The 121,896-nt window shown below is 37.0% G+C and overlaps 2 protein-coding genes across 3 annotated transcripts; one reads left to right on the top strand and one right to left on the bottom strand.

Annotated features, from left to right (window-relative positions):
* The first annotated feature begins 7,290 nt into the window (after nt 1-7,290).
* Nucleotides 7,291-44,573, top strand: LOC121388251 (HEAT repeat-containing protein 3-like). The gene is made up of 17 exons (XM_041519518.1): nt 7,291-7,526; nt 18,931-19,103; nt 21,100-21,187; nt 21,714-21,814; nt 22,185-22,294; nt 23,771-23,911; nt 25,441-25,580; nt 26,556-26,606; nt 27,358-27,451; nt 28,084-28,181; nt 30,405-30,467; nt 30,707-30,789; nt 31,787-31,923; nt 33,932-34,017; nt 34,309-34,458; nt 36,038-36,211; nt 42,995-44,573. Exons 1-17 carry the CDS (start codon nt 7,374-7,376, stop codon nt 43,094-43,096), a joined length of 1,944 nt encoding a protein of 647 aa, XP_041375452.1. The 5' UTR covers nt 7,291-7,373; the 3' UTR covers nt 43,097-44,573.
* Nucleotides 44,574-54,535: 9,962 nt separating this feature from the next.
* On the bottom strand, nt 54,536-121,321 carry LOC121388731 (exocyst complex component 2-like). Of its 2 annotated transcripts, XM_041520209.1 has the most exons (29): nt 121,058-121,321; nt 99,193-99,383; nt 98,492-98,662; nt 97,155-97,287; nt 96,690-96,733; nt 94,089-94,158; nt 91,939-92,063; nt 88,860-88,931; nt 88,099-88,244; nt 84,876-84,957; nt 84,525-84,627; nt 82,731-82,843; nt 82,468-82,545; nt 80,410-80,457; nt 78,969-79,099; nt 78,381-78,431; nt 77,500-77,669; nt 77,025-77,146; nt 76,551-76,624; nt 75,246-75,329; nt 63,986-64,110; nt 62,536-62,593; nt 61,454-61,570; nt 60,664-60,805; nt 59,583-59,638; nt 58,338-58,460; nt 57,337-57,398; nt 55,669-55,725; nt 54,536-55,201 (listed from the first exon to the last, which is right to left on the bottom strand). In XM_041520209.1, exons 2-29 carry the CDS (start codon nt 99,326-99,328, stop codon nt 55,096-55,098), a joined length of 2,799 nt encoding a protein of 932 aa, XP_041376143.1. In that variant the 5' UTR covers nt 99,329-99,383; nt 121,058-121,321; the 3' UTR covers nt 54,536-55,095. The 2 variants fall into 2 exon arrangements, with proteins under 2 accessions (XP_041376143.1, XP_041376144.1); XM_041520210.1 differs by lacking the exon at nt 80,410-80,457.
* Nucleotides 121,322-121,896: the final 575 nt, after the last annotated feature.

Below are 121,896 nucleotides of genomic sequence, written 5' to 3' on the forward strand. Positions count from 1 at the left end.
GTCATTACTTGAGAGCGACAGTCAGCATTACTTGAGAGCGACAGTCAGCATTACTTGGCAGTGACAGTCAGCGACAGTCATTACTTGGGAGCGACAGTCAGCATTACTTGGGAGTGACAGTCAGCATTACTTGGAGTTTACTTGGACAGTCAGCATTACTTGAGAGACAGTCAGACAGTCAGCATTACTTGGGAGTGACAGTCAGCATTACTTGGGAGTGACAGTCAGCATTACTTGAGAGCGACAGTCAGCATTACTTGGGAGCGACAGTCAGCATTACTTGGCAGTTACTTGACAGTCAGCATTACTTGGGAGTGACAGTCAGCATTACTTGAGAGCGACAGTCAGCATTACTTGATTACTTGAGCGACAGTCAGCATTACTTGGGAGTGACAGTCAGCATTAGCACATCACTTGAGAGCGACAGTCAGCTTTACTTAGTTTCGATATTCAGCATTACTTGGGAGCGACAGAGCGACAGTCACACAGTCAGCATTACTTGGGAGTGACAGTCAGCATTACTTGGCAGTGACAGTCAGCATTACTTGGGAGTGACAGTCAGCATTACTTGGGAGTGACAGTCAGCAGTCAGCATTACTTGAGAGCGACAGTCAGCATTACTTAGTTTCAATTATTCAGCATTACTTGAGAGCGACAGTCAGCATTACTTGGGAGTGACAGTCAGCATTACTTGGGAGCGACAGTCAGCATTACTTGGGAGTGACAGTCAGCATTACTTGGATTCGATTACTTGAGTCAGCATTACTTGGGAGTGACAGTCAGCATTACTTGGGAGTGACAGTCAGCATTACTTGACAGTGACAGTCAGCATTACTTGGGAGTGACAGTCAGCATTACTTGGGAGTGACAGTCAGCATTACTTGGGAGTGACAGTCAGCATTACTTGAGAGCGACAGTCAGCATTACTTGGGAGCGACAGTCAGCATTACTTGGGAGTGACAGTTAGCATTACTTGAGAGCGACAGTCAGCTTTACTTAGTTTCGATATTCAGCATTACTTGAGAGCGACAGTCAGCATTACTTGGGAGTGACAGTCAGCATTACTTGGCAGTGACAGTCAGCATTACTTGGGAGCGACAGTCAGCATTACTTGGGAGTGACAGTCAGCATTACTTGGGAGCGACAGTCAACATTACTTGAGAGCGACAGTCAGCATTACTTGGGAGTGACAGTCAGCATTACTTGGGAGTGACAGTCAGCATTACTTGAGAGCGACAGTCAGCATTACTTAGTTTCGATATTCAGCATTACTTGGGAGCGACAGTCAGCATTACTTGGGAGTGACAGTCAGCATTACTTGGGAGTGACAGTCAGCATTACTTGGGAGTGACAGTCAGCATTACTTGGGAGTGACAGTCAGCATTACTTGGGAGTGACAGTCAGCATTCTTAGATATTCAGCATTACTTGAGAGCGACAGTCAGCATTACTTGAGAGCGACAGTCAGCATTACTTGGCAGTGACAGTCAGCATTACTTGGGAGTGACAGTCAGCACTTAGTTCAGCATTACTTGAGAGCGACAGTCAGCATTACTTGAGAGCGACAGTCAGCATTACTTGGGTGAGTGACAGTCAGCATTACTTGGGAGAGCGACAGTCAGCATTACTTAGTTTCGATATTCAGCATTACTTGAGAGCGACAGTCACAGTCATTACTTGGGAGTGACAGTCAGCATTACTTGGCAGTGACAGTCAGCATTACTTGGGAGAGCGACAGTCAGCATTACTTGAGAGCGACAGTCAGCTTTACTTAGTTTCGATATTCAGCATTACTTGAGAGCGACAGTCAGCATTACTTGGCAGTGACAGTCAGCATTACTTGGGAGCGACAGTCAGCATTACTTGGGAGTGACAGTCAGCATTACTTAGATTCGATATTCAGCATTACTTGAGAGCGACAGTCAGCATTACTTGGGAGTGACAGTCAGCATTACTTGAGAGTGACAGTCAGCATTACTTGGGAGTGACAGTCAGCATTACTTGGGAGTGACAGTCAGCATTACTTGGGAGTGACAGTCAGCATTACTTGAGAGCGACAGTCAGCATTACTTGGGAGCGACAGTCAGCATTACTTGGGAGCGACAGTCAGCATTACTTGGGAGTGACAGTTAGCATTACTTGAGAGCGACAGTCAGCTTTACTTAGTTTCGATATTCAGCATTACTTGAGAGCGACAGTCAGCATTACTTGGGAGTGACAGTCAGCATTACTTGGCAGTGACAGTCAGCATTACTTGGGAGCGACAGTCAACATTACTTGGGAGTGACAGTCAGCATTACTTGGGAGCGACAGTCAACATTACTTGGGAGTGACAGTCAGCATTACTTAGATTTGATATTCAGCATTACTTGGGAGTGGCAGTCAGCATTACTTGAGAGCGACAGTCAGCTTTACTTAGTTTCGATATTCAGCATTACTTGAGAGCGACAGTCGGCATTACTTGGGAGTGACAGTCAGCATTACTTGGCAGTGACAGTCAGCATTACTTGGGAGCGACAGTCAGCATTACTTGGGAGTGACAGTCAGCATTACTTAGATTCGATATTCAGCATTACTTGAGAGCGACAGTCAGCATTACTTGAGAGCGACAGTCAGCATTACTTGGCAGTGACAGTCAGCATTACTTGGCAGTGACAGTCAGCATTACTTGAGAGCGACAGTCAGCATTACTTGAGAGCGACAGTCAGCATTACTTGGGAGTGACAGTTAGCAATACTTGAGAGCGACAGTCAGCTTTACTTAGTTTCGATATTCAGCATTACTTGAGAGCGACAGTCACAATTACTTGGGAGTGACAGTCAGCATTACTTGGCAGTGACAGTCAGCATTACTTGGGAGTAACAGTCAGCGACAGTCAGCATTACTTGAGAGCGACAGTCAGCTTTACTTAGTTTCAATATTCAGCATTACTTGAGAGCGACAGTCAGCATTACTTGGGAGTGACAGTCAGCATTACTTGGGAGCGACAGTCAGCATTACTTGGGAGTGACAGTCAGCATTACTTAGATTCGATATTCAGCATTACTTGGGAGTGACACTCAGCATTACTTGGGAGTGACAGTCAGCATTACTTGAGAGTGACAGTCAGCATTACTTGGGAGTGACACTCAGCATTACTTGGGAGTGACAGTCAGCATTACTTGGGAGTGACAGTCAGCATTACTTGAGAGCGACAGTCAGCATTACTTGGGAGCGACAGTCAGCATTACTTGGGAGTGACAGTTAGCATTACTTGAGAGCGACAGTCAGCTTTACTTAGTTTCGATATTCAGCATTACTTGAGAGCGACAGTCAGCATTACTTGGGAGTGACAGTCAGCATTACTTGGCAGTGACAGTCAGCATTACTTGGGAGTGACAGTCAGCATTACTTAGATTCGATATTCAACATTACTTGAGAGCGACAGTCAGCATTACATGAGAGCGACAGTCAGCATTACTTGGCAGTGACAGTCAACATTACTTGGGAGCGACAGTCAGCATTACTTGGGAGTGACAGTCGGCATTACTTAGATTCGATATTCAGCATTACTTTGGAATGACAGTCAGCATTACTTGGGAGTGACAGTCAGCATTACTTGGGAGTGACAGTCAGCATTACTTGAGAGCGACAGTCAGCATTACTTGGGAGTGACAGTCAGCATTACTTGAGAGCGACAGTCAGCATTACTTGGGAGTGACAGTCAGCATTACTTGGCAGTGACAGTCAGCATTACTTGAGAGCGACAGTCAGCAGTCAGCATTACTTGGCAGTGACAGTCAGCATTACTTGGGAGCGACAGTCAGCATTACTTGAGAGCGACAGTCAGCATTACTTGCATTACTTGAGAGCGACAGTCAGCACAGTCAGCAGCTTTACTTGGTTTCGACAGTCAGCATTACTTGGGAGCGACAGTCAGCATTACTTGGGAGTGACAGTCAGCATTACTTAGATTCGATATTCAGCATTACTTGAGAGCGACAGTCAGCATTACTTGGGAGTGACAGTCAGCATTACTTGGGAGTGACAGTCAGCATTACTTGGGAGTGACAGTCAGCATTACTTAGATTCGATATTCAGCATTACTTGAGAGCGACAGTCAGCATTACTTGGGAGTGACAGTCAGCATTACTTGGGAGCGACAGTCAGCATTACTTAGTGTGACAGTCAGCATTACAGCATCAGCATTACTTGAGAGCGACAGTCAGCATTACTTGGGAGTGACAGTCAGCATTACTTAGTTTCGATATTCAGCATTACTTGAGAGCGACAGTCAGCATTACTTGGGAGTGACAGTCAGCATTACTTGAGAGCGACAGTCAGCATTACTTGGGAGTGACAGTCAGCATTACTTGGGAGTGACAGTCAGCATTACTTGGGAGTGACAGTCAGCATTACTTAGTTTCGATATTCAGCATTACTTGAGAGCGACAGTCAGCATTACTTGGGAGCGACAGTCAGCATTACTTAGATTCGATATTCAGCATTACTTGGGAGTGACACTCAGCAATACTTGGGAGTGACAGTCAGCATTACTTGAGAGCGACAGTCAGACTTGGGAGTGACAGTCAGCATTACTTGAGAGCGACAGTCAGCATTACTTGAGAGCGACAGTCAGCTTTACTTAGTTTCGATATTCAGCATTACTTGAGAGCGACAGTCAGCATTACTTGGGAGTGACAGTCAGCATTACTTGGCAGTGACAGTCAGCATTACTTGGGAGTGACAGTCAGCATTACTTAGATTCGAGATTCAGCATTACTTGGGAGTGACACTTTACTTGATACAGTCAGCATCAGCATTACTTGGGAGTGACAGTCAGACAGTCAGCATTACTTGGGAGTGACAGTCAGCATTACTTGAGATATTCGACAGTCACTCAGCATTACTTGGGAGTCAGTCAGCATTACTTGGGAGCGAGACAGTCAGCATTACTTGGATATTCAGCAGCGACAGTCAGCATTACTTGGGAGTGACAGTCAGCATTACTTAGATTCGATATTCATGTAGGCATGGATCCATGATTCCTACAGTGATTATACCCACAAGACATTAAACGTTATCTGTCGTCATTATATCGATATTTGGTTAGACTATTGCGTTGTCTCCCACATGGGTGATGTGGCGTTTTAAAATATAATTTGATTTATTCCTAAAGGGGAACGGGCAACAAAGTGTTTATTAGTACATATTTATATATTTCACATAATAAAACTTTATTCATTTCTGGATCGCCAGTATGACGATGTATATGAGTGCCGGTCTTCTATTGTGAATATGCACAATGTATACGTAGAAAACACATTCGAAAAGCTTGAATATTTTAGGTTCATATATGCATCCAGCCAGCGCTTTACCACTGGGCTACGTCCCGCCCCCATTAGCCAAATATTTTAAAGTAGGCCTACGTTGAAAATATTAATCACATGTCCATAGAAGTCAGATCTTTTTCTTATGGAGATGCAATTTAAAATCACAGCGAAGTCACGAGTTTACTTCTCGGTCACCTTTATTTACCCCCCCCCCCCCCGCCCAAAAAAACACCCAACCCCAAACACCCACACCCACCCCCACCCCCCAAACAAAAAAACAAAAAAAACAACATTGTCGTAAATAAAATGATTTGGATGTTTATTATCATCATCATCAGCAGCAGCAGCAGAAACATTATTATTATTATTATTATTCGAGTTTTTGCTATATAACCGCATCTGGCTGTAGTACCGGTCTAACGAGCTACTCTCGACCCACTAACGAGCTATTCTCGATTCAAAACCTATACTAGCTCGCACATTTACCTTTCGACCGACCGTTCAAAATTGCGCCAAATTTCCTCAACAAAAATGCGCACCTTTTCTCTTTGGCATTAACAGCTCCATTCAAATTCCATAGCACCACCACCACCCCTCCCGCCTGCTACCTATTCAATCGGGCTGCTGGTGCTCCCTTGCACCTGCCAGCGCATGCGGTCCCTCCTTTGCCCCCCCCCCCCCCACCTTTCCTGTCATGGACGGAGGAGCCGGCCAAGGCCGGCTCTTGTGCCCACGACAGGCGTGCGCTACAACAGCTTGTTCTGAATGTGCACGTAAAACCCTATGACCTGACCTGACCAGTACCGGTCCGAACAGGTGGTTCATTAACCGATTCACTCCGGCTGTCTCTTGTGACATCCATGTCCCAAAAGTTCAATGCACAATATTACAAATTAGCATGGGCAGAATACAGCCAGAAGGCTAACCATTAAACATACATATTGTTTTAATTTTTCACCATTTCCTAGAAGTGAATATATGGGTATGCGGTCAAAACGGCCTCATGATGAAACGGCCCTGAACATGTAAGTCAAAACGGCCAAAGAAAAAAGTCAAAACGGCCAAAGAAAAAAGTCAAAACGGCCAAAAGAAATGGTCAGAACGGCCAATAGGTACTATCACGTTAAATTAATTCCCATTAGTAATAATTAGTAATCAATATAGCCTATATCACAGGCAGTTCAAAAATATGTATAAAAATAACCAAAACAAAGGAATCACTGGTAACAATTTATTAGCCTACACAACGCAATTTACTATTGTAATTAAGACCACCAATTAACATTTTATTTAACAACACTAATAGACCGACCCGGCCGTGCCCCCCGGACGAGTTCCATGTGGCGCTACTCGTCGGGGTGTCGTGTGTGCCCGCCCTGTAATTCATTATTTTAATAATTCAATCTCAGAAAGAGAAGGGGGGGGGGGGAGGGGACCATCTAGGCTTTCCGGGTGAGTGCGTATCGTCTGAACGAGTTCCTAGTGGCGCTGCTCACCCGGGGGCACAACGTGCCTGTTCCCCAATTTACTACAATAATTAAGACCACCAATTCACCTTGTATTTGAAAAGACCGATAGACCGATCTTTGATACCGTCATGATCAACACACATCCTTATTTTGAAGGACGCATCAAGACTCTCCTGCATTTCTCGACATTTGTGTAGATGAAATACATTTTTAAAGTATTATATCTAAGGCCGTCTTGACTTTTTTCAAGGGCCGTTATGACTTTTTAACTTTGGCCGTTTTGACTTTTGTTAAGTGCCGTTTTGACTTTTTCACTTTGGCCGTTTTGACTTTTTTAGGGCCGTTTTGACTTTTTTAGGGCCGTTTTGACCAATTATTATTAAGGCCGTTTAGTACTGGGGCCGTTATGACTACGATCCAGTATATGAACCATAACTTGTGTCACAATTAGGAACTATAATTAGAGCTAAAGAACGACAACTCTAATGACGTTCTTTTTACGTACGAAAATGGCTGCTGCCAGTTCAGCACGTGTTTGTTTGTAAACACGATGACAGCTGGTCGTGATACTTGTATCACGAGACTTTTTATTTATGGGTAAAAGCAAAAAGAAGAAGTTTAAGGCTCCAAAGCCTCAGCCAACAGGCCTGCCCAGTGTGAAGAACTTGGAAGCGGACATTGACGAATCGGAGGCTAACCTGGCAGTGAAAGAACCGAGCGGCACAGTAGCTGAGATTATAGAAAAGGTGGTATAATATCCGCCCGGTCCCCTCCATTATTATTTTTAGTTAGGGTTGAGGGTTAGGTTAGGGTTGGGGTTAGGGTTGGAGTTAAGATTAGGGGAAGGGGGGACCGGGCGGATATTTTTCCATGCAAGGCATGCAAAAAGTTAATATAACTTTATTCTATGTAAAACAGTAATCACTAAGGCTTTGCTTCACCCCCAAAGACCCGGATGATCGGTAACTAGGCCGTGTGACGTCACGCCGGTTCCGAGAATAGGGTTGTCTTTAGAGCTTTTGATATTAGGGGTGCAACAGTTACAATATGGTCAAAACCATATTGCGATATATTGCGATATAAGAAACTGTATTGCAATATGTATTGCAATATAGTTGATATTATTTAAATTTAATATTTATGTTGTTTTTTTTTTTTAATGAAAACAGAAGGCATACATTTTTAATGATCTTTATTAGTTTCAACTGTCAGGCTAAATGTTTTAGGCCATATTTTTATTTTTTTAACACAATACTAGTCTACTAGAACACCGGTGTGACGGTGTCAAACTTTATAAATTGTCACATTCGGAAATCCTTACTATCAGGCTTTTCCGTTGCTGCTCACTTGACACGGAAATGTATGTATTGAGTCGCAATGTTTCGGCAGATCGACCGAACCAGAGCCGAGGTATTTTGAACAATCGGCTGAAGTATTCCGAGTTCAGTGAAAAACAGCGAAGTGTGATTCTCATTTGTTGGTTTATTTCTTTGAAGATGATAGTCGTAGCCGTATTCCAACGTAAATGAACAATGAATGATAATGTGTAAGTAACAAAACATTTATTTGTAATTATCGTTAACTGGTTATTTTCATTGGACTTTTAACACGTTTCGTTTAGAAGTTAGAACCAAGTATAACCGATCTATCACTTCGTATGCCAACAAGTAAGCCGACTACGCTTTGACGTGATTGTTACATTTCCTGTCATCACCAATTAATAAAATGATGTGGTTTTTGTTTGTTTGTTTGGTTGCCTATTTCAAGTCAAATAAGATACAAGGGGAAAAAATAGTGTATAAAAATCACGATACGCAAAACTGATCAATTATCCCGGTATAGGGCCATTCCATGGTATTTGGTCCATGGGTGTGGAAATTTCAAAATGATCTGTTAAACTAAGTTTTTATTTTAGCCTAAAGTTAACACCCACATAACACATACAAATATACTTTTATTGCCAATTTACTTTTGTTTTAATGGTTTTAATGATGGTTTTATTTGAAAAAATAATTTTTGTAAGCCAGGACGTGACATTTGTTTTTTGGTAATATTTCATTACTGTTATGTTAAATTAAAAAATTAGGTATCAGGACATCATATCTAAAATATACTGCAAATGAAAATATTACTTTCCCTTCTTTCATATCATAATTAGTATCTTAAATTATTTTTCAAAATGTTTAATGTCACGTCCTGGCTGATTTGACATATAAAAGTTAGTTTTATTTAAAAACTATTTTTCAGAAATAAAAATCCCTTTTAATTCTCCTTCTTCTCAATGTTCCAAGTATAAATAAAAGGTATAATGATGACTGGTTGTATTAAATGATTAAAATAACCACTTCAAACTTTGAGCCAGGACGTGACATTCAAGATGGCATGTTAAATTGAGTAAAGATTAAAAATGTATTAAATCTCTCTATATAGAGAAATTGACAAAACTGACTAGATAATGCACATATACCTAAATATTTCAATATTTTTGCTCTCACCATCAAGAATTGGAAATGGAGAAACTGGATGTTCGGGGGAGCATATTCTAATATTTAACATGGATTTATGTAGATACAAAAATACTATTATCAATTAATTCTATGCTTCTATATTTTGACCAAACAATGAATTATTGATAATCCACCAATTTAAAGAATATTGTATTTATACCAAATGTTCCATTTTGTGAAATCCAAACTGGTGTACGCGTACAATAAATATTGTGTCAAATAATTGTTCAAATACAATGTGCTGCTAAAATGTAAAGTTTATTCCTTGGCAGATACAGGTATTCAAACATGAATTAGAATATATAAAGCAACATTCCTCCAGTGAAGGATGTAATTCATAAAGATATATGTTGATCATAAAACATGGTTTGGGGAAATTCAAATCAATTGTGTGATTGAGATTTTTGATATTGTTAACCATCAACAGTTTATATTAATATACATTGTTGATAGTTTGGCCTATCAGATAATAATGAACAGAAAGAAGAAACTGTCCAAAAACTATAATTTCTGTACTGATTGGGGTTCATATTTTGAATTCCAGTTAACTCAGATGATCATAAAAATACCAACAAAAGGCAAAATATAATATATTAATTCTAAAATATATGGTAAATTGCAACCAAATTTGTACAGAATTAAATGTCTGGCCTACCGTAAACTTATTCAGTATCATTGATAGTGCATCTGTAGAGATCTGTTAAAAATGTTTTTAAAACATTAGAAAAAAATTAAACTTCAAAAAATCAATTAAAATTTGTCGTGCACTGAGGTGAACATTCATAGATAGAACTATAAATGAAGCTGTACTGATGCAGGACCTGTCATTTATGAGAAATGTAGCTACATTTGTATAATCAATGTTGAACTAAATGCAAAAGTTGATGCCACAGCCAACGAAAAAGTTATCCCTATACTTCATCTTTTTAGTTTATACATGTATTGTAATGGTAAGACAAAAACCACCAGACTTAGCAATATCAGGATAAACAATGTTGTTGACAGTATGGTCACTGGTTATGAAAGTATATTATATATGAATATTGTATAAACAATGTTGTTGACAGTATGGTCACTGGTTATGAAAGTATATTATATATGAATATTGTATAAACAATGTTGTTGACAGTATGGTCACTGGTTATGAAAGTATATTATATATGAATATTGTGTAAACAATGTTGTTGACAGTATGGTCACTGGTTATGAAAGTATATTATATATGAATATTGTATAAACAATGTTGTTGACAGTATGGTCACTGGTTATGAAAGTATACTCTTCAAAAAAAGGGTACAAACGCAAAAGGGTTGTTATAACTCCGATTTTATGTTTCCTACCGGTTCATGCTTTGTGAATATAAGGTCATTGCATGTCCCAAACACATTCCCACGGTTACATTCGATAAAACGCAGCTACTGTACAATAAAGTTCCAAAATGTGAATATTCGCAAAAACGCAGCCACGTGCAAACCATGTCACCACTGTACGTGCGTTGTCTGCACGTGCAACATGAACACCGACAGTATAAAAGTGCAGGGTGTTCGCTTGCCTGGCCCTCTGTATCTGGCCGACAGTTGACAATCCAGGACATGCCACGTCTCAGTGAACCCAGAGAAACAATGCCATCGGCCGACTAGACGCAGGCGAATCCAGAACGGCCGTTGCCAGGGCATTCCATGTGTCCCCAAGCACCATCTTGTGGGACCGTTACTCAGCAACATGGATCATGAAACAACCCCGGGCAGGACCGCTACACTCCGGGTACGCCACCTTCGGGAACGATTGACTACTGCCACCTCCATGGTCCAATACCATGTTTTGGTTATGAAACCGTATATTACGTGAGATATTCGAATCCATTGAGGTATCTTAAACACAAACACCGTCGTTGCAGTGGTGCCAGATTCATCGACAATTGGCCTCAACTGCGATGGTTATGACGAGTATATTTCTGCTCCGATCATGATGGAAGATATCGCGTGTATAGGCGTCGTGGTGAACATTATGCGACAAACTGCGTGCAGGAAGTGGACAGATTCGGCGGGGGTAGTGTCATGGTTGTGGGCAGCCATCTCACACACTGGCAGAACTGACCTGATCCACGTGCAGGGCAACCTGAAATGCACAGGCTACATTGACCAGATCCTCCGGCCACACATCGTTCCAGTTATGGCCAACGCCAACGCAGTGTTCCAACATGACAACGCCAGGCCTCACACAGCACGTCTCACAAATTTCCTACAGAAACAACAACCATTAATGTCATTCCTTTGGCCATCGACATCACCGGATTTATAATTGAGGCATCTATGGGACGCGTTGGACCGACCTCCGACAGCGACAACCACCAGCCCCAGACCCTGCCCGAGCTGGCAGCAGCCTTGCAGGCCGAGTGGGCCACCATCCCCCGGAACGTCATCCGTACTCTGGTTGCTTCAATGGGCAGGCGGTGCCAAGGCAGTTGTCAAACACACGCGGAGGCCCACACCGGTATTGACTACAGATGACCTTGACCTTGGTGGTTGTGTATCCTATCACTTACTCACAATGGATAGAGTGAATGTGAACAATCCTGCAACATTTGGTAATTATCGGACTCACCATTCAATAATTAAATCAATTCTCCAAATGTTACGACAATGTGGTTTTGCGTTTCTTCTTTTGAAGAGTATATATTATATATGAATATTGTATAAACAATGTTGTTGACTATATGGTCACTGGTTATGAAAGTATATTATATATGAATATTGTATAAACAATGTTGTTGACAGTATGGTCACTGGTTATGAAAGTATATTATATATGAATATTGTATGAGAACTTTTTTTTGCACAACAACAGTTCAATTAATTAGGATTTTATGCACTTATTTTGATGATAAAAACACTTAAAATAAGTAAATATCATTGATTTCATAAATTAACAGTGTTTCATTAGTAGTATTTGATATACATATCATTAGTTGTATAAGTGAACTGGACAAAAAGTCACGTCCTGGCTTGTACTAAAAAAAATTAAAGTAAATGTTACATCATAAAGAATGTTATTTTTTGTAAATTGCTATACAGCATTTAGAAATAGACTGGATATTGGGTAAACAGTGCATTTCAATAAGCAAACATTCTATCAGGAGAGCAGAGTTTTGGAATTTACTGCAGTGTTAAAAAAGGATTTTTAGTGAAGGAGATCATAAGAGTCAGAATGTCACGTCCTGGCTTAAATAATTACCATGGAATGGCCCTATACCGGTTTATCGTTGCAGCACTATTTGATATAGAGGGGTACAGTTTGAACTCTTTCTTTTGGAAAGATTCAAAGAGTTCTACCTGTACCCCTCTATATCAAAAGCTCTCAAGACTAACCCTAACCCTATACCTAAAACTAACCATTGAAGGGGGGGGGGGGGGGGGTACGGGTCAAATTTAGAAAGAGTTCAACCCGTACCCCTCTATATCAAAGGCTTTAAAGACTAACCCTAACCCAGGGTTGAAAATTAGCGGTCGCCTATGGCGACCTTTATTGGCTAAGGGCGACGAAGAATTTTACAAAGGTAGTCTGTTGAGCGATCATTGATTTTAGCAATTTAGGGTCTGGCAAGCATGGTTCCAGTTAAAAAATGAAACACACTGAAACTGAACCGAATTGTGACAAAACACACCGCGTCTGTGCTGGCACGGAATACATATGTGACAGTAGAAGACATATAGACGATGCTCTATATTTTGACAGCGCCTGATTCAGCTTCTGTGGTTTTGGGCCGGGTCGTTCTAAAAATAGAGCTCAATACTGCATGTATTTTTAAAATCTGGAAGTTGTTGGCTTATTGGAATGGACTGGATACGTCATAATTATCCAGTGGGGCTGCTATTTGATAATTGTTATTTAATGTTATATGGTAAAAAAAAAGAGAATTATATTTAATTAGCTTATATTATTATGTGACAAAATCAAAATCTGTCTTGTATGTAGTTCAAACTCAAACTAACTTGAGTGCATGCGCGTCTATAAATATAACAATTTAATTTTCCATTAATACAGGGCTTATTCCAAAGGCCAGTTAATTGATTGTTGTTATCAGTATCGTGCGCAACATACACGCACAGACACACTATTACATTTTACTAAGGCAGAAAATATTAATTTTAGGCCATTGTCCGTTTGCTTCAAAAGGGAACCAATGAATTGGCATGTAACTTCACAATGATTAAAGATAAAAGTCATATAAAAACATATTAATTTATTAAATGTTAAACCCATACCATCTCAAATTAAAAAAATAGGGTGAGGGTGAGTTCAAGGTAAGTTAAAATATATATTTATAAATTACCATCAAACTGCATAGATTAAATTTCTTTTCTGATTAGGTTTAAATCAATTGATGAAACATCCAAGGTAATCTGGACGACAAAACCGTAATACATGATCAGGGCCATATTTCTGCACAATACAGTTGAATGGGTATTTGGCAATATAGTGAATGATTCCATGGACCTGTGTCTAGTGCACCACGACTGGTATATCAAAGGCCGTGGTATGTGCTATCCTGTCTGGGATGGTGCATATAAAAGATCCCTTGCTGCTAATGGAAAGAGTAGCCCATGAAGTGGCGACAGCGGGTTTCCTCTCAATATCTGTGTGGTCCTTAACCATATGTTTGACACCATATAACTGTAATTAAAATGTGTTGAGTGTGTCGTTAAATAAAACATTTCTTTCTTTCTGTCTAGTGTCTTGTCTTTAGGAGGACAGCCACTCCTAAGGAAATCCTTTACTGAGATTTTACCCCTCTTGCATCGCTACAAAGAGGACTGCCACTCCTAAGGAAATCCTTTACTGAGATTTTACCCCTCTTGCATCGTTACAAAGAGGACTGCCACTCCCAAACTAGTTTAATTACTAAAGCACGCGCGGTTCTACATTTAGTCTCATTGCATTTTATTTTTTTTTACTTCAGAGACGATTCAAGTCATGCTGCATACCTTGGCTGTTCTAGCATTTTGTCTTCATCTTAAATGAGATTTAATATGTATAATTTAATGGTACTTTGTAAAGTAACATTTTATTTTTACTGGATTTCTTTCTTCTTTTTTTGTTTCTTTTTTTTGAGTTGGTACGGGTTTAAAACTTAACATGTTTTTATATGAATTTTAATTTTATTCATTATGAAGTTAAACACCAATTCATCGGTATTCTTTTGTACGGTGAGCACATGGTTATTATTAAAATAACACATTCTAGTTTTGATTTTGGCTTTTCAGTAAAATTTCAATGTGATAATTGGAGGGCTAGTTGAACTTGAGAAGGGCCAGTAAAATTTGTCTTCAACTGGCCCTTCTGGCAACCATGGTTTTCATGTTAGTTTTCAACCCTGTTAACCCTATACCTAAAACTAACCATTGAAGGGTCGAATTTGGAAAGAGTTCGACGCATACCCCTCTATATCAAAAGCACTAAAGACTAACCTAGTCTGAACAAACGTAGAAAAAACCCACACTTTAAAAACCCACAAAATAGTTACATTACCCTATGGTATTAAAAACATGTGCCACTGTTTCAACCATTTCTCACCCGAAATAGTGCAACAAATGGACACACAAACCAAAAATGTATAACCTACCATACTCACAAAATGAGTATTATCTTCTAGCAACAACCTTAAAAAATTTCCCCACCATTTCAAATTTGCCAAATAGAGGGAAGCAACTCGCCATGCACACAGTGTTCTTGCTGCTCCATTTAAGCGGGGTGACCCGTTCCGCTATTGCATTTTGCTGCCCTCCTTTAATGTTCTGCTGCCCTCCTTTATTTTCGTGCACCCTACTATATTTTACAGCACCTATTTCCGCTATTTCCAAATGCATACTTTTTTCCACACAAAAATATCATCATTCTGCACACTGGACATAAAGGAAACAAGCCGTGTTGTGTGTACGAAAAAGCAAATGACGAGAAACTTCAGTAGCTTACGACAGGTACCGTAACGTAATTTAACAGTATTTTTAACTGTACCTTTTTAACAGCCTCTATTTTGTCCCATACATGTATCCCTTTGTATGTTTGATACACACAATATAAGTTATATTTTATTTGAGCAATGAAAACATTTTATTTGTTATCGACTCCGCAATCTCCCGACTGAAAACCCCCCACTTATTTTTCGCCAAATGTGTCATGTGATCAGACAGGTCATTCTGTCTTTTGTTTCCACTAACTATCGTCTGATATTTTGTCCTCAATTGCAGATTTAATTGGTTGTAATTAATGAATTTTACTTTCTGTCATTCTGTTTATTCAGCAATTCTTTATAAAATATTATAAACTTTTCAGTAGTAGTGTTTATAATTAAAATAATTTATCTTGGGTGCTAAATAATATATACACCACCTTTCCAAAAATGAAACTACTTTTTATCAGTTGGCGATATCAAAACGATTCATTCGATGAAGATGGAAACAAAATGAACAGAATTTTTATATCCCACATTAGGGGATCACTTTACAAATATCTTTATTGTTTTACATATATCTTGAAATCTTTATTAAAATAATAATATTAAAAATTTGATCGGTTCAGCAAAACTGGAACTGCCAGTGAATGTCACACCGACAATATGAGGTCCGCTTGTATTTCGTATCAACTTTTTGTACCAAATAATGAGAGGCAAAATAAGGAGTATGTCTTTCCACAAAGTTGACCAACCAACACACAATGATATATGGTTACCAAGCTTTAATTTTCACCCAGCGAGAACACTGCTGCACATTTGACTTAATGTGAGCCTTGCACTAAAGACTAACCCTAAAACTAACCATTAAAGGGGGGGGGGGGGGGGTATGGGTTGAACTCGAGCTAATTTTACCATTAATAGCAAGGGATATTTTATATGTACCATCCCATAGACAGGATAGAACATATCAAGGCCATTGTTGTCATTGATTTGTAATGTTTTTCTTCACAATTCACAATCATTTTCAACAACATTTAAGCAAGAAAGTATCTTAAAGGTGTTATATCGTAGTTACAAGTGCCATATTTGGCTATTTTTATATTTATTTGTAATAAATAAATATAAAGTAATAAATCCATACATAATCTTTACATAAATAACTATTTAAAAAAATTGAAATTGTAATGTGCTTATATACTGTGAACATGTATAAGTTGTGGTTTGTATGGCTAGATTTCTGGCTTATCACATATTCATAGCATAAATTTATAAAAATGGCCAATCCACAAAATGTTTCTTTCCTTTTCTAACCCTTTGCTGTGACGTGAAAATTGTAGAATAGCCTCTATTAGAAACATGCTTATCTGCCCTTGATTTTCATGTGCACTAAGAGGCCCGAGCATCCGGCATGTTTACGCTCCAGTCGCTTGCAACAAAGTCCCTTTGTTATTACTGAATCATGGAGTAGTCGTTGACTTGTTCTTTTATTTTTTTTACATTTTTGTGCTCAACAGAAATACTTATGACCACGTCTTGGGGAGACCAAGAAAAAGAAGCTTATTAAAACAGCATCTTAATAAAGTTTTGATATTTGCAATTAGTGTTTGTGTATATATCACGGTGTATGAACGGACATGTACATTACCGTAATTTGACTAAATGACTAGCTGCCATTGTCTGTACCACTAGTTACATTATTAACTATAACCTACGCCATAGTCAAAAGAAAGGCCCCTCCCAATAATACAAATGTGATTAATGTTTGCAACTGTTACGGCACTGTATATCACTTTTCTTGATCCAGTAGCGGCAACGATGGTTTATATATGTGTGTGTGTGTGTGCGTGTGTAATATTGCCCTCCTACAGTGCTAACATATATTATATATTTTTTAATATTCTCTTAGTTGTGCCATGGTTACATAACATGGCAACATAATAATCTAAGTGGGCACACCAAGAATTAAAATTTATTGGTAACTGACGTAACTCCTAAGTCAGTAACTGGCGCAACACATTAAAACATACATTACTTTCCATTGTTATATTTCTTGGAGGCATAATTTAAGATTGTGAAATGTGTTAATTCCCAAACTAGAGTGAGTGCTATAAAAAAAATTAACAATAAGTTTCAGAATTTTCTTGACCTTCTTTATTATCACATCTGTGTAAAACTAGAGATAAAAATTGTTTTTAAAAACTGCAAATACTGTCACTCATTAGAAGTTAATCTAAAGATGTCTATTTCACTAAAATAAAATAATCATGACTCAGTTAACACTGTTTTTAAATAGATTCATGTATGTAGATGATATAACTTTCACAAGCATTAATGCATATGCACATAGAATTTGTTCCATCAGATATATTGTATTGCTTGTGATGTCAGAAGTTGATGTTGTTTCCTTAGCTTAGATTAATATATGTACAACACCGTTTATTGTAAACAGTATCTAAAATATTCAATAATAATTACCAGCAACACAAATTTAGAATTGCAGTTTCATGCATGTAGTGGCAAGTCGCTTAGTTTGCTATTTTTACATTTATATATGATAAATAACTACACATTAGATGATTTCAGACATAATCTTTCATAATTAACTCAGAAAAATAAATAAACATTACACCGTACTGCCAGGGTGGTTTCCCCTGAATTCTTGGCTAAAATTGTAATGTAAGCTGTTGTCTCATTGTTGAGGCATGTGTGCAGAATATTTTGAAGGGAGTGGGGGTTTGTACTACCTGGCATCGAGGATGCAACTGCCCAAGTTACTCAGGAGGGGGGTTGGAAAATTGCGAGAACCTGATGTCTTAAAATACAATTTCTTGCATTCTACAAGTAAAATTCATCATGACAAATGCATGTATATACATATTAATTAAAATAATAATAATAATTTGCTTTGAGCAGGGATAGGGTTGGGAAATAGGGAGTTGACCCCCAACCCACCATCTTGAACATGCCCGTATTGTTAGGGGATTTTTTAATTCCCTTTTAAGATTTATGTATTTCTTACAATTTAGATGAACCAGTTGCCAAAGACAAATGTTTATTTTTAAAATACGTTCTTATTAGTTTTTATGATTCGCAAATGTTCCGTCAAACTTTTAATGTTACGTCAGTCCCAGTTACTTAGTTCTCTTGTTCTAGTGTTACGTCAGTACACATTAATAAAAAATTTCTTGTAGAAAAAGTTAGTTCTCTTGTTCTAGTTATAGATTACAATAACATTTTCTGTGCACTACACATATTTATTTTAATTAAAAACACTGTATGTATACTTTAAAAAAAAAGTTTTTTATCAAAATGTTAAAAAAATTTCTGAATGTTGCGTCAGTTACCGTGGAATTGCCCCAAAACAATCATGGTGAGCGACATCTCATTAAATTCATCTCCTATAGTTAACACATGGTCAGTTATAGCAGATTGAGGATTCACAAATACCTGTGGTCATCGGTCATGCTTGCTGTTAGCGGAACGTGCCGGAACTAGAGAGCGGTTAGGGGACGTAACTCTGCCGAATTGTTCTCGCTAATTTCTAATAGTGGCTATAGATTAAATGATAAAAAAAATCATCTGTTTAATTTTTTACTGAAGTGTTTTTACAAATGACATTTTATAACTAACATGGGAAGTATTCTGGGATTTAAAAACGGACGTCTAATTTTCTTTCTTTCTTTATTTCAGCTGCAGAGCCCAAACACAGAAGATAAGGAAGTGGCCTGCTCAACTCTTGCTAACTTGGTGACTCAGAATGGCGCCATCCCAATTCTTCTGCAGCAGAATGTTATTAAAATTCTGGCTCCACTAATAGTGGACACAAATCCTCATATCAGACATGTGGCATTAGGTGCTCTCAGGTTGGTTCATACACACCGACACTGTCAAATGTACACACCGACACTGTCAAACGTGTCATTAGGTGCTCTCAGGTTGGTTCATACACACCGACACTGTCAAACGTACACACCGACACTGTCAAACGTGTCATTAGGTGTTCTCAGATTGGTTCATACACATCGACACTGTCAAATGTGTCATTAGGTGCTCTCAGGTTGGTTCATATACACCGACACTGTCAAACGTACACACCGACACTGTCAAACGTGGCATTAGGTGCTCTCAGTTTGGTTCATACACACCGACACTGTCAAACATGGCATTAGGTGCTCTCAGGTTGGTTCATACACACCGACACTGTCAAACGTACACACAGACACTGTCAAACGTGTCATTAGGTGCTCAGGTTGGTTCATACACACCGACACTGTCAAACGTGTCATTAGGTGCTCAGGTTGGTTCATACACACCGACACTGTCAAACATACACACCGACACTGTCAAAAGTACACACCGACACTGTCAAACGTGTCATTAGGTGCTCTCAGGTTGGTTCATACACCCCGACACTGTCAAACGTGTCATTAGATGCTCTCAGGTTGGTACATACACACCGACACTGTCAAACGTACACACCGACACTGTCAAACGTGTCATTAGGTGCTCTCAGGTTGATTCATACACACCGACACTGTCAAACGTACACACCGACACTGTCAAACGTGTCATTAGGTGCTCTCAGGTTGGTACATACACACCGACACTGTCAAACGTGTCATTAGGTGCTCTCAGGTTGATTCATACACACCAACACTGTCAAACGTACACACCGACACTGTCAAACGTGTCATTAGGTGCTCTCAGGTTGGTTCATACACACCAACACTGTCAAACGTACACACCGACACTGTCAAACGTGTCATTAGGTGCCCTCAGGTTGGTTCATACACACCGACACTGTCAAACGTACACACCGACACTGTCAAATGTGTCATTAGGTGCTCAGGTTGGTTCATACACACCGACACTGTCAAATGTACACACCGACACTGTCAAACGTGTCATTAGGTGCCCTCAGGTTGGTTCATACACACCGACACTGTCAAACGTACACACCGACATTGTCAAACGTGTCATTAGGTGCTCAGGTTGGTTCATACACACCGACACTGTCAAACGTACACACCAACACTGTCAAACGTACACACCGACACTGTCAAACGTACACACCGACACTGTCAAATGTACACACCAACACTGTCAAACGTGGCATTAGCATGGCTAGCTCTGGATGTGTAGAAAATTTTGCCAAATTATCTATTAAACTCCAAAAGTTTAAGAAACCCACCATTATTTTCAAGATTTTTTCTCACTCTAGCCAGTGTACCACAACTGGTATACAAAAGGTTGTGGTATGTGCTATCCTGTCTGAGATGGTGCATATAAAAGATCCCCTGATACTAATGTGAAAATATAGCGGGTTTCCGCTTCAAGATTATATAAAAATTGCCAAATGTTTGACATCCAATAGCTAATGATTAATAAATCAATGTGTTCTAGTGGTGTCATTAAACAAAACACACTTTAACATTATTTTCAACAATATATCAATTATGAAATTTTTAACCAGATTAAATTTTTTTTTTTTAATTGTGCTTAAAATTCACAGTTAGCGAATTTGTCTTTTGCCAGAGCTAACCGTGATAGATTATGGCCTCATAATATTATGCATATGCAGTGGTCAGTTTAAAAGATGTGTGGTCAGAGGCCAGGGCATTACTAGACTTTTTGTGGTGAATATCTGAACCCATGATGCTTTTAAAACTAGACTCTAATCTCAAATGATGTCACATGCATACAGTTAGTCTTGAGTCTAGACTACTTTTTATAAGCACCTTGCCTGCTATCTTTATGGCTTTATTAATAATTCATAAATTGGTGTTGTCAGATTTGTCAGAATGTGCTTTCAACGCTGTCAACTTATACTGAGGCGTGGTTTTGAATGTTTGTTTTCAGGAACTTCAGTGTTGATGGCGGGCATGAGGTGTGTGAGGAGATGATCCATAAAGATGTTCTTACTCCTCTTGTCGCATTCTTTCAAAAGGTAAATTAAATACTTTCTCTTTCATTAAGACTTTTTTTCCTTTTTTTTTACTTGTTAAACATGGGGAGAATTGCCTGTCCATCCGATCAGATAGGCACACTAGAAATTGATAGCTCTGTGAAATATAAAAGAGCCTGACACTGATTACTGTGTGATGCATGAGCTCAAATGCTGTAACTAAGTTTAAATTTGAAACAACATTTATAAGAAAAAGAATATTACATTTGTGTCCTTTATCATAAGATGAATGGTATCTGATGACAGTATTTAATTCTCCATTTCATGCATAAGCTTTCCTTTCTATCTACGTATGTTTCTTCAAATAATTTGTAGTCCATGCTTCAGAATTTTTTTTTAACACTGCATTTGTCACAGTGGTACATTTTAGCTGCAGTGGGTCACAATGTTATTTTGTATTTTAACAATAAACATTTCCTGTTCAAATTATAAACCAGATTTAAAGCAGGTTTTTGTTCCTACCAATGTACTGTTCTACTGTATGTTTGTTTTTCACTCTTCAATTCAGTGTGGTGTTGGCTGGATTCCCGAGAAGTGTGAAGGGAAGAAACACACAGACACTACATCACAGATCTTTACAGAAGCGGTGCATCTGTTGTGGAACTTGTGGTATAAAACACAAAACACACACTTTTTCTTCTTTTTTTTCTCTCTCTCTCCCCTCCCTCTCTCCTCTCTCCCTCTTTCCCTCCCTCTTTCCTACCCTCCCTCTCCCTCACTCCCTCCCTCTCTCGCTCTCTTGCTCTCTCTGTGTGTCTCTCTCTGCGGTAGCTTGTTTCCTCTCTCTATATCTCTATGGTCCTTAACCATATGTCTGACACCATATAACTGATTAAAATGTGTTGTGCATCGTTAAATAAAATACTTCTTTGTTTCTTTCTTTTTCACTTTTTGACTATTAAAATAAAGGTGAACTGTCACAATATTATAGTGAAAGCATTGATAAGTGTGTTTAACCTCTCTTGTTTCTTTCTTCTAGTGAGGGGAGTGACCTGGCAGTCTCTGTTTTCAACAAGGAGAACCTAATGCAGTATTTGTTTCCGTGTCTTCAGCCAGATGTGTATGGTTATGCTGTTGCTGTGGCTGTTGGTATGTACATGTTGTTTAAGGGTGAATCTAGTGTCGGGTAGGCTGTTGCTGTGGCTGTTGGTATGTACTTGTGTTTAAGGATGGATTTAGGGTAGGGGTGGGATGTTTTGTTTAACAAGTGGAATCTAATACAGTATTTCTTTCCATGTCATCAGCTAGCTGGGTACGGATATACTGTGACTTGGTATGTACATGCTGTTTAAGGGTGGATCTAGGGTGGGGTAGGGTGTGTGTTTCTAAAGCAGTATTTGTTTCCATATATGTGGATCGAGAGGATGCGTTTTAAGAAGGAGAATGTAAGGCAGCAGCGGGATTTCCCATATTTAAGCCCATGCAAAATAAAGCCCATGGGCTTAAATTTGGATACGATTTTTTAATAGTAATATTCATTAGATTTTAAAAGTACTAGAATTAAATATTTCATTACCAGCATCATAGATGTACATATTATATGCTATATTTTGCTGCTTTGCATTCAATTGTGATTTTTCAAACAACCCAACATCTCTCACACCATAAAAATTATTTTCATAATTAATCTATAATATAATGTGCAAGGCATTTTAACAGTTTCCCATTGTTGTGACAGCTCGGGGCTTCTAGATTATGGTAGCCCCACTCCTGTGGCTAGTGATATTCAATGTTGGGCTAGTAAGTAACTACTATACCATGCCTGACGGCTAGTAAAAAAAAGTTGTCAAATGCTGCATTTAAGTCTAATTTGTAAATATGAATATCCTGTTCCCACTCCTACCTCCCAAATCATAATATTTTAAACTCTCTCCCTCTTTGGGTGTCATATCTGATTATTACTATTAGTAAAGTAGCGCTTGTGGATTTTTAATTGTGGCTAGTAAATTTTTTAAATTATTGATCCCATGGCCAGTTGATTTTATACAAATTCTAGAAGCCCTGCAGCTTCTCGTCTTTTTCATCTGTACTGGAAATTGCCTTCATTGTACTTACCAGTGGTAAAGCGCTCGCTTGATGCATGGTTGGTTTAGGATCGATCCTTGTCGATGGCCCCATTGGGCTATTTCTCGTTCCAGCCAGTGCACCATGACTGGTATATCAAAGGCTGTGGTATGTGGGAAACTCCAATAGCCGATGATTGATTAATCAATGTGGTATCCAGATGCAGCACTTCATACAGTCCAGTTGATTATCATACACACTGCTAAGTATTGCATCCACGATGAATTCCATTAATTAGAAGTGGCTATATACATAGTGGTCATAGATAGTGTCCATGAATGTAGACGTAGCTAATGGTGGCTGGCTATCTACACTGCAATCATATTTTTGTGGGAGAGCCCAAGTGTAATGCATCCCATGTTAACTTGTCCGTGCATCGCACATATTACATGTAGTAACTCAATAATGTGAAAAATGTTATGAGCTGTCATTTATTATCCCTGGCAAACTTTGACCATGTCAAGGTTTGGGACTCTTGTAATGTTTATTTGTTTGTTTCAGCCCAGTGTCTGCACACAGTGACTGAGGATAACAAAATGGCTGCCTCGTTTTGTAGACAAACTGAGAGTCAGTCTCTGTTACAGAAAGCCATCTCACCAGATGAGTGCTCCGAGAGTGTTCTGCTGTCCATCCTAGCTACAGGTTTGTGTCCTGTCTCAACAGGTTCAATTAAAAGGGACTGTCCTCAATTTGCAGTCATTGTAAGATGTTTTCAACTAACAGTCGGTTTGGGATCGATCCCCATCGGTGGTCTCATTAGGCTATTTCTTGTTCCAGCCAGTGGACCATGACTGGCATATCAAAGGCCATGATATGTGCTATCCTGTCTGTGGGAAAGTGCATATAAAAGATACCTTGCTGCCTTAGAAAAAATATAGCAGGTTTTCTCTGATGACTACGTGTCAGAATTAACAAATGTTTGAAATCCAGTAGCCAATGATTAATTAATCAATGTGTTCTAGTGGTGTCGTTAAACCAAAAAAATGTGGTGTTTTTTAACTAAACAAGAAAATATCTTTAATATATATTTTTTTGGGTCAATATGGCTCCATATATTGTAAGCATGTTACAATTGCAGCAAACTAAGGATAGTTCTTTTAAAGGTGCATGGTTCTCTAAAAACAATATACAGAACATCTAGGTGAAACTCTGTTTCCTGATTAGATTATTCATTTAAGTACAGACTGAGTGCTCATCTGAGGTGAGTGGGCTTTTTCAGGGAACATTGGCGATATTTCTAGTCAGTTAAAAATTGATTAGCAATTACTGTTTAATATTTTAAAATTGTGTAGCGATCTCTGAAACTTGCGTAGTGAATTGCAGTGTGATAGTTAACAAAATGTTCCCTGCTTTTAACGTTTCAACCAGTGCCCCATAACTAGTGTATCAAAGGCCTGTCTGTGGGGAAGTGTATATCTGTATAAGATCCCTTGCTGCTAATAGAAAAATGAAGTAGGTTACCTTTATTATGTCAGTATTATAAATTTTGTTTACATCAATAACCAATGATTCATAAATCAGTGTGATCTTGTTGTGTCATTTAACAAAACAAAACTCTAAAAACAACCATAGTCGAGAGGTGCAAAACTAACATAAAAACCCATTCTCGACTGTAGTCGAGACGCGACCGGTCTTCGGAAACACAGCTGTCAACATTCACAGGAGTTATCTATCTTGATTCTGTGAATGTCATAAACAATGACGTCATGGATCGTGATCATAGGGTTTTAAAAAAATTAATAAGTTCTTCTGTAAATTTTATTTTGGTAATTAGACTCACTAATATTTCCTCTAAACTATGACACACATCAAAATAGTGTTAAATTAATTTGTGTTTTTACAATTTGAGGTTGAATAATGTAGGTTCAAAATTACATATTTCACGTTTGAAACTTGGGTCAGTGCTGACGTTTTCTGGTTGTAAATCTGAGAGGATAAGAGTTAAAATGTTGAGAGGTGTCATTAAATAATAATCATGACGTGATATCATTATTGTCTTACCTTTACTTTTCTGGCAGCGGAGGTGACCACATCAACTTTTATGTTAAAGTTTCGCACTTAGACTAGCTATCTCACAAACTATAAGTTGTAGGTCAATGAAATTTGGTTTGGATGTTCATAACAGTGCACCAAAAACATTCAGCAAAATTGTTGTTTTTTAAATTGTACAGGAATTCTAGTCAATGCATACAGTGGTGAGATGTCGTCTGCATCCGGTGAAGTTGTCAACAGAATCATCGCCACTGCGGTCAGCATCCTGTCTATCAATACACAGAGTCTCATCGAGTCCGCTGTCGACAGTGTTAATCAGGTCAGTGATTTTAATTAAAACAGCCTGTCAAAGTGTAGAGTTCAATTTCTGAAAAACACAGAAGCGTGGAAAATTGCACTTGTCAAAATATTACAGCACTTGCCTGATGCGCGATAGATCTAGGATCTATTCCTGTCTGTGGGCCCATTGGGCTATTTCTTGTTCCAGCCAGTGCTCCACAACTGAGGTAACAAAGGCTGTGGTATGTACTATCCTGTCTGTGGGATAGTGCATATAAAAGATCCAATGCTGCTAATCGAAAAGAGTAGCCCATAAAGTGGCGACAGCGGGTTTCCCCTCTCAATATCTGTGTGGTCCTTGACCGTAAATAAAATGTGTTGAATGCATCGTTAAATAAAACATTTCCTTCCTTGTCAAAATATTAAGGAGGGAAAATATTGCACTCCTCAAACTTATCAGTATTAAATAAGGTGTGCAATGTGAATGAATTGGAGACTATGCAGGGGTGCGGTCTGCATGTGACTTTATTGTGAGAGTGGGGTCGTCGTCCTGTTGGTATATGCTGTCCTGTCTGTGGAATGTACATTTGAAAGATGTTTTGCTGCTAATGGAAAAATGCAGCTGGTTTCCTCCTAAGAGTACATATCAGAAGTATCAAATGTTGGACATTCAATTGCTGATGATTATTTAATTATCTAGTTCTCTAGTGGTGTCGTTAAAACATTTTTTTATTATGAGAGTGTTAACGCATTCATATGGTGAATTATTGTTTTTTTTCTCTCTTTTGTTTTGCTGTGTATCATAGTTTATTTTATCTAATTATTTTGTATACAGTGTTTTTATCCTTAGTTTTTTAGTATTATAAAATTAAATTGTCACTAGTAGTGGTATGTATTATTATTTAATAATGTTACAAATACATTGTTAGAAGAGGGTCTGCAAACCTAGAAACCCATGGATTAGTATTTTTATATTTATGGCCAATAAAATAAGTTCATGTTTTTTGTTTTTCAGAATGGAAACAGTATGAATGGAGAAGATGGTGTTCTTGAAGAAGAGAGGAAGGTACCAACTGTCTATCATTCAAGTATCATGGTTTTATTCTTTTTCACATGTTAACTATTAACAAATATGCTTTAAGTAAAATACCAACACAATAATACATTAGTTTGCAAGTTAGATGAGAAAACTTGGATTTAGTTCTTTAAATTGGGCAGGATGTAGCCCAGTGGTAAAGCACTCGCTCGATTCACGGTCAGTTTGGGATCAATCCCCATTGGGCTATTTCTCGTTCCAGTCAGTGCGCCATGACTGCTATATCAAAGGTCGTGGTATGTACTACCCTGTCTGTGGGATGATGCATATAAAAGATCCCTTGCTGCTAATCGAAAAGAGTAGCCCATGAAGTGGCGACAGCAGGATTCCTCTCTCAATATCTGTGTGGTCCTTAACCATATTTCTGATGCCATATAACCATAAATAAAATGTGTTGAGTGTGTCATTAAATAAAACATTTCTTTCTTCTTCTTTTTTCATTAAAGTTTAAAAAAATTTACAATGAGGTAGTCACAATTAACATTTACTTGAGTTTACATGTACAGTAAAAAAAAATAAAAAAAATCTAGCATTTTCAATACATTTAATACAAAATCATCATCATCTAAAATATACCGATATAATGTTATATCGTAATTGCTCCCAGTAAAAAAAAATACTTTTCAATCCATTCCTCTCAGAAATTATAGACTAAAATGTTCAGTAAAATGATTTGATCTGTTCTGTTTTAATCTCATATATTTCTTCTGTTTCTTTACAGTCATGGCCGAAGGGGAAACTCAAGGATGTTCATAATATTCTAACCGCTCAACAAGTGTCCTTGGAGATCATGGCTAACCTGTGTTGTTCTGAAGGTAGAGAGAAAATGTTGAGTCAGCTATTCTTTATTCTGAGATTAAAATCCAGATTTTTCAATGAATAGCGCTAGCTGAAATCAGTACTTGTTCCTTGAGGAAATGTTCACAGTAACTCCAAACTGTGCTATCCTGTCTTTGGGATTGTGCATATTAAAAAACCCTTGCTACTAATGGAAAAATGTAGCGGGTTTCCTCTCTAAGACTATATGTCAAAATTACCATATGTTTGACATCCAGTGGGCAACAATTAATAAATCAATGTGGTCTAGTGGTGTCGTTAAACAAAACATACTTTAATTTGGTTTATTTATTTCATTTTTTGTTCATTGTGGTGCATATGATTTATTAAATTTTAGTACTTAATGTCTTCTTTTTTTCCCTTTTTTTTTTTTTACACATTAATTTAGTAAACTGCTGAGTTTGTAAGTGTCTTTGTATACCTGTGGTATGTACTATCCTGTCTGGGATGGTGATCGCTTGCTGCTAATTGAAAAGAGTAGCCCATGAAGTGGCGACAGCGAGTTTTCTCTCAATATCTGTGGTCCTTAACCATATGTCCGACACCATATAACTGCAAATAAAATGTGTTGAGTGCGTCATTAAATAAACCATTTCCTTCCTTCCTTCAGATGATTCTTGGGAAGACATGGACAGCTGTGCGTCGAGTTCGTCAGACGACATGCCGGCAGACATTGAAATGGAAGAAAGCAATGACACCTCTTCTTTCGTTAGTGATTTTACTTTATTTCTTTTATACATAGTGTTTTTTTTTTTATTATTATTTTCTTTAGACATAACTGGTATAGCAATCTTACCGAAATCTCAATTACACACCATTTTTCACCATGAACCCACAAAATTTAAGCGTTTTCTATTGTTGAATTATCATGATTGATGGATTTTTAATATTAAAGTTATAACTTTCAGTTCTCTAAAATTGTTAAACAAAGTTTGCAGTATTTCCAATCGTTTGATTCCCAGTTGGAACAATAGTCAGGGCTAGCTGTGAGTCAGCAGAAAATGTTGCCAGATTACCTACTGAACTTCACTCATTGCACAAACCCAATTATTTTCTAACAAAATATCAATTATTACATGAAATTATTTTGCCAAAATAAAATAAAATTTGCCAATTGTTTTTTTAAAATTTGACGAATTTGGAGATTGCCAGAATAAGCTCTTATAGTTTGCACACACATGCTGGGTTAAAAATTTTCAAATGTCCTTAAAGGGGCAGACTAGTTTTTAAACAACTAAGGTATATTTTTCACCTAGACTCTAGTTTCAACCTGTAAAAATGGACACTAAATTTGATTAATTTACAAACCTATAACAAATTTGGATACAACAGAGTGAAACAAGAATCTGTGATGTTGAAATACCCTAAAAAGTAGACTAAATTGTGACTACATAAATCTTACTTCTCAGACGCATTTTGTGGTGTTAAGAAACACCAGGATGAACTGAAACACTGCAGTTGTACGGAAATGGATAATATAAACAATAAAATATAAGTAATGTTTGATTTCATTGATCATAAACGGCACTCTAATAGTGAAACATTTGCCTTAGTGTTTAAAAACTAGGGTCTGTCCCTTTAAGGTCCCAACAAATGCATATAAAATCCCATGTTGCTTTTTTCAGTAAAAGTAGCCATTTTCACTTCTTTGAGTTGTCCTTTCATTTTCTTATTTACTATCTATGAAAAAAAAACACTATCTAAAGCACCATGGTAAACTTCTCAAATTTCAGTCAATCAAAATTTTAAGAAAAAACATATTTGCTATGCAAACGACCATCTGAAGCCGACGAGAAATGATATATTTTACAACAGAAAATTTTGCAATCTTTTAAATTTCACCCAGAATTAATTTTTTTAAAATTTAATCTTTGATTTCTATGCAAATGAAAACCAGTAATAAGTTTTGCAACAGATAAATATAACTGGATGATTAGTGTATTTGGCCAAAGTTTCTACTGATGAATTATGTTTTATTTGCCAAGTGTTTATGTTTCACCTTTATCACAAGTTATAGGTCTTCAGAGTACAGTTGAAAAGCGGGCGATTTCTGGCAGTTCTACTAAAAATTGGACGTATTCTTGGAATACAGTAACTAAAAACTGTGGCTTTTAAAATTTCTGTGGCTTTTTTTTATTTTTTATTCCAACATATAAAAGTATAATTTGCGGATTAAGAACCATTGTAAAACAGTTATAGTAAGATGTATTCAATAACAGACATGTAATTTTACTGTAGGCCGACCCCAGTGTTGCGTACTATAAAACCTTCAAAGAACTGTTCTTTAGTTATATTAGGCTTGCATGCCGTGAATATAGAAAATTGCATGTGAACGTTTGCCAGTTAGGAATAGAGTAATTTTAATTTTAACTTGAAATAAGGATATAAGCATTCAAATTTAGTATTGATCACATCATCACACAACAGTTAATTTTGGGTTTATTGCATTTCGATGCTTTTTTTTTTTTTTTTTTTTTTAAATAAATAAATAAATTCTGGTCATTCATAATCCTGTTCTAATCATCTGACTTATTTGACAACATTTGTTACATTTCGGGCATGTCTGTATCACTTAACCGACGACAAGCGTTATCTATGCATAAAATAGCATGACCCAGTCTTTTGCGTTTAATAAACGTAGTTATTTGGTGTTTTCTTTTGCTATTGTTTATAACATTCGGCCATGCTACGCTCAAATACTATTTGCTATGATCAGCTTGTCATGAATGCTACTCTCACTTGTGGCTAGGGGTTGGCAGCTCTGAAATTGTTTTATCACTCTCCTTTCCATATTTTGTGAAGATTTATTCAAGTAATTCCAAATAAATGGCATATTGTAAAGGATTTAGTTGTGGGTTTTTTCTCTATTAAATTGTTTCTTAATCCATTAAATTCAACTGTTTCAGGTTATGGATGTTTTATTTTTTTTAGACTCCACTTTGTGTTCCAACAGAAGTTCACAGTGCATTTGAACATCATGACCTGCTCTCTAAGGTGTGTATGTTAGATTTGTCTTCCCTTTATATTTTTTTTTCTTTTGGCTATTGGGATAGTCAAACCAGTCTGAGATATGCACTTGCTGAGGGAAAATATTTAGCATTTTTTCATTTGTAATAACACAATTATGAGAACTCCTAAAATATTTAACGATCTTAAAGGATATCAGAATATTTTGTTTAAGTCGATTCAGATTTTTTTTTTTTTTAACAAAACTATTTCTCATTTTATTATAGGTACTTTCTGCTGCACAGCCACTGAACGAGAAGATCCTAGAGCTCTTGGAATGCTGCCCAGGTGGCAACAAAATCATTAAAAGGTTAGACCACTCCGTTCCTATACTCTAAGATCAAATTTTGCTGGGGACATTTAAGCTGGTGTTTATCAAACATGAAGTAAATTTTAATTTGGCAAAAAAATTTAATCAATAAATTGCCAAAAAGCTAATTTGAAAATGAAATGATTTTGTTTTTTGTTTTTTTGATCCCACTGCCCCCCTTTCCTTTCTCTCCCTTGAATTCCATCTCATTTTTTCCCAATCTGGCAACTTCTCCTATCTTTCAACTTCTTTCGCTGTCCACCTCCACATCCCAGTCCTTGTCTCTCCAACTGCAACATGTGCTTGTCTCTTGTGGCTATCTGTGCCACACACCTGCCATTCCCCATCAGCTTTTTTAGCTGTGGGCTTAGTCTGACCACTTCGGGGAGTGTTCAGTAGTTACTTCTGACATTGCTAAGAGGCACTTGTAACCACCTATTATGCACCCCTACTACCGGCAGTCATTAGTTAGTGCTGTGGGTCAGACCAGCTTTATTAGCAGCAGAGGACGAGGATGCTAGGTGGGTGCAAGGAGGAAGTTGAGACAGGTAGGCGATGGTGTGGACAGCTCAGAAGACAGAGTCAGAGGAAACTGACAGAAAGGGTCGAAACAGATTGAAATCGTGGGAGAAATTGGAAAGTTTTTTGTTTTTTATATTAAGATAATGAGAATGATAGGCAGAGGGTGATAGATGAGAAAGATGAATGAATGTGTGAGCGAGCTTTGACGGGATTTGAACCACTGTCGTCAGCTTGATTGTCCAGCAGCTTATCCACTAGACCACGGAGCTCACTTGAAAATGAAATATACTGATGAAAAGAAATGAGGGGTCACACCAACACTAACAGGAAAGAGTTGCTGTAACCAAACCCTTCATCCACAGTGTCAGAAAGTTAACTGTAATTGAAGCTGGAGTTTGTCTACAGATTTTCTGACCAACATTGCCAAATTGTTAATTGTGTGTACTGATATGCCTAGTACGTAATTTGATTTCAGCTTGTCAACTGTTCAAGTTCATGCCCTGCTGTGTGTCAACAACATTGTAAACGCAATGGAGGCCGGGGTTCTTGGCGGCCTGGCAAATCTGCATAAGATGTGGGACGGGTTGGTGCAGCTGTCGCTGTCAAAGCAAGGTATTATGGGATTGGCTTGTAATGGAGTTATTTTGAAAGGAATGAGGAGGGTGGTGCAATGGTAAAAGTTGTGAAAAAAAAGTTATGAAATAATATTTTAATCGAACAAATTTGACTTATAGAGGACAATAAACAGTAAAAAATAACTAAAATATAGTAATGATTGAGTTGAATTGGATTGGACAAAATTTTAAAGTAAATGGGTTTTTCTCCGATGTGGTTTTCTTTTATTTATGAATTGGAGTACCACTAATATGTCATCAAGCAATTTCAAAATTCAATAAGATCTTATGCCAGAGATGTAACCTGCATTATTTTAATTTCATGTAGACACAACCCAGATTTAAGCCAAGTTAACCTAACCCGTTTTATTTTTAACTCTGGTTATGTTTAACTCCGGTTAAAACACAACCCATGTAGGTCCACCTTTTTGTTTTAAAACGAACAATTAGTAGATCACCATGTGGAGGTTTCACATTTGCTGTGTTATTGTCTATTTGATACTGCAAATGTCATTTTTTACCAAAGACATTAGCATAAACCATTAACTTGATCTGTTCTTCTTTCTAGTGACATCACTTTCTGATGATTCATTAGCTTTGTCAATGTTATTCTCTATTTGATGCATGGAAAACAATATAATTAACCAATTACATTACAGAACATACTACCAGCGTATAATTTTTTATACGCCCATCTATTGGTTGTATTATGGTATGATGTTGTTTGTCCGTACATCCGTCTGTTAACTTTTTCTTGTCCGGACCATATCTTGCATACAGATTCAAACAGGACCATCAAACCTCACATGTAGGAACAACTTGGGATAGCAGTGTGTCACGTACTATTACTAGGTCACTGTGACCTACTTTTTACGGTCTACTGCACATAACAGTAAATCCTTGTCCCGACCATATCTTGCATACAGGACATCAAACCTCACATGTGGGAACAACTTGGGATGGTGGTGTGTCCCAGACCATATCTTGCATACAGAACATCAAACCTCACATGTAGGAACAACTTGGGATGGTGGTGTGTCCCAGACCATATCTTGCATACAGAACATCAAACCTCACATGTAGGAACAACTTGGGATGGTGGTGTGTCCCAGACCATATCTTGCATACAGAACATCAAACCTCACATGTAGTAACAACTTGGGATGGTGGTGTGTCCCAGACCATATCTTGCATACAGATGCATACAGGACATCAAACCTCACATGTGGGAACAACTTGGGATGGTGGTGTGTCCCAGACCATATCTTGCATACAGAACATCAAACCTCACATGTGGGAACAACTTGGGATGGTGGTGTGTCCCAGACCATATCTTGCATACAGATGCATACAGGACATCAAACCTCACATGTAGGAATAACCTGGAATGGCGGTGTTTTGTGTACTATTACTAGGTCAAAGTGACCTTCTTTTCACGGTCTACTGCACATAATAGTAAATCCTTGTCCGGATCATGTCTTGCATACAGGACCATCAAATCGCACATGTAGGAACAACCTGGGATGGTGGTATGTTGTGTACTACTACTAGGTCACTGTGACCTACTTTTCACAGTCTACTGCACATAATAGTAAATCTTTGTCCGGACCAAATCTTGCATACAGATGTATACAGGACCATCAAACCTCACATGTAGGAACAACTTGGGATGGTGGTGCCTCACATACAATTAGTAGGTTACTGTGATACAAATAAATCAAATAATTTGTCTATATTCTGAACATGATATGGTTTTCCATCAAACTCCTGACAGGCATATCATGTACCTTGCTGGTACTCTTGTTTTATGTAATGTCTGCTTTATTGATTGGCCAAGAGATTACGGTTGCGAATTGTCAAATATTATGTCAATCGGTGCAGTCAGTCCAATATACCCTATGTTTTTATTATAATTTAATACACTGTTTTAATGGTGAGCATCAGAAAAATAATGGGTGTATTTTTAATTTTAAAAAAAACTGTCATTGTTTGCTGTGTTGTTACAGCGACAGAGAAGTTGGATCTGCTTGAGGCCGTGACCAGTGCGATGAGAGCGGTCATTCAGAAACTAGCAGAGCTGGATTCTCCAAAGGTTGGTGCTTCTATCCTTACTTGACGTACAATGAGTTATAGGATTGATTGTCTGCAGGGGCCCCTCCCCAACCCCTCCTTCCAACTAAAAAAAGTTTGTTTTGTTTAACGATACTGGAGCATTCCACAAACATCCTTTTTCTTTCCATTCTCCCAGAACTGGAAACATTCCACGATCCCAACCCAGTAGAATGTTATATAATTGTTAAACTGCCTATCTGAGTTGTGTTTTCAAAGATGGAGGTTAGACGTTATTGACGGTGTACATCAACTCTCTTCTTCTTTTGTTCAGTTTTCAGAGGTCACCCGTAATGACCTGAACTTCCTGTTTAACCTGTCACAGCACTGTGAGGACAAACAGGTGCGAGTGAATGCGATACGATGCATGTCCACCATCGGCTGCCTTCTCACCAAGAATCAACAGCTGCACACTTTATTAAAAGTAAGACATATATAAATGCACTGTTGTAGGCTAAGGGCAAGATGTAGCCCAGTGGTAAAGTGCTTGCTTGATGCGCGGTCAGTTTGGGATCGATCTCCGTCAGTGGGCCCATTGGGCTATTTCTCACTCCAGCCACTGCACCACGACTGGTACATCAAAGGACGTGGTATGTGCTATCCCCGGGACAAGCAGACTGTAAACTGGATTAAAGTCACAAACCCTAGTTTCAATCCATCAGGGCTAAGATCATATGATCTGTATTTAAGAAATTTATTTTTCTTTTGATTTTGAACTGCCCACTAAAAAATTGCATCTAAAAATAATTAAATAATAAATTAATTTAGGGCTGTATTATGGTAAGAATTACTTTTTTTTTCATTTTGGACATGCGCTTTAAAATTTAAATTTATAATTATTAAAGTACCCCTTCCCCTTTTTAAAGTAATAATCCAACTGGTCCATTAATATTCTGTCCCGGGCTAGGCTACTGGCTATCCAGAGACTTGGCCTGCGACAGACATGCCTGAAACCCTAGTGGTACATGGGCATGTTGAAGATTCTCTCTCTCCTCAACCCAGCAAAGTGACATTTCAACCCATCAAAGTGGACACTAAGTTTGGTTAGAATCGACAAACTTGTAACACATATTACATCAGACTGAAACAAGAGTCTGTGAAATATCAGAGGAAACACCCTTAAAAGTGGACTAAACCTCGTCTCCATGACCATTACTCGGAGATACGTTATTTTTAACAATACGAAAAATGCATTTCATTGGTATTGGAAATGCCAGGATGGCCAGAAACATTGTGGATAATGGACATGGATAATCTAAACGATAAAATCTAACAGGCTTCGTAGCGGTCTTTAAATTCATTGAAAGTCTTTGAATTCTTACAAGTTATAGCCAAAGCAATGATGATTTCTTTTACAGCTGCATGCATTTGATAGTTTCCAGTTACAAGGTTTAATCTGTCATGATGCATGTAAAAAAGCTCAATGTCTTGCCGTGGACAGCAACATAAATGAACTGATTTGGTATTTTTATCGCATTCTGTTGTCTTTGACTGCTGGGTGTAAGTCTTTAAAAGTCTTTGAATTTGTTTGGTCTTTAAGGCTATGAACTCTGTCTAAATTATAATACTTGATTTTAGTGTAATAGTGAAAAACATGTTGTAGTGTTTAAAAACATGTTGTAGTGTTTAAAAACATGTTGTAGTGTTTAAAAACTAATGTTCATCACTTTAATATTACCACATGTTAGCATTATGTTATGATGTGGACATTTTGCGAACGACCGGCATTGCTTTAATTACGTTCTTAGCCTGAACAAATAAACTGACAATTAAAAGAAAGTATATCAATACGTTTTTTGAAATAGTGAAAACAACACAAGTTGATGCAAGTGTTATCTTTCGAAAGTATAATCATTTGGGAGATATGAACATTGGTATACATGGTACTTTGGGGTAAAATGTGTGATTTCACATAAAAATGTTATAGTATACTTTCTTTTGATAGTCCGGTAATGATTCAGAGTTTCAATAGTGTTAAACAAATATTTTATTTTCTACTTCAGGACATGGGTGTTTTCCTGCTGGACTTGATTGGCCATGACTCTGATCTGTGGATCGTGGCAGAGGCACTGGATGCGACGTTTGATATATTTGGAGAGGACCACCTTGACCCCATTGTGGTGGAGATCGACCTTGTTGACAAACTCCGAAAGATACTGCCCATGTTGAAGTCGAGGGTCTGTAATATTATATAGACCAAACATTCAGTTTTAATAACTTTTATCTTCTTTTAACTTTTATTGTTTTAAAGTTTTTATGTTTTTTTGACAAAGAATTTTAGTTTTAAAGGCAGACCCTATTTCCTTTCAACATTACCTGTCCTTAACAAGTGCAGCTCTCCCCCCCCCCCCCCCCCCCCCCACACACACACAAGTGGTCTGGTCCGAACATCCCAACAGCCAATGGGATGGCCTAAAATTCTTCACTGTATGCTCCCTGTAGTTCCGATCATGTCACTTCAACTTTCTTCTTTTTCCTTTCGCTGTCGGGTTCGGACATGTTTTCGGACCCACACGAGTTCTGCCCAGGATGTCGTGTTCCGTGTCATGATGGGACTCGGTGTGATCGGTGTGCTAGGCTGTCGGCGGAAGAGTTTGCGGCCTACTCGAAGGTTCTTGCTACCAGAGCTAAGAAGACTGAGTCGGTTGCAGCCACAGTTTCCAGCACTCCATCGATTGCTGAATTGGTTGCTGATGTCTTGAAGAGTTTGTTACCGGTTATGCTAAAGGAGACGATGACTACCATGGCGGCTGCATCATCAGTTGTGGGTTCCGGATCAGGGGCGGATCCAGTTACGGCGGGTTCCTATCAGGGCCAGTCTACATCTTTGGTGCCGATAGTCCTTCCAGTGGCATCCTCCAAGCGGCCATCGGAAGTTACGGGTTCCAGTGAGCGGTCTTTGAAGACTGCTTCCTCCAGTAAGAAGCGAATCGAGTCCTCCAAATGGACCGAGTCATCCAAGCGGACCGAGAAGACTGTTTCTTCTACTTAACGTTTGTCCTGTGATCGATCGAAAGATTCTGGGTTGCACCGTAGCTGGGTCTATAGCTGCAGTCATTCAATGGGTCCAGCGGTTCATCCACACCGATCATAGGTTGATACGGCTTCCATCAGTACTCGATGGGACCATCCACGGTCCGTGTCTACAGTAGCGGCCAGCACTTCAGACCATCTTGCTTGTGCTAGGGTCATGAGGGACTTCCCATATGACTTTCCGGAAGATGCGTCGGTGCCTTCGAAGCTGTGACCGTAACCGATCTCTACGATCTTCACGGGCACCATGGACTATCGTCGCCGATCTTCGGCTGAAGCGGCTTCCAAAGTTTCTGAGGGTTCCAGACGGGACCGTCCACGGTTCGGTTCACCTGCGGCTTCCACTACTGCCGATTGCCTTGCCTGTGCGCAGATGAGTCTCCGGCTGCTTCCGTTATAGATACGGATTTCGCAGACCACTTGATGATGAGGGATTGCCTGGCTGCGGTCTACGACATGTTCTGTCAAGTCCACTTCAGCCAATGCATTCCAAGAAGGGCCCGACACCGATGTTTGCTTCGGATGTTCCTTGGCGGTTGGTACTTTGCAAGTTGGTGCTACCCACGATATTGCAGAAGACGTTTGCTTCTACGTTTGCCACCACGGTTCTTGCAGTTTCAAGGAGGGTCCAGGGACGGTTCCAGTGACACCTGTTTCCGGCCCTGTCTAGACATCGCCTGTCTTGATGTTTCCGGATGCGGTTCATCCTGCGGCTTTGCTTTTGCCGTTTACGTCGCCTGCGACTACTGTGGAAGGGATTTCAGCGAGTTCACCGGGTTAGCATTCTTCATACTCTTCTCGTGACCAGTCTGAGTCGTCCTCGTCTCATCGGAGTTGTGCACGTAGTCGTGCACGTAGTCGGTGTCTACGGCCTATTACGGGTCTCACGGACCGTCGTCACCAATCTTCGGCTGATGTTAGCTCGCATTATGAACAATTTCCATATGATGTTCCAGCCCCATCTGTGGTTGAAGATACAGTGTTCACAGTTCATATGACGATGCATGCTTGCCTTGCTGCTGTTATGAGATGTTACCATTACTTCCGCATTCTCTGGCACGTTCGACGAAATGTCCAGCTCCGATGTTTGGTATGGATATTCCGCCTGATGACAAACTGTTTTTCCAGTTACCTGTCGATTGTCAGTTCACCACTGTTGCTGTTGGGCCACACAACCAGTTGTGCTACGTCATCGATTCGAAGTTACATGCATTCCGGGTTGGTGCTGACGACAGAATGCATCGGTACATCTGTTGCTCAATGACGTTACCGAGATATTCAGCAGGTCGATCGCTACATCCGGTGGTGTTGCCAGTCAGTCACTACTTCCACTGTTTTACTATGGTCCATTGCGGTTTATGCCCCCACTGACGTTCACTGTTGTTTTTGCCAGAGTTTGTCTGATGCTGAGAAGATTGTCTTTGCTGCTGCATTGCATCGGGTGGTGTGCCGGTCGTGGATACCATCCATGTATATTGGGAATATAGCATGGCGGGTCGCTACGCTGTCAGTGGTTCTTGACTGTCTAACAGGATGACATTTCCGATGTCCCGGTTCCTGCTTCACTGCACTATTTGTTCATGTAGTGCAAGATGTATTCATTATGCAGTTTCTCCAGCATCTCGATTGGGTGCAAGACTTGACGCTCAGAGGTCGACTCCAACTTCATCGAATCCAGTTGTTCCTGAATTTTTACATCCAGTACAACAACTCACACTTGAAGCTTCATCTGCCAGTTGATCTGCAGCCCAGCCTCCGATGGTGGCAACGCCGATCGAATGTCTTAGACGGAGTCTCTTTGCGTCCCTTCCAAGCGACTCAACATCTCTTCGCTGATGTGTCTTTAGAAGGTTGGGGAGCTCATCTCAGTGACCAGATGCTGTCAGGGCTGTGGTCTCCAGACGAAGCTGATCTACACATCAATCTGCTGGAGATGTTAGCCGTTTACAACGCAATCCTCCAATGGCGTCCGAGGTTCATTGGAGCGTCTCTGATGGTTGCCACCAACAGTGTAACCATGGTGGCTTACATCAATCGCCAGGGTGGTACTCACTTCTACAGATGAAGTTTCGGCAGTACGACCTGGTGGACAGCCTTCCACTGCAGATCCATGCTCGACATATTCCGGGGGTGTCCAATGTCCTAGCAGACTGTCTCTCCCGTCGTCAGCTCCGCAGTCAGCCAAATAGATGTTGCATCCGGAGGCCTTTCGATTGGTGTGCAACCGTCTCTGGACACCAAACATCGCTTTGTTTGCCACACAGTTCAACCATCAGCTGAGAGTATATGTGTCCCCTTTACCAGATCCAGACGCCATAGATCTTGATGCCATGGCCATCAGCTGGGAACAGATGACGCTTATGCATTTCCACCTATAATCGTGCTGCCCAATGTGTTGCAGAGATTTCAGCAATTCCATTGTCGTCTTCTCTTGATCGCTCTAATGTGGCCAATGAGAATGTGGTTTCCAGACCTCATCAGGCTTGCCGATCCACATCCTCTGCCTCTACCAGATTGGGATCATCTGCTTTCGTATCCCACATCAAGGTTACACCATCCGCAGCCTCGCTTGTTCCAGCTACACGCGTGGACATCACCAAAGGCTTGAAGAAGAAAGGGTTTTCTTCCAAGACTTCTGCGGCTATCTTGAAGGCTCATCGCTCGCCCACTTCTGCTGCATATAATGTCCGATGGCTGTGTTTCCACCAATGGTGCATCCGGCAGAAGATTAGACCTCAGACCATTGCAGGTTACGTGTCCGTGATTGCTACGGTTTGTGATCCAGCCACTGCTACGAAGCTATCTACCATCCCTGAGATACATAAGATGATTAAGGGGTTTAAGCTGAAAGATCAAGTCCATCTCTTTCGTCCACTGAAGTGGGATTTGAATCTGGTTTTGCGGTCCTTGACATCTGCACCATATGAGCTCTAGAAAGAGTCCTCCTTAGAAGCCTTGACACGGAAGACTGTCTTCTTGCTGGGTTTCGCGACAGCTGCACATGTTTCCGAGATTCATGCCTTAGATGTGGATTTGGTTCGGTTTCACCGTGAGCGCAGTTCTGTTACCCTGGGGCTCCTTATGAACTTCGTGGCCAAGAATCAACTACCTGATCAAGTGCCTTGATCATACGTGGTTCAAGCCTTATCATCCATTGTGGGTCCGGACGATGTGGAAGACTTGTGTCCAGTGAGAGCTTGCATTATTACATTGAGAGGACTCACTCGTTCCGTCAATGCCGTTCGAGATTGTTCCTCTCCTGTCACCAAAGTTACCTGAAAGACATTACCAAGAATACTGTGTCTACATGGATCCGGTCTACGATCCTGTCTGTGTACCAGAAGGAAGGTTTGCCTGCATCTTCAGCTTCCAATCTGCATGAATTGCATGCACTGGCCGCCACCATGTCCGCCGCCACTGTACTACACCCATTCAGCACCTACTTACTGGTTGTTTTTGGGCGACGGACTCCATATTTACTAACTACTACTTGATGGATGTCTCTACAGAAGATATTGAGGGCTTTCACCATCTAGGTCCGGTGGTGGCTGCACAGACTTTGGTGAACACTAGCCGTCGTCGTTGAGGTTGCTGTTGGATTCTAGGCTGCACACTGATATGTCTATTAAATTCACAGGTGAGGACTTGCTAAGACTTTTGTTCTTTGCACTTTTACCATGCACTGGTGCTGGAACTTTCGTCTGGATAACATTTGCCTTGCACTGCACTCGGCCATATGTTTCCTAACTGTACTAACTTTTCTTTGGTGTACTGGACAGAAAACAGGTTACCTAATACCTGCATCCTTAGTGGTTCCGTCTTTCCACTTATGAGAACTAGTGTGTGATGTGGCTTATCGACTCCAGTTCCATGTGTTTCTAGAGCCGTACCTGCCACCTTTCCTGGTTATTGTTACTAACATCACCTGCATTGGTTTGTGACGGGCATCCCTTGGAGGAGGGCTTACCATGGTTGGCGTAATTCTTCCACTTGTCAGACTCCATCCAGTCTTGGGGAGATAACAGGTGCATCTGCAGATCTCATTTTCTCTCATCCTCAGGTATATGGGACAGAGCTACCCCATGAAAGAAAGCCATGTAAGAAATGTCTATCTTACATGGGATATCACGCGCTTGCATTTAACATGACATCGTTGGTAATATATGTTGTCATATTAATGTGAGGTGGTGACGTGAGGTCATTAGACAGTTTTAAATTAATATTTTGTTATTAAAACCTTCATTTTAAAAGCTATCTTGTTAATTTGTAGTGTTAAATTTTATTTACACATGAAACTAACACGGCAAATACGATAGTGTAGTTTATTTATGACAAAATGATCAAATAAAAAAGTTACTTGTTCAGCCATCTTTGTCTGTTCGTGTAAAATAATGGTTTATTTACCGAATGAATGAGAGAAAAAGACTCCATCATATGCGGTCATGTGGGATTGAAAGAGTGCACCATTGGTGGTGAAATTTCCACCACCGAGGGTGTACTTTTTCTATCCCACATGACCGCATATGATGGAGTCTTATAATCCACCGCCATCTGTTGAATGCTGCACTTGTGAGGACAGGTAATGTGGAAAAAAATGGAGAAAACTTGAAGTGTTTTCTCTTTTATAGATACATTACCTGTCCTCAAAGATTTATTCCCGCCCAAGTCTCCCCACTTCCTGTTCTCAGTTGATGCACTCATGGAAAAAGAAGGAAGTTGAAGTCATATGACCAGAACTACAGGGAGCATACATTGAAGAATTTTAGGCCATCCCATTTGCTGTTGAGATGTTTGGACCAGACCACTTGCGTGTGTGTGTTTGGGGGGGGGGTGCACTTGTTGAGGACAGGTAATGTATCTATAAAAGAGAAAACACTCCAAGGTTTCTCCAGTTTTAAAACACTAAGGCATAGTTTTGACTATTAGAGCCGTTTTTGATAACTGAAATCATACTTTACTTAGATTTTATTGTATAGATTATCCATTTCCGCACATTTGGAGTGTTTTTGGTCATGCTTGTGATTTTAATATCACAAAAGGCATTCCTCATATTTTTAAAAATGCATGTGCGTCTGAAAAGTAACAGTAGAGTTTTAGTCTATTTTTAGAGGGTATTTCACCATTTCAAAGTCACACACACTCAGCTGTAATTTTATCCAAATTTGTTACATGTTTGTAGATTAACTAAAACTTAGTGTGCATTTTCATGGGCTGAAACTAGGGTCTGTCCCTTTAATTAAAATCTTATTTATTGTTAGTTCTTGTCATATCTGAAGCTGGGCGCATATTTTCAAAGCTATCTTAGCACTGCGATATCATAAAATCGTCAGGGGCTATGATGTGTCATAGTGACTTCATAGCCTATTACAGTTTAACTGGAATTTACCTAACAATTAGTTCATACTTCAGAAATAATATATATTAAGAAGTAAAAATAAAGTTTGAGGTATTACAAACATTAGAACGACGAAAAACATTTGACATTTAATGATATTTTAACCAAGGAAGTGTATTTAAAATATAATTTTAATTGTTAAAAATGTTTTTGCAAATGTCTCATTTTATTGGCTCCACTAACATGTTGCCTATAGAACTACATTGGCAATAGTAAAACTACCACCTACATCAGTAAATTGAAAAAGAGTATGGTTTGCATTTGGTGAAGTTTGAATAGAAATAAATACATGTAGGCCTATTGCCAATAAAACTAAATTTGCTACAGTAAAATTATCAATCTATATCAGCTAATCAGAAAACTTGATAGGGTTATCCCTTAAATTATTTACATTAAGCAAATAAAATAAAATTTGCATCGGTAAAACCATCAATCTATATTATATTAGAAAATTGGAAAACTCAAAAGGGCTATCCCTTAAATGATTTGCAACTGGCAAATTTTGCATAAAACTAAATGCCTGTCTTTTCAGATTAACAGCCAGCGTGAAAACCTTGGTGAACACTACCCTGTGATTTCCACTGCTAAGACGAACCTCGTGCGCTTCATCAAATACAAGTCGTCACAACACTGACTCGACTCACACGATTTTGTCTTCCTCTCGGTCATCTTTCCTTCCTTTCATTTTTTAAAGATACTTAAATGTATGCAATCACTTTCCTGCATGTCAAATAAGCTTGCATTTCTCCAGCCCTAAAGGTGCACTTTCACCATTTGACTTGAAGTAACAATCTGCAGCATGCTGTTTGATTCTATATTCAGAGTGAAGACAGTGGTGTTGTGAGGTGATATGGTGTGTTGATAAGGGATGAAATATAATGCCTTCTCCCGTCCAAAGAAGAAAAATCTACACCATAATTCTAATATTAGATTAATATTTCTTGTAGTTAAAATATTTTAATGGCCATGATTTTATTGGATTGAGGGGGTGGGGGGTGGGGTGGATTTAGCTCAGTTGGTAGAGCGCTCATTTGAAGTGCTTGGGTTTTAGGATTGACACTCGGCAGAACCATTGGATTTTTCCCCATCCCAACCAGTGACTGGTGTATCAAATATGGTATGTGCTGTCCAGTCTATGGGAAAGTACATATAAATGATCCCTTACTGCTAATGGACAAATGTAGCAGGTTTCCTCAGAATTACCAAACATTTGACAATGATGGCCAATGATTAATTACTAAGTGTGTTCTAATGGCGTCATGAAACAAAAATGGACTTTTAACTTATGGGATCAGTTACATTTTGGATACAGTGATTAATTTACCACCTCACCCCGATGCCTTTTGAGTCGTGAACATACAGTTAATCAGATAGGGAAATGGGAACTTCCAATGCTTTGTATTCCATTTTAGCTTGTAGTTTAACAGTCACATGCTGCAAATTGTTATTAAAAGTTATATTGTTAGAATGCACCTACCCTTCTATCTAGTTCTGTCCTCTATTTACCAACGTCAAGTCAAAACCAAGACATCATTTTTATGGTGTAATTTTCTACATGCTGAGTGGTCTGATAAAATACTTTGAGCACCTAAAGTGTTCACAATAATTATGCATGCAATTTATCTCATTTTAAAATATTAAGGAGTTTTTATATGCCACATACTATAACTTTTTATAAAAATATTTTTAGGGGTTTGTTATTGCATGGAATAGTTTCGTATCCATTTTTATTAAAACAAAAAATATTCTTGTACTCTTCAGATGTCATTACTGAAGGGAGAAAAATCTTTAATATTCTTGGCTGTATTGCCATAAGCAGCCAGGTCCAAAGAAATTACAATATTGTTAATTTGCTGCAGGTATGTTACTGAATTGTTTTGTACTATGACATTGTCATAAAGGTATTATTTTAAACTGTAGCTTTATCAGTCCTGTTAACATTTGAGAATGAGTGAGAGTCAGCAGATCATTCTCGTGAATAGTTAATGCTACAAATAGTGGTGTTAAGTACTTAGACATTATGCATTCAATTCATACATCTACTTGTAAGACAGATGGAAAATGGAGGAAATTGTTTTGCACAAATGATATTAAAATAAAAATCAATTTTTTATTTGTTTTGTTTTTAAGATTTTCTAGCTCGATAAAAGAAGTTTGTTTTGTTTACTGACACCACTAGAGCACATTGATTTATTAATCATCAGCTATTGGATGTCAAACATATGGTCAGTTTGACAGTCATAGAGATGAAACCTGCTACGTTTTTCCATTAGCAAGGGATCTTTTATATGCATTATACCACAGACAGGATAGCACATAACACAGCCTTTGATAAACCAGTCGTGGTTCACTGGCTGGAGTGAGAAATGGCCCAATAGGCCCACTGACTGGGATCGATTCTAGACCGACCGCACATCAAGCGAGCGTTTCCCCACTGGGCTACGTCCCGCCCTTTCTAGCTCAAAAGATTAAATGGTGAATCACCTGTTGCATGCTTTTACCACCTTTAGTTCTAGATCTTCATCCTTTGTGGGTACTCGTTATTAAAAAGTGTTCACAACTAGAATGGCAAAGCTATGCTATAGTGCTGTCAGAAATAGAATAAAAATGATTTTTGTCGATTATTTCTTACACATTAAACAGACAAGTAAATATTTTGTCAATATATATTTAATTATAATCTACCTAATTTAGCATTTACTTGTTTTGACTCTCACTGATGTACAAGGTGATGTTTACTCTTGAAATTAAAAGAAATATATCAGTAAACAGGTGATTTGTGAACTTTATTGGAACACACTATAACAAAGTTTGGTCAACATATGTCAATTTCATTGCTGTTACAATATGTGAGGGACCCTTTCTGATTATGTTTTACCCCTATTCCTCTCCAAAACTAAATATTTATAGACATTTATAAGTAACTTTTGAGCAAAACTGTCAAGAACCATTTTGAGTTTGTGATCTATTTTCCAGTATTAAAGGTGCTATCTCAGAGTTGCATAATGACAGCTCTATTGCAAATCATGTTTTTATTAAATTTTGCTTTAACATTTAAAGACTACACCTTTAACTATATGATCATGATTATGATTATAGGAAATGATTTTATCTACTAGTAGAAAATACATTTTTATTGGAGAATCTTTATCACAAACAGATTATCACATATAACTTCTAATATAGCACCTTTAAGTGGTTGCAAGATAGTGTACATTTGTACTGTATTTATATTGAATTTATATTAATTAAATATGCTGGTCAAAATTAATAATTTATACTGCAATTCAAAATAATCAGTTATCTTGCAGTTTTAAATTAAAAGTTTGTTTAGGGTAAATGAAATTGACACATATCCATCAAAATGTGTTATAGTCTGTTCCAATAAAGGTCACAAATCTCCTGTTTACTGACATCTTTATTTTAATTTCAAGAATAAACACCACCTTGTACATCAATGAGCGCCCAAAAAGGTAAATGCTAAATTAGGTAGAGTATCATTAAATAGGTATTTACAAAATATCTACTTGTCAGTTTAATATTAAAGAAATAATTGATGAAAATCATTTTTATTCTGTTTCCTGAGGCCACACATTTGAGGAACATTCATGCCTAAAAGTCAACCATTAAACAATTCAAGAGTAACTAAATAGTGGAGCAGCAGAGACCACCAATTTTCAAGATCGTCCAACCTGGAGTTAACATAAGTTGAGATGCATCAAAATGTTCGTCTTCAGGTCAGGATTCAGGAAACCAATGTTGACATTGTGGAAAATTAGTGTGGGCTGAGAATGTTGAGGTTGAAAACCCATGTTTTGAGGTGAACGAATAAGAAAAAGGAAAAATGCAAAAGTCCAAAGCATTTACATACAACTGGTTTAATTTTAACTTTTTGAGGCCTAAATGAGTTTTATCAAATGCAGCATAACCATATCAACTAAAGTTACTGTATTTGTTTGTGTGTATGGCATTACATAAGAAAGAAAGAAGTGTTTTATTTAACGACGCACTCAACACATTTTATTTACGGTTATATGGCATCAGACATATGGTTCAGGACCACACAGATTTTGAGAGGAAACCCGCTGTCGCCACTACATGAGCTAATCTTCCGATAGGCAGCAAGGGATCTTTTATTTGCGCTTCCCACAGGCAGGATAGCACAAACCATGGCCTTTGTTGAACCAGTTATGGATCACTGGTTGGTGCAAGTGGTTTACACCTACCCATTGAGCCTTGCGGAGCACTCACTCAGGGTTTGGAGTCGGTATTTGGATTAAAAATCCCATGCCTCGACTGGGATCCGAACCCAGTACCTACCAGCCTGTAGACCGATACCCTGCCACGACGCCGGTATGGCATTACATAAGAAGAATTATGCTTAAAAGAATGTCTTCAAGCAACAAATGTGTACCGGTATGCCACAGCAAAAAGTTTAAACATGATATTTAATATCTTGAATTAAAATATCAAATTGTTAGGCACTGAAGAATACAGAAAAGATTTAGAATCAAAATAAATTCAGTTCTGACTAAAGTAGTGTCGGAAATAGAATAAAACTGATTTTCTTCGATTATTTCTTTCATATTAAACTGACAAATAAATATATTTTAAATATCTATTTAATGGTACTCTACCTAATTTAACATTTACTTGTTTGGGCTCTCATTAATGTACAAGGTGGTGTTTACTCTTGAAATTAAAAGAAATATGTCTGTAATTTGTGCACTTTATTGGAACAGACTATAACATATTTTGATAGACATGTGTCAATTTCATTTACCCTTAAACAAACTTTTAATTTAAAACTGCAAGTTAACCGAGTATTTTGAATTGCAGCATAAATTATTAATTATTATCAGCATATTTAGTGAATATAAAAGTACATTAGAAATTTACACAATCTTGCGACCACTTAAAGGTCCTATATCATAGTTATATGTGAGCATCTGTTTGTGAAAAAGATTCTCCAATAAAAATGTATTTTCTACTAGTAGATAAAATAAATTTGTTAGAATCATTTATGGGCACACAGTTGAAGGTGTAGTGTTTAAATGTTAAAGCAAAATTTAATTTTAAAAATTATTTGTAATAGCTATCATTATGCTCCTTTAATACATAGCACCTTTAATACCGGTATTATAGATCACACACTCAGAATGGTTCTTGACAGTTTTTCTCAAAATTACTTAGAAATAGTTTGGTTTTGGAAAGGGATAGGGGTAAACTGTCATCAGAGAGGTCCCTCACATATTGCAACAGCAATGAAATTGATAGTGGATCAAAATTTGTTATAGTCTGTTCCAATAAAGAGCACAAATCACCTGTTTACTGACATCTTTCATTTAATTTCAAGAGTAAACACCACCTTGTACATCAATAAGATCCCAACAAGTAAATGTTAAATTAGGTAGAGTATCATTAAATAGATATTTACAAAATATTTATCTGTCAGTTTAATATGAAAGACATAATCGATGAAAATCAGTTTTATTCTATTTCCGGCACTACTTTAGTATTTGACCAATATGTGACACGTGTATGACCAAACATTGTTGAATCTGAAATGTTAACCATAATATGCACAGCAAACTAGCCAACTCTTGTAGTGAAAACTACCATTCACTGAGAAACATAACTTCAGTTTAGTCTCTGTCATTATCTACAGCTTGCTATGGTCAATGGGTTAGAGCACTGGTTTTATTAAAAAAAGTTCATCTGTTCATAAATGCAAATACAACTGTAGTAGTACATGCCTGACCATCCTCTTATGCAATCTGCTGAACAACTATTTAAATTGTTAAGAAGTTCAAGAGCTGTTGGCGACAGATTCATTAGAATTCCAATCTTAGGTTATCTCCTATTATATTGCAATGTTGGCATTACACAATACCATCAAATAGCTAACATATTGAGACACGTAAAGATAAAAAAAAATCTCCATATAAGAGGTAGTTTTTCATCAGGTAAGTTTTTCACAATGAAGACCGTTCAAAGGAACGCCATACTTTTTGTAGTCTGTGTTGTTTCCAAAGTTGGCAGTGTAGATGGGGAAATGTCAAGTGATACAGGGATAAACCATGCAATGCTAACATGCTTACCAACAGGGCCCAACATGGCCCGTTGAGAAGTAGATTTACTAGAAAGTACCACTGCACCTTACTGGATGAGAACTAGGACATCGGCATCAAAATAGGACATTGCTCTATTGTCAGCAGCCCTCCTAGAAGCATCAATGGTATGCATTATCATTCTCTTATATAGACCTCTTTTTGTTCCTTTCTAAATGTTTTAATTATTTTTATTAGCCCAAAAATGTTGATAGTGTCAGGGATGGGGCCCTGAATCACTATCTTACAGATAATGTTGAATATAAATAAATAAATATGTTCAGATTGATTGTACATTTTTTCCATAGAAAGAGGGAGAGAGAGGGAGAGGGAGCGGGAGAGGGAGAGGGACAGGGAGAGAGAGGGAGAGAGAGGGAGAGAGAGAGAGAGAGAGAGAGAGAGAGAGAGAGAGAGAGAGAGAGAGAGAGAGAGAGAGAGAGAGAGAGAGAGAGAGAGAGAGAGAGAGAGAGAGAGAGAGAGAGAGAGAGAGAGAGAGAGTGAGTGAGTGAGTGAGTGAGTGAGTGAGTGAGTGTGTGAGTGAGTAAAACAGGACAGCAAGACAGTTTTAACATTAAAAAAACACATGCACATACACCAGCACGCAACATAACTTGATAACAATTGTATACATGTGATTAGTTAAGCATACATGCACATACACCAGCACGCAACATAACTTGATAACAATTGTATACATGTGATTAGTTAAGCATACATGCACATACACCAGCACGCAACATAACTTGATAACAATTGTATACATGTGATTAGTTAAGCATACATGCACATACACCAGCATGCAACATAACTTGATAACAATTGTATACATGTGATTAGTTTCCTATCAGTTGTATTATAGTTTATTAATGTTCTGTGATACTGTGGGAAGTAGATGTTTTATTAAATTACTATATATTACATCTGTTGCTGGAGATGAGAGGATTTAAATAATAATAATAATATAAAAATTATTATATTAAATATTTTCATCTAATAAATGAAAAGTGACCACTTGGTAAAAATATTGCTAAGACTGTTCTTACTAAAATATAAATGTTTTTCTATAGAGTATTTTTATTTAATTTCTTTTTTAAAATGAATAATACAGTTGTATTTAACTTAACATTTTGTACTTTACATTTATATATGAAATACTTAGCTAGAAGTAGCAAGAGATCAAAGATATTATCTGTTTTAATGTTGTCTTTAAATCCAAATATGACTAGTTCGAGAGACAGTTTTAAGTTACATAAATGATTACAGTACTTCGATAACCAGTTACATTCCCAAAAAAGATGTTCTATTGTTTCTTTATTTACATTACAAAAGGTACATGTATGGACATTTTCATGATTAGACTGCATATGTGGAATGTCAGTAACACATGTTGCCTTTTGTTGTTCACCTGAACAGTTTTGTCACATCCACCATCACTAATAAACAATGTCTGGTCTGGTTGTAACAGTAGCATATTTTTTGACATGTACAAAGTAAAGAACTTTGCCAGGCTGGAATGCAAATCATGTTGCACAAGATGCTTTGATTCTGTCAGACACCACGTGTATTTGTTGGACAGGGTTATACTGCTTTTAAGAGTAAGCACTACATTTATAAGGTTGAAAAACCTTTTGAAAACCTGTTGGAATGGTTCTGATGTGACAATTTGTAAAGGATTATTCATCATTTCAATACATACAGGCTGTTTGTCAAATAACACTGCATCACACTATGTGAGAGATGTCACTGTTTCCTAACCACAGAGTGCTTCCAGATATGGCAACCACAGAGATTTTGCTAATAGTCTTTCCATTTTGTGCAAACATACTAAATGGAACAGGTTCATTTCCATGACATAAATCTTGCTGGTGGAACCTTTTTCACAACTGACAGCGAGAAGGTACATAATAATGACAGTTGCTATCCATTGTTATGTTCTTCTTTATCTTTACTATCTTGTTTGCAAAAAATAGAAGTATTTCTCAGCAACAGTCAAAATGTTCTTTATCGTACATGTAAGAAAAAAGAATTCTCCTGGAACAAGACATTGTTTATCAGACCCAAGTGGTTATGGAAGTAACAAAGCTGCTCAGTTAAGGCCAATATGTGTTCTTGGTCTTTCACAAATGCAATCTAATCAAGAGAAGGCCAATTTAAGAACTGAAGCTTTTTGGAGGTGTGCTGACAACTTATTGACGTCGAGTCCTGACACTAAACATCCTCACACTTCTCATCCGCCACCATGCAGAGATACTTGCCAGCACAGTTTATTCCTTAAAAGGACTATCTTCAGTTTACGGTCATTGTAACGTGTTTCAAACTCGTAGAGCCTTTATAACAACTACAATTAAATATTAAATATCTTTCGGGTTTGGAATATCGGGGTCTACATATGCAATGTGTTCCCATTATCCTAATGTTTGTAGTAGCTCACACTTCATGTTACTTCCTAAAAGATCTTGTTTTTTCTGTACGTGGGAGGTAAAATCCAGTTTGGACAACTACAGACCTTAGGATGACCACAAACACATTGTGTTATCCACAAACACTGATGTTCTAAACTACATGTAGAAAACAGGAAAATGTATTTAAAGTTGTAAAAAGGCTGTGTTTATCTACATGTATTAGTCGGAAACAATGACAGTAAACTCAGGACAGTCTCTTTAACAAGTCACGTTGGTAAGCATGCCAGTCTGGTAAAGTTTACCCCTATTCGTGAGATACATGGTCAATTGACATTTTAAATTCCCAGAGAACACTGCTTCTTCCAGTGATTATTGCCTGATATGTGTTACAACAAACTCTTTGTTTGGACATATGCATTGTGTTTAATGGTACGGAATGCTTCTACATAATGACAACTTGAAAGCTTTGTGAACAAAACAGCAATTAGTGTCGAGTATGGCATATTGTTGAGACTCTGTCACAAAAAGGACGATTCCTTTGAACAATCTTCATTGTTAAAATTGTGGGGGAAAAACTACCCCTTACAAAATACAGTTTTCAGCTGCATGTTTCTTGATATCTTTACCAGTTGATGGTATTGTAATTGATGACATATTAGATCCAACATAATCTGAGACTAAGTCATCATGCATAACTAGTGAGTTACAGCCCCTAACTTCTTAACTATTAGTGTTTGTTGCTGAGCAACTTAATACATGTAGTTATTTAGAAGATTGCAAATACCAAGCAAATGGTCATGTATGTTCTGTGACATGCACCTGTGAAGCATCAGCCAAGGATTTGTTATGAAAACTAGCACTCTAACCCATTGACCATGTAGACACAGCAGACTGTAGATAATAAAAGTAATTAAACTGAAGCTGCACTTCTCACTGAACAGACCTAATTTTCACTAAAAGAGATGGCTAGGTTTTGCTGTGCATGTTGGAACTTTTTAGATTCTATAATAGTTGGTCATACACTTGTCATACTTTGGTTATATACTTGTCATACTTTAGTCAGTACTGAATTTATTTTGATTCTAAATCTTTTCTGTATTTTTCATTATCTAACAATTTGAAATTTTAATTCAATAAAATGTTATATCATTCCTAAACTTTGTTGCTTTTGGGTGTCATATTTCTTATGTAATGGTAATTCATAAGTAAATTTAGTTGATATGGTCATTCAGCATATAATAAAAGTTATTTAAGCCTAAAAGAACAATTAAAAATTAATAATTAGACCTGTTCTTTGCATATACTTAGTAATTTTTACTTTTTTGTATTTTTTAATCCAAAATGCGTTTTCCACCCCACATTTGTCAGCTCACTCTAACTTGCCACAATGTCAACATTGGTTTCCTGAATCCTGACCCCAAGACGAACATTTTGATATATCTCAACCTGTGTTGAACTCGGAGTTAGACTATCTTGAAAACTAGAGGACTTTTTTGCTCTCTGCTGCTCCACTAAAACCATCACTTAACCAAATATTAACGCAGCTTATGCTAAATAAGCTTTGCAAAAGTATCAAAATATTCCAAGCGCAAATTAGAATGATGTCCCACAAATGAAGGAGCCAAATGTATTGGGGAAAAGTCATATAATGAATTTAAGCAAACTTTAACTATGTTGACAACATCAGATAGCCAGACGAAAATCGTAATTCTATTGATTCGTATTGTGCACTGTGTGCAAACCAAAATCACTGTGCTTAGCAATGATGGTTTCAGATAATGCCTTTCAATACAATGCTGAAAACTGCTGAACATTCAAATAAGTTTCAGATACAAAAGAAAATCTAAAACAAAGATCAAATTTTTGTGACAAAACATACATGTGTATGAATGTCCTTTTATTGCACATAATATACATATATATATATTTTTTAGAAATTATTCAAATGATAAAGCAACTGATGCTTCTGGTATATAAAAAGTGAATATAATATATACTTCACATATTTATTGCACAAGTTTATTTTGCGCAATAATATATACCACAAGACTGCATAGCGGTCGAGTGGTATGTTCTTTCGCAAAATAAATGAGTGCAATAAATAGGAAGCGAAAACACTGTATGTGAAGTTCTGTATTTATTACATACCTTCTTTTATGTTTTACAAAATCGGTTTTTAATTTAACGTCATAACAACACTTTGTTAAATCTATGATCAAAACTTCTTTCATGGATTTACTTAATGTTAAGAATCATGCTCTGCGGCAGCCTTGTGTAATGTTTCAAATACAATGTGACGTCATTTGTCAATCATATATGATGTCAGTAAATAAAAGGTGCTAACTGCAGTAAAAAGAAAAGGGGAATTCCCCATTTAAAAGTTCTAGTCCATATTACACATATGTGCGATACAAAATAAATTTATCACACGGTTTCAAAATGTCTTTATCACTATAGTAAGATTGAATTGGTATGTAATATATATATATATATATATATATATATATATATATATATATATATATATATATATATATATATATACATATACACATACACATACACACACACACATATATACATACATACATACATACATACATATATATATATACACATACACGTACATACATGTATACACATAGTTTCTTGCTATTTGTCCATTGTCTACTAGAAAGAATGCTTAAGCACAATTTTAAAGTAACTGATCTGTGATATAACACAAAACTTCAACACTGGTAAATTTATTCCAACTTCACCTTAACTCAGGCCCACAGGCAGAGAGGGGTCAGTGGTTTAGTTACATAACATAATTATCATAAAATTTAATAATGAGTGTTGCTCCATATTTACGTCAATGATTGCATAAAAGCACAAGCTTAGGTCATATAAGCTGAAATAAATGTCAAGGACAAGTAAATGCATGATTTGCCTACTGAACAACTATCGTATATCTTCGCCTGTAAGTCGATCTCGGTAGTGTACACAAAATGTGAGCAATACACATTAATTAGCTTCAGATGTGTTGTGCGATTGCTGTTGCTAATTTTACCACGTATATCTTACAATTATATACAATAATATACAATGTACATATTAGGCTCTTAACAAGTTAGCAGTATGCCTATTGTTGCCCGTTAAATTGTGGCATTAATAGTGTACATGTAGACTACAGGGCCCCATTCTATGAAGTAATATTAGTGTTAAGATCATCTAAAATTTGAGGTGATCTTAGTGCTAAGATCGCTTAGTGAAACGGGGCCCAGATGTATATTAAGTGATTATGTATTAAAATAGTCATTATTATTTTCAAAATTAGATTATCATTATCTATAGAGAATACTACATGAGTGGCCGTTAGACACCATTTATCTCACAACGAGTTGTTTTAAAATGTATCTAACGAGCAAAAGCAAGTTTGATACGTTTTTAAACGAGTTGTGAGATAAATGATATCTAACCGACACAAATGTATTATTCTATTTCTTACATATTCTCAAAAACCAGGTTTTGCATCTTTTTTGACTAAAAGTTATTTACAGCCATTGCATTTGTTGCTAACTTGCACGTCACAGACCCATGATTGTCAGGTTAACTATACATCACAATACAATCGATTTCCATCATGTAGTGTTTCATTGGATGTATGGCAGTGGTGACCTGGTCATCACCTAGGAGCAGCCAGTCAAATATCTTCTAGATATACACTATTAATGCCACAATTTAACAGGCAAAAGTGATTCTCAACACAACGGTCTCATATAATTTCGCTGTGCTATGATGGTGCTAGTTGCATGAGCAGGGACAAAGGGGTGTGTAGTGCCTCATCCAGGAACATTCTGGCCGGTTGATTCCACATGTATGTTGCTTTATCCATCGACTGCATCTCATTGTAGTTGATTCTCTTGAATGTCAATGTGTGTTAATCCCTTTGCATTTCTTTTGGTGTTCAGAATATATATAACTATGACAGTACGAGTTTTGAGTATCAAACATCTTTGCTTTTGATAAGACTCCCTGGTCATACACCCCAACCCCCATACTCAATAACTTGATCATAATAGTATGTCTTGGTACTGATTTGATAATGTACAGAACTATGACAGAATAAGTTTTGAGTATCAATCTGCTCTGCTCTTGATGAGACTTCCTTTCACATCCGGCTGGAAACACATCAGTTGGAATCTCATACGGGATTTGAACTTGCTCAGCAATTCGTTACCTACTCTGAAAAGTAATGTCATACTTAAAATTTAACTTAAATAATGTTACAGCGAAACCCAGCAAAACTGGACCCTCAGTAAACTGGAATTCACTCAAAATCGGACGTTTTTCAGTTCATTTTAAAATATCAGTACAGAACTTAACCTCTCTAAACAGGACACTCCTTAAAAGTGGATTTTTACTTGGATTTCCAGTTTAAGAGTGGTTTCACTGTTTATCCATAGTTTTCAAAATAAATGATAACCAAATTCCAGTAAAAACATCCTCTGCAGAAAACATTGTTAATTAATTTTGATAATTGTATGTGTAAACATTCTTTGGAAAATTCTTATTTACGAATAGTCCTATGAATATTACCACATAAATATTTTAGAATACTTAATAAAAGGAGTCGTTGTAAAAGCAGAACCACAATGCTAACTAATTCTATTTTACAAAAGCAGCAACATGAAAAAAGTCTTATTACTTACTGTTGATCATTTGAGCTTAGATTAGGTATGTGTTTGAATGCATCCTCAAAACAAGTGCTAGAAAATAAAATGTACATTATAAACTCAGGCTGAGATCCTCTAAATAAATAAAACAAGAGTACCAGTGAGGTACATGATACGCCCATCAGGAGTTTGATGGAAAACCACATCTATATTAATGAATATATTACGGGTATGTTTCAGTTCTAATTATATGATATTTTTGCAATGGGATGGATGAACAGTTTGTTTTGGACCAACCACCATCTCAAGTTGTTGCTACATGTGACATTTGATGGTCCTGTATGCATCTGTATGCAAGATATGATCTGGACAAGGATTTACTGTTATGTGCAGTAGATTGTGAAAAGTAGATCACAGTGACCTAGTAATAGAATGCGACACACCGCCATCCCAAGTTGTTCCTAGATGTGAATTTGATGGTCTTGTATGCAAGATATGGTCTGGACAAGGATTTACTATTAAATGCAGTAGACCGTGAAAAGTAGGTCACAGTGACCTTGTAATAGTATGCGATACACTGCCATTCCAAGTTGTTCCTAGATGTGAATTTGATGGTCTTGTATGCAAGATATGGTCTGGACAAGGATTTACTATTAAATGCAGTAGACCGTGAAAAGTAGGTCACAGTGACCTTGTAATAGTATGCAACACACTGCCATTCCAAGTTGTTCCTACATGTGAGGTTTGATGGTCCTGTATGCATCTGTATGCAAGATATGGTCCGGTCAAGAAAAAGTTAACAGAAGGACGGACAATGCCATACCATAGATGTTTGTATAATAAGACAAACAGAGAAACATGAAAAACTACTGTGCAATATTTGATTCAGTAGGTCAGCCGACTTTTTATTAATAGAACCTAAATAAGTAATATTTATTGATGTGTATGGTTTCTATGCGAAAGCTCTGTTTCCCAAGACAACTGATTTTGGGTGTTGGGACATATTATTTAAAAGTTTGTTTTGTTTAACGATATCACTAGAGCACATTGATTTATTACTCATCAGCTATTTGATGTCAAACATTTAGTAATTTTGACATATTATCAAAAGAGGAAACCTGCTATATTTTTCCACTAGTAGCAAAGGATCTTTTATATGCACCATCCTACAGACAGGATATCACTTACCACAGCCTTTGATATACCAGTCGTGGTGTACTGGCTAGAAGGAGAAATAGCCTAATGGGCCCACCAGCGAGGATCAATCCTAGACTATACGTGCATCACATGAGCACTTTACCATTGGGCTATCTCCCGTCCTCAACTACAAATCAACTTAAATATTGCTTTACTCAACAAAGATATTTGGGTGAGGCAAGCATGTTTCAGATAGGACAAGTAAAAGGACAGGCATTTTTCCTACTAAGGCAAAAGGCAGTATGTGGTAAATTAACAATTTCAACAAAATAATGTTTTATGACTTCAATCCATCTGATAAACGCCTTATTATACAGTTGAATGGTTTGGTTTGTTTATGTTAATTTGGCAATACTGTTTCCCGGATTCTTATTTAAAATGTCACAATTCATACATTGACTTACTTTGTATCAACTTTCTTTTGTCTTAGCAGGACAAGTGAATACTGGAAGTTAAGATAAGAGTTTTGGGAGTTGTTAAGACAAACAGCTCTTTGTTTCTTCTCACCTTGTTGCGTTTGTCTTGTACAGAGTCACGGCATCTTGGAGAGCACACAAATCTAGGTGAGCCTGGAAGTAAACTGCACTGTTCAAAAATATAGTTGTCTTTTTTCAATTTCTCTTTACATGTATTTTGTTTAAAAATAAATAAATAAAGACCCAGCATCACATATCCTTACATACAGTTTACAAAAACATGTTTTGTTAAGCTTGAGGTTATAAGATAAAGAGATTATTACCCTTGTGTAGTTTGGTATCGTCAGCATCATATATTAGGAATAAAAATAATGCATTATGCCTGCCAGAGACTCGCATAATACAATGTTTATTCCTTGTACATGATAATGACAATATGAAAACACACACTAATATTAACTGTATGTATCATAGTATGCCATACTCCACATCATCCCAGTTCCTAAATGTGGCAGCAGGAGTTCTAAACTGATCACCTGTCTGCAACCTTTGTCAACATTAAATGCTGAGATCCCTTCACACTAATCCAGTAAACACATTTCACTTATGGAACTTTAATGTTTACTGTTAAGACTATTGTACTGTACACTATGTTGTACTCAAATATCATGGATGGATACATATTCCACATACCATAAACAATTTTTATGGAACATAATCCCCCTTTCAAAGTCACCGTGACCTTATTTTACTGGGTTGTATGAAAGGATATTTCTTTTCTCTCTAGCTTTTTAAAAGAACTGGCTCTAACTAGCTTCATTTATTTATGAATTAAAAAAAGAAATATAATTTTGAAAAAATTACATAACTGTTGACAAACACCCTTCTTCCCTTTCCATATCAATTTGAAATGCTTACCATGTCACCCAGTTGCCTAGAGGATAAATTAATTGTTAAATGGCCCCAAACCACTGCTAGGTACACCTGACAGTGCTAAATAAGCTGTAATGGCATTGGCTTATGTCAGATATACTATGTGAAACAAAAGGTGAGTGGAAGTAAGATCTAGTTTCAATCAGTTTACATGTTTACCTGAATAGCACCATTATTGTTAAAACCATCGGAACACTGAATGAGTCGGGTCATCTCATCACAAACCGCTTCAATCACTCTGCCCATCACCCGCGAAACAAACTTCGGAAATATGGAGAATACCTGCAAACCAATAATTGGATTATTTACACACTAGGGGCGGGACGTAACCCAGTGGTAAAATGCTTACCTGGTGTACAGTTAAGTCTGGGATCAATCACTCAAATCGTAATGGACATTATCAGCCATCCTGCTTTATTACTGTAAGTAATTCTGTAAAATCCTTGATTATGTAGACTTTCCCATCTAAGATCACAAAACTGACCAATTACGTAGTCCCAAATAAAATAAAATTATCACTTCTGTATTGGGAGTGGTCATTTTTGCTCGAACGTACCCTACAAATACGCCTAATAATATGCATTTTTTCTTTGGATTTTTTAAAAGAGAAAAATACTATAACTCCATTTCGTTCTATTGATGCAAATTGAAATATATTTAGTTAAATAGTTTATTATACTATCAAGTCATTTATGTTGTTTTACAAGTCAGGTTGATGAAAGCGAAGCGCCTTGTCATAAATTAAAGCGTTTGTTTACACTGTGCATAGAGGAGTTGGACGGAGCTAACATCACTTCGCCCCAAGCTATACCACCAGACATCACAAAAACAAAACAAAATGGCTGCCCCCAGTTAGCAGGAATAATCATGTTTTTTATCAACTCTAAAATTATGTTTGTGTCAGTATGTGTTGGTGGTCCGGGTATGCATCTTTCCAACATATAAGGCTCTTGTTTGAGTCGACTGTCCCTTTAAACAAAACAACAACAAAACAAGCCAAACCCTACATGACACCTGCATCGTTTGATGGTAGGGTATGTAAAGTCATAATTAAAATTTGGGGAACACAAACCTGAAACTGTATTAGTATTATGATGTCAAATTACTATATACAAACAACAGGCAGGGTAAACATCAAAATGTTGCCATGTGAAGGAAGGAATGTTTTATTTAACCTTGCACAACATATTTTAACTTGGGTTATTTGCTGTTGTACAGATTAAAAAAAAAAAATCAATTTGATAAAATATTACCTCCAAATGCAGTCCGAAAAAGGGCATAGGACATGAAAATTACTGCCACTGTCAACATTTGACTATTATTACATATGGCAGTTGTGATCACACCTGTCCGGTGTACTGTACTGTAGTGCTGGGTGTAGTATATCATATTATTATAACTTACCTCAGCATGAACTTCTATCATGCCCATCAACATTTCTTTTAGATAACTGCGAACATCTGGAAACAGATACATATGCACCGTTAAATTACTCATGAATCAATGCATTCAACAGAATATGAAACTGCCTCATAATGCAGCATAAGTATAAACATAACTTATATTTCACCTCCTGATAATACCAGTCAAATCTGCCTACATAATTTATTTTATTACCTCATATATATTCTATACGACTTTCAATTGGTTAATGTTATGTCACATGTGATTCCATTTGATATCATATTGCACTGCTCTGTGGTTTTGCGAACCAATAAATATAAAGAACTTCACATACGTTGTTTTTTTTGCGGAAGATTATATACCATGAGCATAGCGGTCGAGTGGGATGTTTTTTCGTAAAATAAACAAGTGCAATAAATAGGAAGCCAAAACAACATATGTGAAGTTCTGTATTTATTACATACTTTCTTTTATGTTTTACAAAAACGGTTTTTAATTTAACGTCATAACAACACTTTGTTAAATCTATGATCAAAACTCCTTTCATGGATTTATTTAACATTGATAATCAAACTCCTTGTGTAATGTTTCAAATACGATGTGACATCATTTGTAAATCATATATGACGTCAGTAAATAAAAGGTGCTAACTGCAGTAAAAAGAAAAAGGGAATTCCCCATTTAAAAGTTCCGGTCCAGATCGCACGTATATGCGATACAAAATAAATTTATCACACGGTTTCAAAAAGTCTTTATCACTGTAGTAGGATTGAATAGGTATGTAATAAATCATGATACTGCATTATTTCTGGTGTAAAACAGAGAATCCCCTTAGCATGGACCAATAAGCGTTGTCGGTTTGATCGAAAGAACAGACAATGTGTGTGTTGGAGGTTGCTTATAAAAGACCCCGTGCTGTTAAATAAAAGAAAACCATTCAAGAGTAGGGGGTGTTAAAATATGGGGGGCCAGAATTTTGTATTATGTAATTGCCTTAACTTAAGATCCTCAAAGAAGGCAAGCCATCATGGTTGTTCACTAGACTGGTTTTGGCGCATAACGTTATATGCATGTTACTGACCTGTGGGTTGTTTAGACTTCTTCCAGTCAAATCCACCACGGTACATGTTTGTTTCTATACAGCCAACTATCGGGTCAGACTTCTGCTCGATGTAGGCATCAAATAATTTGTTGTCAAGGTCACGATACGTCACTTCAACAGTCTACAAAGAAATTATTAACAGAGAAATTAAAATACAGAAAAAAACTAAATCTGGAAAAAGACAACTTATAAGATCTTGAAAAGAAAAGGCTTTCCTTGAGCTTTTTATCACAGTACAAGTACATGAACTATTTTATCACAGTACAAGTACATGAACTATTTTATCACAGTACAAGTACATGAACTATTTTATCACAGTACAAGTACATGAACTATTTTCAGTTAGTGCTTCACAATTCAGGAACTAGGTCAAACTGCATGATGTCAAATTAATAACAAGTTGTTGTTTTTCTTTTGATCAGTTTATTTCAATTTAATACTTGGTAAGTTGACTTCACAAAAATTGTTGTGTCACATTTATACATTTGGCTTTTTGTAAGTTTTATGTCACTAACATTCTATGGTTTACATTATTTGACACATTATTCAATGACTGAAATTTATTTGAACTAAAATTATTATAAATTATACTCCTTTGCTTTAGCATGTAGTTGCCACATCATTGTAAATAAATAAATACACTGCCCCAACCAACTCTTAAGATTATTCACTGTCACACCACCTCACACCAAGCAGAAAGACAACATAATATATTACTGGCCCTTTCAGTTGCTAGCATCTTCAAACATCTAAATTGTACTAAATGTACCTTAGAAGATTTCTGCATCTCAACGTATCCGTGCTTGTTGAGGTTTTCAATCATTCGAGGGATCACTTTCTCTATTGTGTGGCTGCAGTTGCTCAACATTATCACCAGCCGCTTATCCTGCAAACAGTCAAATCATATTTTTTTTACGTGCACAGACGTGAACCATTATTAAAGTATACATTCTGACTAACTGACTTTGTTGAGTATTTATTGTTTGAACCATTTGATCAAAGTTAATTAAATAAAGAGACTGTCCTGAGTTTGTTGCCAATGTAAACTGTTTACAACTATCAAATCCTTTTTTCAGGACTAAAATTACATATTAAAGATATTTTCCTGTTTAGAACATAAGTATCTGTATAAACAAGGTGTTTGTTGTCGTCCTAATGTTTGTAGTAGCCCAAACCAGATTTCAGCTTCCAATAATTTCAAATGTACAAGAAAAAAAAATCAACAATGACTGCTACAAAAGTTAACACATGACTGGAAATACTACAGATATGAAGACACTGGTATTCTAAACAAGAAAATATATTATGTAATTGTAGTTGCCAAAAGGGCTGTGTTAGTGAGAAACATCTTACAATAGTTACAGACTTAGGAGTCCCTTTAAGTAAAACTGAGTATAATACAGATTTCCTTTCCTTCTATATCCCATTCCAGACTGTACTAAAAGTATTTTTTATTAATAATTTCAGGCTAACTTGAGATAAAAACTTGCAAAAACATTGGCACTGATATAAATAAAACTAATGGGTAGAAAATAAACCAAACTGTTAAAGTTAAAGTTTGTTTTGCATAACGACACCACTAGAGCTCAATGATTTATAAATCATTAGCTATTAGATTTAACATTTGGCAGGTCTGACATATAGTCCATTAGCAGCAAGGGATCTTTTATAAGTACTTTAATACAGACAGGACAGCACATGTAATGGCCTTCGATATTCCTGTCATGGTGCACTGGTTGGGATTAGATCCTTTGACGAAAGCACCTTAGGCGAGCGCTCTATCGACAGAGCTAGATCCTACCCTTCATAAAAGCAAACAAAACAAGCAATCTTGTTTTATTTAACACTTACCAGGGATGGAATGGGGTCCTCAAACAGTTCCTCTTCAGAACTCCGCCCAAAGATTTTGCTGTAAAATAAAAGAAAAAAGAAATTGAAAACTTGGATCATTTCTCTTTGCATGAATATTTAACATTTCCCTCTACTTCAACATACTGATCCGAATATTCCAACAGCCAATGAAATTGCTCAAATCTTCCAATAAGTTCTGTGCTTCCTGCTCTGGTCGCTTTAATGATTCAGATGTCTTTTCTTTTGCTCTCACTTTTCCACAACAACATGGTTTTAGTGTTGGTTTGGTCATGTTTTGGGGGTTTTTTTTTTATGGACTGTTTTTATCAGTGTACTTTTTAATATCTTGTTATTATTTTCATTTTATTGACTGTTTGGATGTTCGAACCAATCAACTGGAGTGTAAAATGGACTTATACTTAAAACTAGGTGTTTGTAAAAAAGAGAGAGAGAGAGAGAGAGAGAGAGAGAGAGAGAGAGAGAGAGAGAGAGAGAGAGAGAGAGAGAGAGAAGAACATAAAGAGATATAAGAACAGAGAGAGAGCGAGAGAGAGAGAGAGAGAGAGAGAGAACATAAAGAGATATAAGGAGAGAGAGAGAGAGAGAGAGACAGACAGAGAGAAGAACATAAAGAGAAATAAGAGCAGAGAGAAAGAAAGAGAGAGAAAGAAAGAGAGAGAGAGAGAGAGAGAGAGAGAGAGAGAGAGAGAGAGAGAGAGAGAGAGAGAGAGCATAAAGAGATATAAGAACATAGAGAGAGAGAATAATAGTAAAAGAGAAAATATAACTCAATGAGTAACAAAACAATTCATGACTGCTCATCTACTACCAAAAATGCATTAATGATGTTTATTGTGAAAAAGGTTTACTGTAATTGTGAATTATTTTTAACATTGCAAGTTTTCAAGCTTCCGAAATCTGTAAGGACAATAGTATTGTTCAAGTTGCACTCATGCAAGTCTGCTTTTGCGTAACTAATTTTATGGGGGGTTTAGTTTAGGACATCATATAGATGGTTATAAGGTTTAAATAAAATGAAATCGGTTACCTGTAATTGTTTTGGCATAGTTAATGAAAACGTTCAATTATTAGAGGCCTGTTTGCAAAACTATTTGTCAAACTTTACTTAAAAGTTGTAAATACATATTTTTTTAATAAACTACACACAAAAAATCTCTAGAATTATTTCTATTAAAACCCTTGTTTAGCTGGTTATAAAATAAAAACACATAAAAGACTAAATTTATTTTAAAATCACCAACACATTTTTCAGAAACCTTTTTTTTTTTTTACACTCAACTCCAAAGTTGCAAAAGTAATTCTGAAGTCATTTGGTTATTATAGTTATGAAAAAGCCTACACCATGATGAACTTTTATAGCTATATTTTAGGGGGAATCAATAGTTAACTACGTATTTAAAAAATACATAATACAAGACAATTTATTTACTGTGATGATTCCATCTTGGGGAGAGGTGGGTTAAACGCTAGCTGTTCCATACAAGTAGAAAATGACTGAAGTAACTGAGTACACAACATTGTTGCCTCCTTCTGAATCGGACGCTGACTGAAAATCTGAAAAACAAAGTCATATATACCCGGTAAGAATATTGAAAATGTTGACATTCAAACATAATTTGTCTTCACATGCTTTTTCTTAGTTGATAGAATTGGTCAAAATTACCCTCTTGGCCTGTGCCATAAAGAAACCTTCCTTAGCTAACTTTTGCCTCTGAAACAAATAAAAATTAAATATGTTGGGCGAGTTTCAATGATTTAAAATGTTAATGTGGCAAAATATGGATTGAAACTAGGGGATTCCTTTGGGTAGCCAATTAGTCCAGGGTCACTTGTCAACATATAATCTCAGGTGGGAATTTAATGAAGAAAGCAGACATTCTGAAGCTTAGGCCTTGGAGATTTTAAAAATGTTTGGTGCCATTTTTTTCTGACAGCATCAAGGTCGCATGTCAAGGTTAAAGGTAATGAATTGTTAAAGGAGACTGGACACCAAAACCATATATACGGCGTAATGAATTGTTTGCCATCATAAACCACAACACGCAACTACCGCGCTCCCCCTATTGACCAAGTTAAGCGTGCCAGTCTTGGTTGGGGTTTTTTTTCGCCAATTTCCGATGTTTGCCGGAAACTGTACAATTGATGAGCTAGACCCGTGACGTCATCGATGAGAGGAATACTGAAGAAACTACCAAGCAGTATGGACGAACTTAGCGATTCGAGTGACGAAGAATTGTGTCCAGCTTGTGCTAATGGCATCAAACTGTATCAGTTTGAACCACTTATCAGAGACTTTGTCCCTAATCCTGGAATTGTCTTAGACGAAAATTCGGATGAATCAACTGTCGACAAAGACGAGGAAGCCGCACGGTCATAGACTAGCATACAAGCATTTTTTTAAACAATTTTTTATGACATTTTTAATGTAAACTGAAGCAAATGGACCTAATTAGAAGAAAAGCACACAAAATGTAATAATATTTCATCATAAATCTTGTTCAGCATAGATGTAAATACGACATGTCAGTGGATATTCCAGAGGCCGATTTCGCAAATTTGCAAAAAGCGCCCCCTCCTCACCAAAGCAAAATATAATAATTTAACAAAAAACTTTGTTCTCTTTAACTAGTTACCCTAGTTTTAATGTGTTTGGTTAAACCGTGTACTTTTAATTATTAAGAAAATGTGTTACCAGTCTGCCGAAACTGTCCACAGCCTGGTACAGAAACACAGAAATGTTGGAAAATATTATACTGTTGCCACATACTGACAATCACTTTACAACTAATATGTCTTATCAACAATATTATTGTGTAGTCTTTGCATTTATTAATATAAAATACAACAGGCCCGTAGGAACTGGGGAGGGGCGGGCCTAGGGGCTTGTTCTCCATCACACACTCTAGGATGAAAATGTATGTTTTAAATTTTCACTACTTTGCATAAATAAAGATGATATAAAGATAAAAATCTAGTTTGTATCCTTCACTAGAGACTGTATCCCCCCCCCCCCCCCCCCCCCCCCCCACACACACTTCAAATATCGTTCCTACAGGCCTATACAAATGTAGATAATATGTAAAGGGTGAAGTTAGGAACCAGTTCCTTTTATCTTTAGGATTTTGTAATCATGATTTCAAACCAACTGTTTCAGGTAGTTTGCTCCACATACTGACATAAAAAACACATTTGTTATATATTGGAATAAAAAAAAAAAAAAATTACAATATATTCAGTGTTATTTTCTTTAATCATTCATGGAAGAAGAAGGAAGTCCTGATGAAAATATATTACAGGTCAAATATATTACAGGTAAAACAAAATAATATATGATGCTTATTCCATGTGGTAACTATTGTTAATTTTGCTTCAAATTGCTAGATGCCAAAAGTGATTAATTATATTATTTTATGAGGTTAACAAACCAACTAGATCAAGAGACGTTAGTATGGAGTCGTTATGGGCCGTCAGTGAAAATTAATTTGGTAATTATAGGTAAATAAATGTGAAGTTTAAATATTCGTATGTGAACAAATTGCAATACCTTTATTTAATGTATATCTTAAGTACATACTTGTTTTAATTTTCACATTGTAAATGTACCATAACCTGCTGTATTTAGTTGGTGTAAAGCCCATTCGATGACAATAATGCGTCCATGTTTTAAAACAACTTTCAGGTGTTTTTTTGGAAATCGAAACCATGATGTTGGCCGTTTCTTGGGATGCATTGCTGTTACTGTTGCAGTTAAACACTGCGCAGTTAACCATCATATAATTACGTCGACAGTATATAATAACACTAATTATCTTGTAAATTAAATTTCCGATAAACTTAGAGACAAAAAAAAAAAGACGACTAAAAGGCACAACCAAAGAATCAACACGTGTACCGGTATTGCTTGGTAACTCTCACCGATGACGTATTGCCTCGCTTTCGTTCAGATCTATGCATAATCCCGCCCACTTCTGTTTTTACCCCAAACCTAAGACGCGCAGCTGACCGGTGCCTCGCAGCGTGCCGGGCGTTAGAGTAATGCGGTCTTTGACGCTAACTTAATCCATTACACACTACATGTCTTTTGGTGTCCGGTCTCCTTTAAATACAGCTTCAGAGGTTTGATAACGGAATCAATCCAACAAACACATGTACATATTGAGTTAAATTAATAATACATAATGTATTTAGGTCTACCCTAACATATTTACATATATCCATTTTTCCCTGACAACTTCAAGGTCACATTTCAGGGTCAACGGTCAATAATTGTAAAATACAGCTTCAGAGGTTTGATAACATAATCAATAAAAAAAAAACATGTACATATTGAGTGAAATTAATAATGCAAATATAATCTATTTACGTTTATACAAACTTCAATGTCAGGGTCAAAGGTCAAGAAATGTTAAATACAGCTTCATAGGTTTGATAACGCAATTAATCCTAGAAAAACATGTACATATTGACTGAACTAGCTGTGGCACTCGCCAAATTTATCAGTTGCAAATTTTAAAATAACTTTCCGAATTTTATTTTTATTTGTCAAAATAATTAAGTGTAATAATTGATATTGTTAGAAAAAAAAAAAAAAATGGGTTTCTGCAATTTCTTTTCATTGTTTGATGACATTTTCTGCTCATCCACTGCTAATCCTGACTTAAGGCAGAATGTATTTACTTCTATCCTAACATGTACATATATCCATCCATTTACCCCGACAATGTTATGGTCACATTTCAAGGTCAAAGGTCAAGAATTGTTAAATACAGCTTTAGAGGTTTGATAATGGAATCAATCGAAGAAAAACATGTGAACTTAAAAATTCATAATGTATTTACTTCTATCCTACCATATTTACAGTGATACAAGTGGTTTGTAGTAATTTGGTAGCAATATAATATCTATCAAGTAACATCTGACCGGTTCAAAGTTTGAAGTGTCCTTAACTTTAAATAAAAGATTAAATACTAGCTACCATGACTATTATTGATGATACATTAAGGGTGACAATCATTATGCGTAATTAGGATCAGCAAATACACATCCTTTATATTCAAAATTAGCAGCATCTTCACACTCACCCCTTTTTGTGATTTATTTATATTAAAGGTGTTAATGTTGATTAAAAAGTTGCATGTCATATTTGATTTGGTGGGTTACACCTAAATGTATAGCACATATATATTCACTATATATTAGCAAAACAAACTGTTTTGTGCCATTCAATGTAATTAAACTATACTAATTGCTTACTTAGCTCACTCAGCTATTCCAGTTCACAGACACCTTGACCGTAGCATTCACACTTATCCACAGATAAGCATTGGGTTTTAACAGTAAGTACTGATAAAAAGAAGTTTTGGCCTATATCTCATTAAATTAATATAATTAAAGTTACATTCCATCTATACCCTTTGCGGCAATCTGTTTAGTTGAAAAGAGCTTGTGTTTATATCGATGAACCAAAAACAGTTATATCATGGTCCATGCCTTTTCCATCCCTAAGTGGAGTCATATAAACAGTAATTGTGGTCAATTCTTAAATGAATATTATCGGTTGGCTTGTTATAGATAAAAAAATCTTAAATACTTATGATGATAAATGTTGGCTACCTGGAAATGTTCTAAGTAACATTAATTTATTTTATATTAAAATAGCATGTGCTCTAATTAGTTTAGTGTTTTGAATCTTCATTAACAAAATTTAATTAAGATATAAGATTGAAAGCATTCTTTAATTATGACCGGCCTCGGTGGCGTCGTGGCAGGCCATCGGTCTACAGGCTGGTAGGTACTGGGTTCGGATCCCAGTCGAGGCATGGGATTTTTAATCCAGATACCAACTCGAAACCCTGAGTGAGTGCTCCGCAAGGCTCAATGGGTAGGTGTAAACCACTTGCACTGACCAGTGATCCATAACTTGTTCAACAAAGGCCATGGTTTGTGCTATCCTGCCTGTGGGAAGCGCAAATAAAAGATCCCTTGCTGCTAATCGGAAGAGTAGCCCATGTAGTGGCGACAGCGGGTTTCCTCTCAAAATCTGTGTGGTCCTTAACCATATGTCTGACGCCATATAACCGTAAATAAAATGTGTTGAGTGCGTCGTTAAATAAAACATTTCTTTCTTTCTTTCTTTTCTTTAATTATATAAAGACCATGATTTGTATTGCCATTTTAGCATATCATTAAGTTGACAAATTATATCTTATGGAAATCTTAATTTTAAATACTAGCTACCATGACCATGACCAAACCCCCATTATGAAGAGCATTACATGGCTCTGTGTAACACTTACTTTCCCTCTGTTGTTAGAGTTTGTAACTATAAACTTGTTTAACACAGATCTGGATCAGTTGGATTAGTTTTTTCAAAAGTACCCTTATAGTTCTCTGTTTTTGTTGTTTCTTGCATAATATATTGTGGTATTTTTGTGAAAAGACAGATTAGGTTGGTGTCACAAGCTTGGTCAAATAAATAGATAGTATTAGATTTTGTTTTCAAGTCCAAAATGTTTGCATATTTATCTAAATGTGTTAATTTCAGTTTCAGTGTGTCTTTCCAGTAGATGCAGATTGTGATGAAGACTCTTAATCATGTACAACCCTCATACTATAAAATGCATCATTTGCATTAAATGCCAGCCAGTGCTCTACATTTGGTATAACAAAGGCTGTGGTATGTGCTGTCTTGTCTGTGGGATGATGCATATAACAGATCCATTGCTGCTAATCGAAAGTAGTAGTGCACTGCATGACAGCAGAATATTTCCTTTCTTATTATTTGTGTGGTCCTTAATCATATGTCTGATGCCATATAACAGTAAATAAAGTGTGTCAAGTGCATCATTAAATAAAACATTTCCTTCCTTCATAATAACTGGAAAGAACATTAAGACTATTAAAATTATCATTATGACTAAAGATACACCCAAGTTTCTTCCAATATTGTACACCTAATATCTATACATATAGGTATTGTACACCTAATATCTATACATATAGGTACTTGTAATGTGTTTTACAGCTTGTATGGAAAGAATGTGTAACTGTTGCTCCACAGCAAACTTGTATTCTAGCCTAGAAGTTCATTACTCTATATTTTCTTCCCATTTGTTTTGTGTGCATACAGATTTGTATTACCACATACTCTTCCTCATGATCACTGACTGTCTGTAACATAATTTTGTGGAATAACATCTTCTAAAGTCTATCTCTGACAAATTAAATATAACTGAAAATTAGTCCATAGGACCCTCATCCCGAATTAATATTATAACCTCCACATTCCGATATTACTTCATGGGTAGGGATAAGGTTATCTTTGACTTCAAGAGTTTAAAACATTGAGCTGAGTGAACATACATGTAGATGCGCCGTCCGCAACGTTTCTCTCAGCCCTCTTTACTTACCTGCATTTACGTTCTGGTTTCTGTGGGAAAATGGTAGTAGAGATGAGGTGGTAGAAAAGGCATCTGTTTAGACGATATTTTATTATTATCAAACTTTTAGAATTGTATAAATTAATACAGGTTATGTCTTGTATCTGCTCAAAAGACAGTGATCATGTTTAGACAATTTAATTCATATAAGTAGTGTTGTTGTGTTCTAAAATCAAAGTCACACTGGGTTCAGAATTCTTGTCCTCACAAATATCGTCGCGTGAGAGCCAGGAGGATATAAGTGCATACAAATTAATGAAGGAAAAGTGTTTTTCTTGACCAGTAGTTAAGATGTTGAATTTGTTTTAATAACAATGAAAGCTGAACATATTTATTATTACTTTGTATATTTGTGGTATTATAGCATATTAGGGGTTTTAGTTATTTGCTTAAATAGTTGCAGTTACGACAATTATTCATGATTAAATTAAATGCGTCATTTACGACCAACAGTATATCAAGTAAATTTGAATATTTATTCTGAAAGAACCATCACTTCTAAAACATTTCAGTTTTGCAAATCACATATTTATTTTAAAAAAGGAGAAAGCTTGTAAATAGAAAATATTTAGAAGCAAACATTCAAAAAGGAATACAAGTAGAAGTAAGTATTAATAAAATCACTACTTGAACAAAATATTACGTGAAAAAAGTTATTTTACTTTTGTTAATAATACAATAAATAAAATCAGCAACTGAAGAAAATAATAATGTGAAAAAACTACTCGACTCGTGAAATCCTTGTTTTCTTTGACCCACCCCTGATTTTGTGTGACCTTATCTGGTGCAGGGTTTCTGCCAGAGGGTAAAATGGGTATTGTGCCACACCCAAATATTTTTTTAAATCAACTTTTTGACAAAATTAATTACTCTTATCATTAATGTATGATTTTCTTAATCCTAACACTAAACGTAACCCATTTTATTTCTGAGGGAGGACCCCCCCCCCCCCCCCATACCCGTTGACTGTGGTTGCATTATTCCATAGAGCCATACCCCAAAATGTCTTTCTGGCAGAAACACTGAGGTGGTAGTGCTCCATGTTTATTGTTTGATGATGGTGCATCAAAATCAGACAACTTGTCCATACAAAACCTCTTTTTTTTAGGCAAGTATGTGTTCCTGATGAGTCATCAGAAAAGCTGATGGCATGTTGTGTGCAGTGTTCTTTCTGTGTTCTTTGCGCCATGGGAATCCTTTTGCTGATAGTTCCTGGTTCTGCTGCCTCAGGGTGTACTTCACTAGTTTCAAGAATACCTGGTTTATCAGTTAGTGCAACAGAAAAACCAGAATAGTTAAGCAAACTGAAACTTGTATCCTTTAATGAAGAAACTATGTTTAGCAGCTTATTGGTTTAGGATACACTGGGTTCAAGTGAAGCTCATTCAAACGATATAGGGTTTACATTTCCAATGAGGGTGTGTACTGAATATCAAATCCAGAAGTAGTGAGCACTATACCATGTCCACCTGTTGAGTATGCAGGATTCTCTCCAGATTATATTGTGTAAAAAGTAACCCCTACAGCTTCTGCTGTGCATTGGGTGTACTCTCCAGGTTCTGTTGTGTGTTCAGTGCACATTCCTGGTTTTGTTGTGTATTTGGTGATCTCTCCAGGTTCTGTTGTGTGTCCAGTGATCTCTCCAGGCTATAATGTGTGTTCAGTGATCTCTCCAGGTTCCGTTGTGTGTTCGGTGATTTCTCCAAGTTCTGTTATGTGTTCAGTGATCTCTCCAGGTTATGATGTATGTCCAGTGATCTCTCCAGGTTCTGTTGTGTGTCCATTGATCTCTCCTAAGGTCTATTGTGTGTTCAGTGATCTCTCCAGCTTCTGTTACGAGTCCAGTGATCTGTTCAGGTTCTGTTGTGTGTCCATTGATCTTTCCCAAGGTCTATTGTGTGTTCAGTGATCTCTCCAGGTTCTGTTGTGAGTCCATTGATCTCTCCAGGTTCTGTTGTGTGTCAATTGATCTCTCCAGGTTCTGTTGTGTGTTGGGTGTACTCTCCGTGTTCTGTTGTGTGTTCAGTGCACACTCCTGGTTTTGTTGTGTATTTGTTGATCTCTCCGGGTTCTGTTGTGTGTCCAGTGATCTCTCCAGGTTATATTGTGTGTTCAATGATCTCTCCAAGTTCTATTGTGTGTTCAGTGATCTCTCCAGGTTATGATGTATGTTCAATGATCTCTCCAGGTTCTGTTGTGTGTTCAGTGATCTCTCCAGGTTTTGTGTGTTCGGTGATCTCTCCAGGTTCTGTTTGAGTATAGTATCTTTCCAGGTTCTGTTGTGTTCAGTGATCTCCAGGTTCTATTGTGTTCAGTGATCTCTTCAGCTTCTACTGTGTTCAGAGATCTCTTCAGCTTCTACTGTGTTCAGAGATCTCTTCAGCTTCTATTGTGTTCAGAGATCTCTTCAGCTTCTACTGTGTTCAGAGATCTCTCCAGGTTATGTATGATGTGTGTTCAGTGATATCACCAAACTATGTTATGTGCAGTGTTCTCTCTGTATTTTATTGAGTGTTAAGTGATCAATCCTCCGGTTTCTGTTGTGTGTGCTAAATTATTTTCTGCATCTGTTGTGAGTGATATGTCATGTACAAGTCTTGTGTGTGCTACGTCATGATCATGGTATGTTGTATGAGTGTTCTGTCATGTTCTTCTTCGGGTGCTGTTGTGTGTTCAGGTTCAGTTGTGCATGCCACGTCATGTTCAGGTTTTGTTGTGAGTTCTCTATTATGTTCAGGTTCTGTTGTGAGTACTATGTCATGTTCAGGTTCTGTTGCAAGTGACTGGATAAAGTCTGTGGTATGTGCTGTCCTGTCTGTGGGGAAAATGCATATAAAAGATACCTTGCTGCATTATAAAAAATGTAGGTTTCCTCTGATGACTTGAGTCATAATTACCAAATATTTCACATCCAATAGCCAATGATTAATTAATCAATGTGCTCTAGTGGTGTTGTTAAAAAAAAAAAAAAAAAAAAAGTGTCGCAAGTGCTATGTCACGTTCATTTTCTATGGTGATTATTTTCTCATGCTCAGCTTTTTGCTATGCTATGTTCAGGTCTTGATGTTCAGGTCCTGTTGTGTGTACTATGTTATGTTCATGTCCTGTTGTGTGTGCTGTCGTGTTCAGCTTATGTTGTGTGAGCTATGTCACGTTCAGCTTCTGTTGTGCGTGCTATGTGTGCTAATATTTTGGTGTGTGTGTTGTGTCATGTTCACATTAAACATTCTGTTGCAAATATTTGTTAACTGTTAAGTTAATCAAAATTCATAGATCTTGCTATTGTTTATGTTGAGGGCAATTTCACTTTATTCGCCTTTTAACCTTACATCTGATTACACTGTTTTTTGTTACTGGACTTTGTCCTAGATAATGTACAATTGCATTTATATGTGCAATGTTGTTAATCCATAATGCCTACATGTAGGGCAATCCTGTAGATCTTCAAAGGCAGCTGAAAGACTGAACTTGATTACCGTAACATATAATTAAATACATCCAAAATCAGTGTAATTATGCTTGCACTTTGGTCGTATATGCCACATACAACATTATTATGAATTAAAATTGTATCTACAAATACAAATTACATGTTGGAAACTTTGCTTCAAACAATTCAAAATAGGTATTTGTTTTTCAAGAAAATTCACTAAAGCATGTTCATTATTATAATTATGGTGCACATAAAATAGCAAACCATACAAACATTAATGTTACTGCAATTCCTATTTATTTATACAGACACGATTCTTGTCTGTTGCCAAATGGTTCGTTGCATTCAGTATAAATTTTTTCATAATAGACCGAGCTCTCACAATGACAATAAAGCACATAATGTATTAAGTGACATAATGTATGCTTTATTGTACTTCGCACTTGTAATTTCTATCACATACTGATAACAAAAGAATATATATGGGTTGTATTTGGCACATACGACCTATGTCAGACATAATTATATAACAAACTGTATTTAAGAAGGGTGTATCTACCATATACGACCAGTCATGTTGACATAATAGACAGCAAGCAAATCGGAGGAAAGTCGTATGTATCAGTTACGTCTATTTTCGTTCAAACTGGTATCTGTGATTCACTTACGACCATTTAAATCCTTCTGTATAAGCGATGCTATTAGGGACACAGCTACGATTTTTTGCGACAATATGTAATCGGGGATGGTGATTCCGAATATGCAAAAAAGATGTTTTAGGTCGTATCTGCCACTTATGACCTTTTAGCTCTCACGTGACGATATAATGCTACAGGCTATTTCTGTAATGAAATTACGAATATTTGGATGTGTTGCTCTTATGATCATTAACTGGCAAACCTAGATGTGTGCATATAAGCAAACATGAAAATATAGCGTATTTTAGAGCATGACTTTAACATGACCTTGAAACTCAATCAAATTAAATGTCACCTTTGTAATTTATAATACTATGGTTAAAGTCTTATTATTTAAAATACAATATATACACCAGTCACAACCACAATTCCTCAAAATACGATAAAACTGTAAATATATGAACATATACTGGTATGCAAAATACAGCGTTTTTAGTGCTATGACTTTGACCTTGAGATATGACCTTGAAAATATTAGGAAAAAAATGGCACCAAAGCTTTCAGAATGCTACTGTAATAAGCTTTAAAATGATATATATTGCCAATTTTCTTCATTAAATTCCCATGGAATTACAACTGACCCTGGACTAAATCCTGCCGGCAGTGGCTCATGAAGAAATAACATTGGACAGCGTTTCTTGCTGACGGTGTACACATAGTTAAATCTTCTCTCATTCATGTACCTTTTTTTTTCTTCTTCTTTATTCAGACTTTTGTAATGTCTCTTATTGTGCATGCTATATGGACATATTTACACTTTTTTCTTTCATCATTTCCTAATTGTTAAAACAGAATTTATTTTCAATTGGTTTGTCACATTACACCCTCCAATTGTAATATATCTATTGAAAGGAAAAGAAAGAAATGTTTGTTTAAGAATATTTTAAACTATTTAATGTGTAACAAAATGCTTGTTTGAACACTTGGTCTAGAGAGAAAACCTGTTGAGACTACTCTACAAATAAAACAGGACAGTACACACCATGGCCTTTGATGAGTAAAACTGAGCTCAAAAAGATCCTTTGCTCATCCCACCTCAAGTTCTTACAGTAGATATATGGAGGGGTGGTATACCCCTCCATATATCTACTGTAAGACAACAATAATGTTGTTTATTACCTCAGGTTCTCCAGCTTTGTTAAGTACGACCACCTCATGGAGATGTTGAATAGTCTCACTGACAATGTTCTCAAACAGAGCAGGCTGAAATAAAAAGATATATATATAATTTATATATATTTAATCTGCAGTGCTTAATCTACCATTCATCAAATATGAGCTGAATTGAATTTGACAAATGCATTTAAGGATTGTCTGTTATTCCTTTTACGTTCACTGGGGTATGAAGAAGAAAAGAATCCACAAACTATGTGAATCGACAAAGTTTGCAGATGATTTTTTTGGTTCATACTCAGATGAACATAAAAGAAATAACAGACGATACTTATAATTAAATTTCAAACATACTTACTAATAATAACAATATAAGTTTGTATTTTATTTTGATTTATTTTTTGGTTCTTCAACAAAAATGCTCAGTAAGACAAAGTACCAATATAAAGTGACTTCATCAGATATGATGTTCCCTGACAACATAGTTTTTACATTCATCAAGAAATGCACAAACTCTTGTTGCTATGGCTGGACCAATGGGATGACGTTCAATTGTAATGAATGTAAAGGAAATTAATTATTTTATAATAAATTCACGATAAACATTATTTTTTTTAATTAGGATTTTTAATGATAAGTTTATTCTGGGGTTTTTTTGTAACGACACTACTAGAGCACATTGATTTACCATGTCAAATGAAAACTACTGCCAACATATAGAGTCGAAGTGATCACTGATCATTTATTTTACTTTTTACGACAAAATAAATGACAGGTTATATATAAACAGCTGTTTAGGAAGGTTACACAGGACACTAAGGGATAAAGTAACGTTTGTTTTATTTAACGACGCCAATAGAGCACATTGGTTTTTTATTTTATCATCGGCTATTGGACGTCAAACATATGGTCATTCTGACACTGTTTTTTAGAGGAAACCCGCTGTCACCACATAGGCTACTCTTTTACGACAGGCAGCAAGGGATCTTTTATTTGTGCTTCCCACAGGCAGGATAGCACAAACCATGGCCTTTGTTGAAGCAGTTATGGATCACTGGTCGGTGCAAGTGGTTTACACCTACCCATTGAGCCTTGCAGAGCACTCACTCAGGGTTTGGAGTCGGTATCTGGATTAAAACTCCCATACCTCGACTGGGATCCGAACCCAGTACCTACCAGCCTGTAGACCGATCGCCTAATCACGACGCCACGGTTGACTAAGGGATAAATGTCTGTTGTAACTTCAGCCCATTAGACTTAATACAAAAATATTTCACAATACTGATATTGTTACTATATTAAAAAACATACTAGCTGTGTTGTTCCTCCATTTTCATCATCAGTTTCAACCATCCAAGTCTCTTTGGTGTGCAGAGACTTTGCATCTGAAAGAAAATACAATAACAATTCTAAATGATTTAACCAGGGGTGAGGTAGTGGTAGAGACAATACTGGGGAAAACTGGTTTGAAGAGTGCAGGAACAAAAAATAGAAAGAAAGAAATTTTTTAAAAATAAATTGGTCCTTAATATATCTTGTTACGTCGAGGGGTTGAAATTGGCTAAAATTTCTGCCGGACCAAATCAAAACCTGCAGGACTAAACATGATCATAGAGTATAAACGCAAAACAATTGTCAGTCTGACAGAATGGAAAGCAAAAAGATCTTCCAGCCCATGGTGATGTTAATCAGCGAAAACCAGTTGGGATGGCAATATGTTGACCACTGACTAACTATTTTAGATTTATTTCAAGGCACAACAGTGTTCACTTTACCAGTACACACCTACTATAGCCTGTTTCAACAAGGTGAACATGCAGTTGGTTCGCAGGTCAAAGGCCAGCTCCTGCAGTAGAATCATTGAACTACCACTGGGATCCAGTCTTGACATAGACGAGGCACACATCCTAAAATTAAATGCATGAGCAATATGCTAAAGAATTTTGTTCAGTTAAAAAGCATGTAAAAAGTACTGCGTTTCACTTTTATTCACAAAGAATGAAATGTAATACCTCGCTACATAGTCACCAACTTTTCTCAAACAGCCTGCTACATTTAAATTGTTTAGCATCTACTATTTAATTTTTTAGAATTGTTAAAACAATCTCTGAAAATTGCATAGCAAATTGTGATGCAGTTCAGAACACAAATGTTTGTGATGGGCAAGAAATGGCATTGGCGTAAGTCAGATCAGCTAACAAAGACATGCAAAGTGTAGTATTAGTAAGATCTGATGTCAATTTGATATCAGATCTCTTACCTTATGTGTCTAACACAGTGGGGCAGCCAGGCACCAGGGACATCCTTTTTTTTACCTGGCCAAATACCATACTTCTGTCGCTCAATGTCCGGGATCGTTTCTAGCGACTCCGGTAAGAATGCCGCTCGGATCAAGTTTGTAAACAGACTGACCAATTCAGAAATCATTTGCTGAAAAAAATTAATATTATTATTTTTAAATACAATTTAACTTTGTTATTTTGATGTTGAAGGTACTGAACCAAAACAGTTTGAGATAACACTGAGCTGAGATAAGCGTGTAGTATTTTGTTTTTTAAATTATGCCTTGAGATATTCTGGGCTAAGATAAAAAAAAGTTAAAGCTTATTTTGTTTAACAACACCACAAGAGCACATTGACTGATTAATCATTGACTATTAGATGTCGAATATTTGGTAATTCTGACATATAGTCTTAAGAGAAGAAACTGCTATATTTTTCCATTAGTAGCAATGTATATGCACCATCCCACAGACAATGATAGCCCAAATGGACCCACTGACGGGGATTGATCCTAGACTGTATTATGTGCTTCGGGCTAGTCCTTTACCACTGGGCTACGTCCTGTTGCAGGCTAACATACTGCAAATGCAGCAAGAAAGTTTCTCAACAGTAGCTGATATAAGAGTGTTCATCTTTACCACGTTTTGAAAGAAATATACTTTAAATTGTGTGTGTATGTGTAACTGTGTGTGTGTCTGTTTGGACCTCTGTCCATCCATCCATCCATCCATCCATCCATCCATCCGTCTGTCATCCATCTGTCTGTCATCCATCCGTCTGTCCATCCACGTCTGTCTGTCTCTCCTTTTCTTTGCTTACCTAAGAACATTTCTATGATATTTAAGTAATGTGACAAACCTTTAGTTTGGAATGCTTGCTTGTGTCTATCTTGAAGCCCTTGTCAGAGATCTGCAATGAAACAAACACGAGGATTGGTATCAGCGATACTGATGAGATTTTGGTTTCACTATCTTTTACCACAAAACACTAAAACTCAATAGAGAGTTACACACATAAATTGATGCTGGAAAAGTAACACATATCTTCACCATCTGATTTTATCAAGGCAAGACAACGTTACCTTCTCACAGACCGGTAAGTGACAATCTGACTACATTACGTAGATGTTCAATAAAAATTAGACAATGATCTGATGATTTTATAACAAGGCTACAAATATGTTTGTATGAAAAAGTATTTATTAATTCATGTTTTTAATGAAAAATCAAAATTGGTTCTGGAACTTAAGAAACAGGTTGCCAATCCTAGAAAATGTAATGGTCATGATATTTACATCAAAAGTAGTACTATGACTATTTCATGAAACAGAGCCATAGACCATAACTTAAAGATTACGTTATTTTTAACTGGGAGACATTATTTATCTATACAGTGTTTTGAGCACATATTTCTTAACATAAAAACGATCATGATGTTAATTCTTACTTCTAGCTTGTTTATGAATTCTCCAGTGAAGTATGCCTGTCCGAGTTTCCACAGGTCTGGAAAGTTGTCCATCATGATCTCTGTGAGGTCCTCGACATACATCACTTTCTGTGGGATGCGGTACTTCACACCTGAGTAACAAGCATTCTGAGAGTACTGCTAAAGCAATACATGTCCCCTACCAGGCCTAACAAATTGTGGTGCCACTGCCTCCTAAGTTCAAGGGCCATATCTCTGTGAAAAATGGCCCAACCCCCATAAAAGTCAAAATTGATCTATAACTATATAATAAAGCTATACACACAATTTTAGCTTTATATCTTGGGGCACTGTGAACAAGCATTCTGAGAGTACTGTTAAACCATACATGTCCCCTACCAGGCCAAACACATTTGCATATCTCTCAAGTTCAAGGGCCAGAACTCTGTGAAAAATGAGTAAATTGCCATGAAAGTCATACTTGATCTGTAACAGAACATAATTAAGCTATACAAAACATTTCAGCTCAATATCTTGAGGCATTGTCAAAAGAAAAGCATTTTGTATCTCCTAAATTTAAAGAACTGTGAAAAATTAGTAAATTGCCATGTCAAACTTCATCTGTAACAGTACATGGTAAAGCTGTATACAAAATTTCAGCTCAGTATCTTGGAGCATTGTAAAAAAAAAGTCTGCAAAACTAAATGTGAGACAGACAGACAGGACTGAGATGAAACCTATAATCCCTTTCGGTTGGACTGATAGGATACTAATAACAAGTATTCTGAGAGGCTAAATAAATGTGTATGCCTTCTCAGTTCAAGGGCCATATACTTTACCTGCAATAAGCATGTTCAATGGTAGGCTATAACAAGTAATTAAAAACTGTTTTATTTTTTTTCCCTTATCCCCGTAGGTGGGCCCATTGGGCTATTTATTGTTCCAGCCAGCGCCCCACGACTGTATATAAAAGATCCCTTGCTACTAATGGAAAAATGAAGCGGGTTTCATCTCTCTGACTATATGTCAAAATTACCAAATGTTTGACATTCAACAGCCGATGATTAATAAATCAATGTGCTCTAGTGGTGTCATTCAACAAAACTCACTCTTTTTCTTAGGTCGGTTACCTTATAAACTAATACTAGAATTCATGTTAAAAGCATAGCTATAACATTTCTTTTGAATACAGGAAGACAAAAAGGTAAACAGTTCTGATAATAATATCAAAGGTCAAATATTTTAATCCCAAATGTCTGGATTTTTGGCTGCACCAGATAAAACTAATTTAAGAAAAGACACATATGTTCACATTCAATAAAGAATGAATGAAATGTCTGGCAAATATGTTTTGCAAGAGCTCAAGTGAAATGCTACCTTGAACCTGCAATTAGTCTCATAAACACAGTGTCTCTATGCATGATCAAGTTAAGGAAATGAGTTTAGGTGTGGTCAGCCTCACCTGTTTTGTCAGCAGTAGGAGAAGTAAAACTCGACTGACGTGAAATACCTAAAACAGAATACAATGCAGCAAGTCTTGAAAAATGAAAGGAATGTTTCTTTAACATTTTCTTCAGTACATTGGTTAACAGGCATTCTGAGAGTACTTGTTAAAGCAATACATGTCCCTTTACTAGGCCCAACAAATTTTTGTATATCCTAAAGGGCCATAACTCTCTTGTGAAAAATGGGTAAATCGCCATGAAAGTTAAACTATCTCTAATATTACACAACATGATCTCTAATGCTACTCAACTTGATCTCTAACAGTACATGATAAAGCTATATACAAAATGTCATCTCAATATCTTCAGGCATTGCAAAAGAAAAGTCAGGAAAACAAATTTCCTGTTCGTTCAAACTTAAGAACTGTATGAAAAATAGGTAAATTGCCACGAAAATCCAACCTGATCTGTAACAGAACATGATAAAACTATACACAAAATGTCAGCTCAATATCTTGATGCATTATGAAAAAACCTATGCGGAAAACTATGTGAATGGACACACAGACCAACCGACAGAAAGATAAGACAGATAGAAGGACGGAGACGAAACCTGTAGTCCCCTCCAGTTAGACCAGTAAGCAGCATTCTCATTATGTGATTTGTCGCACCAACTAGTCCCATGCGATTTGTCGCACCAACTAGTCCCATGCGATTTGTTGCACTAACTAGTCCCATGCGATTTGTTGCACCAACTAGTCCCATGCGATTTGTCACACCAACTAGTCCCATGCGATTTGTTGCACCAACTAGTCCCATGCGATTTGTTGTAGACTCGAATCATGTGTATGGGAAGACGTCATGTCATAAGATTCCATGACGTCAACCAAAGCTCATCAGTTTAAAAATATTTTGCAGGAAATATAAGTGCCTACAAATTTCCACTGAAATAAAGAAAACATGAATGAAGACAATGTAAGAAAACAATTACTGATCACATCTTAACAATAATAGGGTTTATGGGTTTTGACATGTTAACTCTATAAACAACACACAAAAAATCCCCGCAAAGTAACAAAACTGAACGGTTGAACTTTAATGTGATTTGATTGGCTGAGAGCTTATGATTCATTGTGAGAAATAGGACATGTTCAAATCGGAATGATTCCAACACAACTAGTCGTACAAGACTACAGTCGTTCCAATTTAGGTATTCTCACAGTATGATTCGATCGCATGCAATAAGTCACATAATGAGAACGCCCTTGTAGGGGACTAATCACAAGATCAAAAGACACTAGATGTAAAATATACTGTAATTGTTACATTTGTCAAAAGACATGTTGCAGAGAAATGTGTGAACAATATTTTATTTGTGAATAATTTTAAGGATAACCAATGTTAAAAAACGATAAACTGATGGAAAAATATATGGGATCACACAAACAATAAAAGCAAAGATTGACTGCAATTAAAAACCCTCATCCACAGTGTCAGGAAGTCAATACAATCCCACATTACATCTTTATGTTTATAGAAAAAAAAAAACAATTGTAATAGTGATTGAAATTTACAATAAAAGTAATTTATGACTTCATTCTCTAGGGGTGGGATTTAGATCGGTCGGTTGAGTGCTCGTTTGAGGTGCTTGCGTCGCAGGATCAAGCCACTTTGATCGATCCATTTAGCTGATTGGGTTTTTTCTCGTTCCAACCAGTGCACCACAACTGGACAAAGGCCATGGTATGTGCCTTCCTGTCTGTTGGAAAGCGCATATAAAAGATCCCTTGCTGCATTAGGAATAATGTAGCGGGTTTCCTCTGATGACAATGTGTCAGATTTACCAAATGTTTGACATCCAATAGCCGATGATTAATTAATTGCTCTAGTGATGTCGTTAAACAAAACAAACTTTTTATTTCTTTCCTTCTCTTATTATATTTCTGATCTGAATCTAGTTCTTATCTGATGCATATCATATCCACAAAAATACACTCCCCCTTGCATAGAATATTTCCTCAATAAAGATTGTGTGATAAAATAAAACCAATGTTTCAACAAAAAGGTATAATGACCTGGTTTTAAGCCTGAAACATTGGCTATTTTCCAGCGACCTGGAGTGACTGCATCTCCTTGTTGAATGGCACACCTCTCTGAAAACAAACAAAAATAAGTTGTTAACGAGACTGTCCCGAGTTACCTGCCATTATAACACGTTTCTGATTAATACAGCCTTTTTAATGATTAAAATAACTTACACATGTATTAAATACATTTTCTTGTTTAGAATATCAGTGTTTATGAAAAGAAACAAAATGTAAGTGGCTATACTTCATACCAAGATCAATGTGGTCCTCCTTGCATTCTGTGAGTAAGGATAACAACCACTTCTGTTGATTCACCAAACACTCCCAGGCTGGGTCTCCCTGGTACTCAAGGCTTATCAAATACCTGTGGCAAAGAACAATACAGTAAAGTAATCATATAACGAACCGAAAGGGACCATGATAGTTAGTTCATTATACACAGTAGTTTGTTGTACACATTTGCACAAGTTGGTCATTTGTGTATAGGGACATAAAACAGGACTTTACAATCAGTTCATTCTATGCAGTAGTTCGTTCTAGCATGTTCATTATAAGTGTACTTTACTGTACAACAATGTCGATATTCCAAATACAATCAAACATTTTACTTCAAGTCACTGTCCCGAATTCTTGAGGTAACTAACTCTTTTTTTTTTATATAAAATGTAATATTTCTCTGAAAATCGGATTTTTGCAAACAATTTGGATTAAGGCAAAATGATATCATCACCCTCAGATCCAAAGAGTTAATACAGTTTAGCCACATGACAAAATAGTTTGTTATTCAAATGTCAACAAATACACCAAATAATATTTATTGTCAACCAATAATCGACATAATAATGTGTAAATACCAATAGTCAATGTTTTTGCACTATGGAGCAGGCAATTAACTGTGTGTGTTCACTGAACATATCCAAGCAATAAACAATAAATATGTAAATAATAATGGAGCAGGTGAGACATTGCACATATTAATGTTAATGGTCGTGTCAAAATATCAGAACAGAGAAAACAGAACCTACAAAATTGTAGGCAGTTTGGCTACATTATAATGATGTGAAATTGACAACTTATGGTGGGTACAATATTTTTATTCTGTAACTTCCATAATATTCATATCATAAACCCATTTGATATTTTGCTTTATTAACCTAGTTTCTGCGGTCAATGATTCATTTGTTTATAAGCCAACAAGACCTGTATACCAAATGCATAAAATTTCAATAAATTTAGTTAAGTTTGTGATGTCAAACTACATTAATTTGTGCTAATCATGATGATATCATATTACCGGTGGCGGTAACTTTAGAATTATAATTTACTAAATATTTAATTAAAATCTTATTTTAGAAGTATTATAGAACAAATAGAATTCACAAACTTGTGTTTTTTAACATGGAAAATATCAACCTCGTCTAGTTAATCGATATTGGTCTTGGCAGAGGCTCGACAAATACTGATTAACAGACTCAGTTACTATTTTCCACATTATAAATAGGGTCTCCACGAGTATTCGAGTACTCGGGCATGGGCCAAGTCTAGCAATACTCGTGTCTGTTCACAGAACTTGAGTACCCGTGCCACATGCTTGCAGCCAGTTACATTATAGGGCTATGAGTATGTGTGGAATGCAATACAATGGCATGGTTTGGCATCCATGTTCAGCGCCGGAATTAAGATGCATAATGCTATTTTACTTTATTTCGTGGTCTCATCATCATCTAGTTTAAGTGTTGGGTACTCGGGTCCGGGTCGAGTTTGACCCTTGAGTACTCGAATTCAATATTTTGAACTCGTGGAGGCTCTAATTATAAAACACTTGTGATGAATCCCTATTTACATTCACTTGGGCCCATATTTTCAAAGCTATCTTAGCACTATGAAATCGTAAAACCATTATAAGCGATGACAACATTATGGTTTGATTTTATTATATCATAGCGTTAAGATAGCTTCGAGAATCCCTAGCCAGGTGGGTAATAAAAATCCAATACTGTCCTCACATGGTCAATAAATGAATATTTTTGTTAAAAAAATAAAACCTGATGAGTCTTTTCTGCTCCTCCAGTTCAATGCTTGGATCCAGCAGTTTGAGGTGAAGCATCTGCTTAAAGTTCGCAATCTGAGCTTCAACTTCATTAAACACTACAGCAAAAAGAGAACATTAATAAGGATGAAGAGAGAAACTTCAAAAACATTTCATTAATCACACACACAACACAATCACACATACACACACAAACTTAAAATTTATGTTTATATTTTAGTTATCTTATTGTTATATTTATATTTTAGTATCCAGTGTTAAAAAGGATAACAAAAGCGATATCATTATAATAGTATCATTTATTGCCCTGCAAAATAAGACGTGAAAAAAGTAATTGTGCCTTTACCTTTTCTGAAAACTTTGACCTGAGTGTCAGCAAATAAAGACTTTGCTTTCTCGTAATCATTGATGACAATATTGTAGTTGCCCTGAAAAACAAGCAAACAAAAGTTAAGTTTGTTTTGTTTAACGACACCACTAGAGCACATTGATTTATCAATCATCGGCTGTTGGATGTCAAACATTTGTTAAGAGAGGAAACCTGCTACATTTTTCCATTAGTAGCCATGTATCTGTTATATGCACTATGGGCTCACTGACAGAATCGATTCTAGATCAACTGCAAATCAGGTGCGCGCTTTGCCACTGGGATACGTCCCACCCGTAATAAGTTAACATTGAACAAACAAGAGCCTTATGTGTTGAAAAGATGCATAACTGGACCACCAACACATACTGACATTTTAACAAATGAAAAACGTGTAATTTTAGAGTTAATAAAAAAAACATGATTATTCCTGCTAACTGGGGGAAGCCATTTTGTTTTGTTTTTGTGATGTCTGGTGGTATAGCTTGGGGCGAAATGACGTCAGCTCCGTCCATCTCCTCTATGCACAGTGTAAACAAACACTCTAATTTATGACAAGGTGCTTCGCTTTCATCAACCTAACTTGTAAAACAACATAAATGACTTGATAGTATAACAATCTATTTACCTAAATATATTTCAATTTGCATCAATAGAATGAAATGGAGTTATAGTGTTTTTCTCTTTTTTTTTAATCCAAAGAAAAAATGCATATTATTAGGCATATTGGTAGGGTACGTTCGAGCAAAAACTACCACTCATGATACCCAAGTGATAATTTTCTTTTCTTTGGGACAATGTAATTGGTCAATTTTGTGATTTTAGATGGGAAAGTCTACTTAATCAAGGGTTTTACAGAATTACTTACAGTAATAAAGCAGGACGGCTGATAATGCTATTATGATTTGAGGGGTATCCGTGTGGTTATCACACAATACCCTGTGATCTTAATAAAAGAAGCACGTCTTTTTAGTTTGTCTAGACACAGTGTCTGGGGACCGTCTAAATATACACCTGCCAATCAGGAACCACAGGTACAGGCCACAGAAAGAAAAGAACAATTAACCAAAAAAACACTCTGTTTATTATTTCAGTACTTGGGTTAATTTATGTACAAAACATAATACAGTTATTTCAACACTTTGACAGTGGTTGTTTATTTTGTATTGAAAAATAATATATAATTGTTGCTGGCTTACTGGGATGGCTATTATTACAGAACATTGCAATGCATCCACAAAAATCAGGTATGTTTTGTTTCTTCAGTTCGAAGGCTAATTCCTGACGTGACATGTTAGGTATTATGTAACCACCAGCTCGCCAGAGGGCGTCTTCACTGGGATGGTACAAAATGGCTGTGTTCGTTATATATAATAGCCATCACATTTAACTGTTTTATTAATTAACTATATGATTATACTTGTTGATATTAAGCAATAATGTGCATTATATATCGTTGAATATGCATACCAGGTCAAATGCATTAGTTGTCCCAGAGTATGACAAATATTTTGAAAAGTCACTAGACACAGGGCTAGTGGGTTTGTGAAAACCACTAGCCCACCAAGCTAAAGCACTAGCCCAAATTCCTGATCAGTTATAACTGGATTTTTATATAAGTTTCGTAACATTACACATTTACAAGTATAACAGAAAAATAAAACAAACACTTAAATCATGTTGTAACTTTCGGTTTTTTGTCATGTCGTACGTTTGGTCTTTTGTCAAGTGTGATCCATCGTCATTGTCCCGTTTTTGCTTTTGCACTCCCCCCAGGGAAAAATAATTGAGCAAACTCTTGGTTGGTATCTAAAGACACTATCAAAATAATTAAATTTAAATGAGGGTACGACAGTGTGACACACGGTAATAGATGGTTCAGTGTATTTGGTAGTTGGTTATATATTTAGGGCCTTCTATTTATGTCGCCAGAAACGGTGATGCCAATTGCTCAAATACAGGGCATTAACCAGTGTCAGACCGATATCAAAAGAATATAACGGCGACATCTAATCCGTTGTTAATTGATGAACAAAAAAGGTACTATCTTGTATCGGCAGCTGTGACATATTATCCAAACCGCTACACGTAACAGGCCAAGCTGATTCATTGCATATGCGGTTACCATTAAAGTAAATTGTTTTCCTGATTGCCGATAACCATATGTCAGCGAAGTGTTAAATTAGAAAACAATAGGTAAATAAAACAAACACTGAAATTCAAAGCATGGCTGGGGTTTACTTGATTGAGATTAACCTGTCGTCGCGATTGGTGATTTCCAAGTTCTTAGCCTAAAACATATGTGCGAGATTAACTACCACGTGACGTGTCTAACCAATAAAAAAAACGCATGTCATTAGACTTATTTCCTGTGCCAGAAACTTGAAAGGGAAAGGTAAACAATACATGCTGTAACTGTGACAATGCAGAGATAGCATGTTACTGCAGTTTGCAGACCTAGCTCAAGTGGATTATTATTATATACTGATTGCGTTGTTGATATTATTCAATGACAAACGTCACAATCAAATTTATTAAACAAAATTTCAGCCGAGAGAAAAGAATAAAGAAAGAAAGAAAACACAAAAAACCCACGATTGAGCGATAACGAGAAGGGCTAGTGGTTTTGTGTTTCTCACTAGCCCGAACTTAAAAACCACTAGCTACGGGCGTCAGGCTAGTGGATTTGTCGAACTCTGATTGTCCCCTCTTTAAGTTTTAAAGCAACTATCACTCATTAATTTTTTTTAAATGTTCCCTATTACATGAAATGGGTGAAACATAGTTTATGTGACCATACATATGTGTTTATGCTGGGTGGGAGCCTGTACTGGAATGAAAAATAACTCATCTATAATATAACATTTTAAATGTTTCCATTCTTTCCAACCACTTTTTCTCTTTTGATTTGTACTACCAACCACCTTCTTTGTATTTACCCAATGCCACTCTCAAGTCCAGTCAACTACCATGCACACATCATGCTAAATATTGCATACAGAGATGAATACCGTAAATTCATCGGCAATAGAGGCCACCATCTTGGTCACTTAACATAGAAGTGGAATGGACTGGCTATCATGGCTGTCATATTCTTCGCGGAAGCCTAGTGTAAGACCACCACATTTGATCTAAGCCGAGATTACATCTAGTATAGCTATAATATTTGACATCACAAAGCATGTGGGTAATGAAACATTACTTTTTGTATGTTCTTCTCGATGTTGAGTGGAAGATAGAAGAGGAATCTGAATTTTGTGAGAACACTCAGCGCATTGCGAGTTGAGTCTGCTCTGTCTTTACGCCCCAGCACCTCCTGGAACAAACCGTCTGCACAAGACTTTGCCTCTGAAGAAAATAGTTCAAACAAAATATAATAAACATCTTCATTACTCATACAGTTTTAAGCTGGTGTTCACCAAGTCGCCAAATGCAATTTAAAGTTAAATTTGGCAAAAGTAAATCATTACCAGCTAATTCAAAAACAGTGTGTAATTTTTATGCATATAGCTGTTTTTAAAAATAATCTGTTTAGCCAAACGTTACTTGACTTTGGTTGATGAATGTTTTTTTATCAAATTCACAAACTGCTATTAAGGTAAGTTTTGGAATCCAGCTTAAACCCTACTATACGCCTGTTAATCTCTGGTTTCAGAGGTGTACTGTAACTGATTCAAGTTAGGGGTGATTTAGGTGAAATCGGCACCCTATGACACTACTCTGCTATTTTTAATTTCATGGATTTAAAATCATAACATCATCATTAATATCAGCAACATTGAAACCGAGCATAACCATGTTTTCACTAAATGATCGTAGTACAAAGTTAAAAATATCATCATATTAATTAAACATGATACGCCCCACTAAGAAATGATATGTTCTGTCACCACTTGTGAATTACACTTCATTAAAATAAGTCTGTGTTAATATGAAGTACATCTAATAAGCAAAATTACTTACGCATCAGAAGAACAGCATATGAGTTCATACAATCACCCCGGATATCATCTTTTGTAAATTTCTCATACATAGCTGCAAATAAAAAGAAAAAGAAATCCATTAAACTTCTGGGCCCATGTTCTCAAAAACATGAAAAATTATGTTCAGGATGGTTATACAGCACTTATATTCTTGAAGCTGGTTATGAATGTCCACATATATTAATGGTACATAAATCTGCAATTCTAACTCTCTCATAAGCTTTAGAAACCATGAATTCCACCAAACACCACATCATTTATAAAATGTTGTTATCTGAAACAGTTATAATGTTCAAATTAAGATCATTAGTTTTTGTTTTGAATAAGAAATCCAATTTATTTCCAGGTTTCGGCATTTATACCAATATGATATAGCATATGTGACCCTGCTGATCATGTGACATCAACACTAAATGGTAACACAGAACAAGAAGCTCTACTGGTGACAAGATCTGATGTCTCTATTTTGGTTTCTGATTTCAAGATAAATGTATGAATTAAATTAGCAGATTGTCATTAATAAGAGATCACATTCAGTTGAGTGTCTTTATTTGGTAGGTTTACCATTGAAAAATATATTCCTTACTATTGTGCCAAAAAAAGGGTCAAAATATTAAAATAACATTATTTTTTGCAATGTTCTATCAAAATGAACACATTTAAGGTTATTTTCAGAATTCTACCACTTTATTAGATATAAAACTCTATGTATACCGCTAGTTGTACCCAAGGACACTCCTAAATTTACACTTTTTTTGTCAACCTAACCAATCAGTTTGCAATCATAATCAATCACCAGAACAAAAATATGACATGACTAATTGCATTTCAGATGAAGGAAAGAAAGAAGGAAGGAAATGGTTATTTAACGACACACTCAACACATTTTATTTACGGTTATATGGCGTCGGATATATGGTTAAGGACCACACAGATACTGAGGGAGGAAATCCACTGTCGCCACTTCATGGGCTACTCTTTTCGATTAGCAGCAAGGGATATTTTATATGCACCATCCCATAGACAGGATAGTACATACCACAGCCTTTGATGTACCAGTCGTAGTGCACTGGCTGTAGCGAGAAATAGCCCAATGGGCCCACTGACAGGGATCGATCCCAAACTGACCGCGCATCAAGCGAGTGCTTTACCACTGGGCTACGTCTCTCCCCCGCATTTTAGATGAGTGCTCCAATAATGAGCTACACTCCATCCCATCCCAACCCTACAAAATCAGAATCCTGACTCAGGCTTTCTGCCAGAAAATAATTTAAGGGTATGTAATAAAAACATAACATACCATAAATGTCCCTACTACATGTAGGTGATTATGGGTTATAAATGTTTCATGCACTTTAACCTTTAGACTACTGGATTAATTTTTAACAAAAACCACGTTGAGTGGGTACAAATTTATAATTTTTACTGACATAATGTTTTCTAAATACATGAAATAAAGTTCATATATGAATCGGTAAGTATTATTTTCGTGGGTTTTTGTAAAAAAAAATTTTTTAGATCAGTTAATGGTGATTAAAATTAGGCAAAAAAATAAAACAATTATGGGCATTTGTGGCCAGCTGTTCAATATTTATGTACATTATTCCTGATAACAGTGGTTTTCTGACGATTTTTTTTTAAAACCTGAACTACGATTCATATTGCAATATTTGGTGATTTTCATTGTTGGTAAAACGATCAAATTTATTATCGAATTAGCTGTCAGTCAACTAGCGATCCCTGAGAATGACGGCAACATGCCGCCATTGTTGTCAAGCGAAAATACTTGCCGAAAACCAAAATCAAAATAAAAGCCACCATTTTGAAAAGAAATCTTTTTTCTTTTATTATATTTCCGTTTCCAGTGAGTGTCTTGTACAAAATGGTGGGAAATATGAATTGGGGAAGGCACTGTATGCAGTATACAGTATGTCGACTGACATACATCAGGAGAGATATCTCGCCTGCAGTAGTCAGAAGGTTAACAAAGTTTAAACAACAGCTCTCTTACTAAAATTTATCTAAATACTACAAAAAATATCCATTAATTTTCATGATTTTAGAGTACAGTGGACTCTGTCTAAACCGGTTTCTGTGTAATCTGGATCTCTGCGTATACCGGTCCATTTCTAAAGCCCCGTCCAGCTACCTTTTATCTCTTTGGTATAAATCTCTGCCTAATCCGTATTCTGTCTACTCCGGACTCCGGATCAAAATCAAGAACGAAAGAACCGTTCATGCATTAATTACCCCTGTCTACACCGAATTGGGATTTGACTGAATGACGGGCTGCTTAATTAGTTGAACAATGATTGTCAATTGCCAAGTAATCAGGACGCATCGCAAGATCAAATACAAAATGTAATCGCACTCGTGTGAAGTTTACTCTTATGGCGGTAGGCCGTTAGATCAATTGGATTAATATTAGTGTGTGTTGATACCTAACTGATTTCACTCTTATGAATTCAGCGAGTTATACTTGACAACCTGTCTTCAGTTCGTCGAGCAGCTTGGCATAGCAGACTTTAAAGCATCAGAGGGTTGGCTGACATCATGGAAAACTCGTTTTAACATCAAGCAATTTGTATCACAATCGTTAAAAAGTCTCTGTTAGTCGATAACATCTTAAAAATTGCAGCAAACTCAGAAATGTCCCTTTAAGTATATTTTTATGTCTGTGAAATAATCAACTGAAAGTCTGGCTTGTATGACTGTGTTTCCCAACCATCCATGGGTTCAAATATCATTGTTGATCGCGAGTTGTCAATCATTCAAGAACCATAACTCTGGATGAATTCTGTCTAAACCGGTCCTCTATGTAAACTGGACTATTTCGACGGTACGAAGTGAGTCCGGTTTAGACAGAGTTCATTGTACCTAATTTTACACTCCACACTCTCTGACAGAAACACTCCATACCCTCTGGCAGAAATCCTGTGACTATAAGCATGATGTGAATGACAAAATGTCCTACACAACATTGTTTGAGCCTGTTTTAAATATAAAGCAGTATATGGATAAATACATTTGGAATGACAAACTGTCCTGCGACAAGGTACCTTTGAGTCTGTCAAGACACTCGAGAATGGTGGTCAGGTTAGACCGGATGATGGCGATGGGTTCCTCAGAGCGCTGGTTCGCTTTACGCTGCATATAGTTCAGACCAGCCTTCAGATCCTCAAAGCTGAATACAACACAGGGAGAAAAACAAATATTAACCACTTTACACTCTCTATAAACAATGTAGTGCTTTAGCAACCCTTGCAATTGCCCGCGGCAATCAGCAATGCCGTGGAGATTGCCACAGAGTTTTTCTTTCTCTGAGGCATTTTTTTTGCCGTGGACTATATTGAATTTTGTTTTCAACATGTATTTTTTCATTATTGTAAAAAATAAAACATTGAAAACAGATTAAAAGTAAATATTAAAACAGTAACTACACCATTATTACTAAAGTATCTGAATCTCAGCTCCATTGAGCATGATTGGAAATATATGTAAATTCCCAATCCAAAGTTCAACCAGCAAACGTTTCGCTTACATTTGTGAACTATTTAATTGGTTCCCGATGTGGCCATTTGGTTTACCGTGAAGCGCTTAAACCAGTCTAGCGGACATTTTTCTGCTCTGTCTGGCTGAACTCGATCCAACATTAAAGCGAGTTCCAACTAGGTCATTGAAATCTGTTGACTGTTCATAGTACGTGCATTGCAGGGACCACTGGATTGCAGGGGGTGACAGCTTATACATTGTTGAACCGTGGCTATGGTGCGTTACGGATGTTTTATTTTCAGTAAAATGTTCATAATACACTTCTACAAGTCTCTCGAAGTGTTCTGGTCAGTGATGATGAGATATTTGTTGATATACATATATAGAGAGAGATCGTGCCGATAGATTAATAAAATTTTCTCAGACATTTATATTAACAAAATATGCTACTCTTTTCTGGTGCCGAGTGGCCTAATCCAACAAAACAAAACAAACTTTACCAATTTACTTAGGTTTGAAAGGGGGCATTCGGTCTTGGTGACAGATTTCCTAACAGAAAATATGCTGTTATTAAAGAAAATTATTTAAATTCTATATCGCATTAAATATATTCTGACACTTTGATGTAATATAATTAAAAGATAAAGATTGAACTGGCACATCAATGCAGACTGACTACACTGTATATGATAAATTGTCATCCCCTTACAAACCCATTGTTCTTGATCATGCATGTGTCATTCGCGTGCGAACTGTTACATCACTTTCAGTCAACAAATACCGCCACTGGTATAAATGAATCTTACAGTATATTGGGAAACCACACAAATAAACTCTTCATTCAAATTTACTTACAATCCAGGGGCCAATTTCACAAAACATTATAAATTTATGTCTGCGACTAGCAGTTATACCAGGCATACATTTACAGGTGTTCAGCATTTACTTCACGAAGAAAATTAAATCATTACGAAAAATAGAGCATTTTAAGAACAAAAGAAAATGAAATATGTGTATTTCTAACTATATTTGTTATACTATAATAGTAATAAGAAGTGTGGTTTAGTCGTAGATTTACGTTTACATGCAAAACTAGGCTTATAATGTTTTGTGAAATTGTGCTCAGAATTGCAAACATATTAACATTAAAATTGCTGTGGAAAATGCTGTGGACACTATTTTACCACGGCAATTGGTTTTGCCGCGGTCATTTTCTTAATATTTATACATAACTGGCAAAATATGAACAAGGATGGCAAAAATTATCACGTTCAATTGTTATAATTCCATGTGTATAACTATTTCATTAATATAAAGTACTATAAAATAACAACTGAACTTTTTCTTCAGTTATTTATTTCTTCATAGGAAATTAATTCATGGCAAAAGAGGAATCACCATTCTGTGAGTCAGCTTTTTTCAAATGAGAGAATTCTCACATTCCTACATACATTAAAACAAACTTCTTTTTTTTAATGCCTGTAAGTTTCAATAACCAATTAATAACATTAACAGTAACAAATAACATAAACAGTTATTTTAATAATTTCAAACATTAAAACCCCCCAGCTGAAGCTATCTATTGCTGAAAATAGTTTAAAATTGTCTTATTGTGCAAACTTGTATTATGGAACACTGTAGTTGCCTTTCCTTTGAGTTACTCTCTTTCCTTAGAAAAATCCTACATTTAGATCATAGTTCAAAATACATGACTCACTTGGCACTTTGATGATTTTCCAACAGGTACCAGACAGCCGAGAAGTTTTCCAGAGAGAGATTGCCACAGCCTGTTAAAGAATAACAAAATGTTCAAAACTGCACTCTTGAGAATACATGCATCGTATGCTTGTAGGATCACCCTGTTTATTTTTAATTTCCCCATGATGCACTATTGTTTAATTGTCAGTGGCTGCTATCTCCAAATACAGATCGGACGTTATAACTGAATCTGCTGAGCAATCCATGGGCCCAGCAATGGGGCAGGGGGATACTTGGATCAGCAAGGGGAAAACGTGGTACTAAATGTTGGTACAAAAACAACTTGACAAAAACAACTTGGAATATGGAAGTGAAAAAGGGAAACAAATCAAAAATGGAAATTGTAAATTTGTTTAATGTTCCTAAGAACACACTTTCTGGGTGGATTAAAAAAGGCTGATGTTATTAAAATGGAGTATTCACAATTTGGGCCTAAATGAAAACTGTTGAGAGTGGGGAGGTTCGAAGAATTGGAATTGGCACTGTTAAAGTGGTTTACCACAATGCATGCTCGCAATATCCCCATTTCAAGTCCACTTTTGTTAGAAAAGGCACAGCAATTCACAGAGAGACTAGGTACTGTAAATTTTAAGCAATTAGTTGGTTGGTTGGTTGGTTACACAGGTTTAAGCAACAGCATGGCATATCGTTTTAAAAAATGTGTGGTAAATCAAAGTCAGTTGATTAATTGTCAGAGGTTATGACAAAACAAACTTCTTCTGTCAAACATCATTGAAAGATACGAACATGCCAACATTTATAGAGCTGATGAGATAGGTAAATTTTTCAAATTGGTCCCTGACAAAACTCTGGAATTAAAAAATGTGCAGTGTCAAGCGGGGGGAGGGGGGGACTAAATAAAGATCGCCTTACTGTTCTTGCCTGTGCTAACATTGATGGCAGTGATAAATTACACTTTTGGTCATTGGGAAGTCTGCAAAGCCTAGGTGTTTTAAATGAGTAAATTCACTACCAACTGAGTATCAAAGCAATAGAAAAGCATGGATGACAGGGGATATGTTTACTGAATGGCTGATTAAGTTAGATAAAAAGATGCAACGAAACAGACGTAAAATTGCAATGATAGTTGATAATTGCCCCACCTATCCAAAATTAAAAAACCTGAAAGTTACTGAACTTGTTTTTCTGCTTCCAAATACTACAAGCCATACACAGCCCATGAACCAAGGTGTCATGAACAATCTGAAGTGTGAGTACAAACGGCTTGCAATTATGAAACAGTTTGCAGCCGCCAATAACAACATCAAGGTGCAAATTACCATGCTCGATGCCTTGTGCATGATGCAACAGTCCTGGACCAAGATGACAAAAACTACAATTATGAATTGTTTTCGTCATGCTAAGTTTGTGCATAATTTGGTAGAAGATGCCGATGATCATCATTTAGAAGACGGAAATGATCCTGATGATGACACAATTGATGGAACTTGGCATACAAAATATTTAGATGTGCCAATATAGACATTCTGAAAAGTATGTTTACAAGTGACGGCGACATCATTAACGATCTCATCACTGTAAAAAAAACCACAGCATGCAGAAACTGAGGATGAGGAGGTAAAAGTTAAAATTTTGTTTGTTTAATGACACCACTAAAGAACATTGATTTATTAATCATCGGTTACTGGATGTCAAACATTTGGTAATTTCGACATTAAGTCTTAAGAGAGGAAACATGCTACATTTTTCCATTAGCAGCAAGGATTCTTTTATATGCATCATCCCACAGACAGGACAGCACATACCACAGCCTTTGATATACCAGTTGTGGTGCACTGGCTGAAATGAGAGAAGAAAGAAACGAAGAAACACGAAATTAAAAGATCCACACACAGTGAAGCAAGCTTTGGAAGCCTGCAAGATTCTTTGTTCTTTCTTTGAAACCCAAGCAAACAGTGAGTGTGTTTTGAATAACTGTGTAGTGTTCAAAACCATCTTATGAATGAGGACTTCAGTGACAGATGTGCTAAACAGGCAGTTATACTTTTTTAGAAAATAAATGCATTAATGTGTCATTTCTGATGTATAATAAACAATTCTGTTTCATATCTTTAAAAAAGTCCAGATTTTATTTACTTTGTTGAATGTTTCATTTTGTTTTGTCTTACACTTTGTGTATATAAACATTATGGAACATTTCATTTTGTTTCTTGATACAGTATGCATACATGTGTAATTTGGTGTAGGTTACAAATGTATAAACTTTGTTGGACATTTAATTTAATTTTGTTGGGCATTTTATTTCATTAATTGCTATGGTATGCATACATGTGTAAAATGAACATTTACATTTTCATTTTGTTTTGTCTGAAGGCATACTAAAGCTGGATTTTGAAAATATATTTGAGTATTAATTGGCTCATAAAACAAATTGTGTATCTTTGGTAGATCTGTCATTTTGGCTCTTTAGCTAATGGAAACTTGCATTTGGTTAAAAAAATTCTGACCAAATTCAGCAATTTGGTAATATTTGTTTAGGTCCAGTTCAAATTTTATATAGTTCAGTAAACATCTGACCAACTTATTCTTATGTACTGACCTTCAGGGAACATTTCTAGCATTTCCTCTTCGCTTATTTTTGGTCTGGAAAAAAGAAAGAATGAAAACATACATTCCTACTTAAATTAATTTAATCCACTGTAGCCTAGTTACAGAAATTATAATTACATTCTACCCTTTCAAGCAAAAGTTGTTTTATTATGCCATACACTCAACTAAGATTGTCTAGTTGAAAATTGCTGAAATGGTTAAAAATCAGGTAAAAATGGTTCAAGGTAACTCAATTTACAAAAAAAGCATTCTTAAAATACAGTAGACTCTGATGGGGTAAACTAGTAATAAGTAAATTGTCTATTTTTAACATGTTAATACCTCAAATGGATTTGATTAACCAATCTTAATTTTAAAGGCAGATTGAAATACAATGTATTTTTCTATTAAATATGACAAAAACTGAAGAAAGAATTGTAACAGTTAAGATACAAGTTACATTAAGTGCACTAACTTGTCGCCTTCACTAGAAATGCCGAGAGGATCTTCATCCTCACGATCGGGCATCTGTGTTGAAGCCTGGCCATCTCGCAGTGTTCTAACCGTCTGAGACTCGTCAATCCAAACAGCGGATTCCTGGAGGGGACCTGAAAAACAAAATGAAACAAGCATTTTGAGAGTACTGCTACAGCAATACACGTCCCCAACTGGGCCCAACAATTTTTCTTATCTCCTAAATTCAATGGCCATAACTTTAAAAAGTGGGTAAATCACCACTAAACTTCAACTTGATCTGTAAAGCTATATACAAATGATAAAGCTATATACAAAATTTCATCTTGATATCTCCTAAATTCAAGGACCATAAGTCTGTTAAAAATGGGTAAATCATCATGAAAGTCAAACTTGATCTGTAACAGTACATGATAAACCTAAACACAAAATCTCAGCTCAATATCTAAAGTTCTTCTGAAAACAGTCTGAAAACAAATTTTGATGTTTCATAAGTTCAAGTGCCATAACTCCATTAAAAATGGTTAAATCGCCATGAAAGTCAAACTTGATCTGTAACAGTACGTGATCCGGAAAACTAATTTTCATATCCCCTAAATTCAAGGGCCACAACTCTGTCAAAAATGGGTAAATCGCTATGAAATTCAAACTTGATCTGTAACCATATGTAATAAACCTATGCACAAATATTTCAGCTCAATATCTCAAAGCCTTTTGCAAAAAACATCCGGAAATCATTACGTGGGACAGACAGACAGACAGACAAACAGACAGAGATGAAACCTATAGTCCCCTCAGGTTGGACTAGTAGGGGACTAAAAATAATATAATAATATAAAAATAAACAAAACTCAAATATTAATGAAAAAATAAACACATACTTTACTATGAAAATAAACAAATTGTCTAATTAATTTTAAAATGAACATATAGAAATAAGCAAATTTGTAAGATTAATGAAAGAAAGAAATATACACCAGGGAAAAAAAGAAGAGTTAATTAATAATTTTATAATGTTCCATATCTCAAAACTGATAATATTATTGACATGAAAAGAAATGAGGGAACACAGTAGCAGTAAATACTGACTGCAACCAAAATCATCATCCATAATGCCAGGAAGCTAACCATTGTACCGACATTCAACCCTATATTACTGACATTCAATCCCACATTAAATCTTTGATTTTATACAGACATATCTACATTAGCAGTATATGCTTGTCAAAATAACTTAGAAAGCAACAAATTTCACATTTTACATTTGTGATATAGGACAAACTTGTAACATAATAAAACACAGAAATATTTCAAAATCAAGAACAAGAATTGTCAAACCTGTTTGCAAGAAATATCCTCTGAATCCGACTGTACAGCTCCCATTGCCTGCTGATTTAGTAATGACAATTATATCTCCCTTTCCTTTTCCAGGCCCCGTCCGAGCAATTATCTTACTAGGAGACTTCCACTCGGCAGACAGCAAACAGTCCATTCCACAAATCTTTAATCCTAAAAAGAATTCCGTGGAATTACAGGTCTCACCTACCATGAACTTTTTCAAGGCACTGTGATGAGCACCCATATGTGCAACTATAAATCAATTTCATTGACCTAGGACTGGGATAGTTTGTAAGAAATTCATCTAAACCCAAAAGTTTAATGCAAAAGTTGACACCATAGTCGGGAAATCTGACGACAAAACAGTAATATGTGGTTAAGGCTGTATCCCTGCACAATGCAGAGTCAACTGGGTATTTGGCAAAATAGTGGTCAATTCCCTAGGAGATCTTTTACTAGCCCTGGACAGAACTCATTGAAATAAGTACAGCTGTGATGACATGTAGTCATGTATCACTGACAAAACAGTGACAATGATGATATAAGGCATTTGTAAAAGGTGAGCATATCCTGCCCCACCAGTGGCACCCGCCAGAGTACTGCCACCATAGCTGTCAAGTCTGTCATTTCATCTAAAATTATGAAGTTCAATCAAATAAAATAGCATAAATGTCTGACAACACAAGCTCTGGAATATTTACCAATAAGATCCCTTGGGTCTATTCCAAGGTTCTCTCCTCTAATGATGATCCGAGTCCCTGGGGGACCTTCCTTGGGACTAACCCCTGTCACCAGGGGCAGTCGGCGATTCTTCATCACTGAGGCACTATTGATCATAATTTATGTTTCTGATACCACAACAGTAGTCAAAGAAAGCAATATAGCATCAGATCTGTAAAATAAAATAAAGACGTCAAAAAATTAAAATAAATAAAGATTATTATACGAGTTTTTGTGCCATACTGATTTTACGAAATGAGTGTAAGGATTCTTGTATTGCCCGAGAGTGCAAGGGTAATACATGAATCCTGACACGAGTTTCACATGCAAGTGAAATAATGTTTTTCATTATCCATATTATTATTGTTGGGTTTAGTTTTTTTTAATGAATAGCAAGTATTATCTTAAACTATTTCAACTACAACTAGTAGGAGACAATGAAATGACGTCATATTTTACAAGAAGTATGAACTACAAATGTAGGATTGGGACAGCAATGTCATGTTACGATTAAGCTTCCCAAAATTACACAATTACACTTGGGTTTTTTTAATGTTTTTTATTAACTCGGTTATGTTGAACCATGTGGATAATAAATGCTTCCATATCCACTCCTGTTTGACCAAATGATTAATTTAGAAATAGGGTTATGTGAAAGAAGTATTTTCATTTATGATGCATATGTCAATTAACACGAGTCTCTATTCCCAGAGACACAAACTGACAGAGTGAGTGACCGAAATTATGAAAGTGTTCTATTTTACCATTCTGACTATAAATTGTTAACAATTTTGAACTTAAAATAACATATGAATATATATTTTTAAATAAAATTGTACCTAGATTTGAATAGTTTCTTCACTAGACAAAATGCAGTAAACTGAAAACAAGCTGATGTTACAATATTGAAAACAATCACAGAACAGGTAAACAACAAAAATAAGGAGGAAGGAAATGGTTGTTCAGGTTTTTTTTTATATATATATTTATTATCCCCAGAAACATAGGTGGTGTCAGGGCTGGGCAGCCCCAATTCATCACTATACATGTTTTCATCTTGTACTTTACTCATATGGTGAAAAACACTTGTCTATTTTAACATTTTAATTTAGAGGAAGGAAAAGTTAGTATATTACCCATGTAACTTTAGTCTCGATAATGAATGTGATTATTTTATTGTTGTGAAAATAAAAACAGTTTGTTGCAGATGACATGATCAACATTATGTTACTGATATGTTACTATTAATTAGACCTTTGTACAAACACAACAGATGTCAATACAGGGGACAAAACCCTGAATATCACAATAAACTGTGGGTGGTGGGCTTAAACCATTTGAACACACGGTACACTGTATATGGAGAATGAATATATTTTTAGCACATTTCTTCATTCCTAACTAGTGTGCAATTTGTTCAGTTACTTTTGTTGGGTTTGTTTATGTTTTTTGAGGGGGTGAAAGTAATCCGGAGGGATGTAGTAAGTGTGTTTTTTACTGGGAACTGGGAATTCTATTAACGTGCCCCTATCCACAGAGGTTCAGGCACGCCCACTACGGATTTAGCCTCTGACTTCGCCAGTGACTAACTCCGGAGCAGGGGGGGGGGGGGGGGTAAGTTTGAGGTGGGCGGAATTTGGAAAAAAGCCATTTAGTAGAGTCAACGCGAGCGCGGACCGAATAGCAGACACTTCACAAACTTGAAGTAGCACCGAGTGGGAGCCGTGCTCTGATTGGCTGAATTTCGATTCCTCGGTGAGGCCTGTAATTTACCTAAGTCTACAAAGAGTAACTGCAACTAGAAAAGTCTACGGAGAATAACTGCACCTAACATCATGTCCGGACTAAGAATTTAAACCCAAAAATAAGTTTGATTGCTCGGCCGAAAAGGTTTTAAGGTGATTTGAGCAATTGAACGGGCGCCAAAGTAAAATGCGTTGGACTATTTATAAAAAAATAAACATAAGAATTTTGAAGCTCGATCGAAAGGTCCAACTAAGCCCAAAAAGGAGGTTACCTGTCCTAGTTAAGGTTGGCGTCTACGGGGAGGAGATGGTGTAGCTGTTGTTGAAATGGGGCACCAACTTCCTGAAGTCGTGCGCCCAGAGGCGTTGGGTCAGTGGGAGGTACTGGGCGTTGATCTTGATGATCCTGTGGACGGTGTGATTGTCCATCTCTTTGTAGAGGATCCCTTGCCTGTACAAGCCATCCCGGCGCGAAGTAATGACCAGGACCTGCCCGATTCCCCGTAGATCCCCGGGATGGATGGCGATCTGGTTGCCATCCTGGAAGGTCCTAAATGCTTCCTCTTGGATCCCGCCTGGCAGTTTGTTGGGATCCGAGACGTCACCGACCACGTACTTGGCGTACTGGCTCTTGATCTTCGACTTCGAGAGCTGCCACTGGTCCCTGGCGGAAGCAGAAGGCCGCGTCTTGGCTGGTTGGTCCCCCGGGGGGGTCACGGCCTTCCGCTTGGCAACTCCAACATCCAATGTCGCCATCGCGGAGTCCCCCCCGTGGATGGGGGTCTCGATGCTGATGAGCGACGGGCGAGAACAGGTGATGCGGGCCGTGGTGCACTGGGATGCTCCTCTTTCCGCTTCTGAACGGTCGGTGCGGTCGGTTGACGAGTCGTCTCCTTCCGCTCCGTCTGGATTGGTCGTGGTGGGGGCAGCGACGCAGATGGGACCGCCGCTGGCGGTTGAGCCACCCGCTTTGTCCCCGCCTGAGCTGTCCCTGGCGCACGTTTCTTCTTCCTTGTCCTCTTCCTCTTGTTTGAAACCACGTCCCCGTACACCAAGGTCACAGTTGCACCCGGTGTACGCGACGCGGTATTCAAACAGCAAGCCGTAGCTAGCCATCAATCCCCCCAGGTGGGGGGGGGGGGTAGGTTGAGAGCACACGAAACAAACAACGTCTAGTCTCATCGCTAGTTCGCTTGGGAGTCTGGTTTTTTTGGTGTTTTTTTACTATGTCCGGATCTTGTTACATACCCTATATATAGCCTATATTAAAAACTTGTGGCACCATGTTTGAACCATTTCTCAAACAAAATATTGTAGCATAGAGAAAGCATTTTTTAAAACACTTTTTTTTTCACTTTGTTTTTATGTAAACTGAAGCAAATGGACCTACTTAGAAGAAAAAAGAAACAAAAAGTTTAAATTTTTCATAGAAAAACCTCTTTAGTATAGTCAACTTCCTTCTTTTTTCCTTGAGCGCATCAACGGAGAACAGGAAGTGGGGAGGCTCGGGCGGGAATAAATCCTTGAGGACAGGTAATGTATCTATAAAAGAGAAAACACTCCACGTTTTCTCCATTTCTTTTCAACATTACCTGTCCTCAACAAGTGCACCATTCAACAGATGGCGGTGGGTAATGAGATCCACAGATGCACCTGTTATCTCCCCAAACCAAAACAGGTGATGTTAGTAACAACAACCAGAAAAGGTGGCATCTGTCAACAGTGACAGGTAGGGCTCCTAGAAACACATGGAACTGGCGTCGGTAAGCCACATCTAATGCTGGTTCTGATAGTGTGGAAAGACGGAACCACTAAGGATGCAGGTATTACGTAACCTTCCAATGTATTGGAGTGTTAATAAAAACAAGCAACAACATAGTATGGGTGCATCCATCAGAACACTGAACGAAAGAATCCCCTGAGTGTTTTCTGTCCAGTAAACCAAAGAAATGTTCGTCCAGTTAGGAAACAAGTGGCCGAGTGCAGTGCAAGGCAAATGTTATCCAGACAAAAGTTCCAGCACCAGTGCATGTTAAAAATGCAAAGAACAAAAGTCTTAGCAAGTCCTCAACTGTTGATTCAATAGACATCTCGGTGTACAGTCTAGAATCCAACAGCAACCTCAACGATGACGAGGACGGCTAGTATTCACCAAAGTCTGCACAGCCACTACTAAACCCAGATGATGAAAGCCCTCAACATCTTCTGTAGAGACATCCCTCAAGTACAAGTAGTAGTCAGCAAAGATAGAGTCTATAACCAGTAAGTATGTGCTGAATGGGTGTGTTACAGTGCAAGGACATGGTGGCGGCCAGTGCACGCAATTCATGCAGATTGGAAGCTGAAGGTACAGGCAAACCTTCCTTCTGGTATGCAGACAGGATTGTAGACTGGATCCAAGTAGACACAGTTTTCTTGGTAATGTCTTTCAGGTGACTTTGGTAACAGGAGAGGAACAATCTCGAACGACTGAGTCCTCTCAATGTAGTGATGTAAAGCCCTCATTGGACACAAGGACAAATCTTCCACATTAGCCGGACCGACAATGGATGATAAGGCTTGAACCACATATGATCGAGGCACTTGATCAGGTAGTTGGTTCTTGGCCACGAAGTTCATAAGGAGCCCTAGGGTAACAGAACTGCACTCGCGATGAAACCGAACCTGGTCAACATCCAAGGCATGAATCTCGGAAACATGTGCAGTTGTAGCAAACCCCAGCAAGAAGGCAGTCTTCCATGTCAAAATTTCTAAGGAAGACTCTTCTATAGACTCATATGGTCAAGGACTGCAAAACCAGATTCAAATCCCACTTCAGTGGACGAAAGCAATGGACTTGATCTTTCAGCTTAAACCCCTTGATAATCTTATGTATCTCAAGGATGGTACACAGCTTCGTAGCAGTGGCTTGATCATGAACCGTAGCAATCATGGACATGTAACCTGCAATGGTCGACCCTTTGAGCTTCAGAGATGTACGAAGATACAGCAGGAAAGAAAGAAATGTTTTATTTAACGATGCACTCAACACATTTTATTTACGGTGTCAGACATATGGTTAAGGACCACACATATTTTGAGAGGAAACCCGCTGTCGCCACTATAGCCAATTATCAGCAAGGGACCTTTTATTTGTGCTTCCCACAGGCAGGATAGCACACCATGGCCTTTGTTGAACCAGTTATGGATCATTGGTCGGTGCAAGTGGTTTACACCTACCCATTGAGCCTTGTGGATCACTCACTCAGGGTTTGGAGTCGGTATCTGGATTAAAAATCCCATGCCTCGACTGGGATCCAAACCCAGTACCTACCAGCCTGTAGACCGATGGCCTAACCATGACGCCAAGGAGGCTGGTATACAGCAGGAAGTCAGCAAGACGAGGCACCGGAATAGTCTGAGGTCTAATTTTCTGCTGGATGCACCATTGGTGTAAACACAGCCATCGGACATTATATGCAGCAGTAGTGGATGATCGATGAGCCTTCAAGATAGCCGCAGAAGTCTTGGAAGAAAACCCTTTCTTCTTCAAGCCTTTGGTGATGTCCACGCGTGTAGCTGGAACAAGCGAGGCTGCGGATGGTGTAACCTTGATGTGGGATACGAAAGCAGATGATCCCAATCTGGTAGAGGCAGAGGATGTGGATCGGCGAGCCTGATGAGGTCTGGAAACCACACTCTCGTTGACCACATTGGAGCAATCAAGAGAAGACGATAATGGAATTGCTGAAATCTCTGCAACACCCTGGGCAGCAGAATTGGAGGCAGAAATGCTTAAGCGTCCATCTGTTCCCAGCTGCTGGCCAAGGCATTGAGATCTATGGTGTCTGGATCTGGTACTGGCGACACATACACTCAAAGCTGATGGTTGAACTGTGTGGCAAACAAATCGATGTTTGGTGTCCAGAGACGGTTACACACCCATTGAAAGGCCTCCGGATGCAGCATCCATTCGGCTGACTGTGGAGATGACAGATGGGAGAGACAGTCTGCTAGGACATTGGACACCCCCGGAATATGTCGAGTACAGATCTGCAGCAGAATGCTGTCCACCAGGTCATACAGGCAAAACGTCAACTGTAGAAGACTGCTTGAGTGAGTGCCGCCCTGGCGATTGATGTAAGCCACCACGGAAACACATTCAATCAACCTCAGACGCCAGTGGAGGATTGCGTTGTAAACGGCTAACATCTCCAGCAGATTGATGTGTAGTTTGGCTTCTTCTGGAGACCACAGCCCTGACAACGTCTGGTCGCTGAGATGAGCTTCTAAAGACGCATTGGCAAAGATATGGTGAATCGCTTGGAAGGGCCGCAAAAAGACTGCGTCTAAGACGTTTGATCGGCGTTGCCACTATCGGAGGCTGGGCTGCAGATCGACTGGCAGACAAAGCTTCAAGTGTGGATTGTTGGGATCGATGGGAACCTGGACAAGGCCGAGATCTGGTCGCAGATGGGCTCTGGTGAACTGTAAGTCCTGTGTCGGATTCAACTGACACTTCTCTAAGTTGATTATCCACCCAAAAGACCGAAGGAACGGCAGGCTTTCTGTCTGGGATTTAACGAGTCGATGTACTTCGAAAGGAAACCCGCTAACGCATGAAAGGAGGCTGTGACGAAAGCGTATTCTTCCGTTTATTGCATTCGAGAGTCATCATCAGCTGAAGGGCCTTGACCATTGTTGTGGACTGCTGATTCTTCTCGTTGGCAGCCACCACCTCCAAAGAATTCCCAGCAAACAAAGTAGACGCCGTTCAGCCAGTTCTTTCTTCCTCTGTGAGTCCAAAGTCGATTTCCTCAAATGTCAGCATGGTCGACTCAGTCTTCTTAGCTCTGGTAGAAAGAACCTTCGAGTAGGCTGCAAACTCTTCCTCCGACAGCCCGGCACACCGATCATGACACGGAACACGACATTCTGGGCAGAACTCGTGTGGGTTGTCCACCGACGTAAACTTCCGACACGTGTCAAGCTAACATCTGACATTAGAAATATTTTTCAATCTCTGAAATAGAAAGACAAAAACAACCATGAACTGCAAAAAGCCGGTAAAAAAGGACGCCATTTTGCAAATGGCGATCACGCATTATTACCCAGCAGAACACAAAGAAATTTGGAATAAATAACACTTAAAACAAGCGTGATATGCCAAAAGAATATAGCGACAAACATAACAAGACAATGAAGGAAACAAATCCACCATAATAATGCAAAAGTATCATGAAAAAAAACATGTCCGAACCCAACAGCGAAGAGAAAAAGAAGGAAGTTGAAGTCACATGATCGGAACTATAGGGAGCATACAGTGAAGAATTTTAGGCCATACCATTGGCTGTTGGGATATTTGGACCAGACCACTTGCTTGGGGGGGTGGGGGAGTGGGGGGTGGAGGTGCATTTTTTGAGGACAGGTAATGTTAAAAAGAAATTGTGTATGTGACATGCCAAAAAGTGAAAACTTCTTATAGTGTTGCTACATATTAATAATTAAATTATATATATTATTTCTACTTTTAAGGATATATACATAATTAGTGAAATTTACTAATACTCATACAAATTTACTAACACAGTGTTTATTTATTGGTATATATATCTATGTAATGTGAAACCATACTATGGGACAAACCAAACGCTTATGTATGTATTTATTGAGCTGAAAGACTTTCCAATCACCAACATTTTACAACAGTACTTGCAATACAGTTGCACACAGTAATTTATATATAGCTATTCACACACACACACACACAAATATATATATATATATATATATATATATATATATTGTCGCCTGAGAGCTAAAAGGTCTAAGTGGCAGATACGACCTAAAACGTCTTTTTTGCATATTCAGAATCACCATCCCCGATTACATAGTCGCAAAAAATCGTAGCTGTGTCCCTAATAGCATCGCTTATACAGAAGGATTTAAATGGTCATAAGTGAATCACAGATACCAATTTGCACGAAAATAAACGCAACTGACACATACGACTTTCCTCAAATTTGCTTGCTGTCCATTATGTGAACACGACTGCTTGTATGTGGTAGATACACCCTTTTTAAATACAGTTTGTTATACAATTATGTCTGACATAGGGCGTATGTGCCAAATACAACCCATATGTATTCTTTGTTATTGGTCTGTGATAGAAATTACAAATGTAAAGTACAATAGAGCATACATTATGTGAATATTTTTATGTGCTTGAATCCTAAAAATAATACGACTTTTGTTTTATGGGAAAAAAAATTATACTGCATGCAATGAACCATTTGGCAACAGACAAGAATCATGTCTGTATATATAAATAGGAATTGCAGTAACATTAATGTTTGTATGGTTTGCTATTTTATGTGCACCATACTTATAATAATAAATGTGTTTTGGTGAATTTTCTTAAAAAACAAATATCTATTTTCAAGTGTTTTTAATCGAAGCAAAGTTTCCAACATGTAATTTGTATCTGTAGATACAATTTTAATTCATAATAATGTTGTATGTGGCATATACGACCAAAGTGCAAGCATAATTACACTGATTTTGGATGTATTTAATTATATGTTACAGTAATCAAGTTCAGTCTTTCAGCTGCCTTTGAAGATCTACAGGATTGCCCTACATGTAGGCATTATGGATTAACAACATTGCACATACAAACGCAATTGTAAGTTATCCAGGACAAAGTCCAGTAACAAGAGACAGTGTAATCAGACATAAAGTTAAAAGGCGAATAAAATGAATGTGCCCTCAACATAAACGATAGCAAGATCTATGAATTTTGATTAACTTTACAGTTAACGAATATTTGCAACAGAATGTTGAACGTGAACATGACACAACACACACACCACTAGTGCACATTGATTAATTAATTAATTAATCATCGGCTATTGGATGTCAAACGTTTGGTAATTATGACTCGTATTCATCAGAGGAAACCCGCTATATTTTTCCTAATGCAGCAAGGTATCTTTTGTATGCACTTCCCCACAGAGGACAGCACATACCACTCACAACAGAGACAGAAAATAATTTAGCACACACAACGGAAACCGGAGGATTGATCAGTTAACACTCAATAAAACGTGGAGAGAACACTGCACATACCACAGTCTGGCGATATCACTGAACACCCATCTCTCATAACTTGAGAGATCTCTGAACACAGTAGAACCTGGAGAGATCACCGAACACACAATAGAAACTGGAGAGATCACTGAAAACACAACAGAACCTGGAGATATCACTGGACACACATAAACTGGAGAGATCACTGAACACACAATAGAACCTGGAGAGATCACTGGACACACAACAGAATATGGAGAGATCACCGGATACACAACGGCACCTGGAGAGATCACTGAACACACAATATAACCTGGAGAGATACTGGACACACAACAGAACCCAGAGAGATTACCAAATACACAACAAAACTAGAAGTGTGCACTGAACACACAACAGAACCTGGAGAGATCACTGAACACACAACAGAACCTGGAGAGATCAACGAACACACAACAGAACCTGGAGAGATCATCGGACACACAATAGAACCTGGAAAGATCACTGAACACACAATAGAACCTGGAGAGATCACTGAACACACAATAGAACCTGGAGAGATCACCGAACACACATTCTGCATACTCAACAGGTGGACATAGTATAGTGTTCACTACTTTTGACATTCAGTACACACCCTCATTGGAAATGTAAACCCTATATCCTTTAAATGAGCTTCACTTGAACCTGGTGTATCCCAAACCAATAAGCTGCTAAACATAGTTTCTTCATTAAAGGACACCAGTTTAAGTTTGCTTAACTATTCTGGTTTGTTGCACTAGCTGATAAACTAGGTATTCTTGAAACTAGTGAAATACATCCTGAGGCAGCAGAACCAGGAACTATCTGCAAAAGGACTCCCATGGTGAAAAAACCCCAGAAAGAACACTGCACACAACACGCCATCGGCTTTTCTGATGACTCATCAGGAACAAATACTTTTCCTAGAAAAAGAGGTTTTGTATGGACAAGTCGTCTGATTCTGATGCACCATCATCAAACAACGAACATGAAGCACTACCACCACAGTGTTTCTGCTAGAAGGAATTTTTTTAGATATGGCTCTATGGAATTGAATGCAACCACAGTCAACAGGGGTATGGGGGGTCCTCCCTCAGAAAGAAAATGGGTTACCTTTAGGGTTAGGATTAAGAAAATCATACAGTAATGATAAGAGTAATTAATTTTGTCAAAATGTTAACTTTAAAAAACATCCTGCTAAAATATTTGGGTATGGCACATTACCCATTTTACCCTCTGGCAGAAATCCTGCACCAGATAAGATCACACAAAATCAGGAGTAGGTCAAAGAAAACAAGGATTTCATGAGTCAGAGAAGTTTTTTTCACATTATTATTTTGTTCAATTGGTGATTTTATTTATCGTATTATTATTAACAAAAGTAAAATAACTTTTTTCACGTAATATTTTGTTTAAGCGGTGATTTTATTAATACGTACTTCTACTTGTATTCCTTTTTGCATGTTTGCTTCTAAATATTTTCTATTTACAAGCTATCTTCTTTTTTAAAATAAATATGTCATTTGCAAAATTTAGATGTGATGGTTCTTTTAGAATATTCAAATTTACTTGATATACTGTTGGTCGTAAATGACGCATTTAATTTAATCATGAATAACTGTCTAACTACAACTATTTAAGCAAATAACTAAAGCACCTAATATGCTAAAAATACCGCAAATATAAAACAAATTATAAATTAATATAAATTAAAACAAATTCGACATCTTAACTACTGATCAAGAAAAACAGTTTTCCTTCATTATTTCGGCTTTTTAAAAATTTGATGCAGTTACATCCTCTTGGCTCTCACGCAACGATATATATTTATTTATATATATATATATATACATACATACATACATACATACATACATATATACATATATATATATATTAATTACGGACAATACGTGTACGTACATAATATATATATTAATTACGGACAATATGTGTACACATACACATACACATACACATACACACATATACAGTGGACTGTCTAAACCGGATCACTTTGTACCATCGAAATAGTCCGGTTTACATAGAGGACCGGTTTAGACAAAATTCATCCAGAGTTATGGTTCTTGAATGATCGACAACTCGCGATCAACAATGACATTTGAACCCATGGATGGTTGGAAATCGATTATTTCACAGACATAAAAAATATATTTAAAGGGAAGGGACATTCCTGAGTTTGCTACAATTTTTAAGATGTTATCCACTAACAGAGACTTTTTAACGATTGTAATTACATATCAAATATATTTTTCTGCATAAAATATTTGTGGCTGCATATTAAACATGTTTCTGGTCGTTCTAATATTTTTACTAGGTTAAATTTCATTTTATTTCCTAACACATTATTTATTCGTATGTACGAAATTATTTGAATACAAAATCCAGATCTAACGGCCTACCGCAATAAGAGTAAACTTCACACGGGTGCGATTACATTTTGTATTTGATCTTGTGACGGCGTCCTGATTACTCGGCAATTGACGATCATTGTTCAACTAATTAAGCAGCCCGTCGTTCAGTCAAATCCCAATCCGGTGTAGACAGAGGTAATTAATGCCTGAACAGATTAGGCAGAGATTTATACCTCAAAGATAAACGGTAGCTGGACGGGGCTTTAGAAATGGACCGGTTTATGCAAGTGAGGTTTCCTAAGTAGCATTTGGATTTATATATGAGTAATGGTACTTCCGGTTAGAGGCCATAACAAAATGGTAAAAGTTATGTAAACACATGTACCTACTATCACCCCAACAAATGGGTTGTCTCAATGCACACATCTGAAATTCTGTATGTTATGCCTGTGCAATGTGTTCCACCAACTCTTCCATATGGCCATCACAGGAATTCACAATATAATTAGGAAGACTGTGTACCTTTTGCACACTCATTCTAGTGTTGAATACTTTCTTCTGGATCAAAACTTTCTATTCCAGGGCCATGATGCATAATAATGCACAGCAGAGATTGAAGAGTTTCCTGTGATATTCTTTTTCTTTGCAGTTCAGTTTTCTGAAAGGCTATTTACAAGCAGCAGTTGATGGTGAAAGCATTTGTTACAAGATTATGAATCAAGTTTTGATATCAGAATTATTTTAAAGTCCAAGTTTTTTTGGATTAAGACATTACTGGATGAACAAACATAAATGGTTTCAAAGTTTAAAGTTTGTTTTGGTTAATGACACCACTAGAGCACATTGATTTATTAATCATCAGCTATTAGGTTTCAGAAATGTGGTAATTTCGACATATAGTCTTAGAGCGGAAACCCACTACATGTTTCCATTAGCAGCAAGGGATCTTTTTTATGTACTTTCCAACAGACAGGATAACACATACACAGCCTTTGATATACCAGTCATGGTGCGCTGGCAGAAACGAGAAAATGGTTTCAGTACCTAAATAAAACAAGCATGTTTTAAATAATATACAAAAATTAAACAAAAGACATGATTGGTGTTGCTAAAATGCAGATGTCAGTTGGAATCACAGTTTTCTTAGTATTTGCTAACATTATGTATGAACAATTGGTTTTGATTGGTCATTTTAAATAATATGTGAAACTTTTGTCTTGAACTTACCACTGAATATGATGATTATATTCCTGATGTTCGTAATTTAAATAGTTTGTTTGAAAAGCATCAATTTGTATTTTGCAAAATACATACAAGTACTGGTACAACAATGACAAACAATATAATAAAAGGTAATCTTGAATACAGAAAGATTTTGTTTAATTATTAGTTACTTGAGAAATTTGCAGTGAATCCCTCATAATCAATAACAAAATGTTCATATCTCATACAACCACATAACATACAAGTATCTCATGATCATTAAGTACGATAAAAAAAATACCTCTCATATTAATGTCACGATGACAAATCACATACCTCACGAGCAATGAGTACATGATAAAAACAAATAAATATCTAAACTAACTATCTCTCATAGTAATATCATGACGACAAATCATGTATCTCACAAGCTGTAACACTGAAAACATTTGGTCATGTTGGTGTATTACATATCAATTTTTGAAACAATATACATGTTTTTGTCACACAGTAACTGTCACTCAATAATTTGTCAGGGTATACAAATGCAACAAAAATGACTATAACACTGAAATTTTTGGCTAATTACTATATTGTATTTTAATTTATGTAAAAAAAAATTACAATTTCTTTTATTCACACTAAGTAACTAAATATTTTCCAAAGAAAACTCCACCCCCCCCCCCCCCCAAAAAAAAAATATATAAAAAAATGGGAGTAAACTTTGAATCAAAGTGTGCAATTGTGTTCTACAACTGTATAACTGAAAACTTTTGGCTAATGGCTGTATATTATATTATTTGTATTTCTGTTGAACACTATATAAAAAAAATGTTTGGTCCTCAGTGGCTAAAATACTTTTTCAATGTGATTTATTTTTCAAAAACAAACTAATTTGGTATTAATTAAGCCTATAAAAGCTTTATTGAATGTTTAACATGTTATTTATATATAATTTACGGAAGTATGCGCATTATTATCAAGAAACACAACTACCATTAGTGGCGTGTATGTCCAGATAAGTTGTGTCCCTTGCAAGGTATTCCAGAGAAGTTATGTCCCTTACAAGGTATTTTTACCAGTCACCATAGCTACGCAGTACAGACGTTTCATAAATAAACAAACCATGAATACAGTTGTTTCAAAATATGTCACTGGTGAATATCATTTGTTAAAAGTATCATATTATAAACATATGAAGTTGCGTCTGGATGTTTAAATGCCTTTAAAGTGTTTATCAATGTTTGTAAAAAAAACAAATTTCAATATCTACTTCGCACTAATGCATTCATCACCCTAGTTTACATATTCAGCACGATTCCCAATATTATCCTAGTTGTTAATGTATGTAAGGCTGGAGAAATATGCATGTAATCGGAGATGCGATTTAGTCAAAACTGAAAAATGTGTTTAGAGTAGCGGCCCTTTGCTTGCTCATCACGAAATAGTGCAACAAATGGACACACAAACCAAAAATGTATAATCTATCATACTCACAAAATCCTGATTGAAGTACTTGCATCATTATTAACAAAATAAATCTTCAATGACAACCTTGAAAAATATCCCTGCCATGTGAAATATGCTAAGTACTAAAAGAGGAAAGCAACTCGCCGTGCACATTAAGAAAACTATTGACTTAACGGTTGATAGTCACTTCGTACCATGGTCATTTCGTACCATAGTCATTTCGTACCTAAGTTGGTCGTTTCGTACCCTGGTCATTTCATACCATTGCAAAAAGTCATTTCGTACCTTGGTCATTTCGTACCCTGGTCATTTCGTACCATTGTAAAACGTCATTTTGTACCCTAGTCATTTCATAACTTCGTCATTTTGTACCATAATTGAGTCATATCGTACCACAGCATAACAATTTATAACAATCACCTCGGTAGTGTCTTTTACAAAATAACATTAAATTACATCTATAAGATGCAAACACCACCTGCAACTGATTTTTGTTTTGACTTTATAAATCATTAACCATTTAATCTTGTTCCTAAAAAAAATCAAGTCATTTCAAACCATACACTGAAAAACATTTGTGGTTAATTTAAGGGATATTTTATCAGCAAAAGACTAAACATTATGCCACTTTGTAAAAACATTAGCAATTGGTTAATTTGGGTAGTTAATGTTTCTAATGGTTGTTATTGTTTATTTTTTAAACAAATAAGATGCAAATAAGTAATAGTTGGCCATTTCAACTGATAACTGAAAAACATTGTTCATATTTATTTATTACTATTAGCATATTTATTAATTGTGAATATAAAAAGCGCACTTTGGTCAATTGGATTATTGCTGACTTACTAAAGTAGAAACACTGTTTCTCTTCGTAGACATATTTTTCCATACAAGTGTGCAAGTGATCTGTCTCTAAGTTCTTTTCTCTTGTTTGAAAAAAATGTATACAAAACTATACAAATTATCTTGGACCTGAAATGTATAACTTGCTTTTTCGTAATGCAACATTGTAACTTGTCAAAAAAGATACATGTCAAAAATTAAGACCTAATAAATAAATAATATTTTGTTGGTCCATTATGTTGTTTTATTGTTTTTGAAAGTTAGACTAATTATCTAGAGCCATTTCACAAGACATCGAAGTTGTCAGAGTAAATACCAAATACTGCTCCTGTCAGGTAAAATGGAAATAACAGTTGACAGGTATTATGGGTATCAATAATGATATGCTGCACAATAACATTGTAGTGTATGTTGTATATCACCACCTATAACGACATTATTGAAACCTGGTGTGAGACTGGACTATATTGTGTACTCTTATTATTATCACTGATGTGAGACTCTATGTAACATTCATTCAACGATTCTGATGATGTAATATACAATAAATGGAGCATGGCAGAAGACGCCGTGTTTCTGTCTTTCTTTTAATGTACGTACTGTCCATGGTGTCAGAAGCACTATAACTCACACCTGCAAGTAGTTAAAGCAAGAGTAAGTCATTAATATCAAAAGTTACTTGAACTGAATCATGGATGGCATTGTAGGAAGTGTGCCAGTTATTAATTGGCAGGCGAACGATCTTGCTGCAGATTGGCAGGAATTCATTGACCACATGACATTTGTTTTTGAAGGACCTCTTAGTGACAAAACCGAAGCACAAAAATGCAATTACCTCATGCTTTGGGTCTGATCCAAAGGTCGTGAGATATACAAAACCTTCACTATGACTGAAGAACAAAAGAGAGTTCTAGATCAATATTATAGACGTTTCAAAGCACATGTCATTCCAAAGACAAACAGTATCTTTTTTAGATATAAGTTTCAATCGAGGGTACAAACAGATGAAACCTTTGAATGCTTTGTCACAGATTTAAAGCTGCTAGCTCGTGATTGTGATTACCATGACTGTGACGAAATGATTCGAGACCGCATAGTGTTTGGTATACATTCTACAAAAATCCTAGAAATAGCGCATGCATACAAACTTTCACAATCACAGTTAAAGACGATGAACCCACCACAGGACACAGAAGTTCATTCAGTAGGGCCTCATAGGTCTGTTAATTCTCCGAAACCCAACAACAAATGTCGTAATTGTGGCTATGATTGAAAACCCGGACACATTTGCCCCACGAAAGGGAAGGAGTGTTCGAAATGTAATAAACATAATCACTTCACAAATGTCTGTCATTCACTTGTGTCGATGGAAGAGAAAAGGGCATTTCCCACCCAAAAAGAGAAAGTGCATCACATCCAGGAAGAAGAAAATGAAGAAGACGACAACGTCTTCATAAGTTCACTCTTCATGGATATCAGTACCATACATAAAAATGAATGGTTTGCAGACATTGAAATTCAAAATAACATTGTTCCATTCCAGCTAGACACAGGTGTCAAATGTAATACCCTCACATATAAACAATTCCAAAGTCTTGATCTCAACCAAAAGCTCGAAAAATCTTATTCCACTTTATGGCCCTATTCCGGACATCGCCTCAATGTTAAAGGTAAAATAACAGTACTGTGCACATACAGGGATAAAACAGTTTCTCTTGTGTTCTATATTGTCAATGTAGATACACACAGCGTTTTTAGTGGACGAGCTTGTCAGTCCTTAGACCTCATTCAGCATATTCATACCCTCGACAAAACTGAATGTCCTCCTGAATTATTCGAGGGTCTTGGATGCTTACCAGGTAAATATTGTATCCAACTTGAATAATATGCCAAACCCATTATAAACCCACCACGTCGAGTCCCTGTAGCTCTGCAAAACCGTGTAGCCCATGAGCTAGACCAGATGGTAAGCCAAGATGTGATTTTGAAGCAAAAGGATCCAACTCCATGGATCAACAGTATGGTTACCGTGATAAAGAATGACAAGTTACGTATATGCCTTGATCCCAGTGACTTAAACCAAGTGATCAAATGTGAGCATTACCCGACAAAGATGTTGGAGGAAGTGGTTGCTAGAATACCTAATGCACATTATTTTTCACAGTTCGATGTGAAGAAAGCATATTGGCAAATACAGTTGGATGAGCCAATCCCTCTTCTTACCACATTCAATACACCAAAAGGGAGATATCGCATCACTCGTTTTCCACTTGGTATTTCATCGGCAAGTGAGGTGTTTCAGCGAGCAATGGAAGATGTGTTCCATGGTCTGGAAGGTGTTGAAACTGTACATGATGATATCTTAAGTCTGTGGGAGTACACAAGAAGACCATGATCATCACCTTGAAGCTATGATCAAACGTGCTAAAGAATCTAGTATCAAGTTTACGGCTGAAATATGTGTTAAAAAGGTAGATAAAGGTTTGCGGCCTATAACTGAACACATTACTGCAATTTTGGATATGCCTCCTCCAAAAAACAAAGAAGACTTGCAAAGATATCTTGGATTGATTCAGTTTCTGTCTACATTTATGCCAAATTTAGTACAAGAAGCAGCACACTTAAAGAGTTCTCCTGAAAAAAGATGTCGAGTGGCATTGGGAAAATGAACAGCAACAGAACGTCATGAAACTGAAACAGATGGCAGCATCTGCTTCCACATTGTGTTACTTTGACTCGTCTAAGCTGATTGTCTTGTCAAACGATGCAAGCTCACATGCTTTGGGTACTGTTCTGATGCAGCAAAACCAACTGGTATCATGTGGATCCAGAGCACTCACAGCTACTCAGATTCGATATGCACAGATAGAAAAAGAACTTCTTGATATTGTGTTTGCATGCCAGAAATATCTTGATCTCATATATGGTCAGCAAGTCACAGTTCACACAGATCATAAACCTCTTGTAGCTATATTCAAAAAACATTTACACGAATTGTCTCCTCGACTTTAGCGAATGTGCATGAAACTGCAAACGCTGTGACCTAGATGTTCCTGGTAAACAACTAATAATGGCTGATGTTCTAAGTCGTGCTCACTTGAACATTACTGATGATAAACTGTTTGATGACAAGATAGAAATCAATAGTATTGGTAAACTACCTGTCTCTCCAGAAAAACTCAGAGAATTCCAAAATGCAACTTCTGATGACACTGTTCTACAAGCATTACATGATATTGTCATGTCTGGATGGGCTGATGAAAGACACTAAGTTCCATCTAACATCCGTGATTACTGGACATATCATGATCATGAAATTACAACATCAGATTGTTTAATGTTCAAAGGAAGTAAAATCCTTGTGCCCAAAATTCTTAAGAAAGAAATGCTGACAAAATTGCATGAGTCACATCTTGGAATTGTGAAATGTAAGCAGAGAGCCTGTGATGTTCTCACAATCAAACGACAAAGAACCTATGCATATTTCAGACTGTCCTGAACGACTGTGGTCCAAAGTAGGTACTGACATTTTCCACAACAGAAATAGTCACTACTTACTTTGTGAAGATTCTATAGCAAGTGGTAGAAGTCCTGAGTTGACAGATAAAACAAGCTGTGAAAACAGTAAAGCAAAAGCTCACAAAGCCCTACTTGCATATCGGAACACACCATTGAAGGATTGAATGCTCCACCGGCAGAACTCCTACAAGGTAGACATCTTAAATGCACTCTGCTAGTTTCCAAAACACTGCTGGAGCCACAACTACAACACAAAGTTCAATCTCCACTAGAAAAGCAACAGCTAAAAACAGTTATATTACGATCGATCAGCACGTCATAAATTATCTCCTCTCACTTCTGGTCAAATGGTTTGCATGCATGTATGCTGGTGACACCTGGCATCCAGCTACTGTTGTTGATAAACATGCCTCTCCACGATCATATATTGTGGAAACAGATTCTGGTCATAATAGTAAAAAAGTAAAGTTTGTTTTATTTAACGACGCCACTAGAGCACATCGATTTTTTATCTTATCATCGGTTATTGGACGTCAAACATATGGTCATTCTGACAGTTTTTTAGAGGAAACCCGCTGTCGGCACATAGGCTACTCTTTTACGACAGGCAAGGGATCTTTTATTTGCACTTCCCACAGGCAGGATAGCACAAACCATGGCCTTTGTTCAACCAGTTATGCATCACTGGTCGGTGCAAGTGGTTTACATCTACCCACTGAGCCTTGTGGAGCACTCACTCAGGGTTTGGAGTCAGTATCTGGATTAAAAATCCCATGCCTCGACTGGGATCCGAACCCGGTACCTACCAGCCTGTAGACCGATGGGATTCTGGTCATAAATACCATCACAACCAAAAACATTTAGCTCTGGATAGAACTCTGCAAATACCTGAAGAAGATTCTGTCAACAAACCACAAGATTGTCCAAATTCCATTAGACAATCCACTGAAATCCCAGATATTAGTGCTCAAACCACACCAGATGTACCTGTTTCATCTCCATCTACAAATGTGTTGACAGATGTTACAAGATCAGGTAGAACACTTAGGCTACCTGTCAGATATCAGGATTAGTATGTGTGATTTGTGCTTTTAAGGAAGGCCAGAATAATGCCTTTAAAGGGAGAGTAAACTTCTTCTTCTTCTGCGTTCCCAAGGCCATGCTCAGACTTCCAGTCCTGTTCTCACCAGGAAGTCCGCTGTCCGTCGAAGGGACGATGTCGGTCCCCAAAGTTTCTCTTTTAGGTCCACCGGATATGGCCAGGTTTCTGGTCTCAGGGTGCTATATGATGGACAGGACTGAAGAATGTGTTCAGGCGTTGGGCATCTGTACCATAGGGACATTCATCAGTGTGGGCAAGTCTGAGTCTATAGAGGTGGGAGAGCAGGCGACAGTGGCCAGTCCTCATTCTAAAGACTCAAGGTTATCCTCTTTTTTCCACTTCCATCCGTATCTTCCAGTTGGTGTTTATGACGGGAGTCTGTCAAGGTCTTAGGTTTTTTTCTTACCCATTAAGGACCCCTTGCCTACAATTGTTGTTCATATGAACCCATTTGATATATAGTTAACCAACCTGTGTTTGTAACAAGATGTTATTACTAAATAACTTCACTATCTATTGACCGATTGTTGAGTTTGAAAGATGTATATTTACAGCCAGTCACTGGGAACCAGTACCTGTTACTGGTTAGTAATGAAGACTGGTATATTATATGATATTAATGATTATATTGTAGAAAAACCTAACATATTTACTCTTGTTTAATTGGCCATCAGTCGATTAATCCATTATTACCAGTAGTTTAGTCAGCCAAATTACACTTAGAATCAGTTATCTTCATGTAATGACTAAGTGTCATGATAGGTGTAATTAACCATTTACTGTCGCTAATTAACACCAATGAAGTCAGAAAGACACTCTTCAAGCCTTTCCAGGGAATATCTTTGGGTGCCCGCAGTAGTTGGTTTTTGCTGCTGTGATCCATGCTGTTGAAGCATACTCTAAATGTGGTCGAACAGCACCTGTATAGACTTGGGTGAGGATCTTATGATTTGCCCCCCACTTTGTGCCTGCTAACTTCTTCATGATAGTCATTTTCTTGGTTGCCTTATTTTCCAGTTTTAACTTGTGGTATCCATGAAAGCCTTCTATCCAGTGTCACACCAAGGTAGGTTGGTGTATCCTGTTGGGGGATGTTTCCACCTTGGAGATAAAGGTTGTATTGTTCTTTCTTTGTTGAAAGGGAAAAACGGGTGGCTTGTGTTTTATTTTTGTTGATAGTGACCATCCACTCTTCTGCCCAGTCAGAGATAGTATTCATGGCATCCTGTATCCTGATGTTTGCTGTGTTGATTTGTTCAGAGGATGTCCATATTGCCAGATCATCTGCATGGATGGCTTTTGAGAGGTATATTGAGAGGTGGTCTACAGTGTCATTTATGAAGATGATAAAGAGTGTTGGCGAGATGACCCCTCTCTGCGGGACTCCCTCTCTGAGTTTCACTAGATTGCTTGTGTGTCTTTCTAGTTTTACTCTGGCCATTCTCTGAAATAGGTAGCTTTTTATCCAGCCATACATTCTTCCACAAATCTTTTTTTTGAGAAGCTTTAAAAGTAGGCCATCCTTCCATACCTTGTCAAAAGCCTTTGTAAGGTTAACACATTAGTAAGAGTAAACTAAAACATGAACCTTATGTGTTGGAAATTTGCATACCCGGACCACCAACACATACGGACACTTTAACAAATGAAAAATGCGTAACTTTAGTGTTAATAAAAAAATCGTGATTATTCCTGCTAACTGGGGTCAGCCATTTTCTTTTCTTTTCATGGCGTCCGGTACAGCTAGCTTGGGGCGAAGTGACGTCAGCTCCTGACCATCTCCTGTATGTACAGTGTAAACAAAAGCAGTAATTTTCGACAAGGCGCTTCTCTTTGATCAACATGACTTGTAAAACAGCATAAATGACGTGATAATATAATAAACTATTTAACTAAATATATTAAAGTTGCATTAACGGAACAAAATGGGGTTATAGTATTTTTCTCTGTTAAATAATCCAAAGGAAAAATGTACACTATTAGACCTATTGATATGCTACTTTGGAGCAAAAACGACAACCCACGATATCCAAGTGAAAAAAAAAAAATTCTTTGGGACTACGTAATTGGTCAGTTCTGTGGTTTTAGATCGGATAGTCTACTTAATCAAAAGTTTTACAGAACTATTTACAGTAATAAACCATGTCCATTACCATTTTAGTGGTGACAGGTAATATTACACAATACCGGTATGTATTTTTGTGTCTAGACAGCGTCAGTTAATTGGCTTGTCTGGTTACCAATCAAATACACACCTGCCAATCAGGAATCACAGGTAGAAGCATCTAACGGAAAGATTTCCGCCTGTTACCCCATTATATTGATATATGTATAGAGGGAACCTCACCATAACCCTAAAACTAACCCTAATCCTAAAACTAACCCTGACCCTAAAACTAACCCTAACCCTAAAATCAACCCTGACCCTAAAATTAACCCTAACCCTAAAACTAACAATAGGGGGTAACAGTCGGACATTTTACCCTTGTTGTTTTATTACCTGTATTAATGTTGTTGTTATTTGTTGCTGTCCTTTGAAGCCAATGAGGAGGCCGTTTGGGTGTATCCTTTCTTTTTTCCTGGGGGGAGTAAACTTAAAACGGCTAAAGAAACAGAAGCGTCTTATACTAAACAGCAAAAGATTAAAAAAACAAACAAAGGGAACTGACAGAAATAAAACTAAACGTTAAAATATGAAAGAAAAAAAAAATTGCATGATACTTGACAACAGCCAAACTTTATGCATCTTTTCCTTCTGTTTATGTCCAATTGTTAATCGACTGGTAATGCTTTTATCATTTGCAGTTTGTAAACCAGTCAATACCAAGGAAAGATAACTACAGCGGTAATTCATAATTGAAGGTTCCACACCACTATTTGTGTACTTTATGGACATAAATATATTTTACTTAAATGGAAAAGCAAAATCTAAATTTGTCAGTGAAAACATATTTTAAACTGGCGAGTGTGGCAAAGACTCCATCAGGTCTGGTGTATTCTGACGTCTTGACTGCGTCTCTAGGCCTACCGGTACATGTTACGTCACAGGTTGTAGGCCTAATCATTAATCGGTACTTTAGTATATGATCTATTACTGAAGTATTTAGCTATATTTACATTTATATAATGTGCACCTGTAAATCACTGAGCCGGCCTCGGTAGTGTCGTGGTTAAGCCATCGGACATACAGCTGACAGGTACTGGGTTCGCAGCCCGGTACCGGTTCCCACCCAGAGCGAATTTTAACGACTCAATGGGTAGGTGTAAGACAACTACACCTTCTCTCTCACTAACTACTAACAACTAATATCTAACCCACTGTCCTGGACCGACAGCCCA

This window comes from Gigantopelta aegis, chromosome 14, assembly GCF_016097555.1.
Source record: "Gigantopelta aegis isolate Gae_Host chromosome 14, Gae_host_genome, whole genome shotgun sequence".
Classification (NCBI taxonomy): domain Eukaryota; kingdom Metazoa; phylum Mollusca; class Gastropoda; order Neomphalida; family Peltospiridae; genus Gigantopelta; species Gigantopelta aegis.

Excerpts from the sequence above, each read along its gene's own strand:
- LOC121388251 (XM_041519518.1), top strand. The coding sequence starts at position 7,374 with ATGGGTAAAAGCAAAAAGAAGAAGTTTAAGGCTCCAAAGCCTCAGCCA. Across the intron at positions 27,452-28,083 it reads TAACCTGTGTTGTTCTGAAG|ATGATTCTTGGGAAGACATG; the intron begins GTAGAGAGAAAA and ends TCCTTCCTTCAG. Across the intron at positions 28,182-30,404 it reads GCAATGACACCTCTTCTTTC|ACTCCACTTTGTGTTCCAAC; the intron begins GTTAGTGATTTT and ends TATTTTTTTTAG.
- LOC121388731 (XM_041520209.1), bottom strand. The coding sequence starts at position 99,328 with ATGATCAATAGTGCCTCAGTGATGAAGAATCGCCGACTGCCCCTGGTG. Across the intron at positions 79,100-80,409 it reads TCCTACTGCTGACAAAACAG|GTGTGAAGTACCGCATCCCA; the intron begins GTGAGGCTGACC and ends CTTGTTACTCAG. Across the intron at positions 59,639-60,663 it reads GAAGTCTAAACAACCCACAG|ATGTTCGCAGTTATCTAAAA; the intron begins GTCAGTAACATG and ends ATCTGTTTCCAG.